At 40.8% G+C, this 144,179-nt stretch overlaps 8 protein-coding genes across 8 annotated transcripts in view; 5 read left to right on the top strand and 3 right to left on the bottom strand.

The window, feature by feature from the left end:
• The first annotated feature begins 42,039 nt into the window (after positions 1-42,039).
• On the top strand, positions 42,040-44,844 carry LOC124151595 (A disintegrin and metalloproteinase with thrombospondin motifs 9-like). The gene is made up of 4 exons (XM_046524126.2): positions 42,040-42,055; positions 42,451-42,734; positions 43,504-43,668; positions 44,058-44,844. The coding sequence occupies exons 1-4, from the start codon at positions 42,040-42,042 to the stop codon at positions 44,214-44,216; spliced, it is 624 nt and encodes a 207-aa protein (XP_046380082.1). The 3' UTR covers positions 44,217-44,844.
• A 4,600-nt stretch (positions 44,845-49,444) lies between these two features.
• LOC124151604 (roundabout homolog 2-like) lies at positions 49,445-91,599 on the bottom strand. Its single transcript, XM_048380798.1, has 13 exons — positions 91,521-91,599; positions 90,591-90,638; positions 90,141-90,220; positions 88,882-88,956; positions 87,398-87,521; positions 84,734-84,825; positions 83,470-83,541; positions 81,738-82,011; positions 54,777-55,055; positions 53,285-53,566; positions 52,500-52,618; positions 51,247-51,400; positions 49,445-49,518 (listed from the first exon to the last, which is right to left on the bottom strand). The coding sequence occupies exons 1-13, from the start codon at positions 91,534-91,536 to the stop codon at positions 49,514-49,516; spliced, it is 1,620 nt and encodes a 539-aa protein (XP_048236755.1). The 5' UTR covers positions 91,537-91,599; the 3' UTR covers positions 49,445-49,513.
• LOC124146389 lies at positions 56,965-66,825 on the bottom strand. The gene is made up of 10 exons (XM_048380799.1): positions 66,736-66,825; positions 65,164-65,284; positions 64,633-64,680; positions 64,313-64,357; positions 63,626-63,798; positions 63,293-63,391; positions 62,411-62,478; positions 61,469-61,560; positions 61,048-61,157; positions 56,965-57,767 (listed from the first exon to the last, which is right to left on the bottom strand). The coding sequence occupies exons 2-10, from the start codon at positions 65,186-65,188 to the stop codon at positions 57,414-57,416; spliced, it is 1,014 nt and encodes a 337-aa protein (XP_048236756.1). The 5' UTR covers positions 65,189-65,284; positions 66,736-66,825; the 3' UTR covers positions 56,965-57,413.
• On the top strand, positions 70,204-79,747 carry LOC125372006. The gene is made up of 2 exons (XM_048380797.1): positions 70,204-70,334; positions 76,837-79,747. Exon 2 carries the CDS (start codon positions 76,842-76,844, stop codon positions 79,536-79,538), a length of 2,697 nt encoding a protein of 898 aa, XP_048236754.1. The 5' UTR covers positions 70,204-70,334; positions 76,837-76,841; the 3' UTR covers positions 79,539-79,747.
• A 6,205-nt stretch (positions 91,600-97,804) lies between the features above and the next one.
• On the bottom strand, positions 97,805-104,332 carry LOC124151602. Its single transcript, XM_048380838.1, has 6 exons — positions 104,129-104,332; positions 102,950-103,060; positions 100,848-100,932; positions 99,889-100,068; positions 98,836-98,933; positions 97,805-97,982 (listed from the first exon to the last, which is right to left on the bottom strand). Exons 1-6 carry the CDS (start codon positions 104,273-104,275, stop codon positions 97,923-97,925), a joined length of 681 nt encoding a protein of 226 aa, XP_048236795.1. The 5' UTR covers positions 104,276-104,332; the 3' UTR covers positions 97,805-97,922.
• A 2,114-nt stretch (positions 104,333-106,446) lies between these two features.
• Positions 106,447-113,563, top strand: LOC124151601 (ependymin-related protein 2-like). Its single transcript, XM_046524134.2, has 6 exons — positions 106,447-106,584; positions 107,297-107,407; positions 107,733-107,814; positions 109,204-109,377; positions 111,526-111,626; positions 113,093-113,563. Exons 1-6 carry the CDS (start codon positions 106,456-106,458, stop codon positions 113,156-113,158), a joined length of 663 nt encoding a protein of 220 aa, XP_046380090.1. The 5' UTR covers positions 106,447-106,455; the 3' UTR covers positions 113,159-113,563.
• A 3,895-nt stretch (positions 113,564-117,458) lies between these two features.
• On the top strand, positions 117,459-137,362 carry LOC124151634 (adhesive plaque matrix protein 2-like). The gene is made up of 14 exons (XM_046524199.2): positions 117,459-117,622; positions 122,903-123,049; positions 123,671-123,787; positions 124,566-124,682; positions 125,697-125,813; positions 127,006-127,125; positions 128,414-128,530; positions 129,125-129,241; positions 129,886-130,002; positions 130,641-130,757; positions 131,220-131,336; positions 132,321-132,437; positions 135,239-135,349; positions 136,323-137,362. Exons 1-14 carry the CDS (start codon positions 117,589-117,591, stop codon positions 136,415-136,417), a joined length of 1,560 nt encoding a protein of 519 aa, XP_046380155.2. The 5' UTR covers positions 117,459-117,588; the 3' UTR covers positions 136,418-137,362.
• A 5,933-nt stretch (positions 137,363-143,295) lies between these two features.
• Positions 143,296-144,179, top strand: part of LOC124151633 — a 16,827-nt gene continuing 15,943 nt past the window's right edge. The window contains exon 1 of the mRNA XM_048380868.1: positions 143,296-143,352. Coding sequence (XP_048236825.1) covers positions 143,301-143,352 — 52 coding nt within the window. The 5' untranslated portion in view covers positions 143,296-143,300. The remainder of the gene's footprint in view (positions 143,353-144,179) is intronic.

The raw sequence follows: 144,179 nt of genomic DNA, 5'->3' as shown, positions 1-144,179 counted from the left end.
AATCACTTGATTGTCTTGTCCCGACTGGATTATTTTCAGACCGCCGTCATGTAGCTGGAATATTGCTGAGTGCGGCGTAAAACAAACCAGCCAAGCAACCAGTGTGGTGAGCTGCCCGTTTTTATATTGTTTTGTTGAATGTTAATTATGTTAACATGCTCTCAGACAAGCTTCATGTTAATCTGTGATATGCTAGTTAATATACTGTCCATTGATGACAGAATTTTATACAATTTAAATATGATAGTATTAATACCTAAATTTGTCTCGTCACGATATGGCTGAAATATTGCCGATGTGACGTTAAAAATTAACTCATTCACTCTAACATCATTCAAACAATAGTTAAAACATAATCAACACTCTTCGTTTCCCCAAAACGAAAGCGCATGTTCTGTAAGCGAAGGTAAAACATTACTTGATTGCCCATCAAATTGTATTCAATGTTATACTCATAGTAGATTATTAAAACTGATCTAGTAGGCCGTGGGCTATGTATGACCCACGAGCACCCCCCCCCCCCCCCCCCCCCCCCCCCCATCCAAACCCCACTTAATTTTTTTAAAGCCCATAAACATACTCAACATGATTTTGAATGTTAACAAGAAAAAAGTTGGGACGAACTTGTTGTTACAGCCTTTCAAAGTATGGTACCCCATATCGCTTTTTCGGCCGGTTTTGCCGTATATCACTTGGGGGTATGATTACGTTTTGGGTTGTCATCTCACTAGTGATCCACTGATCTTCAAGTGTGATATACCACTGGAATCCATATATAAATACCTCTCCAATGAGGTATAAATAATTGGTATTGAGTGAATGTGGACCAACCCATGGCAAATCGAACGTCATATATCCCGACAAAACCAAATTCTTCTCGCACAAACCTTTAATCCGGTATATGTTCCAGGTACGTGTGCATTCTCGGCTTAGCTACATCGGAACAACGCTTGGATGTATGCTCAGGATTTGGCTTGTCATCTTGTGTTTTATTCACCGTCCTTGATGTGTTATGTGCCATAGGAAACCATATATAAACACCATAATTTGATGAAGGCTGATTATTGATCTACTTTTGGACAATCATAAAGAATACCTCTTGATAACTCTGATATCACTCACTTTTGTATGCATATAAGAGGTTCACAGCATAATGCTCGAGCCGATTTCAGAACTTTGAATGAAATGGACCTATGTGTAACATATTCAAGATGGCAACCATAAAGCTGTGCAAAAAAACTGATCATAATGTAAATGTTATTTATTTCAGCAAATATACAAATCAATTTCTTGGACGCAGGCTTGATATTTTGCCAAATTTTGCCATTTCAAGTTAAATTTCAGATTCTTTAGTACAGCTACTGGTTAAGGTGAATTTGCAGGGGGCACCACCGAAGGTAAAAGACGAATTCACTTACTAACATTTAATCCATACATAACTTAGCTACTTAAGTTTCCAATTTACAGAAAATGTCCAAATGTGAATCGTCCAAATCGTATATGAATGGCTTGAAATGAACAGGGACCGTGCATTCACAGAAATAAATTATATTCCAATTAAGTACTTAAGATTCTCTTACAGAATACCCAAGTTAATATATATGGAAATGTCCCACCTTGTAACAATGTCATCACCATGATTATGTGTCTTTTGAGGTTGAACTGTTGTGACTGAGTCCAACATCTTATACAACCGGGAACAACTTTGACAGCTTTGACATCTCAACCTAAACGGAAACGTATCCCCAGTAATCCAGAGCCAGTGTGCATTATACATGTACCTGGCTTGAAGTATGGCCCACTACAACGTCTGAGCAAAGCCAAAGATCCTGATGAGAAGATGGAAAAGCTGAAGGAGCGATCAAGCGTAGAAGGATGGCAGAACCTTCAGAAACGCCAAATTAAATGGAAGTGTCATGTACAAGCCTGCCGGCAGTTCTGGAAGAAACCCATGGCTATCACAGAGAATATTATCAGCGTTTACAATGAACCTTGACAGTTTGTAACAACCTGAAATTGAATCTTAGGAACTAGCTGGCCGCCCAATTCGGCGTTCATCCTATGAGCCCATCATCTTCCAACCTGACTGCATCTTTTGTACTTCGTATTCATGAACAAAGTTCAAGTCAAAAGGAAGCTGGACAACAGAAGGCCTCACAAACTTCAGTCGGGATGGATGGCAGCATGTCATTGAAGTAGCTCAACGTCAAAACGATGAGCCTATCCTGCTGTGGATCAGAGGGAAGGACCTATTTACTTACAAATAAATCTGATATAGCAAACAAATTAGGTGAAACTTTAGCTGAACATTCCTCCTCATTAAATTATACTCCAACATTTCAGAAAATTAAAGAACGTCAGGAAAAAACTAACATCAATTTTAATTCTAATAACGGGGAGGATTACAATGAAATCTTTTCCCTTCATGAAATGCATACTGCTTTGGACCAGGCTCATGATACGGCTACAGGGCCTGATAATGTTCATTATCAACTTCTCAAACATTTGCCTGATTCGTGTTTAGAAACACTATTAAATATATTTGACTATATCTGGACAACGGGTAACTTCCCTTCATCTTGGCGGAATGCTGTCGTCATTCCAATACCTAAACCTGGCCGGGATCATACGGATCCTTCTAACTATAGGCCAATATCTCTTACGAGCTGTGTTTGTAAGACCATGGAAAGAATGGTCAATAACAGATTAATATGGTACTTAGAAACAAATAATCTTATTACAAATATTCAATGTGGTTTTAGAAAAAATAGAAGTACCATTGACCATTTGGTTCGATTGGAGACATTTGTAAAAAATGCTATCATCAATAAACAACACACTGTATCAATATTTTTCGATTTAGAAAAAGCCTATGATACAACCTGGAAACACGGCATTTTAAAAGACCTTCATGACATGGGATTGAGAGGCCGTTTGCCTAATTTCATATCACAGTTTTTAACAGATAGAAGTTTCCAGGTACGTGTAGGATCCACCTTGTCTGATGTTTATGATCAAGATCAGGGTGTCCCACAGGGTAGCATTTTATCCGTAACTTTAACTAAACCTTTCCTTTCTGCTGCTGATATTGATCTCAAAACTATATCTCCTTTCAGACTCCTGTCTTCTCCTCCTTGGCAATTGGTGCAGCCACATGTGGACCTGTCACTGTCCAAACTAAAGAAAGCAGACACAAATCAACTTCAGTACCAACAAGAATATAATCAATTACGAGCTTCTTACAATACTTACAAATCAATCTTTACGGATGGATCCAAGGATGGTGGCGCTGTCGCCAGCGCCACCATCGTTGGAACCAAAACTATATCAACCAGATTGCCAGGTAATTCTTCCATATTTACAGCAGAATCAAAAGCTATTTTAACAGCTCTTGAATATATTCAAGGATCTAAACATATGCAATTCATTATTTTTTCAGACTCTCTGTCCTGTCTTCAGGCTATTAAAAATAATTCGTGTAAGCATCCCGTTTTACTTGACATCATTGAATTACAAAATGAGCTTGCTACTGGCCAATACGACATCGTCTTCTGTTGGTTGCCAAGCCATGTTGGAATCGTTGGCAACTCCTTGGCTGATGCTGCTGCAAAAGCAGCACTCAACAAATCTGTGACACCACTTCTGATCCCGTACACCGATTATAAACCCATGATTAGATCTTTCATCAGAGATCTAATGCAGAAGAAGTGGGACACCCAAGTAGGTATAAATAAGTTACATGAAATCAAACCAAATATCGGATATACCTACTTGGGTTGTCAGTCCAGATTTGAAGAGGTCATTATGCGACGATGCCGTATTGGCCATTGCCGTTACACCCATGAATATTTGTTGAAAGGTGAGGATCCTCCGTTTTGTATCCCTTGTGATGAAAGAATCACCATCAAGCATATCTTGCTTGACTGTGTTGATTTTTCCATCACAAGGGATAAATATTTCCAGGTCAAATCTATTAAGGATCTTTTTAATAATATAAGTACTCATTTAGTTATTGGTTTTTTAAAGGAAATAGAATTGTGTCATAAATTCTGTTAATATATTTTGTGTATAACAACTTTTTAAAATTAGTAGAATGAATTTATATCTGAGATTGTTAGTGGCAGTATCCTCGAAGGGGGTTAAAGTACTGTAAAATTATTGTCCCCCTGAGAGGATATCGTAAGTCCGTGTCATTCACAGAATATTTACATTTACTACGCTTTTAAACGTAGAATTTCTGTCATTTTAATTGTGGCTAAAATTATGTACAATCGCCAGCGACAGAAGGGATGATGTAAATCCTGCTAGGGTCCATGCAGGTAGCAAAGGTACTGTAAGTCCCCTTGGTCCCTAGTATGGTGATCTACCTTCAGTTGCTGGCGAGCTATAGCCCGTTTTTATAATGTAATGTATATGTTTAGTGCTATTGATTTTATGATTACATACTAGTTTTAAATTTATTGCTGTGATAAGTCTAGTTGTTTTACTGTCCCTCGTTGACAGGTTTTTATATCCGTTTCAATATATGTATTATATTTAACTATTGATAGTCACGATATGGCTGAAATACTGCCGATGTGACTTAAAATGTTAACTCACTCACTCAATAATCCACATACCTCCAGTGCAGTGGTCTTCCGGAAGATCTTACTCTTGACCGTCTAGACAACTGACGAGTGCACGCCTGACCTGTGACCTCGTTGCAACCCTCGTGATGTGTTTGCCGAAGGGAGAGGTGTAGGAAATGTGTGCTTCAGCCCAGCGCAGAGCTCGCGACACACTGTATACTGATGTATACAGTATATTGCAGCTGATATACTGTATACTGCATGTGATACTTATTTGCGGAAATGTTACAACTTTCAAGATTCAAGATTCAATTTGCATATATTTCATATACAACAGACCGCCGTCATATATCACTGGAATACTGCTGAGAGCGGCGTTAAAACAAATTGTTTTCATAATGGAGCACTGCAGTCATTTAAAATAGAACCGTATACATATGTACATAAAGTACCAACTCACTCTATTTGTTTCGAATATTCAGAAGAAAATATATTATTAACCAGGTCTTTGGGAAAAGATATCAGATTTTTATAAGCAGCCACATAGGGATGATAAAGGACCCCTCGCTGATTAGGTTCTTGTTTACTTAAGAGCAGAGTTGGCCATGTTAGATGATATAACCAAAATCCGGGAGCTCCGGCGGGGGGCAAGCTGGTCTTGTTAGTGTATGGTATGAGCTGTGACGTTGACCCAAGAGAATAATGTAAAACATGAGACCAACTCAAGTCTATGATGATTGGGAAGTCAGTACAATTTTCCTAGTTAAAATAAGTATCTACAAAATATAACCTGAAGCAGACAAGAACAATATTTTTTTATTAATGCTTACTTTCATGGATACAATTAAGGCAATCTAGGCTTGTCAAATCGTTCTAGACTTGAGCTGGATTCCTTTTAAATTTATTCTGTATGGTCTGGGAGAAGAACGGGCGTCAGTATCGCATGGAGAACAGCCTTAATCAGTGTAATCGGATATGTTGTGGAGTTTCGGTTTTGGGCTGTTTGCTGAATATATAGAATTGCGAGTTATGTATACCCTGTATTCTTTCGTCATGGTAGCATATATATTTTCTATGTTGCTTTTTGAATTATCCACAAATAATGAGAACTACAATGTAAACCTCTCTCTGGAGATATGCAATAATACTACTGAAGGGCATATCTGAAAAATGGGACTTCTCGACAAATATTTCTTTCTTAAATACTACCCGTTACAGGCATTCTGATCATTATATCATACTTTGTACAGTTTAAAAGTCAAATAATGGCAAATTGTGTATCTTTCTACATTTTGAATTAATTATATTTTCTGAAATAAAACCTTAGCATCAGATAGTGATATACACGAATATGATCTATACTATTATAAATGAATTATCAATTTCGTATTGTGAATTAGATAAACAGAAATATGATAGTAAAACAAATTATTTTAATCTATTCTTGTGAGTAGGTAACGAGAGATCTAAGCAACGCACTAACGTAGCCATTTATGAAAAATGAAATATTAAAAGTTTAGGGGTTTGAACATGCACATTGAATGACAGGGAAGAAAGCACCGCAATAACTAAATTATGAATCAAATTATGTTATAAATATAACAGAATATTTAGAAAATATAAGTTTAATTTCTCATTGTTGGAAGGTGTTTAATAATTATATAGATTTTGTTTGATTGTTTGTTGTTTAACGCCGCACTCAGAAATATACAAGCTATATGACGGTGGTTCGTAAATAATCCAGTCTGGACCAAACAATTTAGTCATTATCATCAAGAGCACCGATCTACGCATTTGGGATACGATGACATGCATCAACCAAGTCAGCGAGCCAAGTCGCCTTCGTACAAGCATGGGTTGTTGAATGCCTATTCTAACCCGGATCTTCACGGGTATTTTTTTAAATAATAAGGTACAATGAAATTCTGTATATGTCCATAATAAGTGTGTGTAAGTAGATGGATAATATGACCATACACGCCAAGTAAATGGTATATGCATTAATTTAAATGCAAATGATTCAATGATGAGTTCTTTCACATGTCCATATTTCAAGGCATGTATTTGATATTCATGATAACTCTACAAAAGCTACACAATGGCAACAAAACGGTACCATCACAGATACCAATAATACATGAGATACATATAATTACTTTAAAGTTAAAACATGTATCTAAATAGAAAATTAGAAGGATACACTTCCGACATTTTTCGTATTTTGTTTTCGTTTGGAGAGAGAAGTTGTGATTGGTATCTGATGGGTGCAAACAGGTGTTCCCTTCCGCCCAGGCCTTGCGGCAATGCTATAGCCCAAAATGAAACAAGCCTTGTTCAACAGGTTCAGACTCAAATTTCTATCCCACTTGGGCTCCTTTTAAATTTAAATATAATTTCTCGTGTCGATATGTGTCAGAAGAAATGAAATATAACAGCACTGGTGAATAGGTTATATGCGCATGTCAGCGTCGATCCTATAATATCCTTTTATGCAAAATACATATATACTGATGAATTAAGGTAGTAATACTACGCAAATATATGTCCAGATGCATACATCAGTATCATCTCGTGATCTTAATTCGTGCTTTGAGCCCTTTTTCTACCGGAGATTCTGGGGTGTTACATCACACCAGAAAGCCAGGTCCAAATTCAAGTCATAATTTCATGGTCCGTCTTGTATGTTGGAAACCAATATCGCAATATGGCTAAATATTGCTGAACGTGGTATTAACCCGATTACTCACATAATTATTCCATTTTCTACAGTCATCTACGAACACTATCTTTAAGGAGGTATATCTGTATCATCCAAATGTCCATACATATATGTCCACATTCATATGTATAAAGCAAGTCGTCCTGCACTCTTCCTTAAAAGATAAATGTTAAGCATTTCCTCTGTATGGATTTATATAATGTTATATCGTTTTAATTTAATGCTGATGCAGTAAACGTACCACAGACCTAATGCTAGAATAACATCTTATTTCTGAAATGGACATATTTTACAGAAAAAAGCAGTTGTTTAAACAATACTTATAAAATATAAGAACAAGGAGCCAAGAGCCAAATATTGGGCTGTGTTGGACATATTTGTTTCGGGGTCTTATGACAGACAAAGATAAGTAAGTATAGATGTTGTACATATTCAAATGGCACTCGTGAAGAGCAACCTCCTCGTGGTGAGTGCTGGGTAACGCTAATCGCTCTTCCCCCGTGTGGAACCGGGGCAGAATATTTCCACAGCCTCCCATTGCTGGTCGTATGAGGCGACTAAAATGGGCAACCTGTTTGCCGTGGGTTGCGTCCCTGTGTCGGCGGAGGACGGGAGTCTGGTAGTTGAGGGCACTGGTTCCTGGAACTGTGTTCCTTTGTCCAACACACTACTTCGACCCTTACTTCGCCTAGACGGGTGGTAAGATGGGCCCGGTCTTATCAATCGGCTGGTCATGCCAGGCCCTGTGCGTAATATTGTATATGCACACCTGTGTTGTATTTTACTGTATATTTTGGTCTTGGCCGTGCATAACTTGTGTGATTACTCAATTTTGGATGTAATAAATTGCCTAGAGTCTTACGCCAGAAGGCGGTGGCTCATGGGCCAATCTGGTGATGTTGACCTCTGTATTCTGTATGTCTCCAGTTTCTTGTCATGGACTGAACCTGCCTGGCACTACATCTGGTAGATAAATATAGCTATTCAAGTCATATTTGCTGGAGTATAACATCCCTGTATCCCTGGTGTTTGCATCCTGGATATCCGGTGCAATATAACACTGTCCTTGTTGACACTCGATGGCGGGTGGGGAACAGGGGTGCTGAATTATATTCTTTTCATCATGGCTCAACAACAATCTGGTTCTTCTCGAAATGAAAAAAAGAGACGCCTAGAGGAAATTGAATTTACAACTGGAAATGTTTCTCAAAATATTGATTCCTGGGCTCGATTCCTGGTAATTGAGGCTGCTGACAAACTACCCATCAAATTGAATCCTTTTGCCATATCTAAGGCTGTGTCTGGGATTTGCGTTGAGGTCAAGAACGTCACCCGTCTCCGTAGTGGTTCGCTTCTGGTGGAGTGTGCACGGAGACAGCAATCTCTCAATCTTTTATCTATCTCTACCTTTGCCAATATTGAGGTTGCTGTGTCTGTGCACAGAACATTAAATTCTTGTCGAGGCATTGTTCGTGACAGAGCTCGTTGTCTGTCCGACATGTCTGAAGAAGAAATCGTTTCAGAGTTGGGAGACCAAGCCGTTACTGAAGTTAAACGTTTCACAATGAAGAAAGACGGTGTCATCACAAACACTAATACTTATCTCATAACGTTTGCCCGTACATCCCTTCCACAGGCAATTAAAGCAGGTTATATGAACATCGGAGTGGATGTGTATGTCCCCAATCAACTCCGATGCTACAAGTGCCAACATTTCGGTCACGGTTCCAAATCCTGTCGCAACTCTGTGGTATGTCATCGCTGTGGTGACAGCCATGAGAGCTCTGACTGCGATCATGATTTGAAGTGTGCAAACTGTTCTGGCCCACATGTTGCTTCGTCAAAATCTTGCCCTGTGTGGCAAATGGAATCTAAAATAATGAAACTCAAATGTGAAAGAAACATATCCTACCTGGATGCCAAAAAACTATTTAAAGATCAGACCACGACTCCATCTACTATTTCCTACTCTGCTGCAGTCTCTCGCTCTGTAGCAACCTCCTCTATTTCGTGCCAGACTGACTTGACATGGGTCAAGTCAGAAAAACCTGTTGCTACTATTCAACTCACTGAACATATTACTGCCACTCACTCTAGTTCAGGATCTCAAACTGAGATTCAGCCTGAGAAACATTCTCAAACGTCTATGAAAGAACCTGTTAATCAGTCGAAAAAAGGGAAAGAGAAATTGAATAGAAAACAAGCACCGATCGTCCCTTCACCTTCAGAGGTTCCTTTACAGAACTCATTTGGGCCTCTGGATATGGAGGTTACTCTGTCCTCACCGGACAGGCGGAGGAGTAGTTCCTCCTCACATTCACGCGAGCGATCTCCAATTGAGCCACCATGACTCAATTGTCCAAAATAATACAGTGGAATTGCAGAGGACTTAGGCATAATTTTAATGAGATACAATTATTAATACAGGATTTTCAACCGTCAGCATTGTGTCTTCACGAAACATACCTGAAAACTACAGATCTGTTCACCTTACGACAGTACAATGACTATCATTCATTTTCTCCTCCAGGAGATAAAGCAACGGGAGGCTCTACTATCTTGGTGCGACAGGGGATAATACATAGTCCTGTCCCTCTTAATACCAATCTTCAAACTGTTGCTGTTCGTCTGACTCTGCTCATTGCTTTTACGCTGTGCTCTTTGTATATCCCTCCTTCTTCTGATCTTCGACAGTCTGATCTTCAAAATCTGTATGACCAGCTCCCAAAGCCCTGCATCATCATGGGTGATCTGAACGGACACAACCCGCTTTGGGGAAGTGCAAATACCAGTTCTAAAGGAAAAATCATTGAGGAATTTATTTCTGACAACAACCTGTGTATTTTTAATGATGATTCTGCAACATATTTACATCCAGCCACTGGAACTTATTCTGCCCTCGATCTGTCACTCACAGACTCAAACTTGTATAATGAATTTGCATGGTCAGTCCATGATGACCTGTGCGGGAGTGATCATTTTCCCACAGTACTTAAAACTGTTAATCCTACTGATGAGCCACCATCATGCAGATGGAACTTTACCAAGGCTAATTGGTCCTTATATGAGGTACTGTGTACTGACACAATAAAACATCACATTTTCCAGAATATTCCAGATCCGATACAGTTGTTTTCGGATTTACTGAATGACATTGCTGACCAAACCATTCCTAAATCCTCTGCGAATTCCCATATTCGTAAACCATGGTTTACAAATGACTGCAAACAGGCCAGAAAGTGTAGGAAGAAAGCAGAAAAATATTTTCGCCGACGTCCTACAGTCCATAATTTGGATAAGGTTAAAATTACAAATGCCAAGGCACGACGTGCTTTTAAACAAAATAAGCGTATGTCTTGGAGGAACTATGTCTCCAAAATAAATACCCGCACGCCCATATCCAAGGTGTGGAATATGGTGCAGAAAATAAAAGGCAAAGGTTCAAGATCGTCTGTTCACCATCTTAAGGAAGGTGACACGTTATTAACGGATAAAACAGATATTGCCAATAAACTTGGAGAAACGTTAGCGACACATTCTTCAACTTCTAATTATGTCCCGGAGTTTCAAAAATTTAAGAAACAACAGGAGAAGATCAAAGTTAATTTCACTTCTGATAATGGTGAAGACTATAATGAAGTCTTCTCTTTACATGAGCTACATACCGCCCTTGGGCAAGCTCATGACACAGCAACGGGAGCTGATAACATTCATTACCAGCTTTTAAAACATTTACCAGATTCTTGTCTGGAGACACTTTTAGACATATTTGATCAAATATGGACATCAGGGAATTTTCCTACTTCATGGCATAATGCCATTGTAGTCCCAATACCGAAGCCTGGCCGGGATCATACAGATCCCTCTAACTATCGACCTATATCCTTAACAAGCTGCGTATGTAAAACCATGGAACGAATGGTTAATAATAGATTAATTTGGTATCTGGAAACCAATAATCTAATTACAAATATCCAATGTGGTTTCCGAAAAAATAGAAGTACTATCGACCATTTAGTACGATTAGAATCCTTTGTGAAAAATGCTATTGTAAACAAACAACACGTAGTATCAATTTTCTTTGATCTTGAGAAAGCCTACGATACTATTTGGAAGCATGGCATTTTAAAGGATTTACATGATTTTGGTTTGAGAGGCCGTTTGCCTCATTTTATATCACAATTTTTAACAGACCGACAATTTCAAGTCCGAGTGGGTTCCACCCTGTCTGACCATTATAATCAGGACCAGGGTGTCCAAAAAGGCAGTATATTATCTGTCACCTTGTTTAGTATTAAAATTAATAGTCTGTCCAAGGTTTTAAGTAATTCAGTGGATGGATCACTGTTCGTGGATGATTTTAATGCATCTTGTTGTGGTAAAAATATGCATACCATAGAGAGGCAGTTACAAATCTGTCTCAATAAAATTCATAAATGGTCTCTCGAAAACGGGTTCAAATTTTCTATGTCTAAAACTAACTGTATACACTTCTGCAGAAAATATAAGCCGCATAAAGACCCTGAATTATTTTTGAATGGCACCCCTATCAAAGTTGTTAAAGAGGCCAAATTCTTGGGACTCATCTTTGATAGCCATTTAACTTTCTTACCACACATTAAATCTCTTAAAGCTAAATGCCTGAAAGCACTCGATTTGTTGAAAGTTGTTTCTAATTCAAAGTGGGGAGGGGATCAGACTACCCTCCTACACTTATACAGGTCACTGATCCGTTCCAAACTTGATTATGGCTCCATCGTCTACGGTGGAGCCTGTAAAAGTAATTTAAAAAAACTTGATACTATCCATCACCAGGGACTGAGGCTTTGCCTGGGAGCCTTTCGCACTTCTCCTATTCCAAGTCTGTCTGTTGAGGCGGATGAGCCTTCTCTTAAACAACGCCGTCTGAAACTATCTTTACAATACATCACTAAATTATATTCCAATCAGTCAAATCCAGCCTTTAATTGCGTATTTAATCCTTTGTACGAAGATATTTACAATAAGAAAACATCTCTTGTTCCACCCCTAGGAGTAAGAATTAAATCAGTCATTTCTGCTGCGAACATTAACTTTCAGGATATAGCTCCGACAAAACTTTTTTCATAGCCTCCTTGGCAGATGGTAAGACCAACTGTAGACCTCACATTAACAAAACTTAAGAAATCTGATACAAATCCACTTATTTATAAACAAGAATACAATCAATTACGACACACTTATGACACATATAAATCTATATTTACAGATGGATCCAAGGATGATGGCGCAGTTGCTAGTGCCACCGTCATTGGATCCAGAACAGTATCTTCACGTTTACCCGATAATAGTTCCATATTCACTGCAGAAGCGCACACAATTTTAACAGCACTACAATATATCAAGAAGAAATCAAAATATAAAGACTTCATTATATTTTCAGATTCACTTTCGTGCCTTCAGGCTATTAAAAATATGTCATGTAAACATCCATTTTTAATTGAAATTCTTGAGTTATTTAATGATCTTGCGACTGGCCAATATGACATCGTTTTTTGTTGGTTACCAAGCCATGTTGGGATTGTTGGTAACACACTGGCTGATGCTGCCGCAAAAGCAGCACTCAACAAATCTGTGACACCACTTCTTTTACCATACAGTGATTATAAACCTGTCATTAGATCTTACATCAGAGATCTAATGCAGAAGAAGTGGGACACCCAAGTGGGTATAAATAAATTACATGCAATAAAAGCGAATATCGGTTATACCTACTTGGGTTGTCAGTCCAGATTTGAAGAGGTCATTTTAAGACGATGTCGTATTGGCCATTCACGTTATACTCATGAATATATTTTAAAAGGTGAAGATCCTCCATTCTGCGTCCCTTGTGATGAAAGAATCACGGTCAAGCATGTCCTGCTTGACTGCATTGATTTTTCCATCACAAGGGATAAATATTTCAAGGTATCAGGTATCAAGGATCTTTTTTTTCAGGTAAGTAGTCATTTAATTATTGTTTTTTTAAAGGAAATCGAATTACTGCATAAATTTTGATTGTTATAGTTTGTAATTAAATAAATAACTTTTATAATTGGTAGAATTATTCAGTAACTGGGAATGTTAGTGGCTATATCCTCGAAGGGGGTTAAAGTAGTGTAAAATTATTGTCCCCCTGAGAGGGTATGTAAGACCACGTCTTTCAAAGTATGTTTATTTCTGCTCGTTTTTAGACGTAGTATATATGTTCATTTATTCTGGCTAGATTTGTCATTAATCGCCAACAGCGGAAGGGATGATGTAAATCCGGCTGGGGTCCATGCAGGTAGCAAAAGTACTGTAAGTCCCCATGGACCCTAGCATGGTGATCTACCTTCAGCTGCTGGCGATCTATAGCCCTTTTTTATATTGTACCGTTATATATAGTGATATCTTTTATAGTTGTATGCTAGTTTTAAATATTAATCTGTGATATTCTAGTAATTTTACTGTCCATCGTTGACAGCTTTTTATGTTGTATACATTTATGTATTATTAATGTACTTCTCGTCACGATATGGCTGAAATACTGCCGATGTGACGTTAAATCTTAACTCACTCACTCACTCACATATTCAAATATGTTCGTGATTAACCCAACCTTGAAAAATATTGAAAGATGAGTGGTAACTATTTATGCCATTATTTCAAATTAGAATGAGAGCACATCAGGAAAGCATGGTACTTTAATATACGTATCTTGTTAACCCAATATTCTTTTTTAAGTAAGAGCAGCATGTATATCAAGAGTATAGGTTTGGAAAGTGACTTATCACACAGTACTTTCAGAAAGTGTGCATATTCTGTTTATCGGCAATAAATAACATAAGACGATTCATACGGGTAAATACGATTTACTTCAGAACTAGTATAGATTATTTAAGGTTAGGGGGAAATGTATGTAATTAACAGAATTTGGGTCCTGGCTTGGGCTTTGTGTTGGACGTGTAGACGGCATTTCCAGGTTTGACGTATCAATGACAAAAATGATGTCAGATGCAATTCTCTGCCTTTTCGGGTGAACAATTGGCTTGCCTTTGGATGTGTTTGTGGCGGGTGCCACTAGTGGATCGGAATGAGCTCGCGTTTTTGCGAGCATCCAATGTCATCATTTATTATGATGAATCATGAAACTCGCTCCTGATGTTGTCGCAATGGTGCAGTTGGCGCTACTTTTGGCAAGGGTTTCTCATGATAATGGAAATGCTTATGTCGCTTTTGTTGACCGATAAACATGAAAAGATATAATGTTAGTGTATATGGTCATGTAATTAAGAAACAAACGACGAGTGGGAGTTGTTTATTGTACGATAAACAACGACCGAGACTTGTTTATTTCTATATGAGATATCAACATTACGTACAGCCTCTTTTAGGGTGTTAAATTACGAAAAAATACACGCTTTACAATATTTACCCGTACTTAAATAATGATGATTCCTTGAATAGAATCCGACAGCGGCCATGCTAGATAAATCCATTTTAGGATTTGAGTTTGGTCCCGCGTATTCTCACAATTTTCTCGTCAATCATCTGCACCTTTTCTCCCAATACCGATTGTCATATCATTCTCACTTTCGGATTCTCCAGCAACATTTATTGGGAACAACTCACTAGACACATACCTCTCAAAAATAAGGGTCAAATTTACAAATTTTACTTTTAAGTTGCGAGTGCATGTTCGAATCTCAATAAATGACGTCATGATAGAACAATGTTTTATCGTGAAATAAATATCGCTTCCTTCTTTGTTCTTTGTGATTTATCGCGTAGCTATCTTATATCATCAAATGCCAATTACTAATTGCTTTATCATGACGTATCCGTGTCATGTAGCAATAACATACACAAATATCGTTGACTTCGACGTTGAATAGTGTCATGAAATATGATTATCCTCTTGTGTGCAATATTTCTGGTTGATAAATCTTACATATTCTTACTTAAAGAATAGCGACTATACATTATTATATATCCCTTATCAGGTCTCTGTAACATTTGCAAAATCATACAAATATAAAAATACAACTTAACCTAAATGTAATGTTTTAATATCCTTACGTTGCTGAGTGCAGCATTTAACAACAAACAAACAAAACCAAAAAATCTTTAAGAATTATGTTAACAATTCCGATGCTAAAAATAATCTCACAATCTCCATACCTCTTTCTCTCTATGAAAACACAATAACTTTTTTTTTAATAATCTGAAGGAATAATTATGGCAATACTATCATAATTATCATCATTATTTATGTTACTTATCCTCAAGTGAAGTAGTCCTCCACACTATACATTCAGTGAAGAAGCCCATGAACATATGAACTATGTAACATACATTCATGGAAATTAGATGAACAGTTGTCAATAGCAAATGATATTATTTGGTCGAACGTCTATCAGCCATCTATTCTATTCATGAAGAACATTTCACGTAGGACCAACAGAGGGAATTATGACTATCGACTTGCTATTATTTTTTATATTCATGCTTGCTCAAACGATCTATTGGCTTGATTTATTGTTATCCACAAAATAAGTAGGATCCGATTTTTTCCGTTTTTGTTGAAATAAACTGAATAATATTTGCTGTTTACATATCAAAGTTTGCCAAATTGTTACAAAATGTTTGCCCACAGCAAGGCTACGTATCCCCAACATATTGTGCTAGGCACAGTATCACTGGACTGAGGGAGGGCGGTATTCCTCCTTGTGGGTCACCTGCTTGGCAATATGGGACGGGAAAACTGCAGGGGGTGAGGGCAGTTGATGGTACAGACAGATAAGAGAGATCATTTTACAAATGTGAAACCTCAGTCCACAAAGGATGAGGCGAAAGCTGAAACTTGGTGAGGTTTACAGAACAAAGGCAGTTATTTCTAGTTTCTTACTGACTCTCGAAGATACATTTAATAAAACAATTAATGCGTGTGTGTTAGTGTTAGTGTGTGTGTGTGTGTGTGTGTGTGTGTGTGTGTGTGTGTGTGTGTGTGTGTGTGTGTGTGTGAGTGTTAGTGTGTGTTTGTGTGTGTGTGTGTGTGTGTGTGTTTGTGTGTGTGTGTGTGTGTGTGTGTGTGTGGTAGAAGAAGAATTGTAAACCATAAAAATGGCTACGTATGTAGTTGGGGTAGATATCTTGAATGCCCGGCCAGTATGACCTTTGAGTCACTACAGTTTCAGTCATTAAAATGCGTAAAACAGTATTTGAGTGAAAGAAAACACTATAAGTGAGTGAAACAAAAGACCTCAGTACAGGCACACCCAGTCCCCCAACCCCAAGTCTACATGTATCAATACTCATACCTGCCACATCCTCAACCACTTAACTTACTCACACAATCATCTGACAACATGTTCGCCAACCCTCGTATCACAACGCATGCACGCATGCACGCATGCACACACACACACACACACTAACACTAACACACTAACACTAACACACACACACACACTAACACACACACACACTAACACACACACTAACACACACACGCATTAATTGTTTTATTAAATGTATCTTCGAGAGTCAGTAAGAAACTAGAAATAACTGCCTTTGTTCACATTCTTCTTTCCCCACCATTATGTCTACGTCAGCCATCATGGATCCATGAGCATGCTTTCATACATAATCCATCCTCCCACCATTCCCCAACATCCGTCGAACTGTAACTATATCCGCCCTCATGTATCGGTATTCGTGCTTTCATACAAACATACATACACCCCCCTACCATTCCCCTACATCCATCGCAGTATAACTATGACTATAACCGCCTTCGTGCATCCGCACTTATGTTCTCATTGCATTGCATATGTATCGAAGTACACGTTTAAAATATCGTAAATATTTTACAACATGTACATATTATATATCAGCAAACTATTATTATAACGCAGTAGATTCCATCCGTCAAAACATCACAGAAAGAGGGGCAGCCTGGAATTTTACAATGGCATCTGAATGCACTAAGACGTTCAACTGGTCAGGAGGTGAGAGTTGCGGAAGATTACGGTAAACTTCAGTTACAGATCTCCATTACGAATATCTAAAGTATGAATAATGATCACAGCTTGCTATGACGTGTACTTCATGCCTGCAGAACTAGCAATGTCCTTAGCTCTAAATTGTATGTCTAAATGCTTATGTAGACAAAGACCCAAATGTATATAGGCATGACCATATTATATTCTACGCAAATATCACCACATTTAAAAACAAAGCTAGATTGAGTCTTTGAAGGGCATAAAGAACTGATACACACAAGGAAAAATATTTATGGATGTCAACGGAGGAACACTGCGTTTCGGAATATATACTTTCTCCTTCATCAGGTGCATATTATTAAATGCTATGAGGCAGAGAACATATATTTGTACCTGTAAGAACAACAAAAGTAAAAAGATAGCAAAGAAGGGAACACAACAAGGAAAGCCAACAGATTACAGGCATGGCGCTGATTACCCCGCCTCCCGTTTGCCCATTGTCCATTTCCCATTACCAATCATTCATAAGTTAAGTTTTGGCTTTAATTTGTCCATTGATAATCAACCATCAACGTCTATTATCTCCACCCTAAAAATATGTAGTTTACTGAGAAAGTGGTATCCAAATGTAATGTGTGTTACTGTTGACCACTTTCTTAAAGGCATTGTTGGTTCAAAGCTTTCGGTCATAGAAGCCGTGCCATTTTTCTCTTGTCAGAGGAGTACACAAAGTATACGTCATCTGGACTAACATTTTTGGTTCGGTGGCTGGGTTAGATCGCCAACTTTGTGTTCTGGCGATTGGGTGCCTCACTCACAGTGTGGGTTCAAATCCCGCACGGGACTCAACCCAAGAAAGTACGAGAATCTGTACTTTACTCAGAAAGTGTTATCCCAATTATAACATTTGTTGTCAAGAAAACACAATAAATGTATATTCGGCTTTGGATGGGTAAAGATATCACAGACATATACGGATATTGATGATGACTTGGAGGAGCTTCGTAACGCACGTCTTCTCAATTCAGGGATTGGTAAATCCAAATATGTGTGTGCGCGTGCGTGCGTGCGTGCGTGCGTGCGTAAATGTGGGCCTGTTTGATGTTACATAAAACATTCATCTTGAGCGGGATGGGAGTTCGAGTTGGATTAGCATGTATGATCTTCTTTAGGCAGAGAATGCCGCGCATGAATGTATTGATGGAATTCCTAGGTACATGGGGCCTTTTCGTCCCCAGGAATACCCACAGTGGAGACATCAATGGGGATAGGGTGTACACAATGAGCTACCTGGTAGATTGTGTGTCATCAGACCGGACAACGTTGGTCTTTGACTGATTGTGGCGTAAAACACACTTATTCATTTACTTATATCGGAAATTGAATGTTCATCTTAATTGTTATTGTTGAACATGTAATATATTTTTAAAGAAATAAAACAGTGACATAAAAACTACAACTTTATGTGAGCGCGAGTAGCTTTTTTGGAATGAGATGAATAAGTCTTACAAAGTTGTAAGCTTCTTCACAACCGTGTAACTATGAATTGACTTTATTGGGTAATCAAAAAAGAGATAGGACCTAAAATAGCCACATTTCATACGATTTCACTTGTCCACCATCTTGGATGCAAGGCGAAAACATTTTTCAGCGCGTTTGAAGCAACTGAGAATGCCCCCTGCAGAGTTGGACGAACATTCTGCGGTGGCGCGGCTGAGTTGACCAGAGGCTATCAGCAGTATTTCCTGTCCAGGTTATTTAGGTCAGTTGTTTGTGCGTGTTTGCGTGCGTGCGTGCGTGCGTGTGGGGGGTGGGGGCGGGGGGGGGGGGGGGGATGATAGATTTAGCAGCAAGTAAGGTCAACTTGAGTGGGAGGGTATTCGCAGATGGATTAGCATATGAACTATGATTCTCTTTGGGCAGAAAATGAGGATCCACGATGTTCGACCTGGTAGAAGTGTGTTATGAAACCTCTCAGCATTGGTTTTTGCGTCAAAACAAACTCATTCATTTACTTGAACTGAATGTTCATCTTAATTGTTATGGATAGTCACGGAGCCATGATCCAGAGAACAGGGTGTCATTAGATAGAAATAAACTAAGTAATATTAGGATTACCAGAAAAAACGGGGTTTTACACACAAGCCAATTAACTTCGCTCATTAACACCAGAGTAAGTCAGTACAAGATTGAAAACTGCCCCATAATTATGTATAACATGCTGGACGGGTATTGCATCATGTATATGTGAAAACAAAATTATTAAAATGAAGAGCAAAACTGATGAAAGTTAACAATAAACGTGTATACGTGTTTTATCGTCACTGCAAAAATAATGATTGTTTGTCTTTAGTATTAACATTCAAATACGTTATATCTGTATTAGCGATATTGTCTTTGTTCCACCGGTGAGTCAGCGTTAGCCGTACTATCTCGTAGTATAATTGTATTTCTGAAGACATCACGATACAGTTTTTACGATGCTTTACGTCTGCACTAGCGCTTGATAACAGCCTTGTGTTTGGGTGTTTCAGTGGTTTAAATCGCTGCTCTTGATATTGTTGATTAAACTTTGATACTATGAACAATATAATGTTATGTGAGAGGTTGACTTTAGTACGGTAACATACTAATAGTATATAGGATGACATAAACAGAACAATGAGAAGTTCGTCCAGATTAGTGTATAGGCAACATTTAATAATTAAAATAATTACATTCAACAACTCCCCTTTGAAGTCCATTTTCCTGACTTATAAGTAATTGCAAGAACAATCGGCCGGAATACAATGTATAGTTCTTGTCCACTTCCATATGACTATATAGCATACAATAAGCTATCGGGTCCCGTTTAGATCGGTTTGGGTGGCAGCCTAGATAGAATAGTTTCATCTTGGAATCTCCCATATCACTGGGAATCCTCTTCAATTTAAATGGAGTTACTCGTTACGATTCCGAACCTTCACGTGACTGTGTTTATGAACCATTGTCAAATAGTGGTGACATTAAATCTAGGAAACAATACGCGAAATCGCGCATGCACAGAACGGAAAATTTGGTCAAGGCATTAAGTAATCCGCATGCGCAGAACGATTGATTTCAGTACTTCCGCTAAGCGCTTCGAGTGCAGCGTCAAGCGCGGGCCTGTAATCTAACACGCGGGGACTGACCAATAAAATCTGAGAAGTAGAAATACCGGTAGACGCTGTTGCTTGATTGACAATGTCAATCAAGAAAGGGAGGAGATTAACGCTATCGTTCTCTCCCAGTAAATTCCGATGTCAAATAACGACGTTATTTGGACGGAAAAACGATGGTTTGAAAACGTCCAAATAACGTCGTTTTTCCGTCCAATGACCATATACGGAAAAAAACGACGTTTTCGTGTTTGCAGTGTTAAGCAAAGATGTAAAGACACAGAGATTCGGAATTGGCATGCTAAAATTATTTCTTCATCATTTCTAAACAATAATTCTACATATAAGTCTGTACTCGAACCAGAGAAATATATTATGGAGTCATGTCCAAACATGGATCTTATACGCATATTATTTAAATTCCGATTTTTGAACCATAAGTTGGGCATTCAACATTTTCGTTACAATGACAAAGTCAATACTGATTTACTTAACTGCAAGAAATGTGATCATAATATAATTGAAGATGAATACCATTTCCTTTAAGTTTGTCCATTTTATATGTAAAACAGAAAGCTCTACATCCCGAGCTACTATTACCAGTATCCATCACGAGCAAAATTTAATCAACTGGTAGCAACAAAAAATGTTAAGCTAATTAAAAATATTGCTATATATTTGAAAAGAAATCTGCCTGTATAATGTATCATAAAAATTGTACTGAGATAGTATTACAGTCATCCCACTTGTCCATGTGCAAAGATTTATCTCATGTATTGTACTCTTGGCCATGCGGCCTTTGAAACCAAATAAATCTTTTCTTCTGTTTCTTTATGATTATGAATCAGAATGTTAGCAGGCAGTGGCGAAGGCAAAACACGGGTATTAAGTTTAACTTAAACTTCAGGTATATCGATGGCCTTATATCGTTCAATAATTGTCAGATTTCTTTCGCGTGCTCTTTCTACAAAGATTTCAAAGGGGGTCACACTGATCTTGCTTAAAGGTTACATTATGCAAGGCCTTTGAAAATCTTTCTAAACTTTTTATGGTATACATGAGGAGGACAAAATTTGATGCATCAGTGACCATAGTGATGATACCTGCAGATTACGCTTACATTTTCAACACCTAGTATCATCTCTATAATATTATATATTTGATAGTGATTCACAAAATGCTTATCATAGAGCCGGAATTGTACAATCGACTCTGCTTTTTAGCAAATATTTCAATATTATAATTATGGAAAGGGTTTAATTTAATAGCAATCTAACGTTACAACATCAGTTTGTATTACAAAGTAATGTTTTACTGGATTCCAAAACTAAATGAATTATGTACATGTTAGCTGATCGTCCATTTCAGATGTGTGCCCATTGGAGCAAACGAAATTAACGTCTGTTAATGTCTTAGTGGACAAATATAACCCGTATAGAAACCACCAGTTATGTTTATGCTGAAGATTATATTGCCATACATTCCATTATGTCATCCTTTAAGAAAACGCTATCTGTTCTAATGCAATGTCAAGAAATTAAGCCCGTCATTACAGACTGTAGAATAAAGAACAGCACATTCAAAATTCATCCAAAACGTCAATTTGAGACGACATTCTTACAAATCCAATATCAGCCTAATACATCAAGTTAAACATTTTCATGAATTAATCATTCCTGGTGCTTGTGAACATCAGTTACCCAGTCGGACCCATCTCCCCGTGCTTTGTCGACTGAAATCAGACTTGAGAGGTTTTATCACTTCTGAGAGTGAATATTCTACCATGACTACATCTACATTATATTTTGATGCTAAATCACACATTGACGGTTTCGATTGGAAAGTGACTGGTCCTGAGCAGCAAACAGAAAGCCTTCTGTTTCACTTTTCTGGCCAGACGACTTCATCCTAGCGAAGGACTCTGCAGGATTGCTGATATTCTCAACACACTGCACATAAACTCGATGCAGTGGTCGTTCAGATAGCTTTTCCTTGAAACACTGAGTCTGGGCCGACTTGATATGGCACTTCGCTTGATCGGCCGTCCAGCAGTACAAAACCATCAACAAAATCAACACCGACATTGAGATTATGTCCCACATCCTTGGCTCGTTTTAGAAAACTGTGGAATGTCTTGTTTACATCATGAGTCTTGACATGCATATTCTTCTTCTTCGTTTGACCCGTGGGGATCCGGGATAGAATAGGTCTTCAGTAACCCATGCTTGCCGTAAAAGGCGACTGTGCTTGTAAGAAGCGACCAACGCGATCGGGTGTCAGGCTTTCTGACTTACAACAACAGTTCACTTTTCAGGCCAGACAACTTCATCAAAACAAAGGACTCTGCAGGATTGCTGAACTTCTCAACACACTGCTTTATTATTATTATTATTATTATAGTTGTTGTTGTTGTTGTTGACGTTATATCGCTGACTAGTAGTTCTGTATAACGTCTGTCTTCAGTAATGATGATGTGTGACGTGTCATATACACTCCACTGTGAAAGGCTGTGCACAATGACTTCAGGATGCAGGTCGTTCTTCTACAATCGCCACATGGGGGCCTGTCAGATTCACAGTGATGTTGCCAGCTGTCCTTATGACGAAACTGGTAATGCCACTGACGAACATGCTGACCACTTATGCTACAGAAAAGAAGGTATATATGAACTGTTATTTACTTGAGTGCAATAGGAAGGTATATCTGAACTGTTAATTACTTGAATGCAAATAGGAAGATATATATGAACAGTTTATTACTTGAATGCAAATAGGAAGATATATATGAACTGTTAATTTCTTGAATGCAATAGGAAGGTATGTCTGAACTGTTAATTACTTGAATGCAAATAGGAAGGTATATCTGAACTGTTAATTACTTGATTGCAAATAGGAAGATATATGTGAACTGTTAATTACTTGAATGCAAATAGGAAGATATATCTGAACTGTTAATTTCTTGAATGCAATAGGAAGGTATGTCTGAACTGTTAATTACTTGAATGCAAATAGGAAGGTATATCTGAACTGTTAATTACTTCAATGCAATAAGAAGAAATATCTGAACTGTTAATTACTTGAATGCAAATAGGAAGAAATATCTGAACTGTTAATTACTTGAATGCTTATAGGAAGGTATATCTGAACTGTTAATTACTTGAATGCAAATAGGAAGAAATATCTGAACTGTTAATTACTTGAATGCAAATAGGAAGGTATGTCTGAACTGGTAATTACTTGAATGTAATAGGAAGGTATATCTGAACTGTTAATTACTTGAATGCAACAGGAAGGTATATCTGAACTGTTAATTACTTGAATGCAAATAGGTAAAGGGACAGAATTTGTTTGAAAAAAAAATGGATTTTGACAGAAAAGTCTTGAATAAAAAATAATATATGTTTCAGACTATTGAAATAATTAAAACAATTCTTATTGGCCTAAAATACATTGTTGCAAGTTACGTTTCTTTGAAAAAAGAATCCGGCTCATAGTTTAAGAAAACAAAATCTGGTTTTGCACCTTAATTGAAGCAAATATCTGATCTCCAAACAAAATCCCATAATTGTGGGTGTGAACACCTGGTGTCACCACTGATATTCTTATAATTTTCACTGCTATTTTACACTTTACACCAAATGGAATATGTTACGGCTGATAATAAGGACTGGTGTCTTGCATTTACGTTTTATTATATAGTCCAATATTTCGACGACAATTACTAGACTATCTCAGATATTTTTTTAAACTAGTAAATCTGGTTTCGCACCTTAATTGAAGCAAATATCTGATCTCCAAACAAAATCCCAAAATTGTGGGTGTGAACACCTGGTGTCACCACTGATATTCTTATAATTTTCACTGCTATTTTAGACTTTACACCAAATGGAATATGTTACGGCTGATAATAAGGACTGGTGTCTTGCATTGACGTTTTATTATATAGTCCAATATTTCGACGACAATTACTAGACTATCTCAGATATTTTTTTAAACTAGTATTAGAGCAGGATTTACACCATGTCTTTCGTTACATGCCCGTTCAGTACCAAATTCAATTTCGCACAGTTTATCTACATGTGTGACCAGACCCGTGAAGATCCGGGGTAGAATAGGTCTTCAGCAACCCATGCTTGCCGTAAAATGCGACTATGCTTGTTGTGAGAGGTGACGAACGGGATCGGATGGTCCGGCTCGCTGACTTGCATCATGCATGTCATCGATCCCAATTGAGTGGATCGATGATCATGATATTAATCTCTGGAATGTCTGGTCCAGACTCGAATATTTACAGACCGCCGTCATGTAGCTGGAATATTGGAATATTGCTGAGTGTGGCGATAAACAGAAACAAACAAAACATATCCTTCGATATACTAATAACAACCTTTCTCACACAGGTGGGCCAAAGGGTCAGCTGGAACTATCGAGACGGCTTCTCTTCGGCCCATTACGGCGTAACGGACAGTTCATATTTAGTCAACTATATCTACACAGCAACACATTGAAGACGTATCCTTACCTCCGGAACAGGAAATTCATTTCTTCCATTGTCTATATGCCAACGTCAAAGAGGATTCTTGTGTCTACAAGGAAGCCAGATCAGATTTGGAATGCTTCTCTTGATAAAATTGACAACTGGTCTCTTGTTATAAATGTCATGGCTAGACGCATGGCAGTAGATGAAGAAAGACGGCTTATTTTCTTTATAGATCATACTCCTCATATAAGGAAGATATTTGTAGAATCCAAGCAAATTGAACATGTCTGGAAAGGACATCTTTCCTATGATCTTACACTTTTCCCAAAGCATCAACTGATATGCACACACAGAATGAGAAATATCTATGTTATAGATTATGGTGGCAAGGTGAAAACTGTCACCAATGGATTCCTCCCGAAACTTGCATTAAACCCTTCTGTTACTGCTGATGTACTGTATTACTTCTGTAGATTCGGGGATCTCGGTTATCTCATGCAAATGTCTTTGTTACAAAATGTCGACGTGAAGGTTACAAATCTGACAAGATATCCAAGTGCAGTTGTTTATGATGGCAACAGTGGAGTTTACATGTATATGACTACCAACGAAATAATGATGGTTGATATTAAAACAAGGAAGGTGGTTAAGAAGAATGTAGTCAGTACCATATTCCCTCCACCTGTCTTCATCCTTCTATAAGTCTTTACACACTAACGGTTACTCTTAACATGTGACTGGTTCTCTATTGGTATTGTGAAGGTCCGGGGTAGAATAGGTCTTCAGCAACCCATGCTTGCCGTAAAAGGCGACTATGCTTGTCGTAAAAGGCGACTAACGGGATCGGGTGGTCAGGCTCGCTGACTTAGTTGATGCATGTCATCGATCCCAATTGCGTAGATCGCCTTTTATGACTTTAAAAATATCACAATAAGAAGAATTCGTGGAAAGTCACGTAATTGATTTAGTGTATAAGAAACCAAAATGATATACATATTTCTTGTCGTGGTAAAACATGCATCATATTGAAAGGCAACTGCAATTATATTTAAATAAAATTTCATAAATGGTCGCTTGAAAGTGGTTTTAAGTTTTCAAAAGCCAAGACCAACTGCATTAAATGTTGTAGAACATATAAGCCGCATAAGGACCCTGATTTAGTGTTGGATGGTGCTCCGTTCAAAGTTGTGAAAAGAGGCCAAGTTCCTTGGAATTATTTTTGACCTTTTTATCGCACATAAATTATTTGAAGACAAAATGCCTGATGGCATTTGGTTTATTAAAACTAGCTTCAAATGGGGAGGGGATAAGAAAACCCTCCTCCAACTGAACAGAGCGTTCCAAAATTATTTAGGCTCAATCGTCTAAGGTAGAGCTTGTAAAAGCAACTTTTAACAAGAGTTTGCCACTAACGTGGCTATATCCCCCGCCCCTGTTGCCGAATTTATGACATAATTCAATCTAAACAAACCCTAACCTTTTATTAACCGAGATGGAACTTGTCATGGAAATTGTAAAAAAAAAAGAAGAGTTTGGAACCTAGGTCCATCTTGCTGCCATGGAAACGTAAAAAATAAAAAATTCTAAATAGCATGTACTTGACAGACCTGCAAAGTTTGATGAAAAAATATTGAACCGTTTCTGAGTTATGCTCCGGAAACGAAACGTGACGTACGGACGGACGGACGGACGGAGCCCGTTTCTATATCCCTCGCCAACTTTGTTGATCTATTCATCATTTCTTGCCTGAGGATTTGCATTTGGGCCTTTAGAAGTTTTTTTATATATATCTTTTAGGGCCCGTGACGAGCCGGGAAAGAATAGCTCTTACGCAAGCCATGCTTTTCGTAAAAGACGACTATGATTGTCGTAGATTCCATTCATCATCAATGCCTGGGGCTTTGCCTTGGAGCCTTTAGATTTGGTTGGTTTGTTGTTTAACGCCGCACTCAGCAATATTCAAGCTATATGACGGCGGTCTGTAAATAATCGAATCTGGACCAGACAATACAGTGATTAATATCATGAGCATCGATCCACGCAATTGGGATCGATGACATGCATGAACAAAGTCAGCGAGCCTGACCACCCGATCCCGTAAGTCGCCTTTTACGACAAGCATAGTCGCCCTTTACGGCAAGCATGGGTTGCTGAAGATCTATTCTACCTTTAGAAGTTATCCGATTCATAGTCTGTATGTGGAGGCTGATGACCGTCACTAAAATAACATCGCAATAAATTGTCTTTACTGTTCATTTCTAAACTGCATTCTAATAACTAGGATCCTGGCTTCGGTTGTTCTTCAATCCTCCCGAGAAAGAACTCTACAATAAAAATAATCATGTCTTACTCCACCCCTTGAAATAAGAATACAATCTCATATTTCTGCTACTTAAATCTTGATTATATCGCCCCAACCCAACTTTTGACTTTCCCACCATGGCAGTTTGTACAAAAATAGTGAGCGAGTTGGGTTTAACGCCGCTTTTAACAGTATTACAGTTACATCGCGGCGTGTCAGCTTAATTTGGGAGGAAAGCCCGAAGTAATGCAGGTCTCAGACGTTTACCACTTCGGTGAAACCTACGAGCACGGGTATGGTGCTGACAAACCTAGAAACATAATCAAGGCGAACCGGGATTCGAACCCACAATCATAGGTTTCTGGCTTGCCAAAGGGAAGCAACTCTGCAAAGCGAATCGCGGCGCCTTAGACGACTGGGCCACCCGTGTCCCCGTACAAAAACAGAGGTGGGTCTAACCTAAACTGAATATAAGAAATCTGAAACAAATCAACTTATTTTTCAACAAGATTAAAAACAATTAAGAAATAAATATGATACTTACAAATCTATATTTACAGATGGATTCAACTATTAGTTCTTATTTGATTATTGGCTGTTTAGACCCGTGAAGATCCGGGGTAGAATAGGTCTTCAGCAACCCATGCTTGCCGTAACAGGCGACTATGCTTGTTGTAAGAGGCGACTAACGGTGTTCGGGTGGTCAGACTCGCTGACTTGGTTGATGCATGTCATGGTATCGATTGCTCATGACGTCAATCACTGGATTGTCTGGTCCAGACTCGATTATTTACAGACCGCCGTCATATCGCTGGAATATTGCTGAGCGCGGCGTTAAACAACAAACAAAATCACCTGACATTATTGAAGGCCCTGTCAAGGAGGTTAAAGTATCGTAAATTTATTGTCCCCCTGTGTGACACGTAATCCTATCTTAATCGATGTTACTATCATCCACCAGTGTTTTTAATCCAACTCATTGCTGAGTATTTGTTTGTTATTATGTATTGTGCACAACCATCCGTAGCTGAATTGATGACGTAAATCCTGCTGGGGTATCATGCAGGAAGCAGAGGTACTCTAAGTCCCCATGATCCCCAGCGAGGTGGCCTAGCTTTGGTTACTGTTGGCCTATAGCCTGTATTTTAAAACTGTACACATGATATTATTATGCTCAAATATGTTTCTCTCATGACAAGGAATGGGCACGACTTAGGTAACAAAATTCTAAATAGAGAATTTAATGAACATTGTAATGTGTTTGATAGTTTTGGATTAGCTGAAATATGTAGTAATGTTCAAAAGGTAGCATTGAGAAGTGTGTCCTGATTACTGGGTGTATGTAAATTATCGCTAGTACAACAATAGAGGTGGAGTGAAATATGTATATTAATCCTTCAGTGATAGCATCTATGTTATCTTAGACGCTAACATTTTTCGGATTTGAAAAAGACATTTTGCTTGGATTTGTTTATGTCAACCCTTAATTACCTTCAGTTAAGTCTGACACGCGTGATATGTGTCGAATCGTGTCTTCTTAGACTACTAGACCGCCTCCGTGGTCTTCTGGTAGAGCGTCCGCCCGGAGAGCGGAAGGTCCGGGGTTCGATCCCGGGCCGCGTCATACAAAAAGACGTTAAAAGATGGTACTTGTTGTTACCCTGTCTGGCGCTCGGCATTAAGGGGCTAAAACAAGGACTGGTCGGCTCGGAGTCAGTATACTGTGTCTGAGTGGGGTATTCATGTTAAACTGCGGCATGGTATCTCATTGAGCTAGCACTATAAATCGGCATCAGTCCGGACTAGTACAAGCAGCCATACACGTGCATGCACGTCGCTATATAAGTGCAATAATCTTGGACGCGACGTTAAACCAAATTTCACCTCACCTCTTAGACTACTGACGCTGTGTTGGTGCCATGATACTAGCAGGCGATATCAATGCTATAACAGGATCATAAACGGATTATATACTTTATGATGCTGATGATAGTGATATTTACATTCAGATTCTGAATGACATGCAATATGAAAAAGATTCCTTTCATATACCCAGGCTTTCAAGAGATAAAGATGTTAACGATTTTGGAAAAGAATTTGTTTATCTATGTTTTACATATGGAATACATATGCTAAAAGACCCGTGAAGCTTCCGGGGTAGGATAAGTCTTCAGCAACCCATGCTTGCCGTAAAAGGTGAGTATGCTTGTCGTAAAGGTGACTAACGGGATCGGGTGGTCAGGCTCGCTGACTTGGGTGATGCATGTCATCGATCCCAATTGTGTGGATCGATGCTCATGATATCAATCAGTGGAATGTCTGGTCCAGAGTCGATTATTTACAGACCGCCGTCATATAGCTGGAATATTGTTGAGTGCGGCGTTAAATAACAAACAACATATGCTAAATGGTCGTTTCCCAGATAACCCAAGTGGTAGCTAACCTGTCTTACCTCGAACGGTGCAAGTACGGTGGACTAAATAACCTGCTTAACAAAGTTATTTGATTTTATTGATACTTTAAATGCACATACACATGTACACGATCTGCATCTGATCACTTTCCACTTTCCTGTTCAATCAGGGCTAACTGTAACTATGTGCAAAAGGCTATAACTGAAGAAGCTGTTCTCCCAATTGATGGAGACCACAACATTCCGATACGTTTATTCAATAATAATCTGTCTATGGACCAATTTATATCTTTAGTTTGGAATGACACTTCAGAGGCTGCTATGCAGTTATCACAATGTTTACAGTCTAGTGCTAGAAAGGCTGGCATGTTTATGGGTACAGTATCAGGAAATAAGAAGGCTTAGTATGATGCAAATGTATAACACTGAAAAGAAATAAATACACCTTATTAGACAAATTTAGAACAACAGGCGATACGAGACACTTGAGACAGTTTCACATTGCTCGCAATACATACAGAGAACTTTGTCAGAAGAAATGTGAAAATTATCATGTGTCTTTAGCTATAAATCTACATGTGCGGTTAATGAGGGCAATTCAAAACAACTGTGGTCTGGTTACTGTAAAATCCTTACTAGACAAGTCTTATTTCCCAGCTCCACATAAAAGTAGTTCTCGGTGGATTGACTTTTTAAATAATTATTTTGAATATTGAGGATAGCATACTAGATGATGACTTTGTCTCCTTTAGGTTTCCCAAGATATCCCTGTTCATATTGATGATGATACTAATAAAACTCTTAAGTAGAGAGATATCAAGAGAAGAAATAGTTAAAGCACTGTCTTCTGGACCAGATGGAATGCCTCCTGAAATGTGGAAACATGGAGGTGATGTGTTACTTCCATAGTTAGATGTTCTTTTTAATACAACTTTTGAATCTGGTGAATTCCCATTGTATTGGTCTAAAAGTATAATTTTTCCACTTCATAAGAAAGGCAATACAAATGATGTGAATAACTATAGAGGAATTTCTTCATAGACATTTGCGGTATAACATTTCGTGTTTTAAATAACAGACATAAAACTTTAGTAGATTTGTTTAACAAAAACCCTGAGTGTCAAGCTGGATTTCGTACTGGCTATTTTACAACTGATAATAATTTTACACTACAATCAATAATTCAGAAATATTTATTCAAATCCAGGGGTACGTTTTATTGTTTATTCGTAGACTTCCATAAAGCTTTTGATTCTATCAATAGAGATCTTTTATGGTATGTGTTGGCTCAACAAGATATTAAAGGCAAAATGCTGAATGTAATTTGTGATATGTCATCTTCCCGAGGCAAGTGAGTTAACTGACTATAAAAGTCCAGTTTCCACCCTTGCCGAACTAGGCTGGTATTATGGAGTTACATTTTGGCTGGACTAACGAGTCTATGCATAGTCCAATCAAAATCGCGCACCGAAATGGAAATCCGGTTCGTAAAGTGTCATGCAGATTTCGGTCGATTGCAGGATTTGCAAAGCATGTGCACCGCTAACTCGTTGTCAACATCTTTTCATGTTTTTAATCAAGGTGCTCACGTGATTTGAAGCACTTCGCGTTGTAAGACTCGTTTTATCACAATATAGATCTTCATTATCGATCGACTGGGCGCCACCGTTTTGTTTGAAGCAAATGCAAGTGATACGAAAGGTTGTATCTGATTGGTTAATATGAGAGGCATAGAAAGGCCATAACTCGTAATAGCCACTGGTGGCGCTACGATCGAGCCCAGGAATTCCAGCCTAGTTCGGCAAGGGTGGAAACTGGACTTTTAAAGTCAGTTAACTCTCTTGCCTCGGGAAGATGGTGATATGTATGCTAAGACAACATCAGCTGTTAAAGCATCAAATGTTAGCATTTCCGAATATTTTGATTGTTTACGCGGTGTTCGTCAAGGTTGTTTTATATGTCCATTTCTATTTAGCATGGACCCGTGAAGATTCCGGGATAGAATAGGTCTTCAGCAACCCATGCTTGCCGTAAAAGGTGACTATGCTTGTCGTAAAAGGCGACTAACGGGATCGGGTGATCAGGCTCGCTGACTTGGTTGATACATGTCATCGATCTCAATTGCGTGGATCGATGCTCATGATATAAATCACTGGATTGTCTGGTCCAGACCGCCGTCATATAGCTGGAATATTACTGAGTACGTCGTTAAACAACAAACAAACCAACCAACCAACCAACCAACTATTTAGTATGTTTATAAACAAACTTGAAGATGAATTACAGCGGTATGGCGGGAGAGGTATTTTTGTAAAATAAAATGGTATGGGGTTGGCATAAATGGGAGGCATGGGAACAGTTTCATGTAATATATATTGCGATTCATTTACCAGATGCATTAAATATTGGTGCAAACTTGTATGTATGCCGGATACTAGATATCAAAAGCAATGTTATGACATATTGAGAAGATTGGACGAGCAAAGCAGAATTACATGGGTCTTTAAATGTTTAGAAATTACTTTATTCATATGGTTTTAATTATGTATGGAATAATCAAAGTGTCGGCAATATTGATTTATTTCTTTTAGAATTTCGAAAAAGAGTTAAAGACTGTTGTGTTCAATCTCTTTTTTCAAAGATAAATGAGCATTTAAATTGAGATTTTAATTCCACTATAAAGTCAACTTTCCGCATTGAACCATATTTGCTTCATGTACACCAAAGAGATTTTTAGGAGGTTTTTTTTTAACATTATTAAGAATTGGAGAATTACACATAATGAAAAGGCGGTTGGGTGTCCTTTTTGTAAAAATATTATAGAAGATGAGTTACATTTTTTGTTGGTATGCCCAACTTAAGATATTTTAAGACACACATACTTTTCCCACAATAACTTAAAAAATGAGTACTCCCTCTGAACTTTACTACAAACTTCTAACATTGAAACCTTGTCATTATGTGCTAAATACATTTAAGATGTCCTATCTTTACGTTCTTCATTATAATAATTCTAATTTGTCCTTTAATTGCACTCTGTTCCTCTGATATTGTACCACCACTTTGTATATAATACATGTATCAATATTGTCCTTGGGCCTATGGCCTTTATACTGAAACTTCTTCAATATGTTTCATAAATTGTTTTTAAATATAACTTTGTATAAACAACTAAATTGTGAATATATTAACATGATCTTGTCGCTATATGGCTGAAATATAGCCGATGCGACGTTAAATTTTAACTCACTCACTCACTTGATCAATTGACGCTATCACAAACCACAGAAAATTATTTCGCCGATCGAAAATGTGCTGGATCCGCCTAAACAAGCTAAGACAGAGCCCACCCATTGGCACCTGGAAATGAGAAAGACCCAGGCAACGGCAACGGAAAATGTGAAGACTGAAAATCAACCAACATATTTCTTCAACTGTGTTTTCAATATGTTAGTTACAATTTTGACATTGTGAAACTGTTTGTTTTCTGCAGAAAAGGACTTGAACGTTAACGTTATATTGAGAACTGAAATATAGTTCCTAGTCAATGTGATTTTAATATGTTTTAATGGGCCTGTAATGCACAAAACCTTGACAACTGTTTCAGTTTTACTGCCGACTTTAAGACAATAGGAAATTAACGATTTTCCGAATGTTTACTTTTATTTTTTGACACCGTGACTACCTTTTTCATTATTGTTTTATCGTTGGTGACAATTTGTGCATTTACTTGACAAGAATAAACACTTGATGGCTGTATCCCTCTTGTCTTTTTCACAATGTTCAACTTGTTACTTGAGTTCCATTACATTGTTCAACTTTGGCCATACAATGCTGTATCTTTGTATACATGTCACGCGAAGGGGCCTGCTCCTGTAACCGTTTTGTTTGTTGTTTAACGCCGCACTCAGCAATATTCAAGCTATATGTCGGCGGTCTATAAATAATCCAGTCTGGACCAGACAATCTAGCGATTAATATCATGAGCATCGATCCACGCAACTGAGATACGATGACATGCATGAACCAAGTCAGCGAGCCTGACCACCGGATCCCGTTAGTCGCCTTTTACGACAAGCATAGTCGCCTTTTACGGCAAGCATGGGCTGCTAAAGACATATTCTAGACCGGATCTTCACGGGTCTCTTAGTACGTATGAAAATGGATATTATACTGAATTAAATTTGAAAAGCGAAATTAATCGTCAGAGTTAAACGCAGTAGACTATTATGTGAGGCCTTATGTAAATAAAGCAACAAAACCCTAGAAATCTCTGCATAAACCCTTGTGTGTTAATTTGAATCTCTCACCATGGATGATCCTAATCCTTATTAACAACTGCAATTCGTGCAACACCTGTTATCGATGTACTTTGTAATGTCGAAATGACGATCACGTATTGCCATGATTGATTACTCGGGATTATTGTTATAAAATTACCAGAATCCTTACTCATAGTCTTATAAGTTTGCAGGGAGCGTAACGTTGGTTGGTTGGTTTGTTGTTTTACGCCGCACTCAGCAATATTCCAGCTATATGACAGCGGTCTGCAAGTAATCGAGTCTGGACCAGACAATCCAGTGATTGACATCATGCGCATCGATCCACGCAATTGGGATCGATGACATGCTTCAACCAAGTCAGCGAGCCTGACCACCCGATCCCGTTAGTCGCCTCTTACGCCAAGCATAGTCGCTTTTTACGGCAAGCATGGGTTGCTGAAGACAGGCAGAAGAAGTGCGGCGTTAAACAACAAACTGTTCAACCAACCACTATCTTGATAATGGTGAAGTTCATAGTTGTTTAGGAAATTGATAAGCTCAAGTGCATTTGTTTGCATGTTATGGCGTTTTGGCTGTGCATGAGGACGCCTAACAACCAATCCAACTAGGCCCCATAAATAGCTCTTACCTAGTGTTGTCATTCAAACCAGAGTCTGCAAACGTAAATAATTTATTACAATGAATGAATCAGGTGAGTGAAGTGGATTAAACAATAGTAATGTTGCATCGGCATTATTTCAGCCATTCTAGGCCAGTGAAGTGTGTCGGGTCACAAGTGCATAACAGCATGTCAGCAGAAACGAGCATCCGTCAATGTGGGTAATAAAAGACACATCCTCATTGTTCCACATGTCAGTTATATCGCACTGGAAAATTTAAAATGTAAATTTTGTAACTGTGAAGGAAACATGATAGAGAGTTTTATATGTTCTCTGATGCCCATGGGAGTTTTTCTATAAAAACCTCGGCTTTCAGAACTACGTTCTATTCTTTCGTACTTCCAAGTATCATCCACGTGCCATTATTCTGGATTCTGAATTAATAACTGCCCTTTGCTAAACAAGCCATATCCATATATCCATCCATCCATAATTCCAGTGTTTGTATGCATGTCTCGATCAGCTTGTTCATGGTTGAAAACCTGTCGGTCTGAACCTCTATAATGTTACGTCAGAACTTTAAGTGACATTCTGGCGCTCGCCAAAGTTGAATTATAAAAGTGTTAAAGTTTATGAATTAAATGCATCGACACGTTTCTTACGTTTACCTCGTTTTTAGTATAAGTGTACGTGATACAATAATATTAAATATGAACACTAATGACGAACTATTTTACACAATCTGATGGATCGTTAAAAGGCTGCTTATTTACTGTCGTAGGGATACATTTGTTTTCTGTTACAGCCACAAGACATTTCGAAGGTAGTTAGGGTTTCGATCTTGAGACGTGTGCAGTAAATGAGTATTGTATTATCGGCAAGGAAGAGAACAACTAACTCGGGGTTACGCTTTAGTTTTCCCTTGGGAATATATGTAGTAAGAAAGGTAAACCGTAAAAGCATTCCTTGTTGGTTATTCGCATATTATGTCATCACAGGATGCACACACCAATATGATTGGTTGGTAAGCTATATGGCGGCGGTCTGTAAATAATCGAGTCTGGACCAGACAATCCAGTGATTGATATCATGAGCATCATGATCCACGCACATGGGAGTGAGCGAGTTTGGTTTTATGCCGCTTTTAGCAATATTCTTGCAATATCACGGCGGGGGACACCAGAAATTGGCCTCACACATTGTACCCATGTCGGGATTCGAACCCGGATCTTCGGTGTGACAAGCGAATGCTTCAACCACTACGACCACCCTTCCACACAAATGGGATCAATGACATGCATCAACTAAGTCAGCGAGTCTGACCACACGATCCCGTTAGTCGCCTCTTACAATAACCAAGCATGGGTTGCTGAAGGCAACCGCGCACAGCCGCACACAGCAATAGTCCAGCTATATGACGGCGGTTTGTAAATAATCGTGTCTGGACCAGGGAATCCAGTGTTTGATATCATGAGCATCAATCCGCGCAATTGGGATACGATGACATGCATCAACCAAGTCAGCGAGCCTGACCACCCGATGCCGTCAGTCGCCTTTTACAGTAAGCATGGGTTGCTGAAGATCTATTCTACCCCGGATCTTCAGGGGCCTATATTGATTTAAGAACAAAATATCTAAAAAAATATTTCTACCACAACCCAAATGGTAACAATTTTTGTAAATCAATGGCATATGATTGTACAGCAACTATGATATATTTATCTATGTTCATTTATCATGACATGAAACTAAGAAACTGTATGGATTTGTAACACGCCCCAAACAATGGCCTCATCAGTACTATAACAGTGCCAAAATCATTATATTTTTCTTCAAGTTTTATCAAATTCAAATATATTCTACTACTTTAAGTTTCACATTCCGAAGACAGTAAACGCGACATAGTTTACAGGACGTCTATCAAAATACGTAACGCTTGGAGATGCAAGCTGTTGAAACCAGTCAAACGAGCTGGCAGATGCTAATCAGTTAGCGCTATTGAAATTGAAATAGACTCGGCTGACCAGTTTCAAACACAGCCGATCTGCCTTATATATAAACATTTAACTAAGCAAGTCAGCACATCATAACAATTCTAGGCATAAACAGTCGGTTAAAACAACCTGTTTCAGTACCATGAATAAAAAATTATTGATGGATTGTTGGTAATGCACAAAAATGACATTTTATATGTACGCCACAGTCTAACGTTACATCACAATTGCATGTGAAACAAAGAATCTTGCAAAATCTCCGAGGAACGTATTGTTGCCAACGTACTGTTCGCAAGGTATCAATTGCAACATAACAAAGCCAGTTTACGTGCAGCAATCGTATTTATCATGACAACAGTGGTCTCTTAGCTACTTCTCATATGCATGTAATTTCAATGGGATCTGTATCTGCCTATGTAAAAGCAGTAACTTACATTGAGTGTTTCATTCTCCCTCAAGCGGACAGGACAGGAGGACCTTCAGCTGGCTTAATGCGCATTACAGAAACGTTTTTGAAACTGAAGATGGATATTATCTACTTCGCAGCACTTTTCTTGGTTATTTGTATTTCAGTAACATTAGGTTTGAAAGAATCTCATTATAAAAAGACAACCAGTAGAACTCCAGCCGTTTTAGTCAACTCCCAGCATCATCAGGCACAGTCTTTGGACTAGTTTCATGTGCCATGCTGTGTTCCCGCATGTCATGCCAGGAGTTCCAGTTTTCAGACACAAGCAGCATGTGCATCACACGACACACAGAGCCAATATCTGACGGCGTCATTAACCCAGGCAGTGGCTTGTTTGACATCTACGACAACGAACAAGGTACCACATAACATTTTGTTGTTGTATTGTCCCCGGCATATACTTGTTGCTGAAACAAGGGGATTTAATCGGACGAAGCATAATACTGATACAAGCACCAAATTTGGCACAGAGTTACTTTAATAAGCTGCAAACATTTTTGGATATGGAGACACTTGAAATTCCGTATGCGTGAGACGCCATTTTGAAGTTCAAAATGGCGACAATCAAAAATCTATAATTGTCAATATGTCTGGATCTATGTCAACTACAACCTTCTTCTTGGTGGCTAATTCTACATTTTGGGGGGGTCAAAGAATCCATTGGTGTCAGTTACGAGTGCCTATAACTGCCGCCATATTGAATTTCAAAATGGCAGCACTGAACAAAAACGTCTAGAAACACATTACCACATATCCTAGTCTCAGGAGTACAAAAGGAAATGATGTTTACAATACTATCTAACATTACTCAACTCAAAAGGGAAGATTACTGAGTGATCATGGATGTGAAGCATTCACACATGTTCAACAGTAACTGATACTGTTTAGGTGTTACATTCGCCCTCACAGGCGCACATTAGGTGCATTTTGAGGGCTGACTTCTTGCATTTGCATTTCCCACTGCATCCCTTTTTGCATCCACATGATATCAGTTCATAGCATGACTTTGCAACTTCTGGTAGTGTTGTCCAGAGGGGTTGAAACTGATCTTTAGTCTTGACCCAGCCCCTGTCGCATGGAGATGGCAGAGTGCAGCATGCGACAAGAGCCTGTCCCCAGCAATGCCCGGCTTGATGTGTTGCTCAAGAGATGCCTGCGTTGGAGGTATTGCTTCAAGGGATCTTCCTTTCCTTGAGAACAGCTTCTTCCTCAGGAGGTTGACATCAGTGCATGTGCTTGTGCGGTCATAGAGTAAAACGACAAATCTTTCAACAGTTGACAAGACGTCTGCAGGCACCTCGCTTGGTGTGGAGGCCAGATGGAGGATTGCAGCTGTAATCTCCTGGAACACATCCCATGTAGCCCTTGCTGTTATCTTGCCACGGCCTGCAAATGTCGATACCGTGTCACAACCTGTGACAGCATGGAACACTGGAAGTGCCTTTGACTTCTCAGTTCCCAGACCTGCAGCAACCTCATGCGCTTCTATGTATCGGAAGTTCTTGCCTGTCCCGAACGCAAGCCAGAGTTCATCCAGTCGTTCCTGTCGCTCTTGGACCAGTGCAATGGCAAGAATGACAATGTCTGTGTCCACTGTCTGTATAAGTATTTGCCGATGTCCACACCTTATGGCATCTGCTGCATGCACCATCTTTGGGTGTCGGCCTCCTCATTGTTGCATTGGGCCAAACTGGTGATGTCTTCAAGGGGTGGGACAGTGAGTACCAAATCTCCGTCTGTGGCAACCAACTGCTTGTCTGGTGTGTCAAAAGATCTCACAAGTTGTCCAGACAAGAAACTGAACAGCTCTTCCATGTTTTCACCAACATAAAAAAAGTTCTGCCAGTTTCCAGGTAGCACAGCAGCGGCAGTGACACGCCTTCGGATGCCTTTGCCACGGTTGCCCCGTGCAGTAGTTTTGAGGCTCCCAGACTTTGTGTAGCGATCCCACACTAAGTCAAGGTGAGATCGATGCTCTAGCTGTGATGCGACATATGGAACGAACACACCTGTTGCATATTCAAGGAATGTTCTGCTGCCACCTGGCTTCAGCATCTGGACAATGGCAGCCCCATCGAGTATGGCACAGGTGACATGTGGTGCATCCGTTTTCTTGTTGGCAAGCTCTTCTATGGGCTTGAGTAGGTCTGACTTGCTGACTCGAAACTGTCCTTCTTGGGACAGTGCTGGTGGGTAGGCTCGGTTCTCATGCTTGAAGAACTCATCCAGATCACCCTCCCTTGTGTGGCATGCAATATATAGTCTTGAAAAGAGTTCTGAGTCATCCTTTGCTGAAGCTAGCTGCTGCTTCTTCTTGCTAGAAGCTGTGGCTTTGGTAGAGCTGAGCAGTGGCAATTTGTTGCGGTTGATGAAATCACTGAGGGGATTTGATCTGTGTCAGCCAAACGCTCCTTTGCCAAGGAGTTGAACTGTTCTTTGCCAATTTTGAGGACATTTTTCACAGTCTCACCTGCTGTTTCGATCAATATTTCTTTGTTGTCAAGTACCAGCAGGTGGGTACTTTGTTCCTCAAATGGGTTCCCCATCTCTTCCATGACTGACCTGAGTGCACGGACATCTTGGCCAAATTTGATCTGTGCTTTGTTTGTTTGCTCATGGTGATGTAAATCCGTGGCTTTGTCCTGCATTTGCCCCACCACAATCTCCCTTGATACACGCATTGTTTTGTTCATGTGCCTGGTCTATTGCAATTTCTGAGAAGGGGCGATTGGTCTTCTTTGCAATGAAATGTCCTCCTTTGAACATGCGCAGAGCTCTGCCAAAGCGTCAATGAAGTGTAAAGTTTGTTTCTCGAAGTGATCGCACAAACATGAGGATGCAGAGCTCCAGCTGGAGAGAGATTGGCCAGTACTGAAACTGTGGACAGTTCTCCACTCTCTCATCACACCAGGTGTCAAACGCCAGTGCCTTTTGTTCCTCGGCAGCGGCCCGTTCAGTGTACTTGTCATACGCATCATGTTGCAGAATATGGAAAGAGGCAGCTGTCACATAATGAGCGCTTCTAGTGCGTGAAACATGTGCTGCTCGCAGAAAGGAGTCTGTGCCATACCAGAGGTTGCTATCTCAGCCTGCACCGTCTCCTGCAGTCTTCATGGCAGCCATTTCGATGTGAAGACCACCTAAGATTATCACAAAGTGGTTTTCCCCGTGTGCGTCTGGCCAGTTCCATTGTCCTTGCTTGGCAATGGCATACAGCGGCTGGTTGAAAGTCACAACAGGTGTTTGCCCTGGATTCAGGTGGATGATAGCGTCCTTTACAACATCCCTGGAATCCCGGATCGTTGCCACAGAGTGAGCTTGGTCATGAAAGAGTGGGAGCAAAGCAGATGGGGTGACTGCAACATGCTCCAGGTGATATCGCTCACAAACACTATTGCCCAACTCAGCAGATATTCTGAGGACTCGGTCATATGAAATGCTGATTCCTAGAACAGACATGGTATGTACCTACTCTCTTTTTCTGGTGTGCGCATGAAGCATCAAACCAACCTATATTGTCAGTGGGGTTTCCTGGTTGATTTTGTGCGTGACATAGGTGACTCCATGTGCGTCCTTCCTGGCATTCTTGATGCTGTTGTATTTCAGCAGCTGAGGTATTGCCAAAGATGCTGGGGAACGCTTGCCTGTTTCATCCTTGACACCAGGCCCTTCTTGTATCATAGATACCTTTGTCAGAACGAGTGTTGACACACTGTTTTCTTGGCATATGTCTGCAAAGGAGCCACTGAAATACTGACCAACAGTGAACAAGTCTTCTCACAATCTGTGCAGACCATGCCAGATGTACGGCATCATTGTCAAGGTCATATTTACATGCCTTGGCCAGTGCATCCCCTACGTCCTCTTCAAATACTAGCAGGATGTCCTTGCCTTTCTTATGCTCTTGCATGTCAGGTGCCAGCATGCGTTCCTTCAGTCATGTACTGTGGACGCGCTGGTCCAGCTGTACCCCAAGCCGTTCCATCCTGCTTGCATACCACTTGGTCAAATCAGCTAGCTTGAAGATAGGTGCAGCAGACTCTTCTGCAATAGTCTCGTCTATATATGTCACCAGTTCAGCTACCACGACAGCCGAAATGATCTGTTCTCTGATGCTTACTTCCTTCGCCTCATTTTTCACTACTGCCCATGCTCGATTGTACAGTGATGTCAAGCATTTGCTGTGGTACTTGGCTTCTCTTGCCACCATATCCCCTGCACTCAGTTGCGCCAACAATGTAGTGTCCTCGAGCATCTCTGCAGCCTCACAAACATGTTGCCCTATTTCCAGTATTGCCGCTTGACGATACCAAGTTCCTGGTGGCAAAAAAAGCATAGATCTTCCTGTATGTTATCCACCTGTATGTTATCCCTTGGGCACGCCAGAAACCTATGATTGGTTCGAATCCCGGTTCGCCCCGATTATGTTTCTAGGTTTGTCAGCACCATACCCATGCTCGTGGGTTTAACCGAAGTGGTAAACGTCTGAGACCTGCAACACTTCGGGCATTCCTCCCACATTAAGCTGACACGCCGTGATATAACTGGAATAATGTTAAAAGCGGCGTTAAACCAAACTCACTCACTCACTATATAGATCTAATGTCACAGCTGTTCAGCACGGGACTTCCGTGCAGTCTGATCTATATATAGACACAGAGTCTTCATTTGGGGCATCTACATTTAAAACAAGAGCAGGGGCAGCGAAGCCAGGAAATGACCCTATTTAACTTTAGAATAGTTATTGAGAATATTATACCAACATAGTATTTTGAAATACAAGGTAGCTTGAGCATAGTCTGTAACCACCCCCATCCCCACGCACACACACGAAAAAATGAATTTGAGACATCACTGTTCTATGTGGCTTAGTTTGCTAAAATAACAAAATATTGTGTTAAATACTTATTGTTTACTGTGCCGCCATCTTGAAATTCAACATGGTGGCAGTTTTAGCCACTTGTATCTCAGACCATTGAATTCCTTGACCCCAAGAAGAAGTGTATAGCTGACATAGATCCAGAAACATTGACAATTATAGAATTTTGATGGCCGCCATTTTGATTTTCAAAATGGCGTCTCACGTAGGTGGAATTTCAAGTGGCTCCATATCCAAAAATGTTAACAACATATTAAAGTAACTGTGTGCCAAATCTGGTGCTTGTATCACAAAATGCACAATACTTTCAGATTTCGGGGCTATGCCGCTGCACTATAAATAGACTCGAAGGAAAGTTTGTCATTTACATTTCAGGAATCTTAATTGAATTCGTGTCCACATTGTGTTTCTTTGTCATTTTAAATTTTGTTCTTTTGTACTTTAGAAGTTCAAGTATGTGAAAAACGGAAGCGTAATTACTACATTAATTCAATTGACAGTGCCAAACATAGCCGTCATATAGCTGGAATATTGTTGTGTGCGGCGTTAAACAACAAACAAACTTAAAAATACGCCATTTGTATTATATTTGTCACCTTTGCAGATCCTACCACATGTTTTGAGATCAGGAAAAACAACCCAACAGCTCAAAGTGGAGAGTACAACATCTTGCCCTTGGCTCCTCAGTTTAAGGGTGCGCCAGTGAAGGTCTACTGCTTGATGAATGATACGCACCAGCTGGAGTATGTCACACTGCCAAATAGGAACATTGGAAACTATCCTAGAAGGTCGAATGGTAATTGTGGGAAGGAAATGCCATATTTAGTGAATGATCGTGTTGGCTTGGACGGAGTAACAGTGTTTCATAGAATCAGAGTTCAGCCATCGGTAAGTGCCTATTATAATTTCAGTTTCTGTCATGTGTGTGAGTGGATGTCATGTAAAGTGATGGAAGAACTTACGTTGCACTATGATAGGTAGAGCAAAAATGCTTTGTGGCATTCCAAATTTGCCAGGGATAATTAAAAATACCCTAATTAACACCAATGTTTGATGCCAGCAAATATGGCGTTTCCATTAAAGCATCCATCAAGGTATTTGAAAAGCTAGGGTGTGGAGTTTCCCAATCCTATTTCGTTTGCTGAATATTAATATCATCAGGGAGAAGGGGTGGCCCAATTGTTGTGCATCCCATAGGCGTACCAGGTGGGTTCGAATCACAGTCCTCTCCGGCTGTGTGTCTGGGTTTGTCGGTAAAGTGATAAACACATAACACCTGCATCGCTGTTCCTCCCAAATCAAGCTGACATGCCCGTACATTACTCATACTTACAGCTACCAAGGGCCTGAAAAGTGCAGGGTGTTTTGTTTGGTTATATTTTATTGTTTATTATTTTTAACTTTATCTCCCTATTTCAATCGAGCCATGAAACAAGAATACAAACAGTTGTATGTGTCTGAAGTCATTCACTATATTATAATTTATGGGAAGTATTGGTTTCTGTGAGCCATGTTCAAATTGCAGGGATTTTTGAGAAAATGAAATTATTTCCCTTCAGCTCCTACAAATGTAAGTAATTAAGTTTGGATAAAATATTGAGTTCTTCTGGTGTGATTTTAAACGTTTCTGGAGAAATGGTATATTTCCTTACTTTAGACTATGACTGTTGTGAGAACTGACACCACCTTCACAAGTGGGAACAAGACGAAGCCGCATAAATTTGGTTCAGCAGAAGATTGTAACTCACCTTCCGGAAGCTGCAAACGAATAGGAACCTTTCACATCGACACACTGGGCACAGGGATGAAGTTCTCTATAAATGTAAGTGATTCCTTTTTTCTTGCATCATTAATATGCATGAAAGATCCGGGGTAGAATAGGTATTCAGCAACCCATGCGTGCCGTAAAACGCGACTGTGCTTGCCGTAAAACGCGACTGTGCTTGCCGTAAGAGGCAACTAACGGGATCGGCTGGTCAGGCTCGACTTGGTTGATGCATGTCATCGTATCCCAATTGCGTGGATCGATGCTCATGATATTAATCACTGGATTGTCTGGTCCAGACTCGATTTTTTTACAGACCACTGTCATATAGCTGGAATATTGCTGAGTGAGGCGTTAAACAACAAACCAACCAATCGCTGTCTTGATAATGGCGAAGTTCATACTTGTTATGTAAAAGGAATCAAAGCACATCCATTCATATCCAGATAACGTGGACTGGACAAGGATACGCAGGCAAAGTGCACAGTATCACCTGGACACAGAATGGCGCCGTCATTGATCTGGTGTGTGGAGGCTTTTGTGGGGGATGCGATCCTGATGGAGACATGATCCTCTACCCAAACAATCTGGATATTCAGCCATAGGTCAACTCGGTGTGTGGAGGATGGTGTGGATTGTGTTAAGTGTCGATTCCAAAATTGAAATATTAAGTTCACCCAGAAATCTGTACGTAAACAAATTCAGTGTGAAACAAACAACCTACCATCCAGAATTGTGCATTAAAATGAACTCGGTTTACAAATCAGTACAAACTATGCACAGCAATTACAATGTCCATACATGGTAGGATGAAAGTACATTATTCAATGTCAATAATATGATAGTAGTGGTCAGTCTGGTAATTCAGCCATAAGCCCGGTGTGTGGAGATGTTGTGTACGGATGGATGGTCAGGATTGTATGATCCTGAATGAGATGTGGTTATCTTCCCAAACAGTCTGGATATTCACCCAATCTTGGTTTTGGAACATGGTGTTGTTGATGTTGATGTGGTGGATGATTTTCGAAATCAGTCTCTACAAGCATCTCTTCGATAAGCTTGCAAAGTTTCATTCATGTAACTTCAGTAAGTTTAAGAGAAAACTTGTCCCCATTTCACTCAGTATGCTCTTAGTTGAAAAGATGGGGCAAGGGCCATAACTCAATCAAATCAATTAAAGACACCAATTTTCGAATTCATTTATGATCATGACCAGTGATATCACTTGTAGAGTTTCATTCGTCTGACTTAAATAAGTTTTAACTGACGGACGGACGAACTCCGTTCCTGTATCGCCACCCCCCCCCCCCCCCCCCCCCCCCCCAACCCCCCCCCCAACCCCCCCCCCACACACACACACACACACACACACACACACTTTGTGGCGGGGGACAAAGGTATATTAACACGAATACTGTTTACCTGAGGAAAGAAGGCGAATTCATATTTTGGCAACCTATGATGTGGAGCGTCGTCATTTGTCGCAAAGACAGAAACAGTAGCGACAGGTTCAGCGTGTAATTCGAGTTCCCTGAACCATTATGAACCATCGATAATGCAAGTTAACTAACTCCGGATATGTTATATTTATTGCAATGGTTATTATTAATTATGTGAACTGCATTTAGGTTTATACGACAGCGATATGACATTGACATATTCAATAAGTACAAATATGTATAAATGAGTTAATAAATGAAGGTTTAATGTCATTAGAAGAATGTGCATATGCTTTTCGTAAAAGGCGACTATGCTTGTTGTAAAAGGCGACTATGTTTTCGTAAGAGGCGACTAACGGGATCGCGTGGTCAGGCTCGCTGACTTGGTTGATGCATGTCATCGGTCCCATGTGGGTCGATCGATGCTCATGATGTCAATCACTGGATTGTCTGGTCCAGACTCAATTATTTTTACAGACCGCCATCATATAGCTGGAATATCGCTGAGTAAGGCGTTAAACAACAAACTAACCAACCAAGCATATACCGATAACCATGAAGCTGAGGAATCACAGGCCTACATGTGGTCCTCTATTTCCACTTTTGACTGTCCACAGATAATCACATTTTGGGAATATGGGAATGTTAGATGTACAACATAGTCAACAATATTCCGACCCGTGAAGAGTCCAGGGTAGAATAGGTCTTCAACAACCCATGCCTACCATAAAAGGCGTCTATGCTTGTCGTAAGAGGCGACTAACGGAATCGGGTGGTCATGCTCGCTGACGTGGTTGATGCATGTCATCGTATCCCAATTGCGATGATGCTCATGATATCAAACACTGGATTGTCTGGTCCAGACTCGATTATTTACAGACCGCCGTCATATAGCTGGAATATTGCTGAGTGCGGCGTTAAATAACAAAAAATGATGTTGCATATAGCTATCTCCCCGAGACGTCGTGCACATAGATGTTTCCCTCATGTTGTAACTAATTTTGAACTTCCACCTTACCTTTAGCTATAACATTAGTTAAGAAACAGAGTAAGGGTGGATATAGGAAGATATATGTTGTTCAGCCTCTATGCTGTAGATGTTGTCGATAAATCTAATTGTTCCTTGAAAAATTATTTAACCACTGTCGCTGTCAGTCACTATAGATGTTTGTCACCGTCACCAAACTCAACCATTTACTGTTTTATCATATTTTATAATATTAATACTTCAATTTTCAATAATTTGTTTTGAGTAGCCACCAGAGTTGAACTATTGTGTGAAGTATATGTACATTAATGTCATGTCACAATAGGCCAAGTCAAATGTTGATGTCACCTGATAAGAGTCTGTGGTCAGAATTTCTCTTTCACGATCAATGTTCTTGTCACCAAACTGTAGATAATCCTTGTTGTATGAATATCTTCATATATGGCATTTTGTGCTAATGTTTTGATGGTTTATGATGCTAGTTGTCACCATTATGAGGGTTTACTCGTTAATTGCTGGAGAAACATAATTGAAAAGAGTTATTTCATAATATGAAAACAACAACCAGAACAAGGATTATGCAACAAGCTATATTTATGTACTATTAAATCACGTATGTTAACACGTAAATATGACTTTTACTTACTTGTTATAAGTACTTATTCTACTATGTTATTGTATATTTGAATTGTTTTATGTGTAAACAGATATATTGAAAACATTATATTCACCAGGTATGTTTATACGCCTGAAAAGTATATCTGTGCAATTTAATTTGTTGTTGTGTCACATATAAGCCTCTTAAAGATGGGCTCCACAGTTGTTGTCCCCCTGAGAGGGTATCGTAAGTCCATATCATTCAAAGTATGTTATTCCAACTACAGTTTTTATCGTAGAATATGTGTTCTTTTAATTTGGCTAAATTTGGCAATAATCGCCAACACCTGAATGGATGACGTAAATCTGGCTTGGGTCCATGCAGAGAGCTAAAGGCCTGGAAGTCCCCGTGGTCCCTACTATTGTGATCTACCTTCAGTTGCTGGCGATCTATAGCCCGATTTTATAATGTAATGTTATGTAAAGTGCTATTCATTTTATGATTACATACTACTTTTAAATATTTTTGTGTGATAAGTCTAGTTAGTTTACTGTCCCTCGTTGGCAGGTTTTTATGTAAGTCCCAATGTATCTACATGTTTAACCCTTGATAGTCATGATATGGCTGAAATATTGCCGATGTGACTTAAAATTTTAACTCACTAACTCACTTCACAGTTTTTACCGGTACAATATGAATTTAATATGTACGTGACACATTAATTAAATACAGTTTCTCTCTTCTCCGTGATTTGTTTTAAAGTATTTTCTTCTTCAAACAATTGACTTGCCTTTCCATGTGTTTGTGATGGGTGTAGCCTTTAGGGCAGGATATGCTTGCCTTTTCACAAACACATGATATCATTACAATAAGGCGTGCTTATGTTCTAGTCAGAATCGCATAATGGACTGTATGAATGGATTTCGTCATATTATGGAAGTTTGTTTTGTCAGTTTTATTCCTAACAATTCACGGTCTCGGGATCTGAACACGCATATAACACGACAGCGATGCACAGGATCGGGTGGGGTGATATAATTAGGTGTGAATAAATTTTTACCACTTTTATTAGATTTCCTAATTACTTTGTAATCTTATTTTTAAATGTTACCGTATTGAATGTGGACATACTAGAGTGATTTTATTACATCAACAAATTTATGTTACGTTTATTTTTTCTTAAATATTACATGTATATGATCTGATCATTAATTATCTTCACTGTCATCACTATTTCCTCTATAAGTACTGGGACTTCGATGATGCGGAATATAATTAAATACACAAGGATCCAGTCTGTTTTGTCCGAGGAGTTTCATAACGTCATAGTAATCAACCCTAACATTTCAATTCACTCAAAGGTAAGCATTTAATAAAATATGATATGATAAGGCACTTTTATTTCAGACGGAATGGTAGTCGTATAGTTGTCAAACACAAGGTGTAAGATATTAAACAGGGAATGGAATTTAACCTATGTTGCACATTTTCCCTGTTTCGTTAAAGTGATTTTATTGTTAATTTCATGTACTTGCTAATTTATTAATAAAATTTTAATGTGTTTGCTCGTATCATACTTTTTTGTTACACTTTTTTATGTTTGGAGGAGTCCATTATTTTCTAGGTAGACTCATTCTACCTCCTTGTCAGGGACTCACTGTTTCCCTGTTTACAGACAGACAAGGAACTACATGTACATTTATCATACCTCAATGATTGGTCCACGTGATCTTGATAAAAAATACTGTGTAACCGCCTTGGAGGGTAATATATTTCTCAGCGGGGGAATAAATCTCTTATACCTCGCCACGCGCAATAAGGGCTGCACGCAGATATCAGAGAGGCAGAATAAATCCCTTATGCAAAAAAACGCACACTTTTCCCGAGTCAATGGAAGTCATAGCACAAGTTAATCAAAACTCACTCGGACAGCTGTTCTATCAATTTTGAATTTGTTTGAATTCCTTTACAATGTCATATTATAATATGTCAGGTCGATAAATTTGTTGTAGCAGGATCGCCTCCGGCTCGTGGTATAAAACTTAACGCACAACTCCCCATTCACCCCTCGTGATCCTGCTACAACTAATAGTATTATCCGTGCAACTCTTTGTATGTGAATTCCATTTGCAATTTCAGTATGTTTTCATTTTAAACTGTATACATCAATAAATCTATTTGTTATTCTGCCAAGGCGCGAGATAGTGAGTTGTGCATGAGCACGACAACGAAAGTATTCAAGCAATATAATGGAATTACAAAGATTAAAAAAACACCAAAACGAACATGTGTTACAGAAGGTACCCTCCCAAAATCACCCAGACAACATTTCTCTGAAATATTTAAACGTTCTCAGAGGAGGATATTGGTGCACATACGATCAAAATAATCCAGTCGGCTTTATTCCTACACGAGTTGCCTCCCGTGGATTCTCCGCCCATCAGAGATAGAATGCAACACGATACATCCCGCAAGCTGACAAGCTGAACGAACTTAAGTATTGTTTCTGGTCTTTTCGTTTGGCCAATTTCGGAAGACTGATGTCACAACTTCACTTCTGAAGCTCAAAAAAACAGATAATCGCGATTTGAAAGCGATCGAACTTAAATAGTTTTATGACGCTTTCAGCAATATTCCAGCAATCTCACGGCGGGGGACACCAGAAATGAGCTTCACACTTTGTACCCAATGTCGGGAATCGAACCCGGTTCTTCGGCGTGACGAGCGAACGCTATAACCACTTGGCTACCCGACCGCCCCTATACGGTATGTGAAAAGGGACTGTTGCAGAACTGAGAAAATGTCCAAAACAGTTTGAAAAGTATTTAATAAATTACAGTACTGGCGTCGTTGTTTGATCTCAGCCTAGGAGGTCGTTCAGACTGCAAGAAACGGATACGGGGTATTAGTGCAACCAAAACATCAATGCCAGAAGCAATCACTACGACAGAGTTAAAGCTACAACGATTTCATAATAACAAGAGCACACTTATGTGTAGAAGAAATGCTTCAGTACCTATACAGACCTATACTAAATAGACTTATACTAACATATCGTAGACGTTATCCAAGGCTATCACTAATATAGACGACCCGTGAAGATCCGGGGTAGAATAGGTTTTCAGCAACCCATGCTTGTCCTAAAAGCGACTATGCTTGTCGTAAAAGGCGACTATGCTTTTCGTAAAAGGCGACTAACGGGATTGGGTGGTCAGGCACGCTGACATGGTTGATGCATGTCATCGATACCAATTGCGTAGATCGAGGCCCATGATGTCAATCACTGGATTGTCTGGTTCCGACTCGATTATTTACAGACCGCCGTCATATAGCCGGAATATTGCTTAGTGGGGCGTTAAACAACAAACAAACAAACTAATATAACCACAAAACACTGTTCTGATCAATTGACAGGCACCACAGGCTTGTACGTTAGACAATATACCCATTCTGTACGTGCCAAAAACATGACCCTACAGGAAGTACCCTTCTGGGTGTTCTCCGTACATGACTTTCTTGAGAACAGACTAAAATGGTCAGATTCTGTGGCGGAATGTGTGCCTTTGTTCCCCGACGCAGGGAACGTTGCTCTAGCTTTCAGTCACTGTTTTGGTGCTGACTGGTGGACAACAAGATCGAGATACAGCCGCCATATTGCTGACACCTGAGGGACCACGTGCACATAGCGAAAATATACCACACTTGGAAGTATTTTGTCGTTATACGGTCTTTAGACCAGTCCAGACTCAATTGTTTACAGGCCGCCGTCATATAGTTGGAATATGGCTGGATGCGACATAAAACACCACACTAACACACACCAACACACAACGAACAAACGAAACGAGCAAACGAACCTTGGAAACGATAATCCTTTTGAGATCGACAAATCACACAGGAAGGTCATTCAAAAACACACATACACATAGATAGACACACACAGAGACACTCACTGACACACACACACAATCCTTCAGTATTAGGGCAACCTCAAATCTCATCATTTCCGAGCTCAAACCGACGAACCAGAATTTGACAGCATGAGCGACGAAAGTAGTACGCTGGCAAACATTACAACTGCTGCACAGTTACTCAATGATCCCCATACTTGTCTGTTCACACAACATGTGAAACCTACCCTACACAGGCGAGCAGACACAGACGCACAGGCAGACATTGAGTGAGTGAGTTGGGTTTAACGCCGCTTTTAACATTATTCCAGTTATATCACGGCTTAATGTGGGAGGAAAGCCCGAAGTGATGCAGGTCTAAGACGTTAACCACTTCGGTGAAACCCACGAGCACGGGTATGGTGCTGACAAACCTAGAAACATAATCAGGGCGAACCGGGATTGGAACCCACAATCATAGGTTTCTGGCGTGCCCAAGGGACGCAACTCTGCTCAGCGAATCGTGGCGCCTTAGACGACTGGGCCACCCGTGCCCCCACAAGCAGACAGACAGACACACACACACACACACACACACACACACACACACACACACACACACACACACACACACACACACACACACACACACACACACACACACACACACACACAGAGAGAGACACACACACACAGAGACACACACAGAGAGAGTCTTACCAAGACTCAGGGCAGCAGAAGCGGCAACTTGCCCCAGCAAGTTGGTTGCCAGACATGTCCATGTCCCCACGTGGCTGTTTGTCATTTGAGGAATATCAATGGAGTCATCGATATTTATTACTGTCCCAGGGGGAATAAAGGTGGAGCCTGTTGGCTGGAAACAAACAAAGTATTTTAACGTTTTGTACCTCACATCACAATGTCACGCCAATCCAATCCACTAACGTCAATACCTCCATATACCATGTTCCTCCACTCCAGAATACATACGGCCGCAAGGCTGTGTTTTTCGGTATTTCTAACCAAAACATCAATCCATGTCACGGCCTGCTTCCAGGGCCCCACGTTGGGATGACGTCCTAAAAGTCTAGGGGTATTCTAATGGCATTCGTCACCACTCGCCCCTTTCCGTAACTGCTATTCGGCTTGTCCCGGACTAACACGAGTTTGTCACGAATGGCATTCGTCACCACTCGCCCCTTTCCGTAACTGATATTCGGCTTGTCCCGGAATAACACGAGTTGGTCACGAGTTGGTCAGATTTGGCCCCAGGAACCGATGCATGTCGTACTAGGCGACTAAATGGATCACGTGCATCGTCGATAAGGGTCCGAATTGTTGATTCTTGGGAGAGACGTGGGGAATCCAGGTGATAATATGGGTCCCCAGCATCCTATGCTGGTCGTAAAAGGCGACTGAATAGATCGCGTTGTCAGGCTCGGTTGAAGCATGCCATCGGATCTCAATTGCATTAATCGATGTTCATGATATTAATCACTGGACTAGCTGGTCCAGACTTGATTAATTACAGATCGTCATCATTTTTATTGGATTTTTGTTTAGTGTGGTAGTAAGCAGCGAACAAACAACAAACAAATTAAAAATATCTTGGTGAGGTGAGGCGAAATTGGGTTTAACGTCGCGTCCAAGATTATTGCACTTTTATAGCGACGTGCATGCACGTGTGTATGTGTGTGGCTGCTTGTACTAGTCCGGACTGATGCCGATTTATAGTGCTAGCTCACTGAGATACCATGCCGCAGTTTAACATGAATACCCCACTCAGACACAGTACATTGACTCCGAGCCGACCAGTCCTTGTTATAGCCCCTTAATGCCGAGCACCAGCAAGGGTAACAACAAGTACCATATTTTAACGTCTTTTGGTATGACGCGGCCGGGGATCGAACCCCGGACCTTCCGCTCTGCGGGCGGACGCTCTACCACTAGACCACGGAGGCGGTCCTTCTCACCGAGGAAAACGTCCACTGAACTCTTGGTTTAGGTGTTCCCGTAACAACACATCTCAGCGCCACCGCGTCGTGGAGCTTGACCTGCTGATCCCGAGGGGCCTGCACTATAGTCGGTATATCTGCAACAGATTTGTTTACATACGCTTGAAGAAACGAAGTCATTTTTAAGCTTTTTAAGCTTTTAAGAGCTCGTTCCAGTATTTTGGAAATTTGGAAATTGTAGTGTATGGAAAGTTTGGAAATGAGAGCGTGTAAGTGTTTGTACTCGCAGGACCTTCATTTCTGAGCTTTATGAATATTATATGTTCTATCGTAATCTGTAGGAGCTATTTCCTTTAAAAAATATGATATGAAATATGATATCGTTTCTTTACCATGCTAGCAAGGTACAAACTACGGACCGTCGTCATATACCTAGAATATTGCTCAGTGTAGCGTTAAACAACAGATCATCACTAACTAATCACAAAGAGGTACAGGTGCGCACGCTCATAAAAATATAACTTAACTGAAGCTCGACCTGTGCTGATCCGGGTTAGAAAAGGTCTTCAGCAACCCATTCTTTTTGTAAGAGGCGACTGTGCTTGTCGTAAGAGGCGAGTGGTCAGGGCTGTCATCGTATCCCTATTGCGTTGATCGATGCTCATGACATCAACCACTGGATTGTCTGGTCCAGACTCGATTATGTCCATACCGCCGTCATATAGCTTGAATATTGCAGAGTGCGGCGTTAAACAACAAACAAACAAACAAACAAACAAACAAACAAAATCACTGTAGCTCACCCTCCACCGTCAGCACAGCCAGTGATTCCTTGGAACCCACTAAGTTACTTGAGAGGCACTTGTAAACGCCTTCATCCCCTTTAGCTACGGCATCTATGACCATCTGACTGCCTGTCGGAGTCGTCGTAACGCCGTCGGTGATGTTGCTGTGGGACGTCCCGTGCACAAACTGCCATATGATGGAGGGCGTTGGGTTACCGCTGACGGTGCAGCTAAATGTCACTCTCCGTCCTGCTTGTACAGTTTGTGACAAAGGGCCTTGAATGATCTCCAGATTTCCAGCTGGAAAGATAAGTACAATGGTAATTGAAGACATCGACTCTTAATTACATGAAGAGAGGCTGGGGGGGGGGGGGGGGGGGGGGGGGGGGGAGAGGGGGGATTTCCGTAACAGAATTTTATTCTGTCTTTTCTTCAAGACAGGTTCTCTGAAAGGAGGTGCCAAAAAAACTTTCGGGAAGCACAACACATGTTTTAGGTCAATGTCCCTGTGGTGATATTGCTGGAATATTGCTATAAGCGGCGTAAACAATACTCACTCACTCCATCACCCATCCATCTATCATCCATGCCACATCCACCACTATCGATCTATCCATCGATGCATCCATCACCCATCCAGCATTATCCATCCATCTATACATCCGTTCATCCACGCGTCCATCCATCCATCCATCTATCCATCCAGTATCATCCATACATACATCCTTCCATCCATCCGTCCATCCATCCATCCATCCGTCCATGCAGCATCCATTCGTCCACCCAGTATCATCCATCCACCCGTCCATCCATCCACACTTTGTCCCAAGCATGTCCAGTAAACAATTTTTTATTTTTTTTAAACCAGAGGCAAACTTTTTCCAGTATTATTTGCACAAATACTTTTTCTAATCAAAATTTTTTGAACCATCATATATGATGTTATGACATTGGGATAAGGGTTATAAGGGATATGTTTGGCCCATTTCATTCAGAAAATTATCTGCAGTACTACTACTAAATTATAGAATGCGAATGAGTTTAACGCCGCATTGAGCAGCATTTCAATGATATGGCGTGAATGTTAAATTAGGGATGCAGCCGAAAGTGATACCGACCACACAGGTTTACCCCTTCAAGAATCCTGCAAAAAAGGGACGAATTCGTGGATTCCAACCCGAGTTTAGCAGATCCTGACGCAATGTAAGAGTCGCAACTGCTAGTTTGGAAACTGCTATTTGCTATCAAACCAATGATTACAAGATAGCAAGTCTCGGGCTCCCCAAATGATCAGCGGATCCTGGTGTAACTGTGGTATACATTGCATAGCGACTGGCAGAGGCATAGATCGAGTGAGTGAGTGAGTTGGTTGTACGCCGCTTTTAGCAATATTACAGCAATATCACGCAGAGGGACACCAGAAATGGGCTTCACACATTGGACATGTGGAGAATCGAACCTTGTCTGAGACCATACTAGACCATTCAACATGATAATAGACGCGAATTACCAATTGCAGATAGGTTTCCTGAAGCGGACCAGGAGTGGCTTCCGAATTTTGCCTCGCACGTGTATGATCCTTCGTCCGTGGCCTCCACTGACTTCACGTGGAAGGTGAGCTCCGGGGGTTGGACGTCGTTAGTGTAGATGTGTTGAACATTTCCACTCAGGTTCGTAAAGGACCAGGTCATTGACATTGTTTCATTTGTCTCAGGGTTGAACTTGCAGTTGTAGATAGCAGTGGATCCCACAACCACAGTTTGATGGTCCGGTCGGACGACCAGCTTATCTGAAACGAGGACTGGTGATGAGTGGTGGACGGGTGATCCATGGATGGGTCACAAGACCAAATAGCGTCCATTCCAATTTGGAATGATCGTTGGATTTCTTTGGAAAGATCGCTCATTCCAACATTTCCAAAGCTTGGAAAGATCGATCTTTCCAAAAAATCCAAAATTGGAATGGCAACATTTCCAAGCATATTTCCAAAATTGGAAATGTTTGGAATGGCTTGGAATGGTTTGGAATGGTTTGGAAATATGGTTAGAAGGAAAAAGTTAAAATATGTTTTATCAGTAATTTGGACAATAACAACAGTTATTTATTGAGTTTAAACTATATAATAATATATTTATCTCAAACATTCACTACTTAGCTTGTCTGTGTAGCGAGGGGCTTTTACAGTCTCAGTCCCTAAGGTGGGAGAGAGACCCGCACTTGACTCGACAAGACCCTAATAGGTCTCAAGATTAAGTATTCGGCTGGATGGCAGCTGCCATTTAATGACAAAACAGACGGTCGTCTAGACGGCTCACATGTAAGTGCGCCGACATGTGCCTAAGATCATAGAATGGACAATCTTTAGTAACATCTAATTGATTGTTGTCTCAGGCCAGAGCTGTGAATAATTCTGTTCATTGAACAATTGGAATTCAGGAAGTTATCAATAATTGTTTTATTTAACATGTTTACGACATAATATTATGACATCAGGACGTACTACAGACAGAACCATATATTTTAAAATCAGTTTGCAATCAGTTTAAACTCTTTAACCGCGGGAAACGAACACTGAATTATTTATGAATGCTTCAATAGAATACAAAACATGTTTTTGTTATCCTTATTACAAACAAAAAATAATAATTCCAAACCGACAGATTTCAGATAACCTGAAATTACGCTTCGTGAACAAGTCGGGCGTCCTTATAGACGTGTATTTATGTCATATAATGAGAGACTATGATTTCCAAGTCCCGATTATCATGTCAATGATATATCAGTTTTACCACATGTGCACAGACCGCCTATACTTTTGCATAACTATTCTCAACTGAAAGTCCTATCCTCTTATCAAATATTCTGTGAGAGTAATCATCATTAATATAAGAAAACTCATTCTCATCAAAGAATACAGAACAAATGACTCAGATGCATACATTTATTACCATGCTTCATTCATCACGAAGCAGATTTACATAATTTGTGAACAGCCCTTGATCTGTGATTATGAATTTTACCATTGTCCATATTAACATAATAATATATACATATATACAAAACAGGTCAAGTTTGGAATTTTGAAATATGCCATAAAAGGTAGAAGGAGGGGGGGGGGGGATTCCGTCAAACAACTGTCAAACCATTTATTGCCATGTACGTACTTGCACACAGGGAAGTCAGCGCTGTCTGGGGCTCCAGGTAAATAAACATCGTGGTTTTATGACGGGAGATCAGACGAACCGTGAACCAGAGGCATGCGACGTAATTACACCAGGGTATTGTCTCTTGAACTGGCTAATTGACTTCATATAATTGGTAAATATATTCGTTTTGACGACCGTGATTCATGCGCATCCCGGCTCATTAAGTGGGCTCCAGGCCATAAAAACAAAACCACAAAAAACGCCCCAAACTATTACAACAGATAAAAGCGCCAACAATCTACGTAAACTAGGTAAAGACATAGAAATAGTTTGGATCCCTGCCCACGTTGGGGTGTTTGGCAACGAACATGTAGACAAAGCAGCCAAATCAGCACTAAAATTAGAAGAAGTAAGCATCCCAAGCATCAACCTACCAAAATAAAAAAAAAGAAATTAAAAGTATCTCAAAGGAAAATAGCGGCAAAATAACAATCAGAAATATGATTGCAAACTAAAACGCCACTCAAAAAAACATATCCATCATAAAACCCAAAAACATTGACAGAGTAATAACCAAACTACAAACAGGCCACACTAAGTTAAGCTCTCACCTACACCTAATTAAAAAAACCACCAAACCGGTAAATACCCCCACTGCAACTTAAAAAGAAACGCCCGAACACGTATTATTCCCGTGTGACATTTACATTTAGAGCGCCCTATTCAATACTTTATGGAACACATTACCAGCAACACAGACCAAACAACACTCCAATCCTCACTAAATTGCAACAATCACATGACTGTACTGAACCCCCTACATGACTTTAAACCTTTGAAGCACTAAGCATATATCTAATCAAACCAGGCCTACTTGGCCGCATTTAAAAAAAAGGACAAAAAACAAGCTGCCAATAAACCCTAAAATTCCTAACCTATAAAAACACCCCTTTTAGTAAGTAAGTAAGCATGTTCTGATGAGGATATGAATGATGATGATTCTAAACTACTCCATGGTATGTCAGTGCTGAGCTGACCCAGCTGTCTTCTTTCTGCAACCAGGCAGGAGGTGGTGCAAATGACGAGACACCTGTAATTCGTCTCGTCCGTGGTACGATGGACGCTGCTGTCTTGGTTGTTTTACTAAATGTCTCGTCGGCCACTTTTTTAGCGGCCCTCATTTCATGACTCTCCCAGTCCCTCCTTCTCACATTGAAGACCCGGTTGCCATCCTCGTCGACCGAACTCTCTTCTGACGACATGAGCTGCGTTTTTTTCATTACTCGAATGTACTTGGTCCTTGTGTGATGAGGTAGTTCGGATTTTTCAATGCCAGTTACACGGTTTCTGCTTTTCTGAAAGCAAAACCGTTCACTTTATAACACCCACCTTTCTTAAACACGAAATAAAACGAAGACAAAACAGAAATGTGCCCATTACTTCAGTAGAATAGTTTGTCCTGAGCATGTTGTGTTTAGAGTCACTATAAATCGAAATTCTGTAAATGGGAAGAAATATATATCTAAATCTATAAAAAGAAGTCTACAGATAATCTTCAAGTTTCAGTAACATTAACTTACAACTCATAGTACATATTATTTGCAGTTGAACTCCTAAAGTAAAACTCACTGCGTACAAGCAGGAGTTATTTAAGACGTTTTAATGCAGGAATAACAAACATGAAACATTTTATTCTCATTTCAGAGAAGCAATTGCAGCAACTATAGTTATACGCATCGTTACATTCCTAACTATCTATCTGGTACTTGGTGTGAATATTAGTCACTCCCCACAGAGTATGAAACATGAAACATTTCGTAGTATAGATAAATATACTACCAAAAGACATGTTACAACAATGATCTGAAGGTATGATTGGATTTATATGTTTTAAAATGACACGACATTTCTAACAACATTGGAACATATCGCAAGTAAGGGAGATATGTCAGTTACGATTCCGATATTCTGGTTTTGTTTATCAGAACAATTTAAGAAAAATCTCTGTGGAATGGCTGGGCAGCTGAGTGGTGATCTGCTCGAGGCTAATTTGTGTCGATTTAACATGTTTGACAACGAAAGTCCGGATCGATAGTAATGTAACTCATCAATATAGAATATTTGGTAACGGAAAGAATTGGATAGTACATAGTACATTTAGATAAGAACGTAGTGAAATAAATGGCTACAAATTTGATAGATTTGCTCCTCATAATTTATCTTCTAGTTGTGGTTACTTTTATCAGGGTAATGTTCATTATCTGTTTCAGTACCCAAGGTACAGTCCTCTGAGATGCAATAGTAAATTATGTGGAAGGAATTTGTCTGGAGGGAACTTCATATAGGCATTGTCTGTTGGCCTTCTTTATTTGAGATAAACCATTCTTTAAATCATTAAAAACAAATGCTTCCTAATTTATCATATTCTGAGAGTTTCTGTAATTGTATTTGTGGCATATCTACCTCTAACCAATTTTCTATGTGCATATACATGCGGCCGCGGGTGACAGATTTATTAGGGTCATTGGGTGACGCTCAGGGTTTCTATAAAGGTAGAAAGATGGCGTTATGTACCTTTTTATGGCGGAAAGTGTTATTTGTGTAACATTAGTTATTTAGGAAATGATTTCAACTATTTGAATATATTGACAACACATTTACATTGAGGGTGCAATGTAAATTCGTCAAGTAACATTTAAAAGAAACTATTAATTTCTTGCAACGACAATAATAACTACAAAGAAATGGTAAGATTTAAACCTTACCTAACAACGTTTATACAATTCAATATTACTGAGACCGGGCAAAACCCTGCTGTTAAAAGAGAAATTCATACGCATATAATAGCAAGCCAATGATTTTTTAAATTTTGTTGCTAAATCGTATTGCTCAACACAAAATAGTATTGAGGACAACAGGCAACCTTGCCTTACTAGGCTTGGTAATGGAAACATATCCGTCGGATGGGCATTAATGGATACACATGACCTATTATTTCATATATTGACAACTGCTCAAAAATCCGTTTCAGTAATACCTAATTTTAACAACAGAACAGTCACGGTTTACTTTATAAAATGTTTCGAGGCGTGATGTTGACAAACAAAAAGTAGTACGCCTCATAATATCCTTTGATCAATGACCGCTTAAAATGTATGCAGGTTCAGTCGTTTTACTCTTCTGTATATGAATTGATTCAAGCCAGGTAAATAGGAAATTCAATAAGTCAGAGCAAAGTTATACATGGAATATCAAAGATATCCCGAGGTGATTAGCGACACACCTCTTAATAAGTATTATGATGAGTTTATTTCACAGGTTAAAATACTGTGAAAGACTTAAAAAACGATATTATATATATTGACTGGATTCTATTATCTACTAATGTGCAAAACCACAAGCCCTAACCACTGACGTCAGTACCGGCAAAGCACTCGGGAGCATCGCTTGGAATCTTCTTCTTATTATTATTTTCTAAACACGTTGTATGATGATATTGCATTTACATGAATTCATTTGCCAATGTCCTAGTTGACTCTCCGATGCATATGTGCATCAATGGACGCCCAAAATATTATTTCGAAGCTGTTATGCGAATACATGGAAGAATACCGGCAGAGATGTGCCCCACTTTTACTCTTATGTAGAAGACGAGCGAGTGGTAGCTAGACTGGCAAAAAGCTCTTGTAAAATATATACTTTCATATTAAAGGTTAAAAAAAAATCTCTTTCGCGCCTGTGGTTTATTACACCTCCACAAATGTTTTCTGAACAGTGATTGAAATTATAAACAAGTTACACAAGTCGTGTGTGTTGTCCCAGTCATTAGAAGACTGACTAAAATAGCTGAGCTACGCGTGTGTCGACTCTGGCGTTAACTAACAAGACAGAGACTGGGGGATAATAGAAATAGTCTGTCACGTAACACATTGAATATATACAGGTGTCGGGTGATGGTCGTGCCACTGTTCATAACAACATTTTCTCAGCACTAATTACAATGATATAATGACAAAGCAATATATTGACATGTTACAAAGGTGGGCATTATAGACAAGCTAATCAATGCTAGTCAAGTGATCACGGTTTGTTAACTCACGTTGATTGGACAGTCTAGACAACACATGACGGCCTTTCCGTCTTAGAATTGTAGTGTATACTTGTAAAATTACCTGGGGCACTATGTATATATATCCACTCATAATATAAACAACAGAAAATTACCCGGGGTGTAAACTATATAAGGGTAAATAGGTAAATATTAAAAGCAGGCAATTTACCAATTTTTATACACCCCGGTTGTCCTAATAAAATTCTCTATTCTAATCTATCCTGCTGTTAATTCTGCAAAAAACATATGTATTCCAAATTCCACCTCTCCCTATAACCTTACTCCACTGGGCACCTTTTAATTATATATTAATAAGGCGCCACTCACCTCATTCTAAATTTCTCTTTTTTTTAACTCGGCGGCCATGGCCAACAGGCCTATATAAAGTCACACCTCAAACACTTCCAACAATTGGCCTTACTTTGCCCAAGTTAAGCTTCACTCAAAATTCATCTTCAATAATCCAAATTTTATATCCTAAGGGGGTATTTAATCCCTCCAGCAACACAAATCTTTCAACTTACCGTCAGTTTCCTTGAATTCTTTCTGGACGCGTCCGTGTGTTCTTTCTCTTTTCCGTTACGTGTTCGGGATAGCTTCTCTTTCTTCGTTAACATGATCCTGGTCATACCATCTGGAACATAATGTTTCTTTCCTTATTTGGATGTGAACTGCAACATACCGGTCTTTTTTCCATATCTTCAAATAGTGTACAGCAAGTCTTTAACCATTAGTTTACCTGTGAATGCTGCATATAATTCTTTCCTGACAGACTAATGGGAATGTTACGCATCATAGATAAGTCATTTCAAAACACTGAAAAAAGGTTTAAATCTTTCCACTAGTAGGCATGTGTACCTTTGCATTGACTTATGGAATTGAAATGTTTTAAAAATGTACATGACGGACACATTCATTTGAAATACACTTAAATGATAAAAATACCTTTAAATTCCTGTTTTGTCATGCTTGGAGCTATCACCTTAGAAAAGTCCCAGATGTATTTGACAACTTGTCGATTCTGTGCGGACTCCAACCTGCAACAAATGTTTTACTTTTATTATATAACCAGAAATATACATATGCCAATAACTATTACATATAATCTTCTTTAACGACTTCAGCATGAACTTATTAACTTATTTGAAGTAACTAAAAGAAGCAAGATTATTAGGTATAATTTCACTGCATAATTAAGACATATTCGTTTAGATTTGAGATATATTGGTGGTACAGTTTTCTGGTACAAAAATAACAAAAAGATATATATTTATGTGACTGTCTCATATAATTTCCCATTACAAAGATTCCTAAGACTTTATTTATGACTATTTTCTACTGAAACGGGATTCATGGAAGAGAAGTAATCGTGGTGGTATTAAGAAAATATTATTTTTGCCAAAATTGCGTAACAGTCTTTTTCGGATGTACCTCCAATTTTATCAGAAAAACTTGAGGCACACAAAACTTTGCGACTCGTTCATTGATTATGGAGGTAAAATGAACACTAAAAATGCGATAAGATTTTAAAACAAGCCTATCTATTCATCCCAATAAAAAGTACTGTAATAAAAGTATAAGTGAAACAAAGATAAATTACATATGACTTTTGATAGTTTTGATTAACTTTTATCAGCGACAAACCTATAGGGGTTTAAAAAGAGATAAATAATTATATAGGTTACATACTCGGTCTCACAGACGCAAAGATACACATATCAACAGAAATAGTGCTTACAATGCCACAGCGTTTTCCTGGTGTAAGTCGACTCCAAACAAATGGTTGTCAAGTATGGTAAAAATGATATTTTCGAATTATTTAAATGATTGTAACAGAATGAACATATCGTCCTTTCCAAAATGATCACTGCACACTACGATACTTACGTGAACATAGGCTCCATAGTCCACCCTTTCTCAGTTTCAGCATGGTCGATCGCTGCCTTCAATGCTGCCTAAGGAAGAAAATTGATAAAATATAGTTAACAGACAATAGAAAGAATCAATATTGGTGATTTTATCTGTGAGATAAATCTATCGAAACTTGATATTGTCTTATGAGAAACGCATCGATTACTGTAAATCGTGAAATTAATGCGATTGCTGAACCCAAGCTATTTAAAATAGATACACCTGGCCATTTAAAAAAAATTAAAAAATTACAATAAAATACAGTTGCATCCCACATCCACCTCTGTGGACACACCACAACATACCTACCTCACTCAGATACCTCCATGCACAAATTTACGTAACGTTCACACACACACACACTCAAGACATAATTACTTTCATACTTGCATACCGGGGTACATACGAAACTCATACGCATTTACCATTCTGGACACAAACACAACGTTCACGCATACAAACACTTTCTCATCCAAACACACTCATCCAACATACAAAAACACTCTATGCTCCATGTCTACAATATACCGTACCACAACAGTAACAGGTCCATGCGTTGGTTTACAACTTGATTGTAAACAAAGTGGTGTTTTATCATTACACTAGTGCAATCTCCCCCATGCCAAATATTATTTTAGATAAAGAAAGTGAATGCTTTCAAGCCGAAAGTATCTGAATTGAACCTTAATCCGCTTATTAGTGCCGAGTACTTCGGGAAAACAATCGTTATGGTGTTTTTCTTCCCAATAACAACACATAGTTTATGTTGATTGCCCTCGTTTAACGAGCTGTATAATCTCGGTCGCTAAACACGGTTTTCCACATATCCGCCGTTTTGATGTTTTGCTGGGATCTTACCCTTATGTTTGTACTGACTTTGCTGGATTTGGTCGAAGTTTGTGTTGGTTCCTGGACCCTGTTGTCCAAACGTGTAACTTTTGCAGTTAGGGCGGTAACCTGGAAATACAAATATAGTGAAAATTGACGGTGAAACGTATCATGGTATGCCCTACTAGTTCACTTACTGTTATATCGCATGATCCAACACTGGCTGGATGCAATTTTTAAAATCAATGTTTCCTTGTAATGACACGTAAATATATATTTAACTATAATTTTCCCCTTGAAACACGATAAATCATATCGAGAATGCATTTTAAACTGAATACAGTGTTGACTATCATCACTTACCTGTGTATTCTTTTCAGTAAGTTTGCTCTTGAGGTCTCTAACCTCGCTGTTTAAGTTTCCAATTTCCTTTTTTAGGTCGCCGACTTCGCCCTTCAAATCTGTAATGGCCCTGTGAAGTCGTCCTTCCATGACCCTCATGAGTTGGAGAAATTCCGCATAGGGGATTGACTTTCCTGTAATTAAGAGAAACATTAAATACTTACATAGCACCTGGATGACCGTTTTACGTTCTGGGAAAAATTCAAGTGCAACCTTCTCCAAAATATGCACTCAAATATCAAATTCAAAATATATTCGAGCCAAACAGAACTACCCCTCCTTGATATTCTTATTAAAAAGAGTAAGCTAATTTTGCCATCAACTGCAATCTGAAGTGTTATAAGCACTAGGTTGCAGTCATCTGAAATCCCGCTGGAATATAAGACAAGCCTCAGCGGCAAACATAAAAAGGATAGTTACATTAAATGATCTTGTTGCTGGTCGAATGTAATTGGTGTTGACGAATGAGTGTTTGAATATCATTAGCTAGGGCATTTTAATGTCGATTAAGCAATCCTTATCAATAATGGAGATGTTCCTCCTGTGTCATTCCGCGTATCTTGTGGCAGCTAAAGATGTGCCAAAATCATATAAATGTATGATTATTCATACAATGCGAAAAATCATTTCATACGTTGTGTGACATACCTTGTCTCATACGAGGAGTCTCAGCTTGAATTGCAGCTTGTTTCTCTGAAACATTAATTTGTTTATCAGATGCCGTATGAGTGCTATTTTCTAAGCAAATTGCAGACACATCGATGCACTACATACCATTGATCGCCGATGGATACGGATTTCATTTATCTTTATGAATATCCATTTAGATGTTGAAAATAACTGCGTGTCTAAGCATACCTACGATAATCTCTGATTGAAATGAAAGCAAATTACATGTTAAACTACACGAATGTGACAAGAAAATTCATGAACCTGCTCATAGAATTGTGTTTGATGAAAATACATACTACAGCTTGAGGCTCTTCTCAGTAAGTCCTGACCGTCATCTTCTCCATCTGCATAGAAAAGTACAATTTAAGAAATGGGCTTGGGTTGATGAAAATATATGAATCAGTTATCTTGAACGTGCTTTATTGCTCGAACATAATAGTTTTTAGACTGCATACATTTGCAAAGTTTATATACATTTTGCCATGCACAATAATTTACAGTTCATGTTTTTCTTTGATGATTGAGCCCTGGACATTTAAAAAGGTAAAGAAATTCATCTGCGACTGCAGGCGAGTCACAAACGTTATACTTTTTTTGCTTCACGTGGACTGCTAAAGCTAACGGTCAGTCCTACTTGTCGTAATTACAGACAGATATTTTATTACAGTCTCACCTCATATTTACAATATAAAATCTATTTAAAACAATTATGTATGAACAACCCATTACAGGTTATGAGAGACACTTTCTGCAATCACAGACACATTTCAACAGTTCAACCTGGCCACTAATTAGGAACCATTATTGTAAAGTTCGGTAAGAAATACCTGAAAAGTCGTAAACTCTTGTCATAGGTGTAGATGAGGCAACTGGACCGCTTCCTAATCTATTCTTTTTTCCATTTTCTTCCCTTTGTCTCAAGATTTTGTTCTTGCGCTTGACTGGACTCTACGATGAGACCAAATACAAAATTAAAATGTTTCCACAATATGGTTATGCGGTAAAACTTGAATTCGTCAAACACTTGTTTTCGACACTAGCAGCAGATGATGTAAACGGGTGATATAAGTGTTAACACATTTAGTAAAACAATCCCTGACAATATGAATATTACATATATAACTGACAGATGTATAACAGATAGTGCACAATGTTCAAGTTTATAATATATTACAACACCGATTTCATTAACATTACTGAAATCAGACCACTTTGACAATGAATCGTTAATTGATTCAAGAAAGGTATAGACTGGCAGAAACTGAAGCAAAGCGATAGTGGCATGTAGAGCTATGTCTCGTCAGGCCAATGAGGCCGCGTGATCTAAGGAGCGTGAACAACATGGATGCCGCGTTTCGGCCGTACCGAACAGTCAAGCTGCGATCTCGGAGCTGCTCGTCCGATTGAAACCAATTGCAAGCGGAGACAAAATTATCTCCCTTACCCAAACATGATCGTTGCTCAAATCTATATTGAGTAAATCATGAAATTAATGCGAGCATGACATGTATGCGAAAAATGCGACCGTCATTCCCTCTGATTATTTTTTTATGTTTCATTTCATCATGATAAAACAGTTAGTCACTTATAAGGTTACCAGGTTGAACATAAAAACGATCGTTAACAAAAACGACCAAATTTATTCTCTCATCACTCAGCCTAACAGTGATATAGCTGCACATAAAACGTTCAAGTGCGCTAAAGTATTACACATGGTGGGTGGAGGACCAGGGGCACTTTGAGTTTGACAGGTGCCATCAACTGGTCAAGTAACATCACGGTTTGTATATTCACGTTGATTGGACAGTCTAGGCTGGCGCCAACTAATCATGACGGCGTCTTCAGAACAGAACAGGACTTTATTTATTTAGTCTTCAGATCACTTGTTGTTACTTGAAAACTGATATGCATACAGATTTTATTGTTTATGATTTTTTTCCCATGACTTTTTTTCCTAACCTACTCTATGATTTTTTTCAATATTTTTGTCTCGTTCACCTTGGCGATATTCCTTTTGGGTCAACACTATGATGATACAATTCAGTTCATACAGACACACATTCAGTCTACTAATAAAACATTCATGTTACTCTATTACAAGAGGTCAGCGTATAGTTTCCTGGGACATGAAGAAACCGAAATAAATGATACAACATTACTTAACTGTCTCACCGTATTTCCTTTTTACAAAATGTTATTCATTTACATTAGAATATAGTTACTGCGTACATTATTGTAAGAGGAAAGATGTTAGACTTAGTATAGATATTTAGTTTTCGGTTCACCTTTTCCCTATTCTGTATCGTTATATTATTTCCGAATGAAATATTGTTTAAATCAAAAATTGTTAACTTCCCCGGATAATCAGTGAATAATCTATTCACTATTTCAATTAATACCTGGTAATTGGTGGCAAATTCCGACGATGTGTCACTCTTGTCCTCCTCGTCGATCTGGTATTCGGATCCTTAAATTGAACATGATAAATATTTTGTAAGTATATAATGCATTGCTTACCTTGAATCTAAAATGCGAATCAGTATTTTGCGATTGACTAGCATGTGTTTCAAACAATATGTAAGTGAAATGGGATTGCTTGGTTTTAGCGTGTTTGTAGGGATATGGTCACACATCTGAATACTTAGTTTGGTAGTTTGGGTAAGAAGCATAGTTAAGCCTTTGTCCTATCGAATGATGATAACTGTTCGGTTTTCTTATAACATAAAACGCAGGTAGAATAATTACAATTGAAGAGATACTGATTATAAATTCAGAGGAAAACATGTAGTTTGCATGGTGGAACTAGATTTAGTCAGAACAATCTACTCAAAATGCCAGCCAAATAGAGGAATGATGTTAATAAACTCTATTTCAAGAGCCTGAATTCATATTAATATAAATAATTCATATATCAATTATTTGTCTTAAGTTATTAAGAAAATATCCAAATGACAAATAACCCAAAATATTGTAGTAGGTGACTGTAGTAATTAATAATTACGTTTACGATTTGAGAGAAATAAACATACACGCCGTGGTTCCCGTGCACAAATGCCGATGTCATAGAGAATTGGCTAAGTTTCATTGCAAATAAATCGCACACGTATCACTACCCATCATAGAAAATAACAAACTCATGCGGCAGTAACGCGTGTTACCTATGCATATTGTCAAATCAGTGTGAAAGCGGCAGACAGTCAAATTAAGCGGCGCCATACTGTCTATGGTTATTCTCAATGTTTATCAATAAACATGTGGTAATGTCCTCTTTAAATTGGCGTTGAGTCATCGTTAGTCAAGCCTTGACAAGACATTTACAGTGATAACAGGTGTCAATCATTCCGCTAGACATTCCAAGGCGGCAATTATCTTTGATCTTGAACTAGGGCCCGGTATGTGCGACATGTTATTGACAATCTATACTTTTTTGTGGTTTCTGCCAAACCGTCATTGGGCATATACTATTCCAAATTAAAAAGGCTGTTTTTGATATTTTTACCAACGTTTTATAGTGCCATTTGTCAAACATGTGAACTGAGAACTGAGCCGCGCAAACAATCTCATCAAGTGTATAATATGTCCATGTTAAAAAGGGGATTCAAACTGTAGTTACAAATTGTTTAAACGAAATAACACATATGCAGCTTCTTAATAAAAGATAGTTAGAGTTTCCGTGGCACTGCATGTTTGCAGAATAAATTACTTTTCATAGGCGATACAAAATCAAAATCTTCAGTTTTATTGTGACACTGCTTGTAGATATCACAAATAATCTTTGTTTATCAACATTGTTGTATTGGAGGTTTTTTAATAGTCGTATACCCGGGTGTCGCATTGTGCAGTTTTAGCAATGTACGGGGATCAAAAATCTAATAGATAAGAACTAACGTTATACTATGTACATGCATACGGTAAAGCGATACGTTATTTTAGAACATATTTTAGAAATAATTGTCTTCTGTGTCAAAGGTTCTCACTATAACACTGCAGTTCACAACGAAGTGTGCTTTCTGCGACAGAGATAATAAAAGATGGTAGATGTAAATTGTTAGGTCCGTTCACAACTCTATATCGAACGTCTTATGTTAATAGAGTAGTCATTACATTTCTATATTCATGTATATGGCACTAAACGATTCCTTTACAATGTATGTATATTTGTCAGATATGAGCAATATCTCAGAAAGGGAAAACATTTCATAATCTTATGTGTGATGTTTTGCATAATATAATAATATCGAACGATAATGTATCTCCTCTATATTGTGATTTACACAGAAATAAACCGATGTCTTTACATAAATAAATATGTAGATATTTGGTCTTACCTGAGCTTTCTCCTGACTCTGACCAAATTCCATGCAGTGATGCCTCTTCCATTGCAAAAAGTCGATCCAAGATAATGAACAGCCTTTTTTCAACGCGTTTCAAACGTAACTGGCCATCAGACGTCTAAGTATATATGCATTTTGGATTTTTTAAACGGAAGTGAGAATTTGTATAATGTGGACGTCTCTGCCCAATACTAAAATGTTTTCACAATTCAGTTGAACGTTGAGTCGCAACGCACAGTTCATAAACGGCACCTTTCTTCTCACGATAAGATAATCTTATTGAAGGATTAACATATTGGCGCACATGTTTGGATCAGTGATTGTGATTTAAACAAAGCAGATTCTTCTAAAAACATCATGGTTTGCCTAGGTCACAGCCAGCAAAAGCGTTTACAAAATATAATATATTAGTTCAAATATTACTAATGAGGCCCTCTATTGTAGAAACGATCTTTGTTCTACGACAATCGTCAGTCGGTATGGGAAAACAAAATATTTGTTTATTTATTCAAATTTCATAGGCAATGTCATATGATTATAGACAAGGAAGATAAGAAAATAAATATAAAGAGTAGCCACTTTACATTTCAGTTAAATTTGCTCATGATTTGGTCTTTTCGTGGTAAATAGTGCCAAAATATAATATGCAGCTACCAGTAATTGTATCTACAATGATATAACTCAATCTGTTTTTCTCATCATTATTGCAGTGAATTGTCGTATGAAAGGCGTATGGCCTTTCTGAATAAAAACTGTTAAATTTAAACCAGACAAAACAGGTGAAAACTAGAATCTTTGAAAAGAGAAACAAGGGTAGTATTTTGATAGGGGTTTCACTGAAAAAATTAAGTTCACAGCGAAGCATTCTTGCTTAGTCTGTTCCTACAAATAGAACAGAAGGCTATAAGGACCAACCGTATTCCGTTATATATGTTGCTTCTGTTTCATCGTTTCATACATTGTCCTTTCATCATGCCGGGTTACTATCTTTAGATACAAAAAAATCACCCCAAAAAGCTATTTTTATTCATTAAAAACAACAACAAGGAAAAGATTTATTAAAGGTAACAGTAAGTGTTATCTGAAATATTTATATTCTATTATCCCCTTTATTTGGAGTGGGAGTGTCACATCATCATTCAACATCGGCTTCACAAATGGGATGTGCCCGACGGGTACAAACACAAAACAAGATATGGTAAATAATCTAACTGAATATTATGTAAAAACTAGAGGTGAGTTTTAAGATAATAAGTTAAGGATTACTTCAGATACTAAAATGAGTTGTTTCTTTCGTTTATTTAACGTCTGCTTCACAGAAAGTGAATTTTATTTAAAAAAGGTAAGTAAAAACTAAATGAATAAAATATAATGTTGTTTGTATAAAAGCACTGAAAGATGGCGTCAGTTTGGAATGAAGACTATTGCACACCATGGAATTAACTTCTCGCGCGTAACATATCACGTGACTGCTCGCTATGTCACGTGGTAGGTCATTGGTGCTATATGACACGTTCTCCTCAGCGGCAGAGTATACCCTGATTGGTATGCTTCAACAATCATCACATTCCTGTGTTTGCCCAGCTGCCTGCTCAAGTTGCCATTCATCGTAGATTAAGAAACTGGTCAAGTTTCTGGAGAGGGCCGGATTAACAACTGAATAAGTAAGTAATCATTTTACTTCTCCCATGTAGATGTTATGTTGCGTAGAAGATATTGATTAATGAAAGCTGAAAACAATGTCTTGTTTGACGATATGATGTAAATTAGATGGCAATGCGTTACATGTAAACAGCTTTTCTTTGCGATTTTTCAAACAGATTTAGAAGTTGCTTTCATACCATACGAAACTACTGTCTAAGTTGTCGAAAGTGAATGTGAGTCGAGAGTATGTTAATTTCTGAAATGTCTCAGTACAACTCCGGCTATACCACTCCCAGATAAAATATTTAATTAGTTTAGTGTCCTTGATACCATTTCACGACTGCGAGGTAGGTTTTTCATAACGAGAATACGACATTGGGTATGTCCGTAGTTGACGAGAACGTCTTTTGAACTATGATATATTAAAAATATCATAGTCGTACATAGACGGCACAATTTCACCAATAGCGAGAACCAATAAAGACTTATGCGTAAAATGTTATGATAAGATACACGTGAGGGTAATCGGAATTCAAAAGATGAATATGTTGACAATCTTCAGATAACCGTCACTTTAGAAAGTGTGAAATTCAAATATCATTCTTCCATAATGAAAGCTATCACTCTAGAAAGAGATAAAACTGCCAACCATTAATTGCCGACCTGAGCATTATGCCAAATCTTTTCTTCTTGATACAGGGAAATTATAAAACTGTAACTAGTTCGCAACCAGTTATTGTAGATCTTAACTTTACTGTAATTTCCATGCACTAAAACAGAATTGGATCCGTTGTGTTCATCAAGCATTCAGATATAAATCTTATACATGACCAGTTACATAACTAAACCCGAGTCTGAGGCGAGCATGCACTAGAGAAATATTGAACTGTAGAATGGGGTATTGATTATATTTCGAAAACTTACCGTTTTAATGTCTGTTAATTCGTTTAGGGTTCTGTTAGATAATAGAGTGACGCCTCTTGACTCGTTTTTAGTTATCTTACTACAAATAAATGTGAACGGTTCATATATGAATACAGTGTCAATATACTTCTTGTTCCAATAAGAGTGATGTTGGAAACACTATATACGACTCACTATGACAAATCCAATGACTATTTATCTATAAGTATTCTGGCAACTTCAACAATAGATCGTGTTATTTTGGAAACAAAACTACTTTGTTTTTAATTGAGAGAATATATAATTATGTGAACATAGTGAGAATTGCGTATGAACTCTTTGCTTTCAACGATGATAATATGAAAGGGGTGGGATTTTGTACAAGAACGCCACGAAACAAACGACAGTTGAAAGCAACAAACGCAGCATTAAAAACCTTTCATACCAGATTTATATGTGAAATTAAGCATTATTTCGCGGTCCATAACCAATTTAATTGCATTTCACACCGAAATATTAATTATTCATTATTTGTTAAGTCCACTTAGATTTGATGGTATAAATGTTCGAAGTATTTTACCGACTGATGTTATATTGATACTTTCGTACGAGACAACTTACACTCCTTTGATACCTCTGATTCAGTTTGACTGACCACATCAGAATCCAGAACAGGCTAACATCATGGTAGAACCAATATGATTAACCTAAAAGTGTATGGATTCACGTTTTTATTGTTATCGTATAAGGACGTGACGAAGCTATGGCTTGAGCATTACATCAATTTTTATTTAATGAATTATTGCTTTTTGAAAGGCTGTATAAGTTTATCATTATATAACTGGCACAGAAACTCGATCTCTGTAAACACTATCACCATGAATACGTATTTGGTCGCAAGTGTTTATTGTATGGAATGACATTAAGATGTGGCATGTGACTTTACTGCATTTAAACCAAACCTTTCGTCCAGTTCTTCGTCAGTAAATTGTACCTGCATATTCTGCTATAGAAATAGTAAACCATAGAAATAGTGCTTACTAGTTTTTAACATGTATATTTAAGACAGTGGCATCCTTACACTGCAAACACGAAAACGTCGGTTTTTTCCGTATATGGTCATTGGACGGAAAAACGACGTTATTTGGACGTTTTCAAACCATCGTTTTTCCGTCCAAATAACGTCGTTATTTGACATCGGAATTTACTGGGAGAGAACGATAGCGTTAAGCTCCTCCCTTTCTTGATTGACATTGTCAATCAAGCAACAGCGTCTACCGGTATTTCTACTTCTCAGATTTCATTGGTCAGTCTCCGCGTGTTAGATTACAGGCCCGCGTTTGACGCTGCACTCGAAGCGCTTAGCGGAAGTACTGAAATCAATCGTTCTGCGCATGCGGATTACTTAATGCCTTGACCAAATTTTCCGTTCTGTGCATGCGCGACTTCGCGTATTGTTTCCTAGATTTAATGTCACCACTATTTGACAATGGTTCATAAACTCAGTCACGTGAAGGTTCGGAATCGTAACGAGTAACTCCATTTAAATTAAAGAGGAGCCCCAGTGATATGGGAGATTCCAAGATGAAACTATTCTATGGCTATCTAGGCTGCCGCCCAAACCGATCTAAACGGGACCCGATAGCTTATTGTATGCTATATAGTCATATGGAAGTGGACAAGAACTATACATTTTATTCCGGCCGATTGTTCTTGCATTTACTTATAAGTCAGGAAAATGGACTTAAAAGGGGAGTTGTTGAGTGTAATTATGTTAATTATTAAATGTTGCCTATACACTAATCTGGACGAACTCCTCATTGTTCTGTTTATGTCATCCTATATACTATTAGTATGTTACCGTTCTAAAGTCAACCTCTCACATAACATTATATTGTTCACAGTATCAAAGTTTAATCAACAATATCAAGAGCAGCGATTTAAACCACTGAAACACCCAAACACAAGGCTGTTATCAAGCGCTAGTGCAGACGTGATGCATCAGAAAAACTGTATCGTAATGTCTTCAGAAATTCAATTATACTACGAGATAGTACGGCTAACGCTGACTCACCGGTGGAACAAAGACAATATCGCTAATACAGATACATATATAACGTATTTGAATGTTAATACTAAAGAAAAACAATCATTATTTTTGCAGTGACGATATAACACGTATACACGTTTATTGTTAACTTTCATCAGTTTTGCTCTTCATTTTAATAACTTTGTTTTCACATATATATGTAGCAATACCCGACAAGCATGTCATACATAATTATGGGGCAGTTTTCAATCTTGTACTGACTTACTCTGGTGTTAATGAGCGCAGTTTATTGGCTTGTGTGTAAAACCCCGTTTTTCTGGTAATCCTATTATTACTTAGTTTATTTCTATCTAATGACACCCTGTTCTCTGGATCATGGCTCCGTGACTATCCATAACAATTAAGATGAACATTCAGTTCAAGTAAATGAATGAGTTTGTTTTGACGCTACAGTCAGTCAAAAAACCAATGCTGTGAGGTTTGATAACACTTCTACCAGGTCGAACATCGTGGATCCTCATTTTCTGCCTAAAGAGAATCATAGTTCATATGCTAATCCATCTGCGAATACCCCCCCACTCAAGATGACCTTACTTGTTGCTAAATCTATCATCTATCCCCCCAATATCACCCCCCACGCCCCCGCCCCCACCCCCCACACGCACGCACGCACGTCCACACGCACGCACACACGCACGCACGCACGCACACACACACACACACACACACACACAAACAACTGACCTAAATAACCTGGATAGGAAATACTGCTGATAGCCTCTGGTCAACTCAGCCGCGCCACCGCAGAATGTTCGTCCAACTCTGCAGGGGGCATTCTCAGTGGCTTCAAACGCGCTGAAATGTTTTCGCCTTGCATCCAAGATGGTGGACAAGTGAAATCGTATGAAATTTGGCTATTTTAGGTCCTATCTCTTTTTTGATTACACAATAAAGTCAATTCATAGTTACACGGTTGTGAAGAAGCTTACAACTTTATAAGACTTATTCATCTCATTCCAAAAAAGCTACTCGCGCTCACATAAAGTTGTAGTTATTATGTCACTGTTTTATTTCTTTAAAAATATATTACATGTTCAACAATATCAATTAAGATGAACATTCAATTTCCGATATAAGTAAATGGAAAGTGTGTTTTACGCCACAATCAGTCAAAGACCAACGTTGTCCGGTCTGATGACACACAATCTACCAGGTAGCACATTGAGTACAACCTATCCCCATTGAAGTCTCCACTGTGGGTATTCCTGAGGACGAAAAGGCCCCATGTACCTAGGAATTTCATCAATACATTCATGCGCGGCATTCTCTGCCTAAAGAAGATCATATTGTTAACATGCTAATCCAACTCGAACTACCATCCCGCTCAAGATAAATGTTTTATGTAACATCCAACAGGCCCACATTTACGCACGCACGCACGCACGCACGCACACACACATATTTGGATTTACCAATCCCTGAATTGAGAAGACGTGCGTTACGAAGCTCCTCCAAGTCATCATCAATATCCGTATATGTCTGTGATATCATTACCCTTCCAAAGCCGAATATACATTTATTGTGTTTTCTTGACAACAAATGTTATAATTGGGATAACACTTTCTGAGTAAAGTACAGATTCTCGTACTTTCTTGGGTTGAGTCCCGTCCGGGATTTGAACCCACACTGTGAGTGAGGCACCCAATCGCCAGAACACAAAGTTGGCGATCTAACCCAGCCACCGAACCAAAAATGTTACTCCAGATGACGTATACTTTGTGTACTCCTCTGACAAGAGAAAAATGGCACGGCTTCTATGACCGAAAGCTTTGAACCAAAATGCCTTTAAGAAAGTGATCAACAGTAACACACATTATATTTGGATACCACTTTCTCAGTAAACTACATATTTTTAGGGTGGAGATAATAGACGTTGATGGTTGATTATCAATGGACTAATTAAAGCCAAAACTTAACTTATGAATGATTGGTAATGGGAAATGGACAATGGGCAAACGGGAGGCGGGGTAATCAGCGCCATGCCAGTTATCTGTTGGCTTCCCTTGTTGCGTTCCCTTCTTTGCTATCGTTTTACTTTTGTTGTTCTTACAGGTACAAATATATGTTCTCTGCCTCATAGCATTTAATAATATGCACCTGATGAAGGAGAATGTATATATTCCGAAACGCAGTGTTCCTCCGTTGACATCCATAAATATATTTCCTTGTGTGTATCAGTTCTTAATGCCCTTAAAAGACTCAATCTAGCTTTGTTTTTAAATGTGGTGATATGTGCGTACAATATAATATGGTCATGCCTATATACATTTGGGTCTTTGTCTACATAAGCATTTAGACATACAATTTAGAGCTAAGGACATTGCAAATTCTGCAGTCATGAAGTACACGTCATAGCAAGCTGTGATCTTTATTCATACTTTAGATATTCGTAATGGAGATCTGTAACTGAAGTTTACCGTAATCTTCCGCAACTCTCACCTCCTGACCAGTTGAACGTCTTAGTGCATTCAGATGCCATTGTAAAATTCCAGGCTGCCCCTCTTTCTGTGATGTTTTGACGGATGAAATCTATTGCGTTATAATCTCTGTTTGCTGATATATAATATGTACATGTTGTAAAATATTTACGATATTTTAAACGTGTAATTCGATGCATATGCAATGAAATGTGAACATAAGTGCGGATGCACTAAGGCGGTTATAGTCATAGTTATACTGCGATGGATGTAGGGGAATGGTAGAGGGGTGTATGTATGTATGAAAGCACGAATACCGATACATGAGGGCGGATATAGTTATAGTTCGATGGATGTTGGGGAATGGTGGGAGGATGGATTATGTATGAAAGCATGTGCATGGATCCATGTTGGCTGACGTAGACATAATGGTGGGGAAAGAAGAATGTGATGTGGGTGGGGGTGTGTGCGAGTGTGCGTGCGTGCATGCGTGCATGCGTTGTGATACGAGGGTTGGCGAACATGTTGTCAGATGATTGTGTGAGTAAGTTAAGTGATTGAGGATGTGGCAGGTATGAGTATTGATACATGCAGACTTGGGGTTGTGGGACTGGGTGTGCCTGTACTGAGGTATTTCGTTTCACTCACTTATAGTGTTTTCTTTCACTCAAATACTGTTTTACGCATTTTAATGACTGAAACTGTAGTGACTCAAAGGTCATACTGGCCGGGCATTCAACATATCTACCCCAACTACATACGTAGCCATTTTTATGGTGTACAATTCTTCTTCTACCTCACACACACACACACACACACACACACACACACACACACACACACACACACACACACACACACATACACACACACACACACACAAAATACTAAAAGTATATTTAACAAAACGGATATTCCGTCACTTTAGAAATAGTTATCAATAAACATTTATCTGTTCATTGACCTCTTTATGCTGTAGGCATATAGGTACTTCCCACATGAACGGATGATGTGTATGTTTATTAATGTAACAGGTTTAGATGTATTGTCTATCTTATGTACAAACTACTAATTTGTTACTATCTTTTTCAGGAATCATGGCCTCCTTTATGAAGAGAAAACGCTGTGAAGACTGTGGAAACTCTTTTTCCTCTTCTTCTAATTACAAGCGACACAAAGGCACTTGTCCGAGTACAGAACCTGAACCTGCATCTCAAGACAGCTCTGACGATGATGAAGAGGTATACTTTGATGAAGATGAGATTGACGATCTGCTTCAGAGTTTTCAACCGAGAAAACCTCAGCAAGCTGAATCCTCTCAACCTGCCTCACCGGAAGTGAAACCATTTTTTAAGGCACTCATCTTATGGACATGTTTCTTCCTCTGCATTTGGCAGTCTGTATTTTATATTTCCTCAAATGCCATCGCATTCCTTCTGAAATACCTTCATGCCCTTCTCGCCGTTGCCGCTCAGCATTACAAGTTCCTTGCTGTTGTAGTACCGATGTTCCCAAGTACTATTTTCCTGCTCAAGAAATTACTCAGAATTGACGACAATAACTTTTTCCACTATGTTGTATGCCCAGCATGCTGTAGCATATATAGATATTCTGACTGTATTTCTGTTTTCGAAGGAGAAGAAGTCAGTATGACTTGTTCAAACGTCTCCCAACCTAATCACCCAATGAGACATTATCGCCAGCCTTGTGGTGCACAACTGTTACAAAGTATGACCCTTTCCTCTGGCAAGAAGAAGCTTGTACCACATAAGAACTATTATTTTAAATCTCTGAAAGATTCACTTTTTAACTTTTTGTCAAGACCAGGTTTTGAGGAGAAATGTGAACAATGGCGTGACAGGGTCGTTAGTGATGGTACTTTGCATGACGTGTATGATGGTCGTATCTGGAAGAGCTTCAGTGGGACATATTTGAAGAAGAAGAGAAACTATGGCCTTATGCTTAATTTAGACTGGTTTCAGCCATTCAAACACGTCAAATACTCTGTAGGTGTAATGTATTTAGTCATCCTCAATCTACCTCGAGAAGAACGTTACAAACGTGAGAATGTTATCATTGTTGGTATTATACCGCACATGAAGAAAGAACCCCCTACAAACAGTTTTGTACAACCTTTAGTTGATGAGCTTCTTGAAGCATGGACAGTAGGTTTTTCATTCAACTCTAAGATATTTCGCTTGGCCTTAATGTGCATTGGATGTGATATCCCTGCTTGCCGAAAGTTATGTGGCTTTCTGGGACATGCAGCCGTCAAAGGGTGTTCTCGGTGCAAGAAGTCTTTTCCTGGTGAATTCGGCAAAAGAGACTACAGTGGTTTTGACAGAACTCAGTGGATACCTCGCACCCATGAAAAGCATATACGAGAAATTAGACACATCACAAGTGCCAGAACCAAGACAGATAGAGAAGCACTTGCGAGTTCGTATGGAACAAGATACTCCGTCTTGTCTGAGCTGCCATACCTTGATCTGATCAAAATGTCTGTTGTGGACCCTATGCACAATTTGTTTCTGGGGACATCAAAACACATGTTGCATGTATGGAGAGACACTGGTGTACTAACTGACAAGAACTTAGACACTATCCAAGCAAAGGTGGATGCAGTTAACTGTCCAAGTGACATTGGTCGCATCCCACATAAGATTTCCTCCGGTTTTGCAGGGTTTAGTGCAGACCAGTTTAAAAACTGGACGTTACTGTTTTCTGTGTATGCACTGAAGGATGTTATTTCTGATGATCATTTAGAATGTTGGCGAAATTTTGTATTGGCCTGTAGATATTTGTGTTGCCGAGTATTAACTGAAAATGACATAAAAATGGCAGATTTATTACTGATGCGCTTCTGTGAGAATTTTGAGCGATTATATGGCCGTGACAGAGTTACCCCTAACATGCACTTGCATGGTCATCTGATTGAGTGTGTTCAGGACTTTGGACCCATTTACTCGTTTTGGCTGTTCAGTTTTGAACGGTTTAATGGTATGCTGGGCGACTACACAACTAACAAGAAAAGCGTAGAACTGCAGCTGATGAGACGTTTCGTAAGCCATTCTCATCTCCTTGGATTGGTCTTAGATGACGAGTTTCACTTTGGAGACACCCTTGAGCCGATCATCGCCACTGTTACAGCTAACATTAAAGTGGGTACTCTTGGCAAGATTAATTCAAGTGAATGCTTGCAGCTCCGACAGATGTCATCCCGACTTCATCACATTGAAAACCTTCAGTGGACTGACATTGACAGGTTCATTTTTTCAAAATATAAAGTCCGTGGCCTCACTGAAAATGATGAACACTCCCTTCAAGAAATGTACAGAGCCCTCTATGGCGAAACAGTCGAGACTTTGCCGGCCGTTAGGGAAATAAAAACTCTATACCTTGGATCAGAAGTCTTTGGATCTGCCAAGTCTCAAAGTGTGAGATCTTCTTACATCACTGCCTACTGGACAGACGGGGACGGGAAAATTGGTTGGGGGGTTTCTCCGAGACCTGGAAAGGTATTGAGATACCTTCAGCACTCAGCAAGAGTTGACGGCATAGAGAAGAGACACATCCTTGCAGAAGTTCAATGGTATCGGGAACTTGAAGATAAACTAAAAAACCATTGTGGCCGACCAGTGGAAGCCTGGCACTCTTCCATGTATGTTGACTCTGGTCCATCTTCGTTTATGCCCATTCAACGAATTAAGGGTAAATTCGTCAAAATTGAGGGACAAATAGGTACCAGGACAGTTACATTTGTGTCACCAAGGGACAGATTTGTGTGTGTGTAATTTATTGGTTTATTGTTGTTGTAAAGTTTTGCTTTAAATAGAAATTTTAATTGTACATTCTATATTTTAGTTCTTGTATGTGTATTATTGTAGATATAATTGTATACATGTATGATCATTACCCAGTGATGTGCCCAAGTGTTATTTATTGTACATATACCTTGAACTATGACATGATATCCTGAATATAAATTCACGTTCATCCTGTGTTTTGTATTTTTGTTATTTCTGCATGGCTTGGTGAAATGTAAGATTTGGAATGAACACCTCGACAGCAGTTTAGTTATAATGCTATCAATTTATGGATTAGTTCTGAGAAACAGAGAGGGAAACAGCCATATATAACAGGGTACCAATCCGGTGTTCAATCGCATCGCCATGTCTGATAAAGGTATATTCGATTTGTAAAATAGCACTAGTAAAACCACGATGCCTCTCTTGTGGTGGTGTACATCCTGTGATAAATTTCAAATCATTTATGGTGCTAAGTTCATATTACAAAATATTTGAACAAAGCGCAACAACAAACTGAGAACCAGAAGAAGCACCAGTAGAAACATAATTCTTAATTTATTGAGGCTTACATCTTTTATGTGAGCTTGTTAAACAACCAAGAGAAATTCCCCCGCTTCGCTATATACAAATTCAATAAAAAATCTACCCTCAGTGACCTTTATTTTGCATCTTTGAATTAAAATCATGATGTGTTGCGATATCTAAATATTGCCAAAATATATGATGGCCATAAGTATGATACACTTATGTAACGTATTACAGATGAAATGTTTTCATCGACAAATGAGCTTGGTGACATAAAATCAAATATGTAGACATATAAGTCCACCATGTTCCGTTATACAAGCCTACGAACTGAAAGAAGCGGCAATAAAACCATGATGTGTTGCCAACACATCCTAACATTTGAAAAGTATCTAATGGGGTATTTTATGAAAGCATTCGTTTGAAGCTTTAAGCCAAAGATGCACTTGAAAGAGTGCATTACCGACGTAATAATAATCTCAAGTGCACTCAAGTTGAAGAAGCGGCAGTAAATTCTTGATGTGTTGCACCGTCAAATACATTTATAAACAGTATTATGTATTCAACTAAAGCGTTGGGATAGAATATTGCAGCAAATCCACTTTGGAAACGATCTGAACAGCTTAACCAGCAGACAGAAGAAGCAGACATAAAATCACCTATGTATTCAAACATTTCCAAACAAATCCAAACAAATCCAAACATTTCCAAACATTTCCAAACATTTCCAAGCTTGGAAATATGACCTTTCCAAATTTTGGAATGGTCATATTTCCAATTGGAATGACGGTATTTCCAAGTTTTGGAAATGTTGGAATGGATGATATTTTGTCCAGTGGGTGGATGGATAGATGGATGGATGGATTGATTGATGGATGGATGGGTGGATGAATGGATGGAAGGATGTATCGGTGGTGATGTTGGATGGATAGATAGATGATGGATTATGGATAGATTGCTGATTTATTTCATTATACGGGCTCTTAACCAATTGTAATGTTAATAGTGAGTGAGTTGGGGTTTAACGCCGCTTTTAACAGTATTCCAGTTATATCACAGCGTGTCAGCTTAATGTGGGAGGAAAGCCCGAAGTCATGCAGGTCTCAGACGTTTACCACGTCCGTGAAATCCACGAGCACGGTATGGTGCTGACAAACCTAGAAACATAATCGGGGCGAACCGGGATTCGAACCCACAATCATAGGTTTCTGGCGTGTTCAAGGGTAGCAAATCTGCACAGCGAAAGACGTTAAAAGATGGTACTTGTTGTTACCCTGTCTGACGCTCGGCATTAAGGGACTAATCGGAGTAAGTATACTGTGTCTGAGTGGGGTTTTCATGTTATGTTACATTGCGACATGGTATCTCAGTAGGCTAGCACTATAAAATTGGCATTAGTCCGTACTAGTACAAGCAGAAACACACACACACACACACACACACACACACACACACACACACACACACACAAACAAGCACACGCGTGAATGCACGTCGCTATAAAACGTGCAATAATCTTGAACGCGACCTTAAACCCCATTTCACCCCCACCTCACCCCACATCCTCCATATTAACTCAGTTATAACCAGTTTTTATAAAATATATTTCAGAGTGGACCTATTATATAATAAATAAACCAAATACACAATTCTCCGTACATTTGTCGTAGACTCCCGTTGTAGTAGGCCTAGTTGTAGTCGTAGAAGTTGTAGTAGTTGTTGATGGTGTAGTTATCGTTGACGTTGTAGGACCTACTGTTTGGCCGGGGACGACAGGCGTGCCAATAGCTGTCATGTTCGTTATCCCTTTCTTCATAGAACAGAATTCATTGTTACAGTTGCTCCGCTCGTCACAGCAACCCCGACACAACTCGTAGCGCTTCACCACGTGGCGTCGACCAAATGGTAAGTGATGTCCAATCGCCTCACATACCTACATAAACAGTGCGTCATATGTTTAGCATTCAGTTGAAAAGCCCATTCAAGTATTAATACCAGTAAAACAAAGTTGAGAACCACTCGATTCTTTCATATTAAGGAACGACCATTTGATATTCGGGAGTGAGGGGATTTTGATGGGATTTTGCTCCAAGACTGGGTATATTTCAGCTGCAGCAAATGGACAATATATAAGCTTATAATATATATATACTTATTAATTAAAACTTTGAGTCCAAATGTTTCTTTTTAAAATAAGTGTTAAGTGTCAGGTAATGTCTTTTTTGTCATCAGTTTGAAGCACAGTTATTGTTTTCAAGAATCTTCTGCGACAATTTTTTGTGGGTAAAAATCCAGACGGGTTAGATGTAGTAATCTGAAATAATCGGAGGGTCCTCAACTTTTTTGGAGTAGTATATTATCTTTATCGACCAAGATACGCGGGTTGTTAAAAAAACGTAAACAAGTACCTATTTAACAATGAATAAAAAAAATTAAAAATTATAAAACTAATTTGTCTCTGGAAAATACTTGAAAAATCCATATCCACTCTAATCCCCATAGGTGAGGTGAGGTGAGGTGAAATTGGGTTTAACGTCGCGTCCAAGATTATTGCACTTATATAGCGACGTGCATGCACGTGTATGTGTGTGTGTGGCTGCTTGTACTAGTCCGGACTGATGCCGATTTATAGTGCTAGCTCACTGATATACCATGCCGCAGTTTAACATGAATACCCCACTCAGACACAGTATACTGACTCCGACCAGTCCTTGTTATAGCCCCTTAATGCCGAGCGCCAGACAGGGTAACAACAAGTACAATCTTTTAACGTCTTTTTGTATGGCGCGGCCCGGGATCGAACCCTGGACCTTCCGCTCTCCGGGCGGACGCTCTACCACAAGACCACGGAGGCGGTCTAATCCCCATAGACTCTTAATAGGGTGATATAAAAGTTGATTCAAGAAGTTTGAGAGAGGATGACAATGATTGGGGACCAAGTTTTACAAACAATTATTCACTGGATATAAATACCGAATGCCGTGAAGTTATATATTAACGTCGTTTAAGTTTATTGATCTTACAAAGCGCTGCTTGTTCTAGTCCGTCTGATGCCGGTTTAAAGCGCCAGCCCTTTGGGATACCTTACCCTACTCAGACACAGTATACTGACTTCAAACCTCCAGGTCTTTGTTCCCCTTAATGCCGAGTGCCAGGCAACAGTAAGTACCACATTTTAACGTCGTCTTTTGGTATGACGCGGCCGGGGATCGAACTTCCGACCTTCCGCTCTCAGACAAGACGCGCTATTCACTAGAACATGGAGGAGGCGAGGGGATCGAACCACCGACCTTCCACACTCTCTGGGTGGACGCTCTACCTACTAGACCACGGAGGCTAGTCAGGAGTTAGAAGGAATTTACTGAGTGCGCATCCAGATGTTTGACCTAACCTGTCGTGGAAGACAGCCCATGTCAAAGGTCACTCCCCCAACGTCGCTGATCTTCTCGTGTGTTTGGCACACCTGTATGACAACAATGACAAGCTGTTACGTTTGCAAATATTCAGGTAATAAAGTAAAAATGTCAAAACTTAGTTAGATCAAGTTTATTTACAATTACCTGTGTATGATATATGTGAATAATAAGGAGAATAAAAACAGGTTCTATAATTGATTCGTTTTTGGCCCGATTCTTATACAGTAAATTACGGTTATAACGAAATCAAAGCGACCACTAACTTTAGTTCGTAATAACCGTAATTCGTTATAAGCATATACACAACATATATACATCAAATGGTCGGGACTAAAAAATAAGTTCGTTATTTCGGTCAGTTCGTTACAAGCGTGTTCGTTATAAACGCAGTTAACTGTATAGCTTTAAAATATTTGCTGAAACACTGCTATGATACCTCTATCAAACACATTACCATCGAATAACTATTTCTTGTTTGTTTCCTTTTCAGCCAACATAAGGGCGGTCGGGTAGCCTAGTAGTTAAAGCGTTAGCTCGTCACGCCAAAGACCCGGGTTCGATTCCCGACATGGGTACAATGTATGAAGCCCATTTCTGGTGTCCCCCGCCGTGATATTGCTGGAATATTGCTAAAAGCGGCGTAAAACCATATTCACTCACTCACTCACTCAGCCATCATAAAACATGGGTGTCTACACTCTTTTACCCGGCAGTGTATATCAAATGTATATTTGTTTGTTTGTTTGTTCTTTAACGATTCACTCGGCAATAGTCCAGCTATATGACGTCGGTCTGTAAGTAATCGAGTATGGACCAGACAATTCAGTGATTGACGTCATGAGCATCGATCCACGCAATTGGGATAAGATGACATGCATCAACCAAGTCAGCGAGCCTGACCACCCGATCCCGTTAGTCGCCTCTTACAACAAGCATAGTCGCCTTTAACGGCAAGTATTGTTTGCAAGTATTGTTTGCTGAAGACCTATTCCACCAGGATCTTCACGGGTCGCTTATGATCGAGTTGGAATCGTATGATGGTTTCTGCTCATCAGAGATGTCTCATTATGATGGAAAGGGTTTGGTCGCTTTTTTACACTTTTCATTATCATTTTTTTTAAATGGCCATTGCATGTTGACATATAAATCGAACAGAGCTGACATTTTTTTCAAGGTATCTACAGGACCTCAGGACATGTATCTGCCGGGTTGGCCATGACAAACTGTCTAAATACTCACTTCACCCACGGAACACTTGGTCGTGTGATGGCAGTCCGCTGGATCAGCGATACCCAGACAGTTGTAGCACACCATCACCCTTAATGCAGGAGCTAAAGCATACATGGGCAAATATAGGAAGGATCATACCAGACCTATATAAACATAGTTGGTACAAGGGGGCAGTGGGGAAGCCTAGTTTTTAAAGCGTTCGCTCGTCACGCCAAAGGCCGGGGTTCGATTCTCCATGTGGGGAACGGTGTGTGAAGCCAATTTCTGCTGTCCGCATCGTGATATTACTTGAATATTGCTCAACAGCGGCGTAAACCCATACCGACTAATTCACTAAAGTACTGTCGGAAATGCTAGAAAACTTACATTTTGCCCTCACTCTATGAAGGTTCATACTCCAATGAACTCACACAAAATTGCCGCGAAATGTTAAAAAACAGATGATAAATATGATTTTTAAACTACCTCATCAAGAAGGTTCGTCATGGGTAAGGTTTGAAAAAATGTACATTCATTACATTACAAGTATACTCTTCAAAAACAGGAACGCAAAGCCAGATTTGTGTGAGGTAGGAAAATACATTTATACGAGGAGCCGTACAAGTTTAGCGCTATGACAAATTAGATCAATACTATTTAATATATTTGTTACGATCTTTCCTTTATTTGTTCAATAAGAAGTGGCAAATTCAGTTTTCTATCAATTCCGACAGTAATTTTAGTCGGTACATGATAGTAATTGATGCTATTTAGTCCAGACAGTCATATTTACAGACAAACAGATGGGGAGTGACCGACATGCCACCATATCGTTAACATTCTACCTGTCTAAAAATAGTTGATACATGCTGGTAATAACTGCAGCACATCTTAGGGACTACTTGTTTTCTTAATATCAGGGGCGGTCGGGTAGCCTAGTGGTTTAAGCGTTCGCTCGTCACGCCGAAAACCCGGGTTCGATTCCCGACATGGGTATGGGTATGGGCATGGGTATGGCGGTATGTAAATAATCGAGTCTGCACCAGACAATTCAGTGACACACATCAAGAGCATCAATCTACCCAATTTGGAAACAATGACATGCTTCAACAAAGGTAGCGATCCTGACCAAATAGTCTTGCTATTACAAGCTTCGCTTGCTGAAGACCAGGGAGACACAGACATAAATAGACATTTGAGGAGAGATACACAGCGTCTTCAGGGAAATCAGTAACAGACAGACAGACAGACAAACAGGCACAGGGACAGTATCACAGGGACAGACAGACGCAAAGAAGATCAACAGACGCAGAGAGAGGAGATGGACAGAGGGGAGACAGGCAGATCAACAGACGCAGAGAGAGGAGACGGACAGAGGGCAGACAGACAGATCAACAGACGCAGAGAGAGGAGACAGACACACGGGTACGTAAACAGACGCAGATAGCAGAGATGGACAGAGGGCAGACAGGCAGATAAACAGACGCAGAAAGAGGAGATAGACAGACAGACAAAGGCAGATCAACAGACGGAGAGAGAGGAGACAGACACACGGGTACGTAAACAGACGCAGATAGCAGAGATGGACAGAGGGCAGACAGGCAGATAAACAGACGCAGAGAGAGGAGACAGACACACGGGCACATAAACAGACGCAGATAGCAGAGACGGACAGAGGGCAGACAGACAGATCAACAGACGCAGAGAGAGGAGACAGACACACGGGTACGTAAACAGACGCAGATAGCAGAGATGGACAGAGGGCAGACAGGCAGATAAACAGACGCAGAAAGAGGAGATAGACAGACAGACAAAGGCAGATCAACAGACGGAGAGAGAGGAGACAGACACACGGGTACGTAAACAGACGCAGATAGCAGAGATGGACAGAGGGCAGACAGGCAGATAAACAGACGCAGAGAGAGGAGACAGACACACGGGCACATAAACAGACGCAGATAGCAGAGACGGACAGAGGGCAGACAGACAGATCAACAGACGCAGAGAGAGGAGACAGACACACGGGTACGTAAACAGACGCAGATAGCAGAGATGGACAGAGGGCAGACAGGCAGATAAACAGACGCAGAAAGAGGAGATAGACAGACAGACAAAGGCAGATCAACAGACGGAGAGAGAGGAGACAGACACACGGGTACGTAAACAGACGCAGATAGCAGAGATGGACAGAGGGCAGACAGGCAGATAAACAGACGCAGAGAGAGGAGACAGACACACGGGCACATAAACAGACGCAGATAGCAGAGACGGACAGACGGCAGACAGACAGATCAACAGACGCAGAAAGAGGAGATAGACAGACAGACAAAGGCAGATCAACAGACGGAGAGAGAGGAAGCAGACGCAGAGGGGAGGCAGACTGACAGACGGGCAGATCAACAGACGCAGAGAGAGGAGACAGACACACGGGTACATAAACAGACGCATAGAGAGGAGACGGACGCAGGGGGGAGGCAGACAGACACACGGGCAGATAAACAGACCCAGAGAGAAGGGAAAGAGGCAACACGGGAAGACGCAGAACAATGGGAGACAGACAAACAGACATACTCAAACAGAGACAGGGTGAAAGATACAGATTTCGCGTGATACATAGATGGGAGAGAGTTTAACAGACAGACACACGTACACCCAGACATGGACACACAATGTGAGGACATATTTACAACTTACGCAGGAGATTGCCATGGTTATCAAAGTTGATGTTGCAGAAGTTGTCATAACAACATGATGTCCAGAACTCTATTTCAAACATTGGGTCCGGAGCGTCACTCAGACTGCCAATACTGTCACACAGCTGAAATGAAATGTCACAAGCATTAAAACTACCATTTCGATAACTCAGAGTATAATGCTGCATTCTATTATGATAAATACCGTTGACCCATTCTCTACCATACATATGTTTCGGAAATGACGTCACCATCTCAACCTACCGTATTAGTAACTTCGCACAGAATGTCTCTCGCTCAATGGTGTTGTTTTATTGGATGGGTGAGTGCTTGCATGCGTGAGTGCGTGTGTGTCTGCGTGTCTGCGTGTCTGCTTTCACTAGCCCGAACAAATTCCGGTTTATGTTTCTCGCCCCACTAAGATACCCTGCCGCTGTTAAACATGGATATAACATTCAGTCACACTATACTGTCTCCGAGCTGACGCATGCAGGGTAACAACAAGTACAATCTTTAAACATCTTTTGGCATGACCGGGGATCGAACCACCGTACTCCCGCCCTCCTAGCAGACGCTCTGTCCACTCGACCACGGAGTCAGTCAGTTTAGTTTAATGCATACGTTTAACACCGTATTTCAGCTATATCACAACTGTACCAAACTTCCCATTGGAAGAAAGAAGATATGGAAATCCATACGCAACCCTGTCTTCATTTATACAACTTCATTCATATCACTAACTTCATTTACAAGGAGCACGGGTTGCCCAGCCGTCTGAGGCGCCGCAATTCGCTGTGCAGAGTTACGCCCCCTGGAGCTGTGATCGTGGGTTCGAATTCCGCTTCGCCCCGATTTATTTCTAGGTTTGTCGCCGTGCTCGTGAGTTTCACCAAAGTGGTGACGTCTAAGACCTTCATTACTTCGGGATTTCCGACCGCCTCCGTGGTCTAGTGTTAGAGCGTCCGCCCGGAGAGCGGAAGATCCGGGGTTCGATCCCCAGCCGCGTCATACCAAAAGACGTGAAATGATGGTACTTGTTGTTACCCTGTCTGGCGCTCGGCATTAAGGGGCTAAAACAAGGACTGGTCGGCTCGGAGTCAGTATACTGTGTCTGAATGGGGTATTCATGTTAAACTGCGGCATGGTATCTCAGTGTGCTAGCACTATAATCGGCATCAGTCCGGACTAGTACAAGCAGCCACACAAACACACACACGTACACGCACGTCGCTATATAAGCGCAATAATCTTGGACGCGACGTTAAACCCAATTTCACCTCACCTCACCTCACTTCGGGATTTCCTCCCACGGCGTTAAGCCCAACTCACCCATTCAATCACTGTCGTATAATGAGTAGGTACTGTAAGAAACGACGACTAACAGAAGCAGTTGTCTGGGTTGTCTGTAAAATACGTTTCATTTTCCATGACAACGTTCATGTTGTTTTTTCTTTATCGGAAATCATATGAATGGTCAACACGTACCGTTTTCGCCTTGCAGTCCAGATCATATAAGTAGCGGCCAGTCTCTGTGTGGAAATATTTCCTGGTATGGCAATGCTAAACAGAACAAAACTTCAATTATTTAACATAAGCAGCATTCAGGCGCATGTTCGTGTTTGTGTAAGATGATGGGAACAGAGATTACTGAATCAGTTTCTGTCAAATGGTTCAAAAGTCGTCAAAATGTGAGTGAGTGAGTATGGTTTACGCCGCTTTTAGCAATATTCTGGCAATATCACTGCGGGGACACCAGAAATGCGCTTCACACATTGTACCAATGTCGGAAATCGAACCCGGGTCTTCAGCGTGATGAGCGAAAACTTTAACCACTAGGCTACCCGACTGCCCCAAAAGGAATCAAACGAGCGAAAGCGAGTTGGATACGTTTTGAAACAACGTGTTATAAGATATATGGTATCTGACAGACACGAGTGCAATAATCGTTTCGATTGCACGCCCTAAACGTGGCGCATTAATACATAACACAAGGGTCATTTGTGACGTCATTCGGCCTACTACCGCCCTATTGTGACCCTCCACATAAAAAAACGTTCCGATATATGTTTATTATCAGAGGATGATAAAGCAAACTAGACAATGAAAGTCTATGAACTCTCTTAAGCCATAGTTTCAACACAGACGTTGGTGAATTCGACCGAAGCACGAGTTACGTATCAATGAATTGCAATCAGGAAAGTAGTCCGTCATAATCTGACCTCAGGTCATCACCATGGAGTGGCCAATCACGGGCCTGGAATTCGATCCTACACACAGTTATCTCAAACGGGTTTCTCATTCCGGGTATGTAAGAAACGGTTTTATCCTAATACAGCGAAACACCAGAACCCCCTTCCTGACAAATCGTCAATTGAGATCAGTGGCAGCATATCCAGAAAGGTACCATCATGAGTATTGAACCGACCTATGTTCACTAAACGTCTTACTTGACATCACACGAACTCGTCAGAGTCAGTGAGTGAGTATGGTTTTACGCCGCTTTTAGCATATTCCAGCAGTATCACGGCGGGGACACCAGAAATGGGCTTCACACATAGTACCCATGTCGGGAGTCGAACCCGGGTCTTCGGCGTGACGAACGAACGCTTTAACCACTAGGCTACCCAACCGCCCCTGAAATCGTCAGAAATATTGGACAGCTATTATAAGTCACCTCTTTCGGGAAGTAATTATAAATCCAATCATTTAATACCAAATGTTGTCGAAGACACAGCATCACTTACCATATCACCAGGGCATTCGCGAACAGTGTTGCAGTCTTGCGGGTTCTCTATTCCGTGACACTGAAAGCAACGGGCTCCCCCTAAAAAGGGGTCGTGCCATTACCGTACTTCGTCTAGTTAAAGTCGTGACCCTTATTCATCTCTAATGTTCAGACAGGTGTAAAAGTAGTCACACTACATGAAAATGCTGATTTGTTAGGATGTGGAATACATTAGAAATATTTCAATTTATTACTTTTGTTTCTTTGTTTGATTAACGCCGCATTCGGCAATATTCTAGCTATATGACGGCGGTCTGTAAATAATCGAGTCTGGAACATGGGGGTATGTTCCCCTGGAATCTCCATGGGGGATGTACGTAATGTATGACACGATAATTTTAGTTATGGGACATTATTATTCAGTTAAAACTCAGAATAGTGGAACTACATGAAACACAATAACACCTACCTAGAGCCACGTCTAGGAGCCCCGCTATCAGTGTCAGAGACGCGATCACTGAAATATACAGTTGCATCGTGCACGCCAGCTTTTAGCAATATTCCTGCAATATCACTGAGGGAGTCAATTAGCTTTACATATTGTAACCATAAGGGGGATCAAACCCGGGACTTCGGGATGACGAGCGAACTCTTTAACCACTTGGGTACCCGACTTCCCCAAGTTGCTACCACATACATAATACAGTAGAATGTATTGATAAAATGCAGCAATAAAAAGAAAATGACGATATAACAGTGAAAGTTGCATTTTATTCAATCAAAAGAGGGCGCATTGTTTCTGTTATAATAACCCTGCTCAAGCACGCGCACACGCATACTCACGCACGCACACACACCTCACACACTCATGCATACACACGCCCACCCATAACACACACACAAACTCATGCATACAATCGCCCACCCATAACACACCCACTCATGCATACAAACACACACACACACGCTTCTCACACATCTCACTCACACACACATGCACACCGTCAATCACAAATACACACATCACACACTCACACTCATGCATACAAACACCCACTCACACACACCTAAGCACACACGAGCGCATGCGCGCACACACATACACCTCACGCTACACACAACCTCACCCCATCTCTCATCAGAGGATTAAAATGGTCGGTGTCATAATTGAATGAACATTGTTTCAAATAGCTTCCATACATTAAAAGGACTAGGCATAATCGGATCAACAACACACTTGAAGATTGTATTATTTTATTTTTTTAAAAACCCAGGGAAATGTACGTCAATGGATTATAGGCTAATACCAGTATATACCAAAAGGGCTGCAATAACAATGCAAAACAAACTAATGAGAAAAAAATATATAAGCCATATAAAACACCTGGGTATGACCTACCTGAACATCCATTCATGCTGACCACCTTTGTCTGGTCTGTGAACCAGTCCGTGTTCCTCGCCAGGTGTCGCGATAAGACAAGCTCGCTTATGATAAAATAGTTTCAGATAACCACCAATCGTTTGGTGTGTTTTTTGGTTTCTGATAATTTTGTTCATATTATGTCCTCCGACTATAGTGAGTGAGTGAGTTGGGTTTTATGCCGCTTTTAACAGTATTCCAGTTATATCACGGCGTGTCAGCTTAATGTGGGAGGAAAGCCCGAAGTGATGCAGGTCTCAGACGTTTACCACTTCGGTGAAACCCACGAGCATGGGTATGGTGCTGACAAACCTAGAAACATAATCGGGGCGAACCGGGATTCGAACCCACAATCATAGGTTTCTGGCGTGCCCAAGGGACGCAACTCTGCACAGCGAATCGCGGCGCCTTAGACGACTGGGCCACCCGTGCCCCCCTCCGACTATAAGAAAATGGTAGGAAAATATATATAATGGCGAAAATTATATGAGTGGATCACTAAAAATCAGATATGACATCAGACCCGTGAAGATTTGGATTAGAATAGGTCTTCAGCAACCCATTCTTGCCGTAAAAGGCGACTATGCTTGTCCATTTGAGCTGAGGCGACTAACGGGATCGGATGGTCAGACAAACAACAAACAAACAAACAAAATCGCGTCACTAGCTTATCTGGTCCACTATCACTGGGTTGTCTGGTCAAGATTCGACTGCAACAAACAAACACTTGTTTTTTATGCACATTGTGTGCTGCCGACAGATCAGGACAGACTTACCCCTTTCGGGAACATCTTATGTCATCACTGTGTTTGGTTGGTTGTTGTTTTACGTCGCACTCAGCAATATTATACGACGGAGGTCTGTAAGTAATCGAGTCTGGACCAGACAATCCAGTGATTGACATCATGAGCATCGATCCACGCAATTGGGATCAATGACATGTATCAACCAAGTCAGCGAGAGTGTCGTGTGAGTGGCGGGTGGCGTGCTTGCCCTTTTCTTGAACACCTGGTGTCACCACTTATTTCCGGTGATCCGCTCACGTTGTTTCCACTACTGTGCTGGCTTTTACGCCCAAATGGAATCTGTTTCGGTGGAGTGATTGTTTTTGGGCGTTGAGGTTTTATATTTAGATTTATACATTGCTCAAGATAGTGTTTTGGTTTGTTTGTTGTTTAACGCCGCACTCAGCAATATTCCAGCTATATGACGTCGGTCTGTAAAATAATCGAATCTGGACCAGACAATCCAGTGATTGAAATCATGAGCATCGATCCACGCAATTGGGATGCGATGACATGTATCAACCAAGTCAGCGAGCCTGACCACCCGATCCCGTTAGTCGCCTTGTACGACAAGCATAGTCGCCTTTAACGGCAAGCATGGGTTGCTGAAGACCTATTCTACCCCGGATCTTCACGGGTCGCTCAAGATAGTGAGAGTGCGCGTTTACAAAACACAACTCTACACTGCGAATATGAGTGCCAAAGCACTAGGCCATCTGTGTCCCCGGTACCTACATGAAGATAACCGACAACCATCGACTATAAAAAACTCAATAATGTACGTAACGTTTTCGAAAAAAAATTAAATGTCCGGAACTCCCTTGGCTAAGGTGATCGTAATTCCCTTACTTTAACACAAGTTTACGATCATCGTAGCACTAAGATCGCTTTGTACAACGGAGTCCAGGGCACCTTTCCACGAAGCGATCTTAGCGCTACGACTATCGTAAGCCAGTGTTAAAGCATGGGAGTTACGATCACCTTAGCGGTAAGATGGCTTTGTTGAACGGGGCCCAGGACGTGGTCGGTCCCTGATGTTGGTACCGACCTCAGTGTGACTGTATGGTGCACAAGGCCGTCATCTAAGTTGCTTGTCTCAGTTATAAACCTCTATGCTGATACTTGCCATTGAACTAAACTATATTTTCTACAGGCAGTAAGGCCGGGTTTAAGGTTTTACCTTTTCCTGGTAAGACTGGGAATAAGGATTTACTTTTTCCTGGTAAGACCGGGTATGAGGTTTTATTTTTTTCCTGGTAAGACTGGGAATAAGGTTTTCATTTTTCCTGATAAGACTGGGTATGAGGTTTTACTTTTTCCTGGTAAGACCTGGTATGAGATGTTACTTTTTCCTGGTAAGACCTGATATGTGATGTTACTTTTTCCTGGTAAGACCTGGTATGAGATGAGCAAGGAATTTCAAGGATTTTAGAAGCAGGTCGAGCAATCCACATGAACACCTGTATTCAATACGAGGATAATGGGGAAACGTTTGGCTTTAGCGCTGAGTGGGTACCTCTGTCCCAGCCGTTTAAGGCGCCGCAATTACTGCCGTCAGGCGCCTATGGTCGTAGACTCCATTCGATCCCAAATAATACATTTTGATATTTCATCATACCCGTGCTCGTGGGTGGTAAGTGCCAAGTGGTAAAGGTCCTAGACGTACATCACTATCAGCTGTCCTCCCACACCAAGCTGAAACGCCGTGATATAACAGACATGCAGTCAAAACGACATTAAGCCCAAGTAACTCACTCACTCACTCACTCACTCACTCACTCACTCGATAACCCTTAATCGCGGGACAGCACTGCGCAAAGCTTCTCTCCTTAAACGCAAGGATCAATTGATCTCGGCCTCGAATGCGTTACAATTATATATATCCGTGCCTTATAAATGCATCATACGTGCACGCGCACAGACATCATATAAACATCAACATTCACAGAATATTATGTCATATATCATGCATTATGACACATACATGAAGTAGCTAATATAATGAAACTCCGACACTAATGAAAAATACGTACATTCGGTTTGCCAACATATGAAAAACGTTAATTTGACATTCTATTTAACCACACGTTAAAGTAGGTCGGCTCCTGGCATGGTGGCACGTCATCAATCAGGCGACGTTAAGCAACGTCGGTTGCGGAGAGTCCTTGGATGGGTGACCGCAAGCCCGAAGTAATGCAGGTCTTCGACATTTGCCACGTTGGTAAAAGCCATAGGTATGGTGCTGACAGACCTAGAAACATATTCAGGGCGAACTGGGATTCGAACCCACGACACTGTGTTTCTGTTGGGCCCTGCAACCCTGCACAGTCGGCGATGGACCACAGTGTAACATTTTACCGCAGTGTTATTACATTTTACCGCAATTTATTACAATTAACCGCGTTATTACAATTCCCGCCGTAACAGGGTCACCGAGGTTTATCTTATCCAGCGACACCACAAAGGTTGATAAGAGCTCGGCAGATCAGTATGTGAAATAGGTGACCGTGGAACCGCGCCATTTTGTAATGCTTGCTTTTTAGGGTTTGTTACATGATTTTTTATATAAATATTCTATCTGACCTCGTGTTCTATAAAACAGTAGGTACGATAAACGACTACACTGAAGCTATTCGGGGGACACGGGGGGCCCAATCGTCTAAGGCGCCGCGACTCGCTGTGCAGAGTTGCGTCCCTTGGGCACGCCAGAAACCTATGATTGTGTGTTTGAAACCCGGTTCGCCCCGATTATGTTTCTAGGTTTGTCAGCAACATACCCGTGCTCGTGGGTTTCACCGAAGTGGTAAATGTCTGAAACCTGCATCACTTCGGGCTTTCCTCCCACAGCTGACACGCCGCGATTTAACTGGAATACTGTTAAAAGCAGCGTTAAACCCAACTCACTCACTCACTCACTGAAGCTATTCTATGCGTACAACCCATGACAAACTGGTCCGTTCTTCATTGTTCGCTGATACGATTGTCCACGGGGTAGGGCAACCAATATCCAATGGAATTGTGTACAATATTAGATCGACGGGTCACGAGTAGCATATGGTGTGTTATCTTACCTCACACATGAATGTCGGCTTCTGATTAGCTGAGAAACGATCTATTATTTTCGGCGGTCTGTAAATAATCGAGTTTGGATCAGACAATCCAGTGATTGACGATCCATGCAATTGAGATTGGATGACATGCATCAACCAAGACAGCAAGCCTGACCACTCGATCCTGTCAGTTGCCCCTTTCGACGAGCACAGTCGCCCTTTAGGGCAAGCGTGGGTTGCTGAAGACCTATTCTACCCGACTTCGCAGATGAACTAGGCGGATATGATTATCTTTCCTACGTGACGTTATTCGTGGACGTCCAGGGCCCCATTCCACAAAGCAATCTTTAGCTAAGGTGATCGTAACTCCCTTGGCTAAGTTGATCGTAACTCCCTTGGCTAAGGTGATCGTAACTCCCTAGGCTAAGTTGATCGTAACTCCCTTGGCTAAGGTGATCGTAACTCCCTAGGCTAAGTTGATCGTAACTCCCTTGGCTAAGGTGATCGTAACTCCCTAGGCTAAGTTGATCGTAACTCCCTTGGCTAAGTTGATCGTAACTCCCTTGGCTAAGGTGATCGTTACTCCCTTGGCTAAGTTGATCGTAACTCCCTTGGCTAAGGTGATCGTAACTCCCTTGGCTTTTACTTTTTCCTGGTGAGACCGGATATGGGTTTTTACTTTTTCCTGGTAAGACCAGGTATGAGGTTTACCTTTTCCTGGAAAGAACAGGCATGAGGTTTTACTTTTTCCTGGTAAGACCGGATGTAGGTTTTACTTTTTCTTGGTAAGACCGGATATGGGTTTTACTTTTTCCTGGTAAGACTGGTTATGAGATTTTACTTTTCCTAGTAAGACCGGGTGTAGGTTTTACTTTTCCTGGTAAGACCGGATATGTTTTTTTTCCTGGTAAGACCTGGTATGAGGTTTTACTTTTTCCTAGAAAGACCGGTTGTGAGGTTTTACTTTTTCTTGGTAAGACCGGGTATGAGGTTTTACTTTGTCCTGGTAAGATCAGGTATGAGGTTTTACTTTTTCCTGGTAGACTGGGTATGAGGTTTTACTTTTTCCCGGAAAGACTGGGTATGAAGTTTTACTTTTTAGTTGTTGTTTTTTTATCCCTGTGGCAGGTTTTTCTTGTAAGATACAGATTAGACCTCGTGTCTCAAATGTCCAATGTTCTAAAATCGAAGACTAGAATTAAAACGTTTTCATTATAGATGGGGGCGGTCGGGTAACCTTGTGGTTTAACTGTTCGCTTGTCGCGCCGAAGACCCGGGTTCGATTCCCGACATGGGTACAATGTGTGAAGCCCATTTCTGGTGACCCCCGCCGTGATATTGCCGGAATATTGCTAAAAGCGCGGCATAAAACCAAACTCACTCACTCATTCGTTATGGATGACGAGAATGGAATCACAACCTCCTACAGTCTGTAATCAGTTGCCATGCACTGGCTGAAGGTGGTACATTGAAGGTAGCATGACGCGTGTATAGAAATATTTTACGAGCGCTTCTTTAGCCTGTGGTAACGCACTTCTGTACATAATATTAAATAAATATTAATATTGTTTCTCCTCGATGTTATTCTAAATATATAAGCCTTCGGGGTCGGAATTGCCTTCGTCCAATCCCCAACAATCACGCAACTGTCTTTGTACTTTTGGAATCGGTTTGGAATCATCGACAGGGTAGGGATCTGGTTTCAAATTCGATAAGTAAATATAATGTATTTCTGCACGTTCTAAACAATATGCGTACTCCTATTTGAAGGGAAATGTCTTAGGAAGTGAATCATGCTGTATTTGTCATTAGATCACGGCTCATGGACCTGCCTGAAGTATATAAAGTGCGAAGTTAGGAAGACACTGGACCGCCTCCGAGCCGACCAGTCCTTGTTTTAGCCCCTTAATGCCGAGCGCCAGACAGGGTAACAACGAGTACCATCTTTTAACGTCTTTTGGTATGACGCGGCCGGGGATCGAACCCCGGACCTTCCGCTCTCCGGGCGGACGCTCTACCACTAGACCACGGAGGCGGTCCTATTCAGAAAGTGGTCAAATGAAACAAATGTTATTTTTGGGATAACACTTGCTTAGTAAAGTACAGATTCTTGTACTTTTTTGGTTTGAGTCCCGTCCGGGCATGACTAAAATGAAGCAGCATAGATTGCCGCAGCTATATTTCATATTGTGTTTTCGTATTCTATGAAACACAGCATAGTCTGGGAAATAATACCTACAGTAAACTACGGTTATAACGAACTCAAAGGGATCACTTATTTTTGTTCGTTATACCTGTAGTTCGTAATAACCATATTTGCAGCATATATACAGAAAATGGTCGGGACAAAAAACATAAGTTTGTTATATACGTCAATTCGGTATAAGCGTGTTCGTTAAAAGTACAAGGAAAACACGACAATGTAACATCAATGATGCAGATGAATTTAATAACAAACATCACTACAGCACTATGTCATCCATGTCAACGTCTGGGCAGAATACATCGGTTACTCTTGGTTATCTTGATGACAACATTTCAGACTATTAAAGCAGCATCTTAGCCATAGGCCCGAGGAAAACCTCGAATTCTTCATCTTGAAAGTACTGCAAAAGACAAGTAAACGATGTTAGAGGGAGTAAGTGGGTGAGTGAGCTGGGTTTAACGCCGCTTTTAACACGGCGTGTCACTTTAATGTGGGAGGAAAGCCTGAAGTGATGCAAGTCGTAGACGTTTACAACTTCGGTGAAACCCACGAGCACGGGTATGGTGCTGACAAACCTAGAAACAATCGTGGAGAACCGGGATTCGAACCCACAATCAAATGTTTCTGGCGTGCTCAAGGGACACAACTCTGCACAAACAGCGGCATAATGCACGCAATGGGCAGCTGCACAGATTGGGTGTAACACATACATACATATATACATACCTTCATATATTAGCATTTAGGTACATATATCTTATTTATTTTTTTAAAAAGCATGACGCGCAAAATTAATGTAACAGTTCTGTTATCAACTACGATACAAATTGTACATTAACTGCGAAGCAAAAGAAAGTATACGCCCATGTTTCATGGTGGCCATGGCTTAGATGAAACAAACAAGAAATAGTTATTCGATGGTGATGTATTTGATACGGGTGTCATTTATTGGTCAAATACAAGTTTCCAGAGCAAGTTACCAGACACAGCAGGTTAATTTGGTTTCTAGACCAGCCGCCTCGTGCGCTGCAGTTCGCAGCGCAGAGTTACGTCGCTTAGGCGTGCCAGGAAGCTATGATCATGGGGACGAATCCCAGATTTACCTGATTATGTATTTTGGTTTGTCGGCACCATACCCGTGCTCGTGACAAAAGTCTCACAGTTGTCTATCGTCAGGTTTTACCTAAAACCAAACTTATTCACTCACTCACTCACTCACTCACTCACTCACTCACTCACTCACTCACTCTTACCATCTTGTTGCAGATAGCGGGTGGAGAGAAGACACCAGATTCATCAGATGGTATTGGGGCAGCTACATTTCCAAAAAGCGTTGACTGGAGGTATTTGTCTGCAAAATTTGTCATTAATCAACTGAGTCCATCCTCGACAACACAGGTACTATAACATCATTCTGTTCCGATTAAATACCTTGGGGCCATTCGCAACCAAAGCGAAGCAACGGAACACAAGATTTGTCTCGCCCATCAGTAATTGATTTATCATCTATATATATTTTTTTTCAGCGGCATGACAGTTGACTTAGGAAAAAAATACAAAGCTAGTATGGTAACAAATTGGTCCAGGGTGTTTAACATTTATAGAATGTTGATAGGTTGCTGACCTATTCTCTTACCGGATCTTCACGGGTCATAGCATTCAGATTTATTGAGATATTATATTTAGCCATATATATGTATATATGTATAAGTCCAGAATCTGCAAACTTACAGAAGAAGGCAATGCTAGTTGCCGTCATTTGAATATGTCTGAATACTAATATTCCAAACATTTCTTCAACATAACATTTGACCTTGCCAATATATAGGCAAAAACATATTCCACCTTGCCGTTTGCGGATTTGGAAAATTACAATCTTTATGCTAGCTACATACAAGGATTCATTCATCTATTTGACTTTCAGCCACATACTTCAAACATCATCTTAATAGCGAATGGACCCACCCTACACCACCCATCCTCACTCACTCACTCACTCACTCACTCGTGAAGATCCGGGGAAGAATAGGTCTTCAGCAACCCATGCTTGAAGTAAGATACGATTAGCGGGATCGGGTGGTCAGGTTCGCTGACTTGGTTGATGCAGACTCGAATATTTACAAACCGCCGTCATATGGCTGGAATATTGCTGATTGCGGCGTTAAATAACAACCAAACAAAAACTTACTCACTAACTCACCCAAGACCCACCCTTCACCACTCACTCACTCACTCACCCCACCCACCCACTCAAGACCCCCCTACACCACTCACTCACACGTGTATATATAAAACAATCAACAAACTTTTTCCGAGGCCGTATTCATAGGACATGACGGGGATGTTGCGGTCGCTGGTGACGGTGGCGACGACGCCTACTCTTCCTTTCCTTCTGTCGAACTCGCCAAAGTAAGCCTTGGCACTGATGGTCTTTTCGCCATTGACTGCGAACCCGAGCTGCACATCAAACAAAAACCTCGTTTTCTCTGAAACAGGAAATGCTCCCTCTTGTGAAACAGGATATGTCATTCATGAACAACAGCTTCTCTGAAATATTGTGCCATACAGAATAGACGTCTTTTATGAAATTCTTTTTGGCACACAGAAAAAGCGCCTTCTCTGAAACAATCGATGACATACAGAAGAAGCGCCTTCTCTGAAACAATCGACGACACACAGAAACAACGCCCTCTATGAAACAATTGATAAAACTCAGAAACATCGCGTTCTCTGAAACAATCGATGACACAGAAATAGCGCCTTCTCTGAAACAGTATTTATCCGAGTTTAAACTTCGCTAGGCATCACTTTGTTGGGAATGATTAACAATTTATTGAATTTGCTTCCTAACTGAATTTGCTTCCTAAATAAACAGTGAGTGAGTGCGTAACTATTGCTCTAAGCTGCATCATCAATAGTGCAACTATTCGCGGCTAGAACTGTTTACGAGTTTCCAATAGGCGAGTAGACAATGATAACACAGATCACTAAACGTTCAGTTAGATATCACAATAAAAGCTGACATTAAAAACTAAAATCCCTAAACAAATAGTACGATGAGTGTGAGTGGCTATTCTCTTAAATGAACTCGTAGGCGTAATAATATCAAAGAAAGTATTTTTCAAATGACTCGAAAATCATAACTATATAGAACACGTACGTAAAGAAACGCAAAGGGAAAATACACAATATTTGTTTCTTTTCTTTATATGTTTGAGGAAAGATATCAAATACACGACGTTTTATCAAAGCTGTTAACACATACCTGGTATGCATACTTCTGGGAAACTTCGCTTGATCTCTTTGACTTTGCAGGTGTTCTTCTTCTCGTTGATTATGTAGCGAACTCCCTGCACAGACAAAATGATATCTTCAGACTAGTCATTGGGAGACGAAGGCTAGTCATTGGGAGAGGAAGACTAGTCAGTGGGAGAGGAAGACTAGTCATTGGGAGAGGAAGACAAGTCATTGGAAGAAGAAGACTAGTCAGTGGGAGAGGAAGACTAGTCATTGGAAGAGGAAGACTAGTCAGTGGAAGAGGAACACTAGTCAATGGGAGAGGAAGACTAGTCAGTGGGAGAGGAAGACTAGTCAGTGGGAGAGGAAGACTAGTCATTGTGAAAGGAAGACTAGTCATTGTGAAAGGAAGACTAGTCAGTGGGAGAGGAAGGCTAGTCATTGTGAGAGGAAGACCAGTCATTGGGAGAGGAAGACTAGTCATTGTGAAAGGAAGACTAGTCATTGGAAGAAGAAGATTAGTCAGTGGAAGAGGAAGACTAGTCAATGGGAGAGGAAGACTAGTCATTGGGAGAGGAAGACTAGTCAGTGGAAGAAGAAGACTAGTCATTGTGAGAGGAAGACTAGTCAGTGGGAGAGGAAGACTAGTCAGTGGGAGAGGAAGACTAGTCATTGGAAGAGGAAGACTAGTCAGTGGAAGAGGAAGACTAGTCAGTGGGAGAGGAAGACTAGTCAGTGGGAGAGGAAGACTAGTCAATGGGAGAGGAAGACTAGTCATTGGGAGTGGAAGACTAGTCAGTGGGAGAGGAAGACTTGTCATTGTGAGAGGAAGACCAGTCATTGGGAGAGGAAGACTAGTCAGTGGGAGAGGAAGGCTAGTCTTTGGGAGAGGAAGGCTAGTCTTTTGGAAAGGAAGACTAGTCATTGTGAAAGGAAGACTAGTCATTGGAAGAAGAAGATTAGTCAGTGGAAGAGGAAGACTAGTCAATGGGAGAGCAAGACTAGTCATTGGGAGAGGAAGACAAGTCAGTGGAAGAAGAAGACTAGTCAGTGGGAGAGGAAGACTAGTCATTGGAAGAGGAAGACTAGTCAGTGGAAGAGGAAGACTAGTCAGTGGGAGAGGAAGACTAGTCAGTGGGAGAGGAAGACTAGTCAATGGGAGAGGAAGACTAGTCAGTGGGAGAGGAAGACTAGTCAGTGGGAGAGGAAGACTAGTCATTGTGAGAGGAAGACTAGTCATTGGGAGAGGAAGACTAGTCAGTGGGAGAGGAAGACTAGTCAATGGGAGAGGAAGACTAGTCAGTGGGAGAGGAAGACTAGTCAATGGGAGAGGAAGACTAGTCAGTGGGAGAGGAAGACTAGTCAGTGGGAGAGGAAGACTAGTCATTGTGAGAGGAAGACCAGTCATTGGGAGAGGAAGACTAGTCAGTGGGAGAGGAAGGCTAGTCTTTGGGAGAGGAAGGCTAGTCTTTTGGAAAGGAAGGCTAGTCATTGTGAAAGGAAGACTAGTCATTGGAAGAAGAAGATTAGTCAGTGGAAGAGGAAGACTAGTCAATGGGAGAGGAAGACTAGTCATTGGGAGAGGAAGACTAATCATTGGGAGAGGAAGACTAGTCATTAGGAGAGGAATACTAGTCATTGTGAGAGGAAGACTAGTCATTGGAAGAAGAGCGTACCAGAGACCTATGGTCGTGGTTCGTGTCAATGTCCCTTCACAATACCTAACCCTGTAAGGCGCCGCTATTCGCTATGCAGTTTGTGTCCCTCAGGCGTGCCAGAGACCTGAGGTCGTGGTTCGATTCCTTATGATATCTTGTCGAGTTTATCATATTACCCTTGCTCGTGGATATCAGCAAAGTGTTTAAACGTCTATAATTTGTATCATTCGGATTGTCCTCAAGCCAGCATGTCTTGATATAACTTGGTACTAAATAGTGTTCAGAGCGTTGTGAACACTAACTCACTCACTCACTCTTTCACTCACTCACTCACTCACTCACTCACTCACTCACTCATCTACTTTACTTTCAGCCTCATACTTCAAACATCATCTCAATAGCAAATGGACCCATCCTCCCTCCCTCCCTCCCTCCCTCACTCACTCACTCACTCACTCCACATGGTACCTACTGCTTTATAGTCGGTGATAATCTTGAAATCCGCTTCACGGTCTCCGACAGAAATGTTGGACCGAATAGCCGTCCTCTGGTTCTGTAAGTCGTAGTAGACGGTGTTGTGTCCCTGGGATGAAACAAAACGAAAAGATATAATTGGAGTACAGTTGGTGCAGAAAATGTATGCTTTTAAGCACCGTCTCCAATGCATTAAACCTGATTACTACAGCATCAAACGGTATGATCTCATGTATAAGTGAGTGAGTGAGTGAGTGAGTGAGTGATTGAGTGAGTGAGTGAGTGAGTGAGTGAGTGAGTGAGTGAGTAATGAGTGAGTAATGAGTGAGTGAGTGAGTGAGTATGGTTTAACGCCGCTTTTAGCAATATTCCAGCGATATCAAGGCGGGGGACACCTTAAATGGGCTTCATACATTTCACCCATGTCGGGAATCGAACCCGGGTCTTCGGCGTGACGAGCGAACGCTTTAACCACTAGGCTACCCTACCGCCCCTTCTCATGTATAAACTCATGCTATGTGACTGTCTGTTCTTGCATGCAGATTCCTATTTACCCATTTCCCCGTGAAGAACCGGTGTAGAATAGATCATCAGCAACCCATGCTGTACAAAGCGACTATGCTTGTCGCAAGAGGCGACTAACGGGATCGGGTGGTCAGGCTCGCTGACTCGGTGGATGCATGTCATGGTATCCCATTTGGGTGGATCGATGCTCATGATGTCAATTACTGGATTTTCTGGTACGGACTCGATTATTTACAGATCGCCGTCATATAGCTGGGATATTGCAGAGTGCGGCGTTAAACAACAAACAAACAAACAAACACAACATTAAGGGAGGGCGTGGGTTGCCAAGAACTCCCAAGTTACTTAGGGCGCTCCTGTACTCACCCGACCCGTGAAGATTCCGGGGTAGAATAGGTCTTCAGCAACCAATGCCTGCTGTAAAAGGCGACTATGCTTGTCGTAAAAGGCGACTAACGGGATCGGGTGGTCAGGCTCGCTGACTTGGTTGATACATGTCATCGATCCCAATTGCGTGGATCGATGCTCATGATATCAATCACTGGATTGTCTGGTCCAGACTCGATTATTTACAGACCGCCGTCATATAGCTGGAATATTGCTGAGTGCGGCGTTAAACAACAAACCAACCAACCAACCAACCTGTACTCACCCTCTCTTTAAGCGGCTTGTAGTCCCCTTTGATACGAGGCAGGCCCAATCCAAAGGACCCCTCATCTGCTCTCCAAGATGGCGGGGCGCATTTCCTCTCAGCGACCGCCACGCCGACAACAGCAACGACAAACATCAACTTCAACATATTGAACGTGAACGTGTCCTTATTCAATAGAAGAGTCTGAAATCTCCAGGTCTACCCGGGTTTATATAGATTTCAGTCCAGTAATATCCCGTAATGAAGCAGCATTAGTCAGCAAAATGTTGTCAAGTCCATGTTGATGGAATATTCCATCTAGTGCAATATGATATCATAACTAATATAATAATGCGCTTCAGAGCTGACAATGCAGTCCGTTGTTGCTTTCATATGTTTCAAACAAATTAAATTTATTTTGTGTCTATAAAGATTTGATATTATTCCGTTTGACGGGAACAAAAGGGAATGTGTCATGTTACTGGCAGGGGAAATATACAGGTAATATGAACAGTGTGCAAATGATTTATCTTTACAATTAGTGAGCGAGTAATTTTTTCAACACCGCTTTGAACAATGTTTCAGTTATATCACGGTGTGGTTTGATGTGCGAGGAAACCCGAAGTGATGTAGATCTAAGATGTTTGAGCAAGTCCCCTATTAGTGATGTGGATTTCAGCGCTATATAAATGTCCTGTTTATTCCTTATGATTATATTATGTTTGGCACTTTGTTGTCCACGAGCAGGCTATGTTGTCATTCGTGACCAACTCGTGTTATTCCGGGACAAGCCGAAAAGCGACTCGTGCCCCTCTCGTGGCCATTTATGCGACCGGGTTCCGTCTTAGCGCAAACGGGCATGCCTTAAGCAATTGTCAACTCGTTGCGTAATGGTTCACATATATTTCCCCACATGTTATATACATTTAAGGTGCAGGTTAAAGCACATCGGGACATGCGGAATTATACAATCAGTGAGAATGAACACATTTAACTGTGTCTTGGGTATATCTTTAGATGCAAGACACATATAAAATCAAAAATTATTTATGAGGGATTCTTTGACGAAGAACTTGATATCATACGCGCATTCTAATTGGTTTGTCGTATTTTCGCACATAACATTCATCGATAGGGGGACGAGTCTTCTTGCAGGTTACGGAAGGGGCGGGTGGTGACGAATGGCTATGTTGTTTATAAACCTAGAATCATAAAAAGGGCTAATCTGGAATTCGCACCCACAATAACAGGTTTGTGACACGGCTAAGGGACGCAACCCTGCACAGCGAATTGCGGTGCTTTGACGACTGGTCTAGTGGATAGAGCGTCTGCCCGGTGAGCGGAAGGACGTGGGTTCGATCCAGTACCAGCAGCCACACACACACAAGCGTTACTTATTCCCTGTCTTTATGGGGGTGGGTGGGGGGTGGGGGCACAGGTGGCCCAGTCGTCTAAGGCGCCGCAATTCGCTGTGCAGAGTTCTGTCCCTTGGGCACGCTGGAAACCTATGATGGGTTCGAATCCCGGTTCACCCCGATTATGTTTCTAGCTTTGTCAGCACCATACCCGTGCTCGTGGGTTTCACCGTTGTGGTAAACGTCTGAGACCTGCATCACTTGGGGCTTTCCTCCCACTTTAAGCTGACACGCCGTGATATAACTGGAATACTGTCAAAAGCGGTATTAAACCCAACTCACTCACTCACTCACTGTCTTGAGAATTCACAACAACCGGGGAAGCACGAATCATTGTAAAATTTGCTAAATATCATTCTACACGCTCCTTAAGAATTATAACATGATGAAGATGAGAAAAGACACATTTGATAATCTAACAGTTTACAAAAATTTCGTCACAGTTTTTGACATCTGCATCCTGGAAACAGATACCTATGATATGTAATAACAAATATTAGTCTTCTACAGCAACAATTTGAATTAATATCATTCAAAAACATATCGTAACATAAATCATAAAGTACTCTATTCATGAAAAAAATGTTAATATCGTATATTTTCATAATAATGACTGTACATGTAATCGTAAATCAGTCATGTGATCATTAAACCCTTGTAGGGTCTGTCTCAAAATTGTAATGAAAAATTATTAAGTTATTTGTCTAAGACATCACCAGAAACGAAAACATGACTTGATAGACGTTAATAGAACAGATATGCAGAAACGCCATTTACTATGAAACCAATTTAGTCATATATAGAGTTTTCAGACAAGAAACTGAAACAGGGCATTAATGACTCCCAGGGCTTTTGATACATCCCACACTACGTGCGTTGTATAAAAGCGCACCGATCTCCACTGATTTCCCAGACACTTCTGAAATCTCAACAATGTTGTTGTGCGCCGTTTTAGCCGTTGTGGTCGTCTCTGCAAATGGGTGTTGTGCCCCTGAGAGGTTCAGTGCCTACCAGTTGACGGCAGGCCTAGAGATGATCAAGGGCTCTCCCAAATCTGAAGTGGTAAGTTTCGTCCCTTTGATGTGTCCAGGATCCTATGATCGTGGGTTCGAATTCCAGATTTCCTTGATTCTTATCATCCTTACGATGCTAGCACCACACCTGTACACATGGGTTTCAAGAACGGGGATGGGGAATGCGGAGGAGGGGATGGGTGTCCAATCCTGTATGGCACTGCACATGATTTTGTAGGATTACGTATTTTAGGTGCCCATGAAGATCCGGGGTAGGACAGGTCTTTAGCAACCCATGTTTGCCATAAAAGGCGACTATGCTTGTAAGAGGCGACTAACGGGATCGGGTGGGCTCGCTGACTTGGTTGATGCATGTCATCGCATCCTAATTGCGTGAATCGATGTCCATGATGACAATCACTGGATTGTCTGGTCCAGACTCGATTATGTACAGACCGCCGTCATATAGCTGGAATATTGCTGAGTGCGGCGTTAAACAACAAATAAACAAACAAACGTATTTTAGGCGTCCAGAAGGCTGTAATCCTAGGTTCGAATTCCTGTTCGCCCTGATATGGTTTGTCGGCACTATATCCGTATTCCCGGGTTTCACAAAAGCGGGAAACGCCTAACATCTTCATCGATTTCCTTCCACATGAGCTGACTGTTTGAAGGGTGAGAGTGATTTGAGTACACGTTGGGGCACGTCACAGCCATCACCTAGGTGGGGCTGGTGTTTGTCAATACTTGCCATGTTTCAGGGACTGTCCAAGTTCTTCCACGACGGTGCCACCGAGAGATCTGCAGTGGTGGTCGAGTATGCCGCAGAGGGCGGACGGAATCGCATGAAGATTATATCGGATCACAGAAATGTAAGTGGAACTCGACGCATCAGCTAAAGATTCTAAGGAGACAATTGTATCGTGGTAAGATGTATACGTTGAAGTATCAGCTGCAGGGTCTGAGGAGGCAATTGTTTCGTTGTCAGATATGTAGCTTACAAGATAAGAGCGTATGTTCAGTATATAACAACACATATGTCTTATCCTATAGGGCAACTATTTCATTGTTCTACCTTGATACAATCTTTTACAATATGTCATGCCAAGTAGCATTGGAAAACGCAGCAACAGGAAGTTGAACAGATACCGGGTATATCATTTCTCATTTTCACTCTCACATTTTTGTTTTTTTCAGAAGCGACGCTACATAATCAACACTAAAACTAACGCCTGCACCGTAAAGACCATCAACTTGCCATTCCGTAGATTCTGTACAGGTAGTTCATTAAAATACAAAGAGGATATTTCATGTGTCGAGGGAAATATTATATTTTGGTGTCGTTGTCTACCGGATATTTGTTCTTTTTCATTTCAAATGGAAAACCTTGAAACGTAATTTCCCCCTACTTGACACGCAGGGACGTTTCACCACACCTTTTAACGTAGTTCCGAGGTTTGCAGAATCTTAAAAAAATAAAACAAAGACAATAAAAAATATGTTACGTCACTAAAATCCTTGATCATGCATTTGCTTATGATAATATACAAAATGAACTTTAATATAAAAAGCATTCTTGAAAGCTACGAGACCGCCGTTGGAAGCGTTTGAACGCACGCTGTTCACAAAACAAAAATGGCGCTTTGCGAAACGAACAGTCTCGATTGAGACTAGTTAATTTAGAGTTTATGGTGAAACAGTTTCAAGAGAATAACAAACGGCCAAAAATGATATTAACTCCACAAATGATCATCTGTCATTATTTTGCCATGTCAATGTGGAACTAACGTAAACAGGAAGTCGGTAGTTTGTATACGGGCCAGACACTCACGATAAAGGGAGTCAATTTGCGTGGAGGTAACTCTTGTATGACAATAGTTCCATCAAAGTGTTAAGTTCACAGCAGGGAAATGTCAAGTGACAGGTTCATAAAACGTTTGCACTCTTTTGTTATTAAATCCTACTTTCAAGCGTTAGCTTTCTTTCGACTTCTTTCTAGTTTACATTGGACTTTAAGGGGCGGTCGGGTAGCCTTGTGGTTAAAGCGTTCGCTCGTCACGCCGAAGACCCGGGTTCGATTCCCGACATGGGTACAATTTGTGAAATCCATCTCTGGTGTCCCCCGCCGTGATATTGCTGGAATATTGCTAAAAGCGGCGTAAAACCATACTCACTCACTTACATTGGACTTGAAATACGGAATAGATGAAGATCCAAACATGATACCTTTGAGGATCTGGGAAACGAAAGGTCCTCAGCAACCCATGCTTGTTGTAATAGGCGACTATGCTTGTCGTAAGAGGCGACGAACGGGATCGGGTGGTCAGGCTTGCTGGCTTGGTTGATGCGTGTCATCCTATTCAAACTGAATGGATCAATGCTCATGATGTCAATCACTGGATTGTCTGGTCCAGACTCGATTATTTACAGGCTGCCGTTATATAGCTGGAATATTGCTTAGTGCGGCGTTAAACAACAACCAAATAAAACAAAGTAACAAAAGTATTGACGATGAATCTTACACAAGTCATATATCGTGCATGAAATCGTGGACAATTAACATGAATAAATGATGTCAAAAAAATTGTAATAATTAAATATATACATATATATATATCGTGCATGTGGGAGCCGGTATTCAATGATAACCTTTCCATCATGTTTCCAGATTCCTCCAGGCACTTGTTTGAGGTAAACCTGGGGTATGGAGACAATTCCCTGACAGCGCGTGCATTTTACAAGGAGATGGACTCTCAGGACGGCAGATACAAAGTCGGCCATGTTTTCCTTGTCAGTGACGCATGCATACCGCTACAGGGAGAGAACTTCGGTCTCGGCCAACGTAAGTCTTTGAAAAAGTAAATCCATTCGAATTTAAGCATATCATCTTCCCGAGGCAAGAGCGTCTACTAGCCTTTTAATCAAAGTCTTGTTTCCATCCTTGCCACATCAAGCCCACTTTCCTGTGCGAAATACGATTGGACTATCGCGCATATCGATTGTCCAATCAGAGAACGTTTCACAAAATCAACATCCACGACTGGTACAGCTTCGCATGAAAGTGATTTCCCGCGGCCTGTCTTTGTTGACACGAAAGTGTTTTAAACCCACCAAAGATTGACAATGCTTTTTTGTCAGGTATGAAATCGCGAATGGTTTCGTTATCTAATCGACTAGGACGCCCGCCACCTATGGTAGTCGCCATGTTTGAGAAGCTATACGAGATAAGAAAAGCGATCTGATTGGATATCGCGTTTTCATTACAAGGGGCACAACTCGTGGTCTTCATGAGATGGCGCCAGGGTCGAGTAAAGTGGCCTTGATGTGGCAAGGGTAGAAACTAGGCTTTGACAAAGGCTAGAGGACACGCTTGTCTCGGGAAGATGACGTGAAGTGGAACAGTACCTGTGTATTGCTTGTGTAGCATTTGTTGTTGTTGTTGTTGTTGTTGTTGTTGTGGTTGCTAAACACAACTCATATGTTGTCATCAGAACAGAACAGGAGCATAACTTTATTAAACCCATAACAAATACAACTTACATGGTGGCGGAGGAGGGTTTGTTCGACGATTGAACACATTTCATGATAATATCACATAATGTGCTTGGTGTTTTCATGAGTCCGAGTGTTGTGCGTTGAAAAAGAGATTGTGCGTGTCCTGAACAGTAAGTGAGTGAGTTGGGTTTAACGCCGCTTTTAACGGTATTCCAGTTTTATCATGGCGTGTCATCTTAATGTGGGAGGAAAGCCCGAGGTGATGCCTGTTTTAGTGAGTAAGTGAGTATGATTTTACGCCGTTTTAGCAATATTCCCGCAATATCACGGCGGGGGACACCAGAAATGGGCTTCACACATTGTACCCATGTTGGGAATCGATCCCGGGTCTTCGGCGTGACGAGCGAACGCTTTAACCACTAGGCTACCCGACCGCCCCGATGCCTGCCTTAGACGTTTACTCCTTCGATGAAACCCACGAGCACGAGTACGATGCTGACAAACCTAGAAACATAAAAGGGGTGAACCGGGATTCGAACCCACAATCGTAGGTTTCAGGCGTGGCCAAGGCGCGTCTCCACAGCGAATCGCGGCGCCTTAGACGACTGGGCCATCCGTGCCCCCCTCCTGAACAGACGAAACCAAACTAGTATCTGCTTCCTCAACGTGAACAAGAATACGATGATTGTGTTCCACAAATACGCTTGTCAACAAGACACATGTCAGTAAAATTTTAAAAATCGAGATGGACTGATTGGTACGCAGAAAATATGAAACCCCTGTTTCTTTACTATGGAATACTGTAAGGGTCATTCTCACGATCTTAGCCTTTCATTTGGGAACAAGCTAAATGTGATTCCACCTCTCATTTCACGTGCATTTGCTTCAAATAAAATGGCGTCGCCGAAAGAAAACGATCTGATCGATAATTAAGATCTATATTTCAATAAAACGGGTCTTACTTCGCAAAATGCATCAAATCACGTAAGCATCTTGACTGAAAACATGGAAAGATTAAGAAAATATCTGTTGACGCTAAGTTTGCGGTACAAATGCTTTGCAAATATTGCAATCGACCGAAGCCCACACGGCAGTTTACGAACCGGATGTCGATTTTATTACGCGATTTTGATTGGACTATGCATTGACTCGTTAGTCCAGCCAAAATATAACTCCATAATGCCAGCTTTGTTCGGCAACTTGGGAAGATGCGTCACAGAGCCTGACAACCCGTCTGTGACGACAAGCATGCTTTGGTTCTTGGGACCTATTTGTAACCCACGGGGAAAGGGGTATATGGACAAGGTTGAAATATTTTGTCGCATGTTCTATGATTCCGCGGTGGACTGTTATTGACAAGCATGGGTTCAATGAGCGTATCCTTACCCCAAATCCCCACGTGGTGCCACGATTAAAAATGCTTAACTTGATCGTGGATGGGGATTATATCAGAGGGCATATAAATATTTTATTGCATGTTATTTTGCCGCCACAGTGAACTTTCTGTTATCGACTGGCTGGGGGTCGTTCAGTACCGACTTTGATGACTCCGTGTTCGATCCCCCACCCACCTGCCCTACGCTGTCCTGTTCTCAGGTAAGTTAAATTAACTTTGACATTAAACGAGTATTGACATTAAAGTTGACGTTAATGAATATTGACATTAAGGGAGCACTGGCAATAAAGCTAACACTAAAGGAGTATTCATTTTCAAACTGACAATAAATGAGTACTGTCATAAAAGTTGACATTAAACGAGTATTGACATTAAAGTTGACGTTAATGAATATTGACATTAAGGCAGCACTGGCAATAAAACTAACATTAAAGGAGTATTCATTTTCAAACTGACAATAAATGAGTACTGTCATAAAAGATGACATTAAACGAGTATTGACATTAAAGTTGACGTTAATGAATATTGACATTAAGGCAGCACTGGCAATAAAACTAACATTAAAGGAGTATTCATTTTCAAACTGACAAATAAATGAGTACTGTCATAAAAGTTGACATTAAATGAGTATTGACATTAAAGTTGACGTTAATGAATATTAATATAAAATTGACTTCACATGTGCAGTGATAATACAACTGACATTAAAAGGGTCTTGACATTCAGGGGGTTTTAACATTAAACTTGACAGTAAATTAATATTGACATTGAATTTTTACTGACCTTATATGAATATTAGCAGTGACAGTATCACTTGAAAATTGCATTTGACCAAAAGAATTACAAACGTTATCAAAACGTTACAAGGCTGAAAACAGTCGCCGAAACACTGCAAACTTAAGGTTCAAAACACAGCTATGATACCCGCATCAAATACATCACCATCGATTAACCATTTCTTGTTTGTTTCGTTGTTAGCCACCATCAAACATTGGTGTTTTCTTTATATTGCCCGGCAGTACAATTCGACTAGTTCGAGTCAAGAATATGTATTCTAATAAAAACTGGAATATAATACAGTAAAGTACGGTTATAACGAACTCAAAGGGACTACTAATTTTAGTTCGTTATAACCGTAGTTCGTTATAAGCATATATACAATATAACAACAGCATATAGTCGGGACCAAAAATGTCAGTTCGTTATATCCGTCCGTTCGTTATAAGCGTGTTCGTTATAACCGTAGTTTACTGTACATTTATTATATAAGGAGAATGCGTTTAATAGAAACTTATGTAAATGCTTCCGGGTCAAATAAGTTTCCGGAGGAAAGAATATTCATGTAGGAAATTATAAGTGTTGGATCGATACTGGCTGTCGAAAAAGCGAGTTTGGTTTTGGGCCCTTTGGGCGATATTCCAGCAATATCACGGCGGAGGACACCAGAAATGGGCTTCACACATTGTACCCATGTCGGGAATCGAACCCTAGTCTTCGGCGTGACGAGCGAACGCTTTAACCACTAGGCTACCCGACCGCCCCTGTGGAAGTACCATACCTAGGATATTACCTTCTCCAGAATACTTTCTCCAGCGGGAATAAATATCCTATTACACTTATACCTGTTTGACTGCGTTCGATAGTTTTATTTCATTTCTCTTTACAGAAAGATGATGTGAATATTTTTGAAATCATTCGGAACAAGGGCACCCTGAAGTATGGGACGCTGTAACCGCCTACTACACAGATTGGATCGTCAACGACGTGACAGAATGTTTACAACGTGATCCTGGTCACCAGAAATAGCAAGAACAACAACATTAATGTAGCTGACCTGATTCATCTGTAAACGTTCTTTCATATACAGTAAACTACGGTTATAACGAACTCGAGGGGACCACTTAGTTTAATTCGTAATAACCTTAGTTCGTTGTAAGCATACATACAGTATATCTACAACAAATGGTCGGGACTAAAAACTAAGTTCGTTATATCCGTCAATTCGTTATAAGCGTGTTCGTTATAAACGTAGTTTACTGTAGTTGATGATGGGCAAAATATGAACGTTGAAACATGTCCCTCTCGCTGTACTATGTCATCTATGTCAATATTGTTGCAGAATAAACAGTTGAGCATTTCGAGTTGTTTTAGTTACAGAGGGAGGGAGGGATACCAGTTACATCACGGCGTGTCAGCTTGATGTGGGAAAGGGGGACACGGGTGGCCCAGTCGTCTAAGTTGCGTCCCTTGGGCACGCCAGAAATCTATGATTGTGCTTTCGAATCCCGGTTCGCCCCAATTATGTTTCTAGGTTTGTCAGCACCATACCCGTGCTCGTGGGTTTCACCGAAGTGGTAAACGTCTGAGACCTGCACAACTTCGGGCTTTCCTCCCACATTAAGCTGACACGCCACGATATAACTGGAATAATGTTAAGAGCGGCGTTAAACCCAACTCACTCACTCACCGATGTGGGAAAGCCTGAAGTGATGCAGGTCTTAGAGGTTTGCGACTTTGCTGACACCCACGAGAACGAGTATGGTGCTAATCAACCTAGAAACCTAATCGGGGCGAACCGGGGTTCGGACCCACCATCATAGGTTCCTGGCGTGCCCAAGGGACGTTACTCTGCACAGCGGATTGCTGCGCCTTATGCGACCTGGCCACTCCTGCCCCCTTTATGTCATAGAATATTGGACGGATTTGATAAACTCATGCATAGACTTGTTCTAGTTTTTAAAAATACATATGCACGTTGAACGATTTGATTAAACCATGCATGAAGATCAAAACGTGTAGATTATGAAACAAACAGAGCAAACATGGAAAAACAATACAGGGATAAAATACTGAACGACAAAAGAAACGCAAATAATATATGTCGGTACTTGATGTCTCTCAGTTATATCCACTGTCCAATCGCTCAAACAGCTCACATTACTGACGAAATGTTGACGAGCACCTGGCAAATCTATATTAGTGTGGAGTCAAACATTGGCGCATCCGAAAATCGGATGGTATCCATATTGGCACGCCATTCAAAAGTCACAAGGTGCACGACATGTCCCTGCAAGCAAAGTCTTTTAAAGGGGCACTTCAACATTTCTGTTGCTCAAAGTGTGAGTGAGTATAGGTTTACGCTGCTGTTTTTAGCAATATTCCAACAATATCACAGGGCGGGGGGCACCATGGGCTTTACACGCTCGGCATTAAGATCAACAAGTACTGGTCGGCTCGGAGTCAGTATACTATGTCTGAGTGGGGTATTCATGTTAAACTGCGGCATGCTATCTCAGTGGGTTGGCACTATAAAATCGACATCATTCCGGTCTTGTACACACACGTGCGTGCACGTCGCTATGTAAGTGCAATAATCTTTCATCTCACCTCACCTTGATACTATATGCTACGTTTGTGGTGTGACATATTGGCTGAGTTGTGGCAGGGGATGCAGAAATACATAAGTACAGTACAAATACTTAAAGGCAGATCCGTGAAGATCCGGGGTAGAATAGGTCTTCAGCAACCCATGCTTGCCGTAAAAGGCGATTATGCTAGACCGCCGTCATATAGCTGGAATGTGGCAAAATTTAAGCGCTGAAGACTTCACGTTTGTCTTTTGTTACACTGGAAGTCCATCCCAAATCACCTCAAGCTGCAATATTTGAGGAGTTCCGGTCAAGACAAAGAAAGAACTAACATGATCTGTTATGCGCTTTGTTCATATATACCCAGCTAGCACTGTCATAGTGTTATAGGCTGCGCCAGTGATTCATATATAGTTTTGGGAATATAACAGATGATTTTTTGTTTGTTTGTTTGTTTGTTTGTTTGTTGTTTAACGCCGCACTTAACAATATTCCAGCTATATGACAGCGGTCTGTAAATAATCGAGTCTGGACCAGACAATTCAGTGATTGACATCATGAGCATCGATCCACGCAATTGGTATCGATGACATGTATCAACCAAGTCAGCGAGCCTGACCTCCCGATCCCGTTAGTCGCCTTTTACGACAAGCATAGTCGCCTTTTACGACAAGTATGGGTTGCTGAAGACCTATTCTACCCCGGAATCTTCACGGGTCATATAACAGATGAAACACCTGCGTCAAACTGCGTATCACATGGTGCACCTAGTGCCGATTTCCCCAGCTTATATATTGCAACTGTAAATCTATATGTTCGTTAAACTATAGCCCAAGATATTTATAATTATCTGAGTAATCAATATTCACCTCGCCTATGGTGAAAGTATATTGAGAACGAAGCACAGTTTTCGACCTCTGCCAAAAGCAGAGTTGATTGTACATTCCGACAATATCATGAGCATTCGTCCATGAATCACTATCCGGGGTAGAAGAGGTCTTCAGCAACCCATGTCATATAGCTGGAACATTGCTGAGTGCGGCGTTTAACAAACCAACCAACCAACTGGTCATAGAAAACAATAGCTGTCGGAAATACATGTACGTTGATCGTGACAAAATTTAGGTAACCTTAACCAGTATACAATAATCGTGTAATTGAAAAAAGTATTTGTCCTGGCTTACGACAGGAGGTTATTGGACTTACCGCACTTACTGAACTGTACAGCTAACCGCGTCACCATCGATAATGCACGAGAAGTATACAATGTTTGGTTAGCCTCAGAGGACAAAAACAGTATTGCAGGATGCTATCGATTAGTTATTGGTGATGAAGAAGGTCATCTCCAAATGACGTTCCCGTCATCGCTTTAAATCAATAACGCAGCCATCCTTCAAAGTTTTCTGGTCCATATATTTGTTATATTGTTTAAGCCTAAACAATGAAGACAATATGATGCTGGATAGTTGTTCTACAAGTTCCTTAAGTGTTTTGTTATCCACTTGTCACTGCTGGATACGGTGAAATACATTGACCATTTTGAAGTAAGCTGCTTTAAGTGTTCATAGTATCTGAAGCAATTCTGAAGTCATATTTGACTCAGTGACCTGTCACTTCGGAGTTCTCTAAAGTAAAACCTTGATAATCCAGAGGGAATCAATCATCTGGACTGATGTCATGAGTTTCTTGTTTAAATAATGATGTATACCGACTTATTCTGTCATATTGATATGCTGGCATTGCTACAGGAGAGGATATCAGAAACCATTAATTAATGTCACAACGCGTTTTAAGATTGGCGGTATACGACAGGCACGACTGCCATCATCTGTTTCTTACACAACCTAAAAATTGAATCGATGCATATTTTGTCTATTCCCATAATCGCTGTGGCTCATTACTACGTAACACAACGATCACGAGTGACGTCATCCGGCTGACTGTTTTCTACTCATACATAACGCGACTCTCCACCACCAAAGACAGCCATATCTGTTGATTGTCAAGGTGGTGATGAAAATGCAAACTATCTGACATAAAACAACTTTTATTAAATACTCTAAAACCATAACGTTTCCACACAGACGAAGGCGAATTCAACTGAAACTCGAGAAATGTATCAATGAATTACAGACACATACACACTCGCACGCAGACACACTCACAGGCACACACGCCGACATACACGTACAGACACACACAGACACACCCACACACGTAGACCCAGTCGTCTAAGGCACCGCGATGGCTGTGGGTTCGAATCCCGGTTAGCCCCGATTATGTTTCTAGATTTGTCAGCACCATACCCGTGCTCGTGGGTTTCACCGAAGTGGTAAACGTCTGAGACCTGCATCACTTCAGGCTTTCCTCCCACATTAAGCTGACACGCCGTGATATAACTGGAATATTGTAAAAATCGGCGTTAAACCCAACTCACTCACTCACTCACTCATTTCCCCATGACATGTGAAGAGGGTAGATATTCTTGTGGGCGGATGTAAGTTCTTCACAGAACATAAGAATGCTCCAATAGTTACAAGACAACCGATATGTTTACACAAACAAAAGACTTCCTCGTCGTTTCATTGGTCCTAAGTAGTGTGATGTTGATGTCGTCAGCGGTGTAGTCATGGTTAGTAGATGTCGCCGAGGACACAGGACAGATGGGGAGGCATCACGTCGATTACTTTATGTATGTAGCTACAACACTTGATGTCTCCATGGAAACCATTGATCTAAATGAAGACGTTGGCGTAGCTGAGGGGGGATTCTGTTTTGAGCGGTCGAAGTTAACATGGCTCGTTTTCATTCCGTGCTCGCTGTTACAGGTAAGATTATTTAAACAATGTGTTGAGAATAAATGCAGGGAACGTGCACCACTGTAATATAGAATACTAAACGAGCTCCCGTGTAATACCAATTTTATGAAACGAGTGAATAGTTGTGTTTCATAAAATTGGTTTTACACGGGAGCTCGTTTAGTATTTTATTTATTACTTGCCATTTATAACGTTTTTAGAATTATACTGCTGAGTGAGAATAGGCTGACACCTACACGATCCATGGCATAATCCAATTGAGTTTAACACAATGATACTTCAAACACGTCAAAAGTTGAAACGTATGAATTTAATACCATACAACGGCCCACCTTTAGAATTCAGGCGTCTGTTCCACAAAATTATAGTAGCGTATGTATGTTTATTGAACGGGTGATCTCTTCACGGGCAAGTAATAAATTCTGATCCTCTATATCCATGTGTCACTGATTGGACCATGGCGTCACTCATCTGCGTCAATTCTACATTTGAAAGGGTATGAAAGCCTAGAAGGGACATTGTCGCACTGTCGCATCGCCAAAAAGCAAAAAGTGTTAAAATTAACGAAAGCGCGACAATGCGACAATATCCCTTCAAGGATTCCCTAAAAATGTGACTCTGAATGTCAGAAAATGAAAAATGATAGGTCGTTCGTGTCTTTCGAAAAACCGAAAGCGCTTCTCGGAACGAATTATTTTACATTTTAATCGTATTTACATCCACCGATGATTTGTTTAAAAAAAAAAATTCAATTAATGATCCCTTATTTTTGTGAAAGAGGTTCCTGCGTTGCATATTCTAAACACCAAGCATTTTGTATGGCTCAAGGCAGAGTTTGAACGCCTCAGTGGCCTAGTGGTACAGCGTTCGCCCGGAGAGTGGAAGGTCCTGGGTTGGATCCCGGGCCGCGTCATACCAAAAGACGTTAAAAGATAGTACTTGTTGTTACCCTGCCTGGCTCTCGGCATTAAGGGGCTAAAATAAGTACTGGTCAGCACGGAGTCAGTATACTGTGTCTGAGTGGGGTATTCATGTTAAACTGCGGCATGGTATCTCAGTGGGCTAGCACTATAAATCGGCATCAGTCCAGACTAGTTCAAGCAGCCACACACACACACACACACACACACACACACACACACACACACACAGATGCATGTCGCTATATAAGTGCTATCATCTTGAACGCGAGGTTAAACCCATTTCACCTCACGTCACCTCACCTCACCATGTAAAATTTCACATTTCCGTCATTAGATATACATGTATAAGGGCAGTGGCAACAAGGCTTTGAGGGAACACATTTAGCGTAGCTATCGCAAGGCCACTACGTCTTGCATGTCATCATCTTGGTGTCGTAATCAAGCCTCGACCTCTGTACCACGTCCTTCATCCAGTGAAGGACAAAACTGTTTCTTTCTGAAACCGCCAATTTCAGACAACTTTTTCCTTGACCCCACTGTTGTCTGTGGGGTAGTAAAAAAGAGATTGTTTTAATGAGGTCACGGGTCACGGTTTTAGGTCACGATTGTAATTGAATTGTCTAAATTCGCAGTAAAATTAAAACAATAGCGATTACAAATTCAACAAGACATATTCAACAGTGGTCTCATTTAGTAATTACAAGTTTTATATTATATCGAGGCTGAAATGTAGCGTGTTACACCCAGGCCTTCTCTTTGACACACTATGTATATTATTTAAACAGTATAGAAATTCAGTATCGGGAATATTGTCATTGTCACTTTTTAGTGTATAATCAGTCTTCCTAAAGTTTCTTGGAACAAACACTTCATAGATTTCTAACCTCCACATATACTACAGTTAACTACGGTTATTACGAACTCAAAAGGACCACTCATTTTAGTTCGCTATAACCGTAATTCGTTATAACCGTAGTTCGTTATAACCGTAGTTCGTTATAAGCATATATACAGCATACATGAAGCCAATGCCAGGGAGAAAAAAACAGTTCTCTATATCCGTCAGTTGGTTATAAGCCTGTTCCTTATAAATGTTTACTGTACTTATATTTTCATTAGCAGATTATCAACACAAGTTATAACATGGCGTGGGTTAGCATTAGGTATCCAATGTATTGACTAGGGGCTAGAAATGCTCGCTCTTAGCTTCAACATAGTCAGTGTCAAGGAAACTAAGGGGCAAAGGAATGATTGAGTGAGTTGAGTTTAACGCCGCTTTTAACAGTATTCCAGTTATATCGCGGCGTGTCAGCTTAATGTGGGAGGAAAGCCTGAAGTGATGCAGGTCTCAGACGTTTACCACTTCGGTGAAACCCACGAGCACGGGTATGGTGCTGACAAACCTAGAAACATAATCGGGGCTAACCGGGATTCGAACTCACAATCATAGGTTTCTGGCGTGCCAAAGGGACGCAACGTGCCATAGACGACTGGGCCACCCGTGCCCCAAGGGGCAAAGGAAAGTAGATAAATAAATACAGTAAACTACGTTTAGAACGAATACGCTTATAACGAACTGGCGGTTATAACGAAATGTGTTTTTGGTCCGGCCATCTGCTGTATATATGCTGTATATGTTTATAACGAACTACGGAACTAAAATTCATTTCGGCGGATACTCAAGACCGGTTATTTTGGACGTATTACATTTTATGTACTTGAAAATTGAAAGAACTTTTTTTTAAATTGCATTATGTCTTTAACCATCACCCATTTCTGTAACACTTTGTAAAACGTAATCTGCGGGTGGGTAGTTTTGCTTTAAAATAATTGGAACAATGAAGACTCGGGTAAAATTGTGCCGAAAACAGCAAACTTATTGATATCACCATTATTTAGTGATCCATTCCTATAATTTTCACCGACATTTTGCCTTTTACCCCCAATGGAATCTGTTTCGGCGGATAATCGAGACTGGTTATTCTCAGGCTTTGCCGTTTTTTAATTAATATAAGCTTATTTGTTTGACTTATTTCACCTGGCCTTTGTAGTTAGTAGCTCGCCATTAGTGATAACTAGTTCATGTATTATTGACTTGTTAATGTGTGGTCTTGTTGTTGGGAGTATAGAGAAGAAGTGGAGCGGAACCAATCAATCTAATAAAATATGTGTACGAGGGCGGGGGAACAATACCCGCTTAGCGGCCCGCTGCTGATGGCATCAGAGTCCATACAAACACTGTCCTGTTCGTGCATGACACACCGAGAAGGCTTTGGGTCAGTAGGCCGGGACGCATCAGAAGTAGACCGTGACAGGGAGACATTATATTAGCTTAAAAAATAAAAGAATTGGTTCTCAGGCAATGACTTTTGAAAATAAAGTGCCGGTGGCGGTGTTTGGGTTTTTCTTTTAGCTTGTTCAAACTAGTATGTAACAAAATAAACAGTTGTGTACCATCAATCTTGGAAAGGGCTCCCTATATGAACAAGCATACAAACTCCTGTTGCCACCATGACTATAACACCAGATGCACAGTAAAGCAGTGTGCATGTAAAGGGAAGTAACTGTGTGCTCTATTGGACCGCATTGTCTTTAAGTATCATGGGTTTTTTTTAGTGTGTTTTTTTTAAATGGAAATGAAAACGAAGCGTGCAGCTGACTTGATGATGCGCGCGGCGCCTGAGAACCAAGACTATTATTTTTTTAGCCTTGATGTTATGAATCGATCAAACGTATACAGCCGAACATCGTTGTGTTGAACTCGTAGAGACCAGGGGGAAAGTTCGAGTTATCCGGGGTTCGAGACAACCAACCAACATCAGTGTGGCGTGTGGACGTTGTTTTATTCTGAACAGTTCGAGTCTTTAGGGAATGTTATGATTAATTTGGATATGTTGGACTCCCAAATAAGTTCGAGACAACTAGTTCGACAGATGCGAGTATAAATGATGATAAACATAGACAGATTTCGCAGAAACCTGAAGGTGAGTTCGAGACAACAGGGAAATCGACATAACGAAGTTCGACTGTAGTTTGGTCCTTGTGGCAAATATTGAATAGAATTTCTTGGGCCCATATAGCTGCAGCATCTAATAGCTCATTCCAATTACTAGTATTTATTTTTAAGTCTAATTAATCATATTTAAATCTAATTAAAACTAATTAATCTTGTGACCTTTGTATGGTATCAAATAAACTGCCGGTTAAAAGAGCGTATACGCCATGTTTGATGGTGGCTAAAAATGAAACAAACAGGAAATAGAGATTAGATGTATTTGATACGGGCATCATAGCTGGGCCTTTGACCTTCAGTTTGCAGTGTTTTGGTAACTGTGACTACAAGTGACGATTCAACTACGAGGGGCGTTAAATAAGTTTTGCAACTTCAATATTTATATAAGACCAAGTCGCAGAATATCTTTTGTACTTTTATTTTTCAATATAACCCCCGTTCACCCCAATACACTTATTCCATTTGTCTTTCAAGCTTCTAATACCACTTTTATAGAAATCCGCAGATTGGCCCTCTAACCACGCCTCTGTGGCAGCCTTTATATCCTCGTCATCCTGGAAGCGTCTTCCACGTAGGGCAGATTACATTTGCCGGAACAGGAAATAGTCACTGGGGGCTAAGTCTTGGATATAGGGTGGGTGATTTAACTGTTCGAATCCACATACACATATGGCGGCCACATGCGATCATGGATTTTTTTTGCTTTGCATCCCTCCTTAGTAAGGAACTTTATTACAGCGCGTTGTTCATGTTTGGGAGAATCAATGATTGTGACCACCCTTAGGTGAATACAGCCATCACATCTAACTTATTGTTGTGTCTGGAACTTGTTATGACACGTGTCAACCTGATGTTATGACTAGTGTCACACCTGCCACAAGTTGACATTGTTTGTGTGAACACAAATGCCCAAGTTGCAAAACTTATTGAACGCCCCTCGTATATTATAAGCATGTTGTGCAAGACAAAATAGGGAATGGAATTGTCATCATTTTTGTCACTGAATCATCAAATTTGGAAATACCCGCCACCTGTATACCATAAAACTTTACTTTACGTGAGCCTTTAATGTTGTCACCATTATCAAGAAGTGTAGAAAAGGATTTTGGGACATGGCAAATTGTTGTTGGTGTTTCAACAGAAAGGATGTGTCAAAGTATTCTGTTACAGTAAACTACGTTTATAACGAACACGCTTATAACGAACAGACGGATATAACGAAATGTCTTTTAGTCCTGTTTGCTATTTACAGGCTGTATATATGCTTACTACAATTTAACTATTATTACGAACTAATATTAGTGGTCCCTTTTAGTTCGTTATAACCGTATAGAACTGTATTTTATTTTCCAGGTATTGTGTTGTGCATAGCCCTGTGCGAAGGTGCGGTAACCGACTGTGTCAACGCCAACAGCTGTAATGGACACGGCACGTGCCCCAGCCCCTGTTCAGCTCCGTGCACGTGTACTGGTGGCTACGGCGGCCACGACTGCACTATCCGTGAGTGTTCATTACCTTGACCGTCGTTACAAGATTGGTTTGTTGTTTAACGCCGCATTCAACAATGTTCCAGCTATATGACGGCGGTCTGTAAATAATCGAGTCTGGACCAGACAATCTAGTGGTTGATATCATGAGCATCGATCCACGCAATTGAGATCGATGACATGCATCAACTAAGTCAGCGAGCCTGACCATCCGATCCCGTTAGTCGCCTTTTACGACAAGCATAGTCGCCTTTCACGGCAAGCATGGGTTGCTGAGGACCTATTCTATCCCGGAATTTTCACGGGTTGGTCGTTACATGAACACCTGGTGTCATCACTGAGTGGACCCGTCGGTATCCCAATTGCATGGATCGATGCGCATGATGTCAATCCCTGGATTGTCTGGTCCAGACCCGATTATTTACAGATCGCCTTCATATAGCTTGCATATTGCTGTGTGCGGCGTTAAACAACACACAAACAAACAAATATCGATGTGTCAGGGGATGCGGGAGAAAGCCCTTAGTTTAGCAGGGCTTAAATTGAAAACGTTATACAACGAATGCGACCATTATCAGCTCTGTTTCATCCGCAGTGCAAAGATTTAGTCATCTTTAGTCATCTTCTGTTGCAGCACCCATCTGCTCTGCAGCCGGAGGTGAGTGTGGTGCCAACGGTGTCTGTACAACGTCATCAAGCCCCTATGTCTGCACCTGCACCAACGGATACTCGGGCCCAAAGTGTACCGTAGGTAAGGAAAAGCATTTTGTTCAATTATGAGTGAAGGGGCGGGTTTAACGCATTTGACGTAGTATCTCAGTCATGTCCCTGCCGATCAATTTCATATGACGTCGGTCGTTGCTTATGCAAACTAGTGCGGTGGCAGACCTGGGGTCCATACCTCACCACTCGCCCCTTTCCGTAACTGCAAGAAGACTGGTTCCCCTCATTCGTCACCACTCGTCCCTTTCCGTAACCTGCAAGAAGACTCGTCCCCCTATCGATGAATGTTATGTGCGAAAATACGACAAACCAATCAGAATGCGCGTATGATTTCAAACTCTTCGTCAAAGAATCCCTCAGAAATAATTTAGGACTTTACATCCGTCTTGCATCTAAAAATATACCCAAGACAAAGTTAAATGTGTTCAATCATACTGTAAAAACTCGCATGTCCCGATGTGCTTTAAATTGCATCTGAAATATATATAATATACGAGGAAAGATATGTGAACCATTACGGAACCCGGTCGCAAAAATGGCCACGAGAGGGGCACGAGTCGCTATTCGGCTTGTCCCGGAGTTGTTCACGAATGACCTAGGGTCATCTTGGAGAATCTTTGATTCCAACTTACAAGTCCCCCGGCGTGATATTGCCGGAATATTGCTAAAAGCGGCGTAAAACCACGTCCACTAACTCACTCACTAACATATCTAACGGTCGCAACTCGTTAAGCGTCATTATCGTAGTCAAGTCGTATCAACTTTTTTAGTCCATGAACTTTGCTATAACCAACTGATTTTTACAGCCCCCGTGTGCACTGCTGCCGGAAACCAATGTGGTACTAATGGCGACTGCAGAACGTCGCCCAGTCCATACTCCTGTTCCTGCCGCAACGGCTACACAGGGGCACTGTGTACCATAGGTAATATCGCGACGCCTTCACTCTCATTACGTTTGTTGGTTTGTTGTTTAACGCCGCAATCAGCAATATCCCAGCTATATGACGGCGGTCTGAAAATAATCGAGTCTGGACCAGACAATCCAGTGATTAATATCATGAGCATCGATCCACGCAATTGGGATCGATGACATGCATCAACCAAGTCAGCGAGCCTGACTACCCGATCCCGTTAGTCGCCTTTTACGACAAGCATTGTCACCTTTTACAGCAAGCATGGGTTGCTGAAGACCTATTCTACCCCGGAATCTTCACGGGTCTTCACTCTCATTACGTTAGATTGATAGCGAGCATCTCATTGGGTAGTGCACTGGTCTGCTTATCTTTCATGGGAAGAAATAAGATCGACAAAACGTGTCCTGACGTAAATATACCATACTGCCGTAAGAATATCTGAAAGAAATTTAGAAGTGATACACATAAAGAAGAGAATATATGGATGTCATCTTCTTTATTATGATGAACACAACGTTTTGTTGAAGGAGTAAGCATATACTCCGAAACGTTGTGTTCCTCATAATAAAGAAGTTGACATCCATATATTCTCCTCCTTATCTGAAAGAAAGTCTTGGCTGAGGATATTTATCGGAATGTGTACACGGGGCAAACTCACTGGATTGTCTGGTCCTGGCTCGATTATTTACAGACCACCGTCATTTAGGTGGAATATTGCTCAGTGCGGCGTTAAACAACAAACAAACAAATAAACAAACAAACAAACAAACAAACAAAAAATTGATCCTTCAACTTAGGCGTTGTTTAAATTTAAGCTTGCGATCTTTCTATCCCATTTGTTTTGACACTGTTGTCGTTATTTTGATTGTGTTGTTAATTACAATTGTTGAACATATTTGATTGAACGTATACTGTAAAGTTAATAATCCCAACAGTTTCAACATAAGTCGGCGATTGTACTACCTTTGTATCACCTTTGTACCATGTACCATGTACCATGTATCTCTCCTATCTTATCTACAGCCCCCCTGTGCACTGCTGGCGGAAACCAATGTGGCACTAATGGCGTCTGTAGGACCACCTCCACTCCCTATGTCTGCGTCTGCTCGAACGGATACTCAGGGCTGACCTGCTCCATAGGTATATCTACAGTACATCTCTGGAATCAAATGAAATGATTTGTGTGTGTTGAAATGCAATGATTACTGGTTCCTCAAAGTTGACGTTTTAATGACGACACGTGTGTCACTTCCATAAATAGGACCCGTGAAGATCCGGGGTAGAATAGGTCTTCAGCAACCCATGCTTGCCGTAAATGGCGACTATGATTGTCGTATGAGGCGAGTAACGGGTTTTGGTGGTCAGGCTCGCTGATTTAGTTGATGCATGTCATCGTTTCCAAATTGCGTAGATCGATGCTCATGATGTCAATCACTGGATTGTCTGGTCCAGACTCGATTATTTACAGACCGCCGTCATATAGCTGGAATATTGCTGAGTGTGGTGTTAAACAACAAACAAACAAACTTCCACAAATAGAAATTATTATACTAGCATGTGTGTCGTACTGATTTCACGAACGAGTGTCAGAATGTTTGCATTTCCCGAGCGATAGAGATAGTAATACATGAGTGAGTGAGTGAGTGAGTATGGTTTTACGCCGCTTTTAGCAATATTCCAGCAATATCACGGCGGGGGACACCAGAAATGGGCTTCACACATTGTACCCATGTCGGGAATCGAACCCGGGTCTTCGGCGTGACGAGCGAACGCTTTAACCATTAGGCTACCCGACCGCCCTAGTAATACATGAATACTTACACCAGTTTCGAAAATCAGTTTGACACAGACCCGAGTGTAATAATTTCTTTATAAACCATTATTTGTTAATCCTTTTGAAATCCTCTCAGAAGAATCACGACAAAACCAAAACCACAAGTGTCGCAAAGACGTCAATAGTCATTTCTTATGTGACGTCATTCCGCCCTACGTCACAATAGGATTCGAATGACGTCAACAGTGCCGTCTGGATGTCGTAAAGAATACACTGGTGCGCGTGAAGTGATATTTGCAGAAGTACACGTACGATTCTTTTTAGCTCGGTTATTTCTATTTCGGGTAGCCTAGTGGTTAAAGCGTTAGCTCGTCACGCCGAAGACCCGGGTTCGATTCCCGACATGGGTACAATGTGTGAAGCCCATTTCTGGTGTCCTCCGCCGTGATATTGCTGGAATATTGCTAAAAGCGGCGTAAAACCACACTCACCCACTCTTTTGATATTAACAATTCCTAGGTGGTTGTTGGTGTGAGACGTTTGTGTTTATATTTACAGCCCCGGTCTGCACTGCTACCGGAAACCAGTGCGGCGCTAAAGGAGTCTGCAGGACCTCCATTACTCTACCACACATCTGTTCCTGTTCCAATGGATATACAGGAACACTGTGTAACATAGGTAAAGTAACTCAACGTCCTCTCTCGTTGGGATCAAATCTCACTGTGTACTCGATTCCGGGGTAGAATAGGTCTTCAGCAACCCATGCTTGCCGTAAAAGGTGACTATGCTTGCCGTAAAAGACGACTAACGGGATCGGGTGGTCAGACTCGCTGACTTGGTTGATGCATGTCATCGATCCCAATTACGTGGATCGATGCTCATGATATAAATCACTGGATTGTCTGGTCCAGACTCGATTATTTACAGACCGCCGTCATATAGCTGGAATAGTGCTGAGTGCGGCGTAAAACAAACAAACAAACCAACCACTGTGTATTCAATGTGTGCAGTGATGCGTTGTGACGCTCGTGCAGTGATGCGTTGTGACGCTCGCAACAAGCGAAATCTGCTGTTGACATTTCGTCATATTTGGGACATCAGTAACAACTCCTCTATCGTCGTTGGTGAACAAGACCGCCTCCGTTGTGAAGTGGTAGAGCGTCCGCCCGGAGAGCAGAAGGTCGGGGTTCGATCCCCGATCGCGTCCTACCAAAAGACGTTAGAAATGGTACTTGTTGTTACCCTGTCTGGCGCTCGGTATTAATGGGCTAAAACAAGGACTGGTCGGCTCGTATACTGTGTCTGAGTCGGGTATTCATGTTAAACTGCAGCATGGTATCTCAGTGTGCTAGCACAATAAAATCGGCATTAGTCCGGACTAGTACAAGCAGCCACACACACGTGCATGTTCGTTGCTATATAAGTACAACAATCTTGAACGCAACTTTAAACCCGATTTCACCCCACCTCGTTGGTGCCCCAAGATTAAAAAATATGTGCATATTTAAGTGAGTGAGTTATTATTTAACGTCATATCGGCATTTATCAGCCATGTAGCGATGAGTTGTCCGTAATTGATGGTATAACCTTCTCAGCATCACTTACACTTTCTCCATCTTCAGGGGTGAACAGGGGGCACAGGGGGCAGAGGGGGCACGGGTGGCCAAGTCGTCTAAGGCGCCGCGATTCGCTGTGCAGAGTTGCGTCCCTTGGGCACGCCAGAAACCTATGATTGTGGGTTGGAATCCCGGTTCACCCCGATTATGTTTCTAGATTTGTCAGCACCATACCCGTGCTCGTGGGTTTCACCGAAGTGGTAAACGTCTGAGACCTGCATCACTTCGGGCTTTCCTCCCACATTAAGCTGACACGCCGCGATATAAATGGAATACTGTTAAAAGCGGTGTTAAACCCAACTCACTCACTCACACTCATGGGTGAACAGATCTATTGTGTATATTTACAGCCCCCGTCTGCTCAAGTGGCGGAAGTCAGTGTGGCGGCCATGGCAGCTGTACCGTGTCCTCCTCTCCCTACGTCTGTACCTGCAGGGACGGATACACAGGGTCACTATGTACCACAGGTAAGGGAAGGTACATTGACACACATTGGTGTCGAAAGACAAAGGATATGACATGTATTCGTTACTGTTATCTCAGCAAATACTTTCGAATGGCGATAAATAAGCCTATACATAAGCCAAAGTGTGTTGTTCGCCTTCAGGTGAATTCACATTCATTCATGAGCTTAAAGATGCCCCCGACGCTGTATCTCAATTGACAGACAAAATGGCAAACAGTGGGAAAGATAGATGTGGTTACCTCAATACCCCAAGTTGCTCGAAATGTTTGGCTAATGAAAAAGTGTAATTTCTCGACTTGGGTACAAGTACCCTCAAACTGGTGGGGGGGGGGGGGGGGGGGGGGGGGGGCAATGAGACCTGGGTGAGTGAGTGAGTGTTTCTAGGTTTGTCAGCACCATACCCGGGCTCGTGGCTTTCACCGAAGTAAACGTCTGAGGGCTCTCCTCCCACATTAAGCTGACACGCCCTGATATAACTGGAATATTGTTAAAGTGGCGTTAAACCCAAATTCACTCACTCACTTATAACCTTCTCGACATCAAATACACCACCTCTACAGACGTTGGTGAGACAAAATGTTATGTATATTTGCAGCCCCCATCTGCTCAAGTGGCGGAAGTCAGTGTGGCGGCCATGGCAGCTGTACCGTGTCCTCCTCTCCCTACGTCTGTACCTGCAGGGACGGATACACAGGGTCACTATGTACCACAGGTAAGGGAAGGTACATTGACACACATTGGTGTCGAAAGACAAAGGATATGAGTGAGTGAGTGAGTTGGTTTTAACGCCGCTTTTAACAGTATTCCAGTTATATCGCGGCTTGTCAGCTTAATGTGGGAGGAAAGCCCGAAATGATGCAGGTCTCAGACGTTTACCACTTCGGTGAAAGCCACGAGCACGGGTATGGTGCTGACAAACCTAGAAACATAATCGGGGCGAACCGGGATTCGAACCCACAATTATAGGTTTCTGGCGTGCCCAAGGGACGCAACTCTGCACAGCGAATCGCGGCGCCTTAGACGACTTGGCCACCCGTGCCCCCTAAGGATATGACATGTATCCAGCACTGGTGGGGTAGTCTAGTGGTTGAAGCGTTGGCTGGTCACGCCAAAGACCTTGGTTCGATTCCCCATATGGGTACAATGTGTAAAGCCCATTTTCTTGTGTACGTGATATTGCTGGAATATTGCCAAAAGCGGCGTAAAAGCATACTCACTCACTCCCATTACTGGTATCTCAGAAAATATTTTCAAAGAAACAAATAAAGTTGTCCATAATTGATATTTTAACCATCACAACATCACTTACACTCCTCCATCCTCGACGCTGAACAGATCTATTGTGTATATTTGCAGCCCCCATCTGCTCAAGTGGCGGAAGTCAGTGTGGCGGCCATGGCAGCTGTACCGTGTCCTCCTCTCCCTACGTCTGTACCTGCAGGGACGGATACACAGGGTCACTATGTACCACAGGTGAGGGGACAGTGTGTTCATAATAAAAATAATGTTAGGCTATTTATATTGCGCATATTTCCATACCACTCACGGGCATGCTCAAAGCGCTATTATTACCCTGGTCACTGGATCAGTGTTAACCCAAGAATCATTCTCAGCTCCCTGGGGAGAATACAACCCAAGCTGCCTGAAGGTTAACAACCACATTGCCATATCGCGTACCCTTTTACAGACGGAGGTGAATTCGACCGAAGGACGAGTAACTTATCAATGAGTTCCAATCAGGAAAGTAGTCCGTCATAATCTGACCTCAGGTCATCACCATGGAGGAGCCAATCAGGGATCTGGAATTCGTTTTCACACATATGCTTCATACCAGTTATCTCAAATGGGTTTCTCACCCAAAGGTGTGTAAGAAAAAGAAAAAATCTACGATATCAAATGACAGGCACAGAGGTTTCAGCCACATAAACAATGTGCATGTCGGTACTTCTTGCATTGTGGTTGCCCCGAGATTAAAAAGTTGTCCCAAACATTGTTATATTTTTTTTTTATGTTTAAACACATTTTGTCCATAATTGATATTGTAACCTTCTCAACATCACTTACACTCCTCCATCCTCGACGCTGAACAGATCTATTGTGTATATTTACAGCCCCCATCTGCTCAAGTGGCGGAAGTCAGTGCGGCGCTCATGGCAGCTGCACCGTGTCCTCCTCTCCCTACGTCTGTACCTGCAGGGACGGATACACAGGGTCACTATGTACCACAGGTAAGGGGACAGTGTGTTCATAATAAAAATAATATTAGGCTATTTATATTGCGCATATTTCCATACCATTCAGGGGCATGCTCAAAGCGCTATTATTACCCTGGTCACTGGATCAGTGTTAACCCAAGAATCATTCTCAGCTCCCTGGGGAGAATACAACCCAAGCTGCCTGAACGTTAACAACCACATTGCCATAGTTCATTCAAACTGGCATCAACAGACTGACTGGGGCTGTGTTACTGTCATACAGCGGTGTCAACTAGGAACACTTACTGTAACAAGATGTCATGGTGATCTCTGTAGGGTCTAACACATTGTGGTGGATGTTTTTGAAAAACTGAAAAAAGTGATGTTTGACTGGCGGCATTAATAGGATGTCTCTTCCGCGATGGCATCCTCTTACCCTTACCTACTGTTGTCTGCATGGACTTTCATCTGACGCTGTTCCAATTGTCTTCACAGCCCCCATCTGCACTGCTGCCGGCAACCAGTGTGGCACTAATGGCGTCTGCAGGACCACCTCCACTCCCTACGTCTGTGTTTGCTCGAACGGATACAAGGGCAACCTGTGTACCATAGGTACTGTTACGATACTAGGGCTGGGATGGGTCCAAATATACTACCCGGGTACCCACCACCCTATTACCCGACCCTACCCGGTACCCGCTGTAGATATTTAGAGATAGGTACAAACTGTACAATGTGGAAATGTTTGACCGTAGCCCTGGCAAAATGTATTTAGATACACGTGTAAGACGATCCGCTCTTGCATACACTGAAGTTTAATGCATAAAGTTTTAGTTTTATTCAAACATATAAAAGTCAGAAGGAATGGGTGCATTGTCAGAAAGAAATAGGATATTAGTGACGTATAGTGTAACCATAGAGTTTTAGATAATTTTTGTCATCAAACAATATATATCACGTGACTAACCACGGGTCCGGGTAGTCCTGTGGGTATCCGGGTCCTACTCAGGACCCACCCGACCCGGGTACCTGACTAACCCGTCCCAGCCCTATACGATACATCCACTCTCAGCGGGATCCAATGCAGAGACTTGCATGTCTACTCACCCAGTAAAGTTTGAAAGGCAATATGTCATCGTCACATTTGCTTTGACACCAGGGTGATATTGTGTCACTGAGGTTATATTTACAGCCTGAACTCAAAGCATGCTCTAAGCACTTAGACATTTATTACCCTGGTCAGTGGATCAGTGTGCACTTAACAATCATTCTCAGCTCCCTGGGGAGACTACAACAAGTTTATCATGTTGTTATTTCTTAGAAACATCTGTGGCCATTAAATTGTTTTGAAAACGTTTCATATACAGTAAACTAAGGTTATAACGAACACGCTTATAACGAAATGACGGATATAACGAACTTACTTTTTTGGTCCCGACAATTTGCTGTAGTTATGTTGTATATGTGCTTATAACGAACTACGGTTATAACGAACTCAAAACAGTAGTCCCTTTGAGTTCGTTATAACCATAGTTTACTGTACTTCATTAAACCACGTTCGGGGCTCATGATAAGTTGGCAATGCTTCCACTTCAGCACCATTCTGCACAGCATCAGGAAGCCAGTGCGGGATCAAGGGAGGATGCAACACCTGCTTGAGCACCTACGCCTGTCAGTGTTATTCTGGGTACGGAGGGGGCACCTGTTCAGCAGGTAAGGATGTACTTCAACACCTACGCCTGTCAGTGTTATTCTGGGTATGGTGGGGTCACCTGTTCAGGCGGTAAGGATATACTTGAGCACCTACGCCTGTCAGTGTTATTCTGGGTATGGAGGGATCACCTGTTCAGCAGGTAAGGATATACTTGAGCACCTACGCCTGTCAGTGTTATTCTGGGTATGGAGGGGTCATCTGTTCAGCAGGTAAGGAAGTACTTGAGCACTTCGCCTGTCAGTGTTATTCTGGGTATGGAGGGGGCACCTGTTCAGCAGGTAAGGAAGTACTTGAGCACCTACGCCTGTCAGTGTTATTCTGGGTATGGAGGGGGCACCTGTTCAGCAGGTAAGGATGTATTTGAGCACCTATGTCTGTCAGTGTTATTCTGGGTATGGAGGGGGCACCTGTTCAGGCGGTAAGGATATACTTGAACACCTACGCCTGTCAGTGTTATTCTGGGTATGGAGGGATCACCTGTTCAGCAGGTAAGGATATACTTGAGCACCTACGCCTGTCAGTGTTATTCTGGGCATGGAGGGGTCACCTGTTCAGCAGGTAAGGAAGTACTTGAGCACTTCGCCTGTCAGTGTTATTCTGGGTATGGAGGGGTCACCTGTTCAGCAGGTAGGGATATACTTGAGCACCTACGCCTGTCAGTGTTATTCTGGGTATGGAGGGGTCACCTGTTCAGCAGGTAAGGAAGTACTTGAGCACTTCGCCTGTCAGTGTTATTCTGGGTATGGAGGGGTCACCTGTTCAGCAGGTAAGGATATACTTGAGCACCTACGCCTGTCAGTGTTATTCTGGGTATGGAGGGGGCACCTGTTCAGCAGGTAAGGATGTACTTGAGGACTACGCCTGTCAGTGTTATTCTGAGTACGGAGGGGTCACCTGTTTAGCAGGTAAGGATGTACTAGAGCACCTACGCCTGTCAGTGTTATTCTGGCTACGGAGGGGTCACCTGTTCAGCAGGTAAGGATGTACTTGAGCCGAACAATAAGAGTGAGTTGGGTTTAACGCCGTGACAGCTTAATGTGGGAGGAAAGCCCGAAGTGATGCAGGTCTCAGACGTTTATCACTTTGGTGAAAGCCACGAGCACGGGTATGGTGCTGACAAACATAGAAACATAATCGGGGCAAACCGGGATTGGAACCCACAATCATAGGTTTCTGGTGTGCCCAAGGGACGCAACTCTGCACAGCGAATTGTGGCACCCTAGACGACTGGACCACCGATAAGGCACATCGCAGAGACTCTTATAGACTGTTAATGTTTCCTCATGATCATTTCTACATTTGAACAAATGCTACTATCCCTTTTCGTGTATATAACAATTCCCCGTGAAGATCCGGGTTAGTAGTGGTCTTCAGCAACCCATGCTTGAAGTAAGATGGACTAACGGGATCGGGTGGTCAGGCTCGCTGACGGTTGATGCATGTCATCGTATCCCACTTGCGTAGATCGATGTCAATCACTGGTTTGTCTGGTCAAGACTTGCTTATTCACGGACCGTCGTCATTTAGCTTGGACTATTGCTGAGTGCGGCTTTGATCAACACACAAACAAACAAACAAACAAACAAACAAACAAACAAAAATCACCTTTTATATGTCCGTTATAATACTGTACTGAGACATGAATGTGAATAAGTACAAGCCACTCTTTCCAGGCTTTAGTGTACAATTACTGAAACGACACTATGTACATGACATTCGGACAGACACATATTTTGTTAAAGGCTTGACGACAAACGAGATCCGGTGGTCAGGCTCGCTGACTAGGTGCATGCATGTCATCGTATCCCAATGTCTGCAACAAACACACACACGCATGTCTGCATCAAACACACACGCATATCTGCATCAAACACACACGCATATCTGCAACAAACACACACACACTCATGTCTGCATCAAACACACACTCATGTCTGCAACAAACACACACTCATGTCTGCATCAAACACACACGCATATCTGCAACAAACACACACGCATGTCTGCATCAAACACACGCATATCTGCAACAAACACACACACGCATATCTGCAACAAACACACACGCATGTCTGCAACAAACGCACGCATATCTGCAACAAACACACACGCATGTCTGCAACAAACACGCACACGCATGTCTGCAACAAACACACACGCATGTCTTCAAAAACACACACACGCATGTCTGCAACAAACACACACGCATGTCTTCATAAACACACACACGCATGTCTTCATAAACACACACACGCATGTCTGCAACAAACACACACATGTGTCTATAACAAATACACACAAGCGTGTAACAAACACACTCATCTCTATAAGAAACAAACAGCTCTATTCAAACACACGCAACTCTAGCCAAACACCACATGTCTATAACAAACACACGTAGCTTTATAACAAACATGCACACACAGCTATATAACAAACATGCACATATTTATAACAAACACATACAGCTTTATAACAAACACACAGCTCTATAACAAACACACAGCTCTATCACAAACAAAGAATTACAAAGACAGTCTAAGCACTGACGTTGATCAGCATGATATATGTCAGTATGTCATTTCTTGTACAGAATTTCAGAGCCAAATACTTGTAATTTTCAACAGCATCATTGTAATGATTTGAGGACGTTCTTCACATAACTCATTATTTTTCTTTCAGACTTCATGCGTGTGTAATTTTTGTACAAGGTAAAATTTGTTCATATGAAAAAAAAAAAATGAAAAAAAAATGATGTAGATTCTATATGCAAATATGCTGATTGTGCACTATTTTCCAGCGCCTCCGTGCAGCCCCCGAGGAAGTGAATGTAAGAATGGAGGATGGTGCGACACTTCAACATTCCCCTACAAGTGCACCTGTCTTGCAGGTTTCACTGGAACCACGTGTCGTAAGTCACTTGCTACATTCTGCTCAAAATCCGGACCGCCTCCGTGGTCTAGTGGTAGAGCGTCCGCCCGGAGAGCGGAAAGTCCGGGGTTCGATCCCCGACCGCGTCATACCAAAAGACGATAAAAGATGGTGCTTGTTGTTACCCTGTCTGGCGCTCGGCATTAAGGGGCTAAAACAAAGACTGGTCGACTCGGAGTCAGTATACTGTGTCTGAGTGGGGTATTCATGTTAAACTGCGTCGTGGTATCTCAGTGAGCTAGCACTTTAAATCGGCATCAGTCCGGACTAGTACAAGCAGCCACACAAACACACACACACGTACATGCACGTCGCTATATAAGTGCAATAGTCTTGCACGCGACGTTAAACCCAATTTCACCTCACCTCACCTACTCAAAATCCATTCTCGAGATACGTACAAGGCAAATTGACAACGACTCATTTCATCCAAATACCTCACAAAAGTAGAAAGAATAGTTCCAAATCCCCGTTAACATCCGGGTAAGCATTGGTCTTTAGCAACCCTTGCTTGTGAAGATCCGGGTTAGAATTGGTCTTCAGCAACTTATGTTTGGTAGTCAGGGATCTGGTGGTCAGACTCGCTGACTTGGTTGATGCCTGACATCGTTTCCCAATTGCATGGATCTATGCTCATGATGTCAATCACTGAATTGTCTGGTCCAGACTCGATTATTTATAGATCGCTGTCAAGCAGCTGGAATATTGCTGAGTGCTGCGTTAAACTAACAAACAAACAAATCGTACCCCTAATGCATGGAACGATGCTCATGATGTCAACCACTGGATTGTCTGATCCAGACTCGGTTATTTACAGATCGCTGTCATATAAATGGAATATTGCCGAGTATTGCGTTAAACAATAAACAAACATTACTGTTTACGAAACAAATTTTGATTCAATGCATGATTTGATTGTTACTAAAAACATGCATGTTATTCGTTTCTTTCAGTCACGTGGTCATGGTCAAGTGGCAGTCACGTGACAATCTTCCTGGGCCCCCTCGTCGTCTCTGCATTGTCGAGTCTGTTCTTGGCGCAGTTCTAATGGCCGCACACCTTAAACAATGGAATGGTCAACTGACTATCTAAGTTTCTGAAAATATCCACTGTAAGGTATATTTTGGGCCGATTCTTTTCGTCCTTTATGCCAAGCTGGTGGGTCGACTGAAAATTCGCGTCGATCATGAACTTCTTGCTGGAAGTACAGCTTTCATCAAGCATGAAATACCTCAGGGTCCGTCTGGCGTTACTCTCCGTATGGAACAGCAGGTTATAACCATCGTCAAGAAATGCTACTTCTATCTGAGAAATGTGTGAAGCCCATTTCTGGTGTGGCCCGCCGTGATATTGCTGAAATATTGCTAAAAGCGGCGTAAAACCAAACTCACTCACTCACTCTATCTGAGAAACAAAGGCAGCTATCTGAATCTTCTCAGTGATACATCTGCAGCAGCGCTAAGATCGCTCGTTCTGGCAAGGAAAGAGATAGAGTGTGTGTGGTTTCACGCCAAATTTAGCAATAATCCAGCAATATCACGGCGGGGCACACCAGAAATGGGCTCAAACTGCAGCACCCATGTCGGAATCGAACCTGGGTCTTCCGCTTGACGAGCGAACGCTTTAACCACTTGGCTACCCTATTGTCCCTTCTGGCGAGGAGCATCAGCAGAGCAAGTACGCCATCTTTTGAAGATCCAGAACAATACTGCTCGCATTGTGACCAGAACACTCTACTGGTAAAGGACCTTAACTGGCTTCCTTTGCAAACAAGGAGTCGACTTCAAAGTGCTGATCTCACTTATCAATGTGTGAATGGCATAGTGTCTAGATGTCTAAACTAGCGAATGAGTACTACCCAGCTAGATCTCTTAAGACCCGTGAAGATCCGGGGTAGAATAGGTCTTCAGCAATCCATGCTTGCCGTAACAGGCGACTATGCTTGTCGTAAAAGGCGACTAACGGATCATCATGCTCGTTTACTTGGTTGATGCATGTCATCGTACCCCAAATGCATGGCTCGATGCTCATGATGTCAATCCCTGGATTGTCTGGTCCAGACTCGATTATTTACAGACCGACGTCATATAGCTTGAATATTGCTGTGAGCAGCGTTAAACGACACACAAACAAACACGACTTCGACTTCGAAGTGTTGTATCTCACTTATCAATGTGTGAATGGCATAGTATCGAGATATCTAACCTAGCGAATGAGTACCACCCAGCAAGATCTCTTAAGTCAAGTTCTCAACACGAGCTTGTTCCGGAGTCCAAATTAAAACATTTGGATGTTGGTCATTCGCTCACAACATTGGACGAATGAGAGGAATGCACATATGTATGGCCCTTCTGTTCATCTGTCTGGCACTCCCAAAGGAGTTAGAACAATGACCATAACATGAAACTCGTATTACCCCCACCCTACAATAAACAGATACATTGTATGCATTTGTTTGTTATGAAGAGAATAATACATTTATGCCAATAGGTATCGTCCTGTGATCCAGCCTTGCCTCTGGAAACTTAGATCCTGGATCATAACATGGAAACGGTTCAGATGTTTATGCTACATTTGTATCTAGAGAAGTACACGTTCATGCTGTCGGATTTGCAATCCACCTATTTTAAATGTTGACAGTCAAGATTACAAAATATTTTCAGTATTAAATACATGTACATTGCAAATGTATAATTTGTCATGACTGCGTAAATATCCAGGTGAGCGATACAGGCCCTGTGGGCTTCTTGTTATTATTATTGTTGTTGTTGTTGTATTCACCTATTCTATTTTAAATGTTGACAGTCAAGATAACGAAATATTTGCAGTATTATATACATGTACATTGCAAATGTATAATTTGTCATGATTGCGTAAATATCCAGGTGAGCGATACAGGCCCTATGGGCCTCTTGTTGTTATTGTTGTTGTTGTGTTTGTTGTTTGTTGTTGTTGTGTTGTTGTCGTCGTCATCATTTGTTTCGATGTCCGTTCTGATGGTCACCAAATTAGAGACAACCATGGCAACACTTGTAATTGGTGTATTGTTTCTGTTCTGATCCCACCCTGTTTATTAAGAAAGAAACTGCTCCTCATCTGTAAATTAGCCTGATGATGTGTAGAGTTACTGACGTAAGTGGGTTGTTCCACTGAAATAAAGGATACGGTTCAAGACAAACGGCATGTTTGTGGTATTTTGTATCATATTGGACTTTGGGAGATGGGTAGCCAACTCGTCCAAGGCGCCGTAATTAGCTGTGCAGAGTTACGTCCCTTGGGCACGCCAAAAACCCGATTCACACAGATTATGTTTCTAAGTTTATCAGCACAATACCGTGCTCGTGGGTTTCACCAAAATGTTTGTTTGTATGGCATCATGAGCATCGATCTACGGGATCAATTGGGATACGATGACATGCGAGCCTGACCACCCGATCCTGTTAGTCGACTCTTACGGCAAGCATGGGTTGGCTGAAGGCCTATTCTACCTCGGATCTTCACGGGTCTTCGCCAACATGGTTTTCTCTCCAGATGAAGTTGACAAGCCGTGATATAACGGCATGGAATACTGTTCAAACCGGTTTCAAACCAATAACTCCTGCATTCATATTGCACTTGGGGCCGTCGGGTAGCCTTGTGGTTAAAGCGTTCGCTCGTCACGCCGAAGACCCGGGTTCGATTCCCGACATGGGTACAATGGGTGAAGCCCATTTCTGGTGACCCCCGCCCTGATATTGCTGGAATATTGCTAAAAGCGGCGTAAAACCATACTCACTCACTCACGTTGCACCTAACGTCGCTTTCAACAGTATGTCACCGCGTGTCCGCTTAATATGGGAGTAAAATCCGAATTGATTAAAGTATAAGTGGTTTCCTAATTTATCGGTCCACCAAGGGGTTCTAGCCAGCGATCACTGGATTCTGGCATGCCAAGGGGAGGCAACTCATCTAAATACAGCGACATGTGTATACGACCCGTGAAGATTCAGGGTTGAATAGGTCTCCAGTAACCCATGCTTGCTGTAAAAGGGACTAACGGGATTGGGTGATCAGGCTCGCTGACCTGGTTGATGCATGTCATCGTATCCCAATTGAATGGATCGATGCTTATGAAGTCAACCATTGGATTGTCTGGTCCAGACTCGATTATTTACAGACCGCTGTCATATAGCTGGAATATTGCTGAGTGCTGCTTGAAACAACAAACAAACAAACATGTGAACATCATCATCACGTCGATGTGATGTAATCATCCGCATTATCCGGACTCGCGAAATGTGGGTTTTCATCGAAGTACCACGGGGTAAATCGAACCCAGACCTTCGGCGTGAAAAGCGAACGCTTTAACCATTAAGCTACCCCACCACACCAGATATGTCAGTCAGTAACCGTTGATAAACTGCCGGGAAGTTTAGTTCAGTACAGATGCTGGGAAGCAAGGTTTGAACCCACGATATGGAGTTCCCATGTAATACATCTTTAATCCATACTAATCAGTAAAACACCGTCGCCATTCTGGCGAGTCCTAAAAGCGATATTTATCATAACGGATTGGATACAGAGCGCATTGGATAATCGAATATGTGTGGAATTTTTCAGCGACGAATTAATATTCCTCCGAACGCAATCATCCGTTGTTTTTTTTCCATTTTGAAACAAGCCATTGCCTGCGTCTTGTGCAATGAGTCTAGCGCAATATAAGTGGTAATACCAAGGTTCCGTCCGTCCGTCCGTCCGAAAACTTTGTCCGCGCGATTTCTCTTAAACTATTCAGTGGATTCATCTCAAACTTAGTACATATAATCTGTGTCATATGGAGGGGTGCAGTCAAAAGAAGAAAAAATGTTTTTATTAATTTTTCATTTTTTTAATGAATTTTTCAAACCCTAACGTCCGTCCGAAAACTTTGTCCGCGCGATTTCTCTTAAACTATTCAGTGGATTCATCTCAAACTTAGTACATATTATTCTTTGTCATATGGAGGGGTGCAGTCAAAAGAAAGAAATTGTTTTTATTAATTTTCCATTTTTTAATGATTTTTTTCAAACCCTAACCCTATCCTCGCTATTTAATTTGAAACTACTGACACACTAGGCGGGTCGGGGGTATTAGTGAGCCACGCTCACGTTTTTTTCTTGTTTTATAATTAGTGCCTTATCTTGACATGTAACAAGAATGAATCTTGTCCCGATGTGCAATCATCGTGTTTACAAATGTTCATTCTAAAACAAGGGAGAAACATACTGTATTAAAGTGGGATATAATGTGCAAGTATTGACGCGGATACCAATAACACGATCTAGTAGGTACACAAGTATGTCTGCAGAATGAAGCATGTACATAATAGTATGCAGAAACATTGAAGCACGCATGTGCCCCATTCGTCACCACTCGCCCCTTTCCGCAACCTGTAAGTAGACTCGTCCCCCTATCGATGAATGTTATGTGCGAAAATACGACAAACCAATCAGAATGCGCGTATGATTTCAAGTTCTTCGTCAAAGAATCCCTCAGAAATATGTTTTTATTTTACATATGTCTTGCATCTAAAAATATACCCAAGACACAGTTAAATGTGTTCAATCATACTGTATAATTCCAAATGTCTCGATGTGCTTTAAATTGCATCTAAAATATATATAATATATGGGGAAATAAATGTGAACCATTACGCAACGAGCTGACAATTGTTTTAGGTGTGCCCGTCTGCGCTAAGACGGAACCCGGTCGCAAAAATGGCCATGAGAGGGGCACGAGTCGCTATTCGGCTTGTCCCGGAATAACACGAGTTGGGTCATGAATGGCATGTGCCCATGCAGCCCAAAAGACATGAGACACTAAAAACATTTTTTTTAATAATTCTTTTTATTTCAATTCAGTAGACATATATCGGTAATATAGGTACATGAGGTATATAAGTGTATCAATTCATAGGATCTTAAAACATGATCACGATATGCGTAATATACATATTTTGGATTAACTGATATATTATATTAGTGAGTGCGTAGGTGAGATTTTACGCCGCTTTTAGCAACATTCCAGCAATATCATGGCCGGGAACACCAGAAATGGACTTCACACATTGTACTAATAAGATGGCTGTTAATTCTTTCCATTTTCTGTCATATTTATTCATGCTATTTTTCATTTCAATTATTTTTCTATTTTACATAGATTTCAATATTTTTTATGAAGAAGAAAGTATATGGTGTTTTCTCAATGCTTGACTGTGAGTGTAGACACTTAAAACATTATAGGCACCAGGCCCGTTACCCCCCGTCAGGATAAGAGAGACTCACGCCATGACAGTCTATATGAATGATCACCATACATTCCTTGACACTGTTAATTTTCATTGAATGTAGACAGATCAGGGGATGGCAAGTTTCAAACACTATATTACCATGTACTATGAACGCCACTAAATAAAAATGTGAGGTGAGGTGAAATGGGGTTTAACGTCGCGTCCAAGATTATTGCACTTATATAGCGACGTGCATGTACGTGTGTGTGTTTGTGTGGCTGCTTGTACTAGCCCGGACTGATGCCGATTTATAGTGCTAGCTCACTGAGATACCATATGCCCAGTTTAACATGAATACCCCACTCAGGCACAATATACTGACTCCGAGCCGACCAGTCCTTGTTTTAGCCCCTTAATGCCGAGCGCCAGACAGGGTATCAACAAGTACCATCTTTTAACGTTTTTTGTTATGACGCGGCCGGGGATCGAACCCCGGACCTTCCGCTCTCCGGGCGGACGCTCTACCACTAGACCACGGAGGCGGTCTAAATAAAAATGTAATACAGATATAGACTCATCTTATACTACTTAGATTTCCTTACAACCTTATTTTATACTTCAGTTGTTAATCATTATCAGATATCAACAGTACATTCACACAATTAACACAATGTTTAAGCTACAGCCTTCGTTTATGTGCTATGGAAAAAAAAAAAGTTGAAAAATAGTGTACTCGCGTATTTCATAATTGATACTGAACACATCCTCCCCCGTCCATTAGTGAAACTGAGGATAAACAGCTCACACACTCATGTGTTAGAAGATTACATTTCCTGAGGTAATGCGCAGTGACTTATTACATTAAACAGATGAAATTCCTAAATATCATTTACTTTAACTAATACGCCATGCGTATATATGCATGTGTAGAGCATATAGGATTTGAGGTGATGAAAATATCAACTTCGTCAGGTCACTCGCATGATGAAATAAACATGTTATTGGAGAGAATCGACCCTCACCATTGAAAATAATGGCTCTGTGAATAAGCCCCCTTATGCCATGAAATTCCTTCCTGCGGACCTGTGTATGGCTGTATGGTAGGAGGCGAGACCCGACAACAGATAGTGTCGTCCGTTTCGAGTGAAAGAGCAGTCTCGATGTCCCATGTCATCAATGGCACTGATAAAGAATCTCCACGAGAGACAAGTCAAAAGACAAAACTGAAAAGCATATTTATTGATATATAGCCTAAACATGTAAACTTGGTTTCGTAGCAAATACTCTGCATAATTGTAGATGTTAGCCAATGGGGTGAGAGGGGATGAACATTTCTCCTTGTGAAAATTTGCTGATAAGAAAATAATCGATGTGAAAAAGTGTTTGTGGTGTGATATGGGGTGTTGTGGGGCGGTTTAGGGTGTTTTTCCTACGGGCCTCGAGTAACAGAAACATAACGAAAGAAAAAACATTTCTACTAGATTCTGTTTACTCTGGGTGTCTTACTATTTTCTCCAAACGCGCAGGTCCTTTATTCCACGTCTTTGTTAAAATATCACTGAAAGAGTCGTAAAATCCTTTTCATCTCGCCACGAACTTCCGTATCACAGCTGAAGGGACTTGGCCTTGTCCGGATAACCGGACTTCGCGCATGCGCAAATGAAAGGCGGTTTGTTTGGATGTCATGGCGGGCACTTCCGCAAATAACAGACGACGTGTTTTCTGGACGAATACAGGTTAAATATTACTCTATATTTGTATGATATAGCTCAAACTCGAAATATGACAGTTACAGTTTTAAACGTACACTACTGGAATATATTTTATCATGCTAGTCATTTATACATTTACCATGACAGCAGCCAATGTGTCAAACTTCAAGTTTGGACATGACAGTGGCAGACGAAATATGATCACATGTCCGATTTGATATTCGACTAAAACTATTATATCTAGAAAACGAAGTGACATTCATTAAATCTGAAACAGTGAAACATTTCGGATTTTATGACAGTTAATATTTATCGGGTAACAATGTTGTAAATATTTTCTTTTTGAAGAAGAACAAATTTCAGAAATAGGCCTGACCAGTTCTAACGTGTAAATATATTCGTCCCCGTTGCATAGTCCATTATTTGTTCCTGTGGAATGTGTGCTTTGTCATAAGACAGACCTACATTTCCCTTGGTTATGTCTGGGCTATAATATCAAGGTTAGGATTATCGTTATCCTGAATAGATTATCTGTGGAGTTTACGAGCACTAAGCATGCTAAGGGAGTATTCAGTAAGACCATTAGGTTATGGTACCACCATTCATTGTTTATCATCATCTGTTCGACAGACTTCTATTTGTTGCCAAAGAAATAAGCAGACCCATGTATGAATTAAGATATATTCTTAATACTATTAGTATTACTGCTGTAGACATGGCCACTATTCTGTTAGTCCGAGCCTCATGAAAATCCAGAGTCTAGGCTAGTTATCTATATCTGAATAAATTAATACATTGTCGAGTTCCCTATTCCCGAATGACACCTATTTAAGAAAATCTGTATTTGATAG

This window comes from Haliotis rufescens, unplaced genomic scaffold (genome assembly GCF_023055435.1).
Source record: "Haliotis rufescens isolate VD_foot unplaced genomic scaffold, xgHalRufe1.0.p SCAF_33, whole genome shotgun sequence".
Classification (NCBI taxonomy): domain Eukaryota; kingdom Metazoa; phylum Mollusca; class Gastropoda; order Lepetellida; family Haliotidae; genus Haliotis; species Haliotis rufescens.
The sequence above is the reverse complement of the archived record's forward strand: the minus strand, read 5'-3'. Positions and strand labels throughout refer to the sequence as shown.

What these genes read in the sequence shown, in the direction of transcription:
- LOC124151601 (XM_046524134.2), top strand. Translation starts at nt 106,456, where the DNA reads ATGTTGTTGTGCGCCGTTTTAGCCGTTGTGGTCGTCTCTGCAAATGGG. An exon ending in GAACTTCGGTCTCGGCCAAC is followed by an intron (nt 109,378 to 111,525) that starts GTAAGTCTTTGA and finishes TTGCCGCCACAG; the next exon opens with TGAACTTTCTGTTATCGACT. An exon ending in CTACGCTGTCCTGTTCTCAG is followed by an intron (nt 111,627 to 113,092) that starts GTAAGTTAAATT and finishes TTCTCTTTACAG; the next exon opens with AAAGATGATGTGAATATTTT.
- LOC125372006 (XM_048380797.1), top strand. Translation starts at nt 76,842, where the DNA reads ATGGCCTCCTTTATGAAGAGAAAACGCTGTGAAGACTGTGGAAACTCT.
- LOC124151595 (XM_046524126.2), top strand. An exon ending in GAATCAGAGTTCAGCCATCG is followed by an intron (nt 42,735 to 43,503) that starts GTAAGTGCCTAT and finishes TCCTTACTTTAG; the next exon opens with ACTATGACTGTTGTGAGAAC. An exon ending in GGATGAAGTTCTCTATAAAT is followed by an intron (nt 43,669 to 44,057) that starts GTAAGTGATTCC and finishes ATTCATATCCAG; the next exon opens with ATAACGTGGACTGGACAAGG.
- LOC124151634 (XM_046524199.2), top strand. Translation starts at nt 117,589, where the DNA reads ATGGCTCGTTTTCATTCCGTGCTCGCTGTTACAG. An exon ending in CGGCCACGACTGCACTATCC is followed by an intron (nt 123,050 to 123,670) that starts GTGAGTGTTCAT and finishes CTTCTGTTGCAG; the next exon opens with CACCCATCTGCTCTGCAGCC. An exon ending in GGGCCCAAAGTGTACCGTAG is followed by an intron (nt 123,788 to 124,565) that starts GTAAGGAAAAGC and finishes TGATTTTTACAG; the next exon opens with CCCCCGTGTGCACTGCTGCC.
- LOC124151604 (XM_048380798.1), bottom strand. An exon ending in TGGACTGCAAGGCGAAAACG is followed by an intron (nt 87,522 to 88,881) that starts GTACGTGTTGAC and finishes ATTTCATTTCAG; the next exon opens with CTGTGTGACAGTATTGGCAG. An exon ending in AACGGGAGTCTACGACAAAT is followed by an intron (nt 55,056 to 81,737) that starts GTACGGAGAATT and finishes TCCTCGTTTCAG; the next exon opens with ATAAGCTGGTCGTCCGACCG.
- LOC124146389 (XM_048380799.1), bottom strand. Translation starts at nt 65,188, where the DNA reads ATGACAAGAGTTTACGACTTTTCAG. An exon ending in TTACTGAAAAGAATACACAG is followed by an intron (nt 63,392 to 63,625) that starts GTAAGTGATGAT and finishes TTGTATTTCCAG; the next exon opens with GTTACCGCCCTAACTGCAAA. An exon ending in GACAAAACAGGAATTTAAAG is followed by an intron (nt 61,158 to 61,468) that starts GTATTTTTATCA and finishes ATTATGTTCCAG; the next exon opens with ATGGTATGACCAGGATCATG.
- LOC124151602 (XM_048380838.1), bottom strand. Translation starts at nt 104,275, where the DNA reads ATGTTGAAGTTGATGTTTGTCGTTGCTGTTGTCGGCGTGGCGGTCGCT. An exon ending in TTATCACCGACTATAAAGCA is followed by an intron (nt 100,933 to 102,949) that starts GTAGGTACCATG and finishes TTGTCTGTGCAG; the next exon opens with GGAGTTCGCTACATAATCAA. An exon ending in TGAATACGGCCTCGGAAAAA is followed by an intron (nt 98,934 to 99,888) that starts GTTTGTTGATTG and finishes CAAATTTTGCAG; the next exon opens with ACAAATACCTCCAGTCAACG.